The sequence below is a fragment of the Macaca fascicularis genome, chromosome 12, assembly GCF_037993035.2.
Source record: "Macaca fascicularis isolate 582-1 chromosome 12, T2T-MFA8v1.1".
Classification (NCBI taxonomy): domain Eukaryota; kingdom Metazoa; phylum Chordata; class Mammalia; order Primates; family Cercopithecidae; genus Macaca; species Macaca fascicularis.
In genome coordinates this window covers 99,333,073-99,477,251 of record NC_088386.1, presented here as the reverse complement: position 1 = coordinate 99,477,251, position 144,179 = coordinate 99,333,073, and the positions used below count along the sequence as shown (strand labels likewise).

The 144,179-nt window shown below is 40.2% G+C and overlaps 1 protein-coding gene across 12 annotated transcripts; it reads left to right on the top strand.

Annotated features, from left to right (window-relative positions):
• The first annotated feature begins 36,173 nt into the window (after window positions 1-36,173).
• Window positions 36,174-143,712, top strand: RAPH1 (Ras association (RalGDS/AF-6) and pleckstrin homology domains 1). Of its 12 annotated transcripts, XM_015432593.4 has the most exons (17): window positions 36,174-36,352; window positions 80,449-80,568; window positions 84,447-84,552; window positions 85,677-86,182; window positions 99,711-99,791; window positions 106,269-106,343; window positions 114,649-114,726; window positions 115,168-115,327; window positions 116,541-116,662; window positions 119,103-119,168; window positions 121,117-121,260; window positions 122,149-122,259; window positions 128,187-128,285; window positions 128,940-129,060; window positions 132,594-132,736; window positions 134,905-134,980; window positions 136,169-136,732. In XM_015432593.4, the coding sequence occupies exons 2-16, from the start codon at window positions 80,449-80,451 to the stop codon at window positions 134,977-134,979; spliced, it is 2,007 nt and encodes a 668-aa protein (XP_015288079.2). In that variant the 5' UTR covers window positions 36,174-36,352; the 3' UTR covers window position 134,980; window positions 136,169-136,732. The 12 variants fall into 12 exon arrangements, with proteins under 12 accessions (XP_015288079.2, XP_005574049.1, XP_005574054.1 ...); XM_005573992.5 differs by lacking the exon at window positions 134,905-134,980 and having other exon boundaries at window positions 136,169-143,712; XM_005573997.4 differs by lacking the exons at window positions 134,905-134,980; window positions 136,169-136,732 and adding an exon at window positions 135,506-136,117.
• The last annotated feature ends 467 nt before the right edge of the window (window positions 143,713-144,179 follow it).

Genomic DNA, 144,179 nt, shown 5'->3' with positions numbered 1-144,179 from the left:
TTCCTGAGTAGCTGAGATTATAGGCGCCCACCACCACGCCCAACTTATTTTTGTATTTTTAGTAGAGATGGGGTTTCACCATGTTGGCCAGGCTGGTCTTGAACTCCTGACCTCAGGTGATCCTCCCGCCTCGGCTTCCCAAAGTGCTGGGATTACAGGCGGGAGCCACCGTGCCCAGCCTAGGTTTTTCAACTGCTTAGTTGAGCTAATCGAATATGAGGACCCTACCTAGGACCGTAAAAAACATCTAAGTTATGAATAGGCTAAAGAAAGTCCTACAAGTAATATACTGCAATTGGAAATGTGCAGAATTATTATTATAAATATTATATTTTTATAAATAATGCCTTAAGAAAACATCTTCAGTATTATAAAGGTAATTAATTATTTGATGAGGCATTCTAAATCTAAACTAATTATAATAGCTCCATTCACCATGCACCTATTCTGTACTCGTAGTGCATATTTGCAGGTAGCTATTAAGTGTCCTCATGTGACATGAGGAGTAAATGAAACTCAGAGGCACACAGCTGGCAAATGGCAAGGTCTATAATGTGTGTCTAGACCCAACATGAAGGTCTTCCCTGATTTCTGTAAATCCATCTCAGTCCTCAAGAATAATAGGGCTGGTAACAGGGGAAAGAAGGAAAGAAGAGAAGGAAGGGAATAAAGGAAGGAAAAGAAGAATGGGGGAAAGGAGGAAAGGAAGGAAGGAATGAAGAAAAGAAAAGAAGGGAGGGAGAGAGGCTGCAACATCGTATCCGTTGTGGATACCCTATCCATGGTTTGAATTATTCCATCTGTGAACCCACAACCCATATACATGCTATTAGTTTTTGTTTTTGCTGAGCCCAAGGGAGTATAGAGCCATTTGCCAAAGTGAGAAGATGGCTGTGACTGGTATAAAACAATGCTAGCTCCATATATTATGGTCCTTGTCTTCCTGGAGTTTATATTCTGTGAGAGAGTATATCTGTTTTCTCACTAACATGTCCCCAGCATTTGGCACAGTGCCCACCACAAATTGTACCCAATAAATACTTGTCGCTGAAAGTATATTGAATGGAGTATTTTGAGGGAATATGAATAAATTTGAGGAAGTGGCTGCTTGAAACAATCGAAGAGCAACAGAAACTGCTCCTGTACAAAAGAACCTCTCAGAGACATTCTACCACTCAGAGGCCTAATTGTGTTAAAATATTTCTCTTTGAAGAGGGAGGCATAGCAGTCATTCACACCTTGGTGCCAATGCGTTTATTAGATAAACATCTTTGTGAGGGGGACATGGGAATAAGCGAGAAGGGGATTAGAAAGTGAAACTAAGAAAAAGTAGAGAGGGGCCAGGATAGTGGCTCACGCTTGTAATTTCAGCACTTTGGGAGGCCGAGGTAGGCGGATCACCTAAGGTCAGGAGTTCCAGACCAGCCTGGCCAACATGGTGAAACCCCGTCTCTACTAAAAATACAAAAATTGACCAGGCGTGGTACCGCACACCTGTGATCCCAACTACTAGCGGGGGCTGAGGCAGGAGAATCGCTTGAACCTGGGAGGTGGAGGTTGCAGTGAGCCGAGACAGCGCTGTTGCACTCCAGCTTGCATTCATTATGATAACCCATTTCCTCTTGCTTCTCCAACTTCGTTCCCACTCCACTTTCAACTTTTTTTTTTTTTTTTTTTTTTTTTTTTTTGAGATGGAGTTTCGCTCTGTCGCCCAGGCTGGAGTGCAGTGGCCGGATCTCAGCTCACTGCAAGCTCCGCCTCCTGGGTTCACGCCATTCTCCTGCCTCAGCCTCCCGAGTAGCTGGGACTACAGGCGCCCGCCACCTCGCCCGGCTAACTTTTTGTATTTTTTAGTAGAGACGGGGTTTCACCGTGTTAGCCAGCATGGTCTCGATCTCCTGACCTCGTGATCCGCCCATCTCGGCCTCCCAAAGTGCTGGGATTACAGGCTTGAGCCACCGTGCCCGGCCCACTTTCAACTTTTAATGAGTCCTCTTCTTGGGCAAGACAGTCCTTTATTAAACAAGACTGAAAAGTGTCTGGTAGCATCATCAATGCTACAGTAACAAGGTATCTCTTTTCTTGGTCAATAGCTACCTTTATTTGGACCAGATGCACACAGATCTGATAATACTACCAACAGTCAGACCAATACAGTTTGTGAACAAAATGGACAAAAACAGAGAGAACTGACTGGGACTTGTTGTTTACTATCTTTTTTTTTTTTTTTTTTTTTCAAGGTTGGCCTTGAGTACAGATTTAGAGAAAGATAATGGAACACCAAGCACTAATGAGCTTCTTAACCTAGGTTTTCTAACCTAATCTTAGCCTAGGTTTTGAATCACCATTCACTGTTTACTATTTTAACCATTTAATTGTATAACAACATCTATGTCTGAAGCCGTGATTCTTAACAAATTATTTTCCCGTGTACTCAGAATATAGATATACCGAGTTATTCTTAATGGAAAACATGGTGCAAGATAATTTGCGTTCTTTAAAATAGAAATTGGTTTGTCCCAAGGCTTGACTGGTATTATGTGAAAAGTTCATAAATCTTCAAGTCCTAGTCCTATATTTATTATGTGTTTGATCTTGAACAAGTCATTTCTCCTTGTCTGTAAAATGTCATAATAATGCATACCTCACAGAGTTGTTGGAAAACAAAAGGTGATAACGTGGGTAACTGCTTTGAAAACTATAGAGCTCTGCACAAATATAAGGTACTATTACTGTTTGAAGAAGCAGAATTATAGGAGTTAGATAAATTTGGGTTCCAATCCTGGTTCCACCACTTTAGAGCTGTGTGACATTAAGTGGTTATATTATCCAAATTTTCTTCATTTGTTAAAGTAGAGATAATAATATATCTCCCAGGTATGTTGTGAGGCTAAAACAAGAAAATGTTCCTGGAATACTGCCTGGAACATAGTAGGTGCTCAGTAAATGTTAGCTCCCTTTCCTTTCCCTGCTGCAGTTTTAAATGCCTGTATTTTCCTTAAATCAGAATAACTTCCACCATTCTTTGTTGCCCAAGGATATCCAAAATGAGGCATGACAATAAAATGAAACAACAAAGCAACAAGTCAACAATATGTTAAATATGATATGAGCAATATGATAAATCACGGTATTTTCCCATCCAGTCATACTCTCTAATTTTGCTGGAACCATCAACAGCAAATTGCATCAAACGCCAAATAAACAGTCAAAGAGACAGCATGAGGCAACCATAGCAAGGTAAACCAACTTGGAAAATGACCATAAAAATATGAGGGATAACCCTGAAAACATCCTTATTTATACTCAAAAGATAATTGCAAATTGCTTAAGCAAACAAGTTATGTTCAATTAGATTCTTGAAGTTTTACCAGACAAATGGTTTTGGCTTCCTAAGACCTTGTGATGCCCTGAGCTCACACTTTGTGATGCACAAAGATATTGTGCAATTTATCTGGGATTGCTTTTTACTACAAACAGTCCAAAAAATGCATAATATCGCATACTCTGCCACTAAGCTCTACTGTGTGTTATTTCCTAATTAAGGATGCAGACAGGCTGTGCAGTAATGATGACTGATGTCTGCTGCATGTCTTAGTGAGGAGCAAGGTGAGAATGAGCATTAGCTCCAGCCCACAGGAGAAAGGAGTAATTGCTATTGCTCACTGCACTGCAAGTCACATCTTCCTGGAATTACAGAAGAGGCACTTAAGAATAGAGAATGATCTTGCATAAAATTACAGTTTTGTTCATCCTGAGGAACAATCCTATGAAGCACTGTTTTCCATTAATTTCAGTATGTAAATTAATGACAATGTAATTCTTATTTCATTTAAGTTGGGGCATCGGAATACCAACAATAATAATAATGGTTTATTTTTGACTTACTGACATGGACTTCTTTTCATCTCCTGTGTTTTATACTTACCTTTGTGTCTTGGGATTTGTCAGTCTTTTAGTCTGTACTTACACCTGCCAGCATGAAACCAGCTATTTTAATGGTAATAACTGTCCTTGAAATAATGAGAAACAGTCAACAACTAAAAAGCAAGTTCAGGCCAGGTGCGGTGGCTCACAGCTGTAATCCCAGGACTTTGGGAGGCCAAGGAGGGCGGATCACAAGGTCAGGAGATCGAGACCATCCTGGCTAACATGGTGACACCCCGTCTCTACTAAAAACACAAAAAATTAGCTGGGCGTGGTGGCGGACACCTGTAGTCCAGCTACTCAGGAGGCTGAGGCAGGAGAATGGTGTGAACCCGTGGAGATGGAGCTTGCAGTGAGTCGAGATTGCACCACTGCACTCCAGCCTGGGGGACAGAGTGAGACTCTGTCTCAAAAAAAAAAAAAGTTCAACAGTTAAGCACTGAATCTTGGCCTACTCCCACCGTCCTGTAGCTTGATATCTCAATAACCCACTTCTTTCCTCGAAAATGAAACATTAATTACCACCAATTAACAAATGCCAAGCACAGGTAATACATGCAGCTGTACCAGATACCATGTTGATTTCACAGCATAGGGAAGGTTTGCCAACAGAGACTGTTCCTGTTACTTCCCCAAGAAGCACAAAAAGGGGTCTTTGCTTAAAAGGAGATCTGTATTCTATCCAAAGCTAATCTTATAAAGCAGACTTTCTAAAAATTGTGGGTTCTTATCTATGCTCTCTGACTTATCCAACTAAGAAATAAAAAAGTGGCTGGGCATGGTGGCTCACGCCTGTAATCCCAGCACTTTGGGAGGCCAAGGCAGGCAGATCACGAGGTCAGGAAATCGAGACCATCTTGGCTAACACGGTGAAACCCCGTCTCTACTAAAAACACACAAAAAAATTAGCCGGGCGTGGTGGCGGGCACCTGTAGTCAGTCCCAGCTGCTCAGGAGGCTGAGGCAGGAGAATGGCGTGAACCCAGGAGGCGGAGCTTGCAGTGAGCTGAGATTGCGCCACCGTACTCCAGCCTGGGGGACAGAGCAAGACTCCGTTTCAAAAGAGAAAAAGAAAGAAAGAAAAGAAAAGAAAGCAGAAGTGAAATGAATAGAAGAGCTCATTTATATATAGAGAGAGATGAATAGGAGAAAAATGTGAGTACATGTGTTGGATGTTTCTATGGATTGAAAACGTCTGGAAGGATATAAAAAGAGGGTCTTTGTACATCTTCATCTACTTATATTATTTGCCTTGTTCACTTATTTTTTTTTAACTGAAAAAAGCAGGGACAGCTTGAGTCTATAGTTCTCCAAACTCTGCAAATCAGTTTTACCCTATTGCTGCTTTGATCAAGAGCAAAAACTGTTCCAATACGAATTCTGTACTTGTTTGTTCTTTCCCATGGAGCACACTGGTGAACGGACAGAGGCAATAGGCCTGGCTTCTTTCTGATTACGACATGAAGTGTCAGAAAAGGTGTTTAACTTACATTTGCCTAATGATTTTCAGAAATCAGAAAGAACACAGTATCTGGACTTCTTAAGGAAGCTAGCTGGTTGTTTAAGGGCCAGGGGTGGTGGTTGGATAAACTGGTTCTATCATTGGAAGGGGTCCTGAGTGAATCATAATCAGCCTCCAGTAAACTCAATGCTCCCTTTAAAGGGCAATTTTGTCCCACCCTGAAAAGAAAGGAGGGAGGAAATCAGGGATGTAGAGCCCCATAGAGCAGGTGAAATTGAGGCATTCTGGGCTATTTCATGCTTATAGAACAGAGTGTCATTAAAGAGTAGCTTCACAGATATGCTTTTAATAATTTAAAAGCTGAGTACAAGCCAGGCTAGGTGGGGCTCAAAGTGGAGCAAATCTAACCACAGGGATTTTGCTCCTTGATCAGGTACGACCAATCACCTGAGGCAACTCAAGACCAGGCACAGAGCCGAGCGGGAGTTAGAGAGTTGCTTTGGGAGCAGGCCTTCAAGCATTCTCCCTTTGTGGAGACAAAAATGTCAGGACAGCAAGACTCATTGTTACACTTGCCCAGTTTACCTCACTCTGCCTGCTCTTCCTTAGTAGAGATGTGGAAATTTGGAATGGAACTATCCCCTCATTCTACCAATATGTAAAGACAGGCTGGGTAAGGGGAGTGATTTGCTCAAAGTCACACAACTAGCTATTAGTAGAGTGGTAATTAGAGCTTTGATGCCCTTAGTCCCCTGGCCAGCTCATTCTACTGTATTAGTGGCCTCCTGTGCTTAAGTCTCCTAATGTTTCCCAGAATGAATGAATTGCTTATTCCTGAGGTGCTGTCAGCAGACAATGGTCCAATGTTGCATTTCATCCAGAGGCTCCTGCATTTTAATCTGCCACTCCTGAAATAAAATATTTTACTTCAAAGGAGTGAATATCAAATGATGAGAAGTCTAGAGTAGCACATCTGTCTGTTACCAGGGCTTCCCTTTATTTCTTTGCCTGCATCCACTAAGGTTACACAGCCAGCAGTGATGTTAACACATTTGTATTTAATTGAGTTGGAGGGCTGATGGCATGAGTTTCCATAAGCAGCTCCAGACCTCAAGGTTGCACAAATTATGTATGATTTTGTAACTAGTGGAGTTTCCAACTGGTGCCAGTATTCTTTTTCTGAGTCAGTTTTATTACTTGGAAAGTACATAAAAGAAGTATTTTTGTTTTCAGAGACACAATTTTAAACTCAGATGTTTAGAAAAATGTCTCAAAAAACAACTGCAAACAGATACAAAATTATAGCTAGATAGGAGGAATAAGTTCTAGTGTTCTATACCACTGTAGAATGACTATAGTTAACAATAATACATTAATAGTTTCAAATAGCCAGAAGGAGGATATTGAATGTCCCTACACAAAGAAATTATAAATGTTTGAGATGATGGATTCGCTAATTACCCTGATCTAATCACTAAACATTATACATAAGGAAACATCACTATGTACCCCCATGAGTATGTACAATTATTGTCAATTAAAAAATTAAATTTAAAAAACTGCAGACAAAAAACAGACATTGCATATTAGCATTCTCAAGCAGAATGGGGAAAAGCTATTTTTTTCAATAAAGGATTTATTTACACATGGAGAAGAATGACTACATATTGACATTGTTCTTTACTGTAATTAGAATCATATACACAAAAACTTACTGACTCTAGATGTCAGACAAAAGCAAACTTAAAGCACTTCCCTTTCATCTGTACAATAAGAAATGATGACTTACAGTAACGTGTTATAAATATGCAATCCTCATCATTCTGAATTAGCAAAAATTATCCAAGATTCTTCATCTGTAGAAAGATGATCTCTGAGGCTCTCGAGCTCACAGGCTTCTCTTCCTTCCATGGGGAGGGGAAAAATAGTTTGCCAATTAGCTAATTGCAATGAATCAGTGGCAATATGACTTTTACCTTAGGCGATTCTTTTCTATTTTGCCATGTTAATAAAGTCCCTGGACTTAAATGAAAACCCAGATGGTTTAATTTGTACCTTAAGAAATAGGAACAAGATTTTTTTCCTTATAACAAGCCATTTATCTCAGAAGGCAGGATATCTGAGAAACTTCCAGATCTTTTTATGCTGTTTTTATAGCTTCCATTGTGTTAAAGTGTATTCACTAACGATTCAAATAGTGTCACAGAATAGATCCCCTTGTAGATCATGTGGTGTTCAAGAAACATAGAAAATCATTTTTTGTAAGAATATTGCCTTCCCAAAGCAATACGTGAGTTCTGCTCCCATAGAAAAACAGAACCATTAATGCAGAAGGTTACATTCTTTTGACCATTTCTGTCTTTTCCTTCCTATCATGCTTGACTTTCTTTTTTTTTTTTTTTTTTTTTTTTTTTTTTTTTTTTTTTTTTAGATGGAATCTTGCTCTACAGCCTCCGCCTCCTGGTTCCTGTGATTCTCCTGCCTCAGCCTCTCAAGTAACTGGGATTACAGGCACGTGCCACCATGCCTGGCTAATTTTTGTATTTTTAGTAGAGACAGGGTTTCACCACTTTGGCCAGGCTGGTCTCAAAATCCTGACCTGAAGTCATCTGCCTGCCTTGGCCTCCCAAAGTGCTGAGATTACAGGTGTGAGCCACTGCATCTGGCCAGCCTTCAAAATAAGTATTGAAGAGTGTTAGTTTGTTTAGTATACTTCCCACATAATTAAATGCATAGCTTAGGTGGAAGGAAACTTACTACCATCCCAAATTTTGGATTGCAAATATAATTACAATGCTAATGGAGGGGAGAATAAACTCAATAATGCCCTATAGCTTCTGCGATGGTTTGAATACAGTTTGTCCCCACCAAAACTCACGTTGAGGCAATCTGCTCTGTTTATCCTGAGGGCAATAGGGATTCATTGAATGGTTTTAAAATCCAGACTTCTTACTATGCCACACAAGAGTTTTCTTTGGCCACTCCCTATTTTTCATGTAATACTATACCTAAGTAATAAAAAACCCTTATCATTGTGTTATATGCCAGGCACTATTCTAGGCGATCTAAGCACTTGTATATATCAGGTGTATTACTCCTCACAGCAATCCTATAAGGCAGATTCTATTATCATTCCTATTTTACAGATGGAGAAACTAAGGCAAAAAGAGATTCAGTATCTTGCCCTAGGTCACAGAGCAGCAGTCAGAATTCAAACTTAGGTGGTCTGGCTTTGAGATCATGATCTTAACTACTATGTTATGCTGCCAAATAGAGCTACTTAAGAGCTCCTGGAAGATGCTGTGCTTCACATATCCTCTGGCTTACACACACACACACACACACACACACACACACACACACACACACACACTCACTCTGTCTCTCTCTCCTTCCCTATGTGCTTAGGTAACTCCTACTCATCCTTCATCTTTATAAAGAAACCAACTCTTCTGGAAAGCCTTTTCTGACCACTCATCCACCTCCAACCCAAGGTTGGAGCCCTTCCCAGGGCTCCGAGAGTCCCATGCATGCCCCTGTCACAGCCATGGTTGGTCGCTGGTTAACTGGTCCATCTAACTTCCTAAATCTAAAGGCCCTCAAGGTAAGGACTGTGTCTTGATATGATGTGTCTCCAATTCTTCACACAGTGCCTGGCATATGGTAGGGGGTGGGTGGTAGGGGATGGTAATTGCTGAATAAATACAAGAAGAGTGTTAAAATGGCATCAGCAGACAGGCTGGTTTGAGGCAGAGTTGTCTAGATACTGGCCTAAGACTCTTTAAATTCTCCCAGCCCTGACAGAGAGCTGTTCCCAAATATAAACATAGGGCTGAGCCTACAAGTGAGGGCTTCGGGATCCCAGCTGTTGGAGCTAAAAACGGGAGATCGCAGAGAGCCAGGAGGAGACTAAAGCATTAGCCCTGATGGGAGCCTGAACAGATCTTATAAAATGGATTAGGCTGTAAGAACAAATGAAAGCAGATAAGCAGGAAGGAGAGCAAAGGATTAGAGAGAACATTATTCCGGGAGGTTAGAATCAAGGGAGGAGTGTGGGAATTTGATATAGGAGCTTGATCTAAATTTAAACTAGACAGTTTAAGGTTCCCAACCCCACACAACTGATTTGGAGAATGCAACCAACCCAGATAGTAGTCATGGTGCATTTAGAGTAAGCATTTTTGTGTGATTTGGAATGTGCTCTGCTAACTTGTAACTATTCAGTTATTGTAGGTCTGGGCAGACCTGGTATTTTCTGTTTCTTTGCCACTCTAGAGAGAGTTGGAGTCAACATGGCAAAAGATAAAACCCCTGTTCTAGCTGAAGTTCCATTAGCAACCCTTGGGTATGCTTTCTGGGTGAAGATTGATCTTAGGTCATAATCACTCCATTCACTAACTCTCTTAATAGGATGCCTGAGGCCAGGTGCAGTAGTTCATGCCTGTAATTCCAGCACCTTGGCAGGCTGAGGCAAGAGGATTGCTTGAGCCCAGAAGTTCAAGAGCAGCCCAGGCAACATAATGAGACCCCATCTCTACAAAAAAATGTTTAAAAATTTTAAATTAGCTGGGCATGGTGGCATGTACCTGTAGTCCCAGCTACTCAGGAGGCTGAGGCTGGAGGATTGCTTGACCCCAAGAAGTTGAGGCTGCAGTGAGCCAGGGTTGTGCCACTGCACTGCAGCCTGGGCAACAAAGTGAAACTATCTCAAAAAAAAAAAAAGATTATTAAAAAAATAATAATACATAAAAAGCACTTCTGCCTCAGCCTCCCGAGTAGCTGGGATTACAGGTGCCCACCACCATGCCCGGCTAATTTTTGTATTTTTAGTAGAGATGGGGTTTCACCATGTTGGCCATGCTGGTCTTGAACTCCTGACCTTGTGATCCACCCGCCTCTGCCTTCCAAAGTGTTGGGATTACAGGCGTGAGCCACAACACCTGGCTAGAATTACCTTTTTTTTACAATTTTTTCCTTATACTTCTGTCATGTCCTTCATTTCCACATAGCGTACTTTTAAATGTGATTTAAAATGATTCAAGGATCACACAACTCTTTTCTAAACACTAATATATACGAAGCATTCAATAGTGACAAAAATGGCCTCCAATACTTTTTTCTAGCTATAAAAGTGTGTCATTTCATACTGTGCTCACAGCATATGTTGAATGCGCACAAGAAAAAATAATGTCAGCCAAATTTCTATTTAATTGATACAGAATATTCACTTATTTAAATGTCTGCCTTTGGCTTTCACCTCAAATTTATAATGCAGTAATTTTTGGATAAAAGATACACTTTAAAATATGAAAAAAATCATTTGCCCAAGGATTAAAATGGAAAATAAAAACTCCTGAGTTGGTATTGAAGTTGAGTTCCTAAGAAGTAAAAGTAAATGGAGTTGGGGCATCACAAATATGAGGAGAAAGGATAAGACTTCCACCTCCTCCTATCTGAGAAAGAGATTGAAGCAACAATTTGGGTGAATTATCTGAATTTGCTTATTTTGTAGGTTTCTGTCATTAAGTAATATGTGCATTTGTATTGTCATCATTATTTTAGTTAGCAGAAATAGCAATTAAGGCTGCGCACAGTGGCACATAACTGTAATCCTTACCCTTTGGGAGGCTGAGGCAGGAGGATCACTTGAGCCCAGGAGTTTGAAACGAGCCTGGGCAGCAGAGTGAGACCCCTTCTCTACACAAAATTGAAAAATTAGCTGGATGTGGTTGTGTGCACTTGTCCCAGCTATTTGGGTGGCTGAGGTGGGAAGATTGCTTGAGCCTGGGAGGCCAAAGCTGCAGTGAGCCATGATTGTGCCACTGCACTCCAGCCTGGGCAACAGAGCAAGACCTTGTCTCAAAACAAACAAACGACAACAACAACAACAAAAAGAAATAGCAATTAACAATGATGAAATAGTAGCTTACTAGTAAACCTGCACCAGTTCTGTTTGGAATGAAACTGCTTACTTCTACATAATTAGTAATAATAATAATAGATAATAACAAATAAATAATAACTTTTCTACACACTTTTCTACATAATAAGAAGTGTGCATTGTGCAACTGAAAAGCAATATTCTTGAGTAGAATAAATGACATTTGCCTTTAGAGTCCCCATCTCCCCACTCCCTTTTTTTTTTTTTTTTCCGACAGTCTCACTGTTGCCCAGGCTGGAATGCTGTGGTATGGTCTCAGCTCACTGCAACCTCTGCCTCCCAGATTCAAGCAATTCTCATGCCTCAGCCTCCTGAGAAGCTGGGACTACAGGTGCACGCCACCACACCTGGCTAATTTTTTTTGTATTTTTGGTAAAGGCGAGGTTTCGCTATGTTGGCCAGGCTGGTCTCAAACTCCTCACCTCAGGTGATCCACCCGCCTTGGCCTCCCAATCATCTCCCCTTTCAATAAGACTCATTCCAGTCTTTCTGCCCTATGTAGACCTCTCTTCACCTCATCATCCACTTCAAGGAGTCATAGCTCTCACCAAATCAGTCACTTAGGCTTGTTAATTAATTGGCCTATCACTCTGGTATGAATGAGCTTCAGTCAAGGTATCTCTTCAACAAGGAATTTGTCTTTTATTGCTAATTGTCAATGAAAAGAGCTGTCAAGGAAAGGAATTTCAGCATAATCAAGCAGGTAAAGAGATCTTTGTGGGGCCAGGAAGACTCTGGCATGGCCTATGCCTACTCTGAATGAATAATTAATTATTTTCCGGTATGATAAATGTGTCAGGGTCTCCACAACTAAATCCTTGTTCCTGACCTTGAAAGAACGACGACTTTAGACCAAGGATTCCTCTAACAGGTGGAGGACAAGCCTCCTCAACCAAATTACCCAATCTCCCTGAGAAAATGGTCACTTCTGTGCAGCTCCCATTTAGGCTTGAAGATAAGGCCTCCCTTTTAGTTATCTTTCTGATCAGATTTCTGGTTGGAGCGAACCATTTGGTCAATAGCTGAACAATGACTGAAGAGCTCTTTGGGAAACCCATGGAAAGAACCAAATCTGAAATAGAGTAAGGTCTTTTTAACAACAAAATGACTTTGCATGGGTGTAAAGTCAACCAACTACGTCAGACTTTCTAGTAATGAAACTTCAGTAGGATTTAAACTTTGTTAGAGACAATTCACACCTCAGTAAGCTCTTTCTGGATGAAGCTCTAGTAAATGAGAGCTTTCTTTGGGTGGGCCTGGAAGTTTGATATCAAGAATAACCAGCCTGTAATCCCAGCACTTTGGGAGCTGGAGACAGGAAAATTGCCTGAGGCCAGGAGTTTGAGACCAACTTAGACAACATAGCGAGACTTTGTCTCTACAAAAAATAAAACATTAGCTGGGCACAGTGGCACATGCCTGTAGTCCCAGCTACTTGGGAGGCTGAGGCAGGAGGATCACTTTAGCCCTAGAGTTAAAAGTTGCAGTGAGCTATTATCATGCCACCTGCCACCTGCACTCCAGCCTGGGTGATGAGTAAGACCCAGTCTCAGAAAAAAAAAAAAAAAAAAAAAAAGAATAACCAAAGTCAGGGGTGTAGTCATCTATCCAAGATGGAGCCCAGGCAGTCATCAGGCTCCCTCTGTATCCTAGACCTTCTCTCTACCCACTCCGACACAGGCTATGTTCTCACTTCTCAATCCTAACTTTGCCCCTTCCTTTTTTTCTTTTCTTTTCTTTTTTTTTTTTTTGAGAGGGAGTCTCGCCCTATCGCCCAGGTTGGAGTGCAGTGGCACAATCTTGGCTCACTGCAACCTCTGCCTCCTGGGTTTAAGTGATTCTCCTGCCTTAGCCTCCCAAGTAGTTGGGACTACAGGCGCCTGCCACCAGCCCAGCTAATTTTTGTATTTTTAGTAGAGATGGGGTTTCACCATGTTGGCCAGGATGGTCTCGATCTTTTGACCTTGTGATCTACCCGCCTCGGCCTCCCAAAACGCTGGGATTACAAGCATGAGCCACCACGCCCGACCTACTTCCTCTGCCTCCCAGGTTTAAGCAATTCTCTTGCCTCAGCCTCCCAAGTAGCTGGGATTACAGGTGCACGCTACCACACCTGGCTAGTTTTTGTATTTTCAGTAGAGACAGGGTTTCACCATGTTGGCCCAGCTGGTCTCAGACTCCTGACCTCAAGTGATCTGCCCACCTTGGCCTCCCAAAGTGCTGGGATTTTAGGCGTGAGCCACCACGCCCAGCCTCTCCTGTATACTTTCTACTTTTTAATAAGAAAGGCTTTAATCATCTTTAAATGTGATTCATCTTCTTTGCTAATATAATACTATATTTATTATTATTGTCATATTTTTCTCAAATGAATCACAGGGCTCCATAGGTGTTAGTTCTGTAAAACTTCTTAACTCTCATTTTTGTAATTTAGATCAATCACTTTAACAGGTATTTTAGTCAATCTATCAATGAGGGAATACACGTTGTGATTTTTCAAAAAGAAAAATAGTATTTATTTTTTGGTTTGCATGATGAAAGACATGATCTCAGAGCTTTCAAACAATGGGATAAAATTTTAAGAGAAATTTGACAACAGAAGACACAGATTTGGCTCCTTCTCTGCCCTCAAAACTCTCCATGCCTGCTGCCCAGCAGGGCACAGTGGCTCATGCCTGTAATCTCGGCACTTTGTGAGGCCAAGATGGGAGGGTCACTTGAGCCCAGGAGTTCAAGGCCTGCCTGGGCAACATAGTGGGACCCCATTTCTATAAATTTTTTTTTAATTTTTATTTTTTTATTGTACTTTACATTCTGGGATACATGTACAGAATGTGCAGGTTCGTTCGTAGGTATACACGTACCATGGTGGTTTGCTGCACCCATCAACCTGTCATCTACATTAGGTATTTCTCCGAATACTCTCCCTCTGCTTGCCCCCCACTTGCCGACAGGCCCCGGTGTGTGACGTTCCCCTCCCTGTGTCCATGTGTTCTCATTGTTCAACTCCCACTTATGAGTGAGAACATGCAGTGTTTGGTTTTCTGTTCTTGTGTTAGTTTGCTGAGAATGATGGTTTCCAGCTTCATCCATGTCCCTGCAAAGGACATGAACTCATCCTTTTTTATGGCTGCATAGTATCATATACACCATGGAATACTATGCAAAAACTTTTTTAAAACTTAGCCTGGGCCAGGCACAGTGGCTCACACCTGTAATCCCAGCACTTTGGGAGGCTGAGGGTGGGTGAATCGCCTGAGGTCAGGAGTTCAAGACCAGCCTGGCCAACATGGTGAAACACCACGTCTACTAAAAATACAAAAATTAGGCCAAGCGCGGTGGCTCACGTCTGTAATCTCAGCACTTTGGGAGGCCAAGGTTGGCAGATCACCCGAGGTCAGGAGTTTAAGACCAGCCTGACCAACATGGTGAAACCCCATCTCTACTAAACATACAAAATTAGCTGGGCATGGTGGCACATGCCTGTAATCCCAGCTAGTCAGGAGGCTGAGGCAGGAAAATCACTTGAACCTGGGAGGAGGAGGTCACAGTGAGCTGAGATCGCACCATTGCACTCTAGCCTGGGCAACAAGAGCAGAACTCCATCTAAAACAAAACAGAAACAAAAACAAAAAACCAAAAAAAATTAGCTAGGCATGGTGGTGGGCGCCAGTAATCCCAGCTACTCAGGATGCTGAGGCAGGAGAACTGCTTGAACTGGGCTGAGATCTTGCAGTGGGCTGAGATCGTGCCATTGCACTCCAGCCTGGGTGACAAGAGCAAAACTCTGTCTCAAAACAAAACCAAAACCAAACAAACAAAAAACACACTTAGCCAGGCGTGGTAGTGTACACCTGTAGTGCCAGCTACTCGGGAGGCTGAGGTGGGAAGATTCCTTGAGCCTGGGAGATCAAAGCTGCAATGAGTTGTGATTGCGCAACTGCAGTCCAGCCTAGATGACAGAGACCCTGTCTCAAAACAAACAAACAGACAAACAAAACACCTCTCCATGCCCTAATCTAGATGCCTTACCCTTCTCCTGGGTTCTGAGTCGAATCCTGTTTGGTCATAGGGTATCTAAGAAACCTGAAAATCAGCCAGGTGTCGTGGCTCATACCTGTAATCCCAGCACTTTGGGAGGCCGAGGCAGACAGATCACGAGGTCAGGAGTTCGAGACCAGCCTGGCCAATATGGTGAAACTCTGTCTCTACAAAAAATACAAAAGTTAGCCGGGCATGATGGCATGTGCCTGTAGTCCCAGCTACTTGGGAGGCTGAGGCAGAAGAATCGCTTGAACCCAAGAGGCAGAGGTTGCAGTGAGCCGAGATTGTGCCACTGCACTCCAGCCTGGGTGACAGAGCGAGACTCTGTCTCAAAAAAAAAAAAAAAGAAAGAAATCTGAAAATCAGCCTTCTATCAGTTGTGCTCTGCCTGATCCTTATCACTGAGTTTCACCCTCGTTTCCTGCATCTCTCGTCTCTTACTCCCACTTGAATAGCTGAATCCCCACATTCATCCCATTATTTTCCATAGAGTTTTAACCTTGGTTTCTATTTCAATTAGGTATATGTTTGACAGTAAGCAATAGCAATCCCAATCGTGGCTTAATGAAACAAGTGTTCCTTTTTTTTTTTTTTTTTCACTTGACAAGATGTCTGGAACAGGCCATCCAGGGCTGGGACTATAGCTGTCCAATGTCAAAGACACAGCCTGCTTATCTCTTCTTCTTCCACTATACTTGGCTTGTTGCCTTTGTTCACTATATAATGCTGCAGCATTTAGCACGCTCATATTCAAGGCTGGAAAACAAAAGTAAGAGAAAATGTTCTTGCCAGGTATGTTTAACCCTCTTTATCAGGAAAGCAAAAGATTTCTCAAAAGCCTACCCCTTACTCCCAACAGACATCTTTTAATAGTTCTTGCATTAGAATTGGATCACATGGCTACCCCTCATAGCAAAGGAAGGAGGCTGGGGAAGCTTTGGGGTGGTAAACAATACTATCCTTCATAGTTCCCACCCTAGGTACTCTAGGCTTGTGATCCATCTTGCTCTTGACCTCTTGGGAAAAGGAGTAGCACTACCACAAACCAGGGCAGTGCTACCCACTTCCAGGCCTCCCTACTACAGACCCACCTGCCTGGGATTCTACTCATTGCTCTGACATGACTGCATGGCTGTTACTCTCCGGAGACTGTCTGGTTGAACAGTTTCCCATTGCCTTAGCCCTCAAAGCACCCACCCTATGCCAACTGGTCAGTCTGAAACTCAGAGTCACCCTCCCTCACCACCACCACCCCAAACCAAGTTAGTAGAATTCAGCTCCCACAGTGACCATGGGACACAATTCAGCAGTTCGGCCGTAGACTGCATTTGCTTTTATATTTCTAAGAACATACCTGATTCACAGTAAGCTTTCAATAAAAGTTTTTTGATTAATCAATACATGATGGATGAAGATTAGAGTGACAGAAGGTCAGGCAAAGCCAAAAATTCAGAAGAAATTATCTATGGTAATTCTTTGTTCTGTATAATACTCTAGGAGTACACATTTCTATGTGATAAAAATTTTGATGTAGATGATTTGTTCTTCAATTGCTATGCCACTTAGAGAATGCTGGAGGAAAAAGGTTTTTCTCTCCTTTCTTGGAATCTTAAGGAAAAAGTCAGACACACATCCTCACGTTACACTGACAGCTAATTGCTGGCTTCCATGTGTGCAGTTTTAATGTCCCAGATTCTATGAACCATGATATATAGACATGGGTAATCAGTGGCAGTTATATTTATCTTTTCCTCTAGAATAAGTTTAGGGAAATATAATTAAGGAATAGTTTCAACAAACATTGATATTTATTTGTTTTATTGTGTGTGGGGTTTTTTTTGTTTTTTTTGTTTTTTTTTTTTTTTGAGACACAGTTTCGCTCTGTCACCCAGGCTGGAGTGCAGTGGCGCCATCTCAGCTCACTGCAACTTCCACCTCTCAGGTTCAAGTGATTCTCATGCCTCAGCCTCCCAAGTAGTTGGGATTACAGGCATGCGCCACCATGCACAGCTGAAACATTGATATTTAATTAAAAGCCATGTTCCCTTTAAGTAATACTTAAAGGAAATAATGTTTCCATTAAATAAATTTATAAAATATAAATAAGCAAAATGGTAAAAATATTTAGGAAAGAAATCTTTCACTTAGTACACGGTAGGGATTTGACAAATATTCTATATAGATGGCCCTTTAAATAGAAAAGTGGATGAAAAGCCCTTGTGGTTTCCCATTATTTGTTGTGGTAACAGCAAAGAATCTCTGTTTTTTTTTTTTTAATGCATATATATATATACACACACATATTACTCATCCTACATTACCATATATTCTAATTATAACTTTTACTTAGCATTGCTATCATATGCATAAATGTATCCAAAACTAAAGCAGAAGAATAGAGAAGTCTCCAGACAAAATGGAGACTCCTATGTTTCCCTTTGTCAACGCGTGAGCTTCTAGGAAAAGAAAAGCAATAATTATAGAGCAAAAGTTATTACAGAAGTTGCAAACGTATCACTGAAGAAACTGCTTGTAGGGACTTGACTTGCTCTTTACCAGATTATTTTAGGAAAAATAATCAGTGGATGTAAGTTAAATATAAATATACATGAGAGTAGTTACTACAAATCATCAGGTGATTCTTCTTACAGTACAATTGTAACTATCTAAATTACATTCTCATTGACATTTTTAAAGGTAGAGTCATGCTCCGAAAGGACAAAATACCTACTGGAATTTTCTAACTTTATCAATTGACCCTGATTACAGGTGCTCATACTTTTAATATTTTACCTACTGGAATTAAACTTGTACGAAAAATAAATGTAAACTATGAAAACAATTTTACTCAGCCATTTTATTCCTCTGACCTTTGACTTTTCTTTCCCAATCAGAATTTCTAAGTGAATTTGTAGAAGAGGGTAGGTATCAAGTATAATAGCTTACTGGTGATTGACCTGTTTGCAGGCAAAAGAGTCTCCCTGTTAACTCAGCTGAGCAAGCTTGTGCAATTTGACTGTGTGGGAGGATGGAGATTTGAGATATGTATTTATGGCATTCTCTGTGTATTTTCCTCTTTCTTGTCCCATATTCAGGAAGATAGTAGGCCCCGTGCTTCTTTGCTGCAGGCAAATATTAATATGTCACAAGGAGGAAAGCAGAAGTGGCTTGCAAGATACTTCCCTTCTTGGTCTTTTTTTCCAACCTCCTAAACACATAGAGAGGTCTATGCTGGATTCCCTGGAGGGAAAAGAGAACTGGGTTTGTTTGCCTCTGGGGAAAACGGTGGATATGTCTTGACAATGAGAGATGGTTGTTTTTCTGTGTCGTTCTGAAGTCCTACTAAATAACAACAACAAAAAATTAAATACACGACAAATTATTATAAGAAATTTTAAATTTTTTTAAAAGAGAAAATGAAAGCTGTCATGCACACCTGTTCTCCTGCACTGTCGTCCCTGGTAGTGCCTTGAAGATGGGGCCAAGCATTTCTGGCTCGCCAAAGGCTCTTGTACCCAACGGTGGTATGAAAGCAGCAGAGTCCTTGGATCTAAGGGACTCTGAGGACTAAAACAGTGGGCACCTTCCGTGGAACCCAGTGTGGGCAGATGAAGGAAGGGACCTCCCCGTGCTTGAAGCTAGGTAAGGCCTCTGCACCTCCCTGGCAGGGGGTTGGGAACAACAGGGGAGAGGAGCACCAGCAATGACTCATCTTGAATTTCTCACTTGTAGAAGGGGAGACTTGGAGTCAAAGTTAATTTTATTCGTGAAAACTAAAAAATATGACATTTTTTCACCCAGGAGAGTTTGAGGATTGAGATTCATAGCCAGAACAACAAAACAGAGGTGCTTGAAAGCATAGAAAAAGAAGATATACCTCCTTCCCCTGCTGAAAACAGGTAGTGATCCCTTTCACCAGCAGCTGGTATTCTTTAGAAAAAAATCCAGTTTTGTTTACTGTGGTGAACCACATGTAAGAACTAGCTGTGTTCATCTGAGAATGTGATCTTTAAATATATATGAAGCATTTGGTGTACACCAAATGTATAATATGCATTTATATATTAATATATACATATTATATTTGTAATATAAATGTATACATACTTGATATATTAAATATACAGTCCTGTGTCATTCCTCAAACCACCCCATTCATTCAAGCAATTATTTCATTCCCCCCATTCATTTGTTCCCTGAGCTCACAGACAACATTCATTCCCCAAGCGTATTCCTCATTACGTGCTCCCATAGACCCCTTTTACTTGCCTTTGGTAATACTGTCTAACTTCTGTACTTGGCTGTAATGTCCATAAGAGAGGGCTTTGAAAGGAAGTATTCTTTCTGGAGAACTGGCAAGCCCATTATTTGTTCCAGTTCTAAAATACAGTGTAATGACAAAAACAGGGAATGAAAACACTTTACCATTATCTGTCCATGATCCAGCTTTGATGCCAATATTTTTAGCCAAATAAAGGTTGAAATGGATACTGAATTGTTGCTGTACAAAAAGAGGTAGAAAAGGAAAGGGTAAAGTTTGCCGTAAGTCTATAAGTTACTTATGGAGGACAATATGGTGTTCTCCCCAATATTGGCACAGAGTGAGTAAGCAAAGTTACAAAAAATATTCATGGCTTCAAGTTTAATTTATTTCCAACGAGACTCTGGTCATTACCTCAATAAGATTCTTTTTTTTTCTTAGATGCTTAAAATATAGGAGAGACAGTTTACTACAGATAGATAGCTGTTATGCATAATATTCTTTTTTTTTTTTTTTTTTGAGACGGAGTCTCGCTCTGTCGCCCAAGCTGGAGTGCAGTGGCACGATCTCTGCTCACTGCAAGCTCCGCCGCCGGGTTCACGCCATTCTCCTGCCTCAGCCTCCCGAGTAGTTGGGACTACAGGTGCCCGCCACCACACCCGGCTAATTTTTTTTTTTTTTTTTTTTTTTTTTTTAGTAGAGACGGGGTTTCACCGTGTTAGCCAGAATGGTCTCGATCTCCTGACCTCGTGATCCGCCCGCCTCGGCCTCCCAAAGTGCTGGGATTACAGGCGTGAGCCACTGCGCCCGGCCCCCATGCATAATATTCTTAACAAAATATAGCAATATAGTTATTTTATGCTTCCTTTCTTTTCCCCAACTAAGTACTAATTCAGGTGTTTAGAACTACTTTTTTTTTAATAGGCTATTTTTGGAGCAGTTTTAGGTTTACAGAAAAGTTGAATGGAAAGTACAGAGTTCATGGATTCTTCCTTCACACTTCCTCCCCAGCTTCCCCTTTTATTAACATCTTACATTACTGTGGTACATTTGTTACAACTGATGAGGCAATATTGATATGTTATTCTTAACAAAAGTCCATAGTTTACATTGGGGTTCACTCTGCGTTATACATTCTATGGATTTCGACAAATGTGTAATGTCATGTATCCATTATTACAGTATCAGGCAGAACAATTTTATTGCTCTAAAAGTGCCCTATGCATTACCTACTCATTTCTCCCCCGACCCCAGCCCCAGATATGGGCTGGGGCATATCATTGGTGTCCTACTGGTCCCGATGCACAGTACTACACAGAGTTGGGCTCTGTTTTGTGTTAATGTTAGAATTACTGGGGAAAGGATATCATTGTCCAGGCAGGGAATATTGTGCAGTGTTTGTAATACCTGATTTGGACTTAAAATGTATGCTACCACCTGATGCAAAAAAACACAGATATTAGTATAATTTCATAAGCAGAAATAGGGTTACAACTGAGCCTAGTTAAGTTTTCCCTTGGAAGCAAGCAGATAAATAGATTAGGCAAACGTTTTTAACTTATCTGTGTATGTATTTGGAATAAGAGATCCTCCTTTTGTGGAGAAAATGATAAAAGCACCTGCATATGGGGATCTAACATTTAAAAACTTTTCTCCCTTCTGCATAAATGTCTTATAAAGTAGATTATTAGAGTTTGTAAGAATTTTTGGGGTCATCTTATTCAATTCCTTACTTTTTTTTTTTTTTTTTTTTTTGAGATGGAGTCTCGCTCTGTCGCCCAGGCTGGAGTGCAGTGGCCGATCTCAGCTCACTGCAACCTCCTCCTCTTGGATTCAAGCAATTCCCTGCTTCAGCCTCCCAAGTAGGTGGGATTACAGGCGCACTTCACCACACCTGGCTAATTTTTGTATTTTTAGTAGAGATGGTGTTTCACCATCTTGGCCAGGCTGGTCTTGAACTCCTGACCTCGTGATCCACCTACCTCAACCTCCCAAAGTGCTGTGATTACAGGCGTGAGCCACTGCACCCAGCCTCAATTCCTTACTTTTAGGCAAAATTACCCTTATGCCATTTAAAAAGACTTTTTTAGAACTACCATAGAAATATATTATACAGGCCTGGGATGGTGGCTCACTCCTATAATCCCAGCACTTTGGGAGGCTAAGGCAGGAGGATCGCTTGAGGCCAGGAGTTGGAGACCAGCCTGACCAACATGGCAATACCCTGTCTCTATAACAAATACAAAAATTAGCTGGGTGTGGTGGCACACACCTGTAATCCCAGCTATACAAGGAGAATTGCTTGAGGCCAGGAGATGGAGGTCATAGTGAGCCAAGTTCTTACCACTGCACTCCAGCCTGGGCAACAGAGAGAAACTCTGTCTCAAAAAAATAGAAAAAGAGAAAGAAATACATTATACAAAGTTCAGAACTCATTTTATTGTTTGACACCCTTGTGGTGAAAAAATCTATCTAGACATACTTAAATTTCATCATGTGATTATATGCTTATTTCCCTCCTCATTCTTAATTCCTAAGGAGGGAGAACCTTATCTTCTGGATAGCAATTTTTCACAAATGTTAAGATTGTTAGGTCCTCCTCCATTTTTTCTTCCCACAGCTAAATAATTCTGGCTTCTTATTTCCCTATCGGGTCTTACTTCCCATTCTTAAATTATCTTTGTGGAAATGATGAGAAGACATACAGCATAAGAATAACAACTTAGTGTCATGAAACTGTCCTCCAATGTACCAGGCCATTTCTCACTTACAAATATTCACAATGCCCACTACACTTTCTTCCACAAAGGACTCTCCCTTAATATTTCTGAGCTTTTTCTTAACATGTGATTGAATTAATCATCATGCACAGGTAGCTCTATGAGTGCAATATGTAAGACATGGTATAGTTCTAGTCCTCATGGGGTTTATAATTTATTTGGAGTGACCTCAAACCATAAAAAGTGGACATAAGGGTCGGGCACAGTGGCTCACGCCTATAATCCCAGTACTTTCGGAGGTTGAGGTGGACGGATCACGAGGTCAGGAGTTCAAGACCACCCTGACCAACATGGTGAAACCTGTCTCTACTAAAAATACAAAAATTAGCCGGGCGTGGCGGTGCATGCCTGTAATCCCAGCTACTTAGGAGGCTGAGGCAGGAGAATCACTTGAACCTGGGAGGCGAAGGTTACAGGGAGCCGAGATTGTGCCACTGTACTCTAGCCTGGGTGACAGAGGAAGACACTGTCTCAAAAAAACAAAGAGGACATAGGTGTGGAATGCATGATATAGAGCTTACATATTATAAACATTCTGAAAGGGAATTCCATGGCTGATGTGGGGATTGTTTCATGGATGTATACTGGGAGTGGCTGGGAAGGTTGGACAGGATTTGGATGGGCAGGGCGGGGGAAATGAAGATAGTCCAGACAAGGAGACTAGTAAGAGCAAAGAACAAAGCCACAAAAGCGAACTGCGTAAACTGAGTAAGAAAAGATGAGGTCAGCTGAGTGGAGGCAGAGAAGGAGGGGGTTATAAACAGCTTTGCAGTCAGTCAGAGGAGCTAATTGGAAACTGTTACAAGAAACAAGGAATTGTTGCAGGTTTAAAAACATTCCTATTTTAATCCTGACTCTTGTTGCAAATGATACAAACAGCCAGCTTTGGCAGAAAAGGGAATCTATTCCTTTATATATCCAAACCTCGGGAAGGAGGGAAATAGAATTGGTCCTCAGACAACCTGAACCAAGGATGCAAGTACCGCCAGGATTCTCTCTGTCTCTCTGTTTTCCTCATCTTTGCTTTGCTCTCATGTTTTCTATGATATTAGAGCCATAGTCACCAACATTTTCTGGTTTGCATTTTCCTGAGAGTCTCATCACAAAAGAATGAACTTTTTTTCCTAATTCCAGCTGAAAGAGAGAGAGAGAGAAAAAAAAAAGAAGGAGGAGGAGGAGAAGGAGGAGGTGGAGAAGAAAAAGAAGAAGAAGAAGAAGAAGAAGAAGAAGAAGAAGAAGAAGAAGAAGAAGAAGAAGAAGAAGAAGAAGAAGAAGAAGAAGAAGAAGAGGAAGAAGAGGAGGAGGAGGAGGAGGAAGAGGAAGAAGAGGAAGGGAGGAAAGAAGGAAGGAAGGAAGGAAGGAAGGAAGGAAGGAAGGAAGGAAGGAAGGAAAGAAAGAAGCTGGGAATGCCTTTGGTTACCTTAGTATAGATCACATGTTCTCCCCTACAATCAGGATAAAGGAAGAGGTACTTTTGATTGGCAGCATCCCTAAGAACTACAGGGTTGAGTTAGGGGCTGGGTTGGGAGGAGCAGTTCCAAAAGAAATTTGCTGTCTCCAGAAGAAAAAAGAGCAGGGCAGAGGAAATAGCACATGTCCCCTATAGTAACATTTATTGAATTGTTTTTGTTGTTGACACTGTCTATAAATACAAAAGTAATGCAAGATCATTTTGAAAACTGGAAATATTGATCAAATACAAAGAAGTAAAAATTGAGGCCGGGCGCGGTGGCTCAAGCCTGTAATCCCAGCACTTTGGGAGGCCGAGGCGGGCGGATCACAAGGTCAGGAGATCGAGACCACAGTGAAACCCCGTCTCTACTAAAAATACAAAAAATTAGCCGGGCGCGGTGGCGGGCGCCTGTAGTCCCAGCTACTCAGGAGGCTGAGGCAGGAGAATGGCGGGAACCCGGGAGGCGGAGCTTGCAGTGAGCCGAGATCGCGCCACTGCACTCCAGCCTGGGCAACAGCGTGAGACTCCGTCTCAAAAAAAAAAAAAAAAAAAAAAAAAAAAAAAATATATATATATATATATATATATATATTTATTGGGTAACTGTTACAGGTTGAATTTTGTCCCCCCAAAATTTGTTTGCCAAAGCCCTTACCCCTAGTACCTCAGAATGTGACTGTATTTGGCGATACAGCCTTTAAAGGGGCAATTAAGTTAAAATGGGGTAGGTGGGGCAAGCTCGAATCCAGTACTATTGGCATTTTTTTTTCTTGAGACGTAGTCTCACTCTGTCGCCCAGGCTGGAGTGCAGTGGTGCAATCTTGGCTCAGTGCAAGCTCTGCCTCCCGGGTTCATGCCATTCTCCTGCCTCAGCCTCCCTAGTAGCTGGGGCTACAGGCACCCGCCACTATGCCCGGCTATTTTTGTTGTTGTTGTTGTTGTTGTTGTTGTTGTTGAGGCGGAGTCTTGCTCTGTTGCCCAGGCTGGAGTGCAGTGGCACGATCTTGGCTCACTGCAAGCTCCGCCTGCCGGGTTCACACCATTCTCCTGCCTCAGCCTCTGGAGTAGCTGGGACTATAGGCGCCTGCCACCACGCCTGGCTAATTTTTTTTTTTTTTTTTTTTGCATTTTTCAGTAGAGATGGGGTTTCACTGTATTAGCCAGGATGGTCTCGATCTTCTGACCTCGTGATCTGCCCGCCTCGGCCTCCCAAAGTGCTGGGATTACAGGCGTGAGCCACTGTGCCCAGTCGGACTCTTCTTCTTCTTCTTACCCTTGTTCGATCTGTCACCTGTGTCTGTCAGTTTTTCCAAATGTAATTCAATTTCCCTCCTTTCTCATTTCTCATCATTTCATGCCTAGATTAATACAACCAGCCTTCTGATTGTTTTCCTTACTCCAAACTATCTTCAAAATGTTGCCAGACTTCTGCTGGGTGTGGTGGCTCACGCCTGTAATCCCAGCACTTTGGGAGGCCGAGGCAGGCGGATCACCTGAGGTCAGGAGTTTGAGACCAGTCTGACTAACATAGTGAAACCCGTTTCTACTAAAAATACAAAAAATTAGCGAGGAGTGGTGGCACGCACCCATAATCCCAGCTACTGAGGCTGAGGCAGGAGAATCACTTGAACTCGGGAGGCAGAGGTTGCGATGAGCTGAGATTGCGTCATTGCACTCCAGCTTGGGCAACAAGAATGAAACCCTGTCTAAAAAAAAAATATATATATATATATTGCCAGACTTTTCTTAACTATATCTCTCATCATCCTTTTCTTCACAAATACTGCTGAACTTTTCTATGTACAAGACAACATGCAAGGTGCTAAAGAAAATATATGCATGAGTAAGTCACAGTCTTTGCCCTTGGAAGAACTCATGGTTTTTCGGAGGAGTCAGACGCATGCAAAAAACATTCTAATACCAATGTGCAAAGTTTTTTGAGAACGCATAGGATATAGCAAATAGCTTTATCTAGGGGAACTGAGAATGAAGGAGGAGACAGCTGAACTGTAGTGAGCAGGAGCAGACCAAACAGAGAAGGAAAAAAGGACATTCTAGACAGAGGGAATGAATAGCCATTGCAAGGGTGTGGAGTTGGGAAAATGGCTGGCACTTTTAAAAATGGACTCTACTGCATTGGTTATTAGACCTCTTCAGCTCTGAACAAACAATTTTTCCCAATGTTTACTAAGAAAACAAACCAACAAAAAAGATGGAAGTTCAGGTTCTGCCATTCTTTCCCACTGCAGGCATTTTTGAGATGGGTGTAATATTTTTGCTTTTATTAGGTACTAAACACAAGTCATTCACTCACTCTAATATGTGTAGCTAATACTATTAGTAGCAGTTTAGTTATCACCTTGGAAAGCTGGCTTAATAACTGCACTCTAACGTGTGTAATCAGATAATTGCTGGGTTCTGGTTGGTTGAATTCATTTGTGGTCTGACTGGTATAGATGTCAGAACATTCACAAGGGTTCAGGTTATTGTAATAACTGCTCTTGCATAATAGTTTGTACTAGTTCTAAGTAAATACCTGGAAACGTCCAGTTTTATAGATTTTGCAGATAAAAAGCCTCCCCAAAAGGACTACTCTTTTTTTTTTTTTTTTTTTTTTTTTTTTTTTTTTTTTTTTTTGAGACGGAGTGTTGCTCTGTCACCCAGGTTAGAGTACAGGGGCGCGATCTTGGCTCACTGCAACCTCTGCCACCCGTATTCACGAGATTCTCTTGCCTTGGCCTCCTGAATAGCTGGGACTACAGGTGGCCTCACCATACCCAGTTCATTTTTTGTGTTTTTAGTAGAGATGAAGTTTCAGCAATGTTGGCCAAGCTGGTCTTGGGCTCCTGACCTCAGGTGATCCACCTGCCTTGGCCTCCCAAAGTGCTGGGATTACAGGCGTGAACCACCGCGCCTGGCCCAAAAGGGCTACTCTTTAGAAAAACACAACTAAAATAATTGTTTTATGAGGTGTAGGTATGTCATACTCTGTTTACTACATATTTGTATTACGTAGGGTATTTAAATCTCACATGCACAAAGCAGAAATATACTTAAAGGCAAGGATCAAGTGTTCTGCAGTTGTTAATGTTTGACTGGGAGGAATGAGATGTCTCTGATTTGGGCCATATGAGTACCCTGATTCACCCCATTACTACCCCTAACTCTGTTTCTCCTCTTGGCATTCAGATTCTAAGTGTCAGTTAAGTATCATTTGTTCCATGAAGTTATCTTAACCTGCTCTAACGTCCATTGAATTCCCTCTTCCCTTAACTCCTACTGTACTTACAGTCTGTATCAGAGCTTAATATTTAGTTGTTCTCTGGTTATTTCATATGTTCTTGTCTCGTGAGTAAAATTTATTGAATGTAGAGATCCCCTTTTAAAGTAAAATTAACTATTTTAAAATAATATACATTTTATATTATTGTTTTCCTCAACCTTTTTTTTTTTTTTTTTTGAGACAGAGTCTCGCTCTGTTGCCCAGGCTGGAGTGCAGTGGCCGGATCTCAGCTCACTGCAAGCTCCGCCTCCCGGGTTCACGCCATTCTCCTGCCTCAGCCTCCCGAGTAGCTGGGACTAGAGGCGCCCGCCACCTCGCCCGGCTAGTTTTTTGTATTTTTTAGTAGAGACGGGGTTTCACCGTGTTAGCCAGGATGGTCTCGATCTCCCGACCTCGTGATCCGCCCGTCTCGGCCTCCCAAAGTGCTGGGATTACAGGCTTGAGCCACTGCGCCCGGCCTCCTCAACATTTTAAAAGACATTTGTCTTCATAAATATTGATTTAGTGCAATTCATTTAATTGCCAATTAAAGAATACAAATTTGTTGTTAAAAGATAAAATAGGGAAAGAAAGTACCACAATCATGCCACTCTGCAATAAGCACTTCATCTTCTTGCATTTCCTTCTAGGTTTTTCCTATATGTTTTCTCATGGGTTCATATTGTACATAATGTTTGTAACTTGTTAATCAACACATTGTGAACATCTTTTCATATCAAAAAAATTCTACAAATCATCATTTGCTTTCTCTCTCTCTTTTTTTTTTTTTTTTTTGAGACAGAGTCTTGCTCTATCACCTAGGCTGGAGTGCAGTGGTGCGATCTCGGCTCACTGCAAGCTCCACCTCCCGGGTTCACGCCATTCTCCTGCCTCAGCCTCCCGAGTAGCTGGGACTACAGGTGCCCGCCACCACGCCCGGCTAATTTTTTGTATTTTTAATACAGACAGGGTTTCACCATGTTAGCTAGGATGGCCTTGATCTCCTGACCTCCTGATTTGCCCACCTCGGCCTCCCAAAGTGCTAGGATTACAGGTGTGAGTCACTGCACCCGGCCATTTTCTTTTCTTTTTTTTGAGACAGAGTCTCTCTCTGTCATCCAGGCTGGAGTGCAGTGGTGCAATCTTGACTCACTGCAATCTCTGCCTCCCAGGTTCAAGCGATCCTCCCACCTCAGCCTCCCAAGTAGCTGGGATTACAGGTGTACGCCACCACACCGAGCTAATTTTTGTATTTTTAGTAGAGACGGGGTTTCACCATGTTGGCCAGTCTGATCTTAAACTCCTGACCTCAGGTGATCTGCCTACCTCAGCTTCCCAAAGTGCCGGGATTACGGGTGTGAGCCACCATGCTCAGCTTTCATTTTCTGCCACCATGCTCAGCTTTCATTTTCTATCTTTTTTTTTTTTTTGAGACAGAGTCTTGCTCTGTTACCAGGCTGGAGTGCAGTGGCATGATCTTAGCTCACTGCAACCTCTTCCTCCCGGGTTCAAACCATTCCCCTGCCTCAGCCTCCTAAACAGCTGGGACTACAGGCGTGCGCCACCACGCCTGGCTAATTTTTTGTATTTCTGGTAGAGAAGGTTTCACCATGTTGGTCAGGATGGCCTCGATCTCCTGACCTGGTGATCTGCTGGCCTCAGCCTCCCAAAGTGCTGGGATTACAGGTGTGAGCCACTGCACCCAGCCACAGCCTTCATTTTCTTAAACAGCCTCCCACGGCTAGACATTTAGGGGCTTTCCAAGTATTTGCCATCATCCCACAATATCCTAGCTAATGTTTTGTTCTCACTCCTTTGAGTATCTATTGCCAAACTGCCTTATAGAAAAAGGTTGCAATGATTTATATTCCCACTTGCAGGTATGAGAGTGCCGATTTCTTCCCATCCTTGTCAACAATGGGTGGAATCATTTTTTTAAAATCAGAGACTATTTCATGTATTTCTCTAGTGATTCTAGACACAGCTGGAGATGCCGTGAACATTAAATAAATAAATGCAATTGATTTGATAAATGAATTAATAATAGTGTTTTTTGCGCTGGGTGCGGTGGCTCACGCCTGTAATCCCAACACTTTGGGAGGCTGAGGCGGGCAGATCATGAGGTCAAGAGATCAAGAACATCCTGGCCAACATAGTGAAACCTGGTCTCTACTAAAAGTACAAAAAATTGGCTGGGTGTGGTGGTGCACGCCTGTAGTCCCAGCTACTTGGGAGGCTGAGGCAGAATAATCACTTGAACCCAGGAGGTAGAGGTTGCAGTGAGCTGAGATCATGCCACTGCACTCCAGCCTGGTAACAGAGGAAGACTCTGTCTCAAAAATAATAATGGGCGCAGTGGCTCACGCCTGTAATCCCAGCACTTTGGGAGGCCTTGGCGGGCAGATCATGAGGTCAGAAGATCGAGACCGTCCTGCTAACATGGTGAAACCCCATCTCTACTAAAAATACAAAAAATTAGCTGGGCCTGGTGGCACATGCCTATAATCCCAGCTACTCGGGAGGCTGAGGCAGTAGAATGGCGTGAACCCGGGAGGCGGAGCTTGCAGTGAGCCTAGAATATCGCCACTGCACTCCAGCCTGGGCGACAGAGCAAGACTCCATCTCAAAAAAAATAAATAAATAAAAATAAAAATGAATAAATCATAAAATAAAATAAAATAAATAATAATAGTGTTTTCTCCATGACGTATAGCTACTGAAGTTTTAAAGTAATTAATTCATGGCTGGGCGTGGTGACTTACGCCTGTAATCCCAGCACTTTGGGAGGCTGAGGCAGGTGGATCATCTGAGCTCAGGAGTTTAAGACCAGCGTGACCAACATGGTGAAACCCCATCTCTACTAAAAATACAAAAACTAGCTGGGCATGGTGGTGCACGCCTGCCGTCCCAGCTACTTGGGAGGCTGAGGCTGGAGAATCGCTTGAACCTGGGAGGCAGAGGTGGCAGCGAGCTGAGATTGTGCCACTGCACTCCAGCCTGGGCAACAGAGTAAGACTCTGTCTCCAAAAAAATAAAAAATAAAAAATAAAGTGATTAATTACTCATTCACTCAACATATTTACACCACATATGATGGTCTTGATCTGCCTACTAAAAATGAATATAGCATTCAGTAATGAAACAAATACTTTATAAAGTACGAAACATAAATTAAAACGCTGATAACTTATTTCAAAGGTAATGTGTATAGAAGCTACTCTTAAAATTTGTCCCAGAGTCCTAAGAGGTCTCTTGAAAAAAAAAAAAAAATTGTCTCATTTTTCTAAGAATAGGAAGTACTAAATTCCTCCTTTGGGAATTAAGAATACAAATTTAGGATAAGAAAACTCTCTCATCCATTAGCTATTAGAGTTTTCAGAATCAGGGGAATTGTGCCAGAGAGGAAGTCAAAATCTGGTGTGGATTTTCATAGTACCAGACATTTCCTTCCATGTGCAGGTGGAATAAAATCAACACTAAAATTTGGCCAGGCACGGTGGCTCACGCCTGTAATCCGAGCACTCTGGGAGGCCAAAGTGGGCGGATCACAAGGTCAGGAGATCAAGACGATCCTGGCTAACACGGTGAAATCCCATCTCTACTGAAAACACACACAAAAAATACCTGGGCGTGGTGGCAGGCTCCTGTAGTCCCAGCTACTCGGGAGGCTGAGGCAGGAGAATGGCGTGAACCCAGGAGGCAGAGCTTGCAGTGAGCCAAGTTTGTGTCCCTGCACTCCAGCCTGGGCGACAGAGTGAGACTCTGTCTCAAAAAAACAAAACAAAAAAACACTAACATTTTTGAGGAGAGTTTTAATGTTTCTATCAATTCCTGAAAGTTTATTTTATTTAAAGCTACTTCAGGGATAGGACGACTAGATGAATGTTCTATTTAGTTAGGTAATTTAATTTTATAGGTCTCCTGTTCAATTATCAGAAAGATCATATGAAGGTGATAATCAGTCCCACTTCTCCAAAGTACAAATCTTTTTATCATATGTAAAATATTAACCATTAAAAATTAGCGTATCTTTAAAAATTACTGATTGGAAACATCATTTAAAATGATATATTCCATAATTTTTTATTCCTCTCCCCATGATTGGTGGAAGGTGCTGGAATTGAGTTTGTAACTCATAAAGCAATATGTACTGGAAACAGAATGTGACTAGGGTCAGAAGATACAGACCCTACTCCAGTATCTTCTAGTAATAGCTGTGTAACTTTAGACAAGTCACTTTATGTCTTAAGCTACAGCTTCCTTTACTATAAACCAAAAATCTGGTTTAGGTCAGCATTTCCCAAAGTGTGCTGTGGAACTCATGTCTTATAAGATGTTCCATTGGAAAAAGGCTTTCATGGTTGAATACATTTGGAAAGCACTTGTATATAATATCTACCTCAGAAATTCCCACTGTGCATTAAAATATTAAAACCACCAGAAACCTCTCTAGTTTAGAAACCCATTGAACTGTTTGGAATTCTCATTTGATTAAAGGAACTTAAAATTTTGAGGGGGAATCACACCTACTAAAATCCTGTGGGACTAGAGTTCCAAAGAACACACTTGGGGAAATGATGGACTAACATGCCTGGAATTATGGTACTATTCTTTCTCATACAGGTATTCAGCCAGTTCCCTGAAACCTGCTCTTTTCCTATGCTCTTTATTTCAGAGGTCACCACCATTCAGTCATTCTTCTAAACCAGAATCCCGAGGGTCATTCTAAATGTCTCCGTAGCATTCACTCCCTCATATCCAATTATATATCCTGTAGATTCTACCTCTTTAATATATCTCCCATCTAGTCCCTCCTCCCCATTTTATGACCTTTTGCTTTTATTGAGACCTGCAGCACACATCTCATTAGGATTCAGGTTGTTGCCATCACCTCCTAATTTTCTCCTGCTCCAGTCTGGTCTTCTTGGTCTCCCAAACACAAACTCAGTTGTTCTGGAGCTAAACTACTTCAAATATTTTATTATTTACTACATTTTCCAGAGTATCAAATTCAAATTCCTTAGTTTAACCTGAGCCCCTTCATGAATGAAGCCCTTCCTACCCTTTACTCCAACCTCTTTGACTCTTCTCTATGCCTGTTCTGACAAAATGGAATCACTTACTAATACGGTTTGTCTCTGTGTCCCCACCCAAATCTCATCTTATAGCTCCCATAATTTCCACCTATTGTAGGAGGGACCCACTGGGAAATAGTTGAATCATGAGGGTGAGCCTTTCCCGTGTTGTTCTCGTGATAGTGAATAAGTCTCAAGAGATCTGATGGTTTTAAAAATGGGAGTTTCCTTGCACGAGCTCTTTTTGCCTGCTGCCATCCATGAAAGGTGTGACTTGCTCCTCACCGCCTTCCACCATGATTGTGAGGCCTTCCCAGCCATGTGGAACTGCAAGTCCATTAAACTTCTTTTTCTTCCTAGTCTCAGTTATGTGTTTATCAGCAGCATGAAAACGGACTAATACACTTACGGTGCCTCTAAAGCATGGTGATACTTTATGCCTCCACACACCTGCACAGATATTGTTTTGTTTTGAATGCTTGCTCCCTCTTTCTTCTGGTTAGCTCCTCCCTGTCATTTAACATTCAGTTCTCCCCATTGGGAAGGTTTTCCTGATCTGGGAATGGACTTTCAGTCTAACAGTGAATTCCTTACCTGCTTTATCCACTAGACTCTATGCTTTTTTGTGGGCAGGAAGCATCATGTCATGTCTTTCTTGTCTTTGTATTCCTGGGCCTTAATTGGAGCTTAATAAACCCTGATTGAATGAATGAATTATTTAATGGTTTAAAGAAACTGATGAGAACACCCTTTTCTCAATGACTGAAAGTTACCTTTTTTCTCTTTTAATTAGCCTTGATCTTAGGCTAAGCACTTGGAGGAGAGAGTTGGCTAAGACCTATGTAAAAGGCACTCAATGGTCTTTTTTTTTTTTTTTTTTCTGAGATGGAGTCTCACTCTTGTCACCCAGGTTGGCGTGTAATGGCACGATCTTGGCTCACTGCAACCTCTACTCCCGGGTTCAAGCGATTCTCCTGCCTCAGCCTCCCGAGTGGCTGGGATTACACCCGCCACCATGCTCGGCTAATTTTTGTATTTTTAGTAGAGATGGGGTTTCACCATGTTGGTCAGGCTAGTCTCGAACTCCTGACCTCAGGTGATCCACCCACCTTAGCCTCCCAAAGTGCTGGGATTACAGGTGTGAGCCACCACTCCCGGCTTCAATGGTCTATTTTTTTAAGGAGGTTTCAATGAATCATCTTCCTTGTAAGGTATCACACAGCCTAGTACATTTAATGACAATAGGATTCATTAAGTTTGGCATCCCAGGTGTGTCTAATGTCAACAAACTTGGTCAATAGGGAAATGAGGTGAAAGACTAGATACATTTATATAAAATACCACTTATGAAAAATTTTAAAGCATTTATTAATTTATAAATACTTATTGTGCAAGATACTATGCTAGATATTGTGGAAGATATAAGGATGAATAAAGTGTTGTATTACATTCACTTTGGGAGGATAACTTCTTGAAATAATTATAATTAGGTGGCAAATGATGATTCCCACGAGAAAGGAAAGGAAGTCTAAAAGAAGTGGTCAGCAGGATCATCTTCATTTATAACAGATAGTATTTTTTAAATTATTTTTGTTGTTTTATTATTCTTTAAGTTCTAGGGTACATGTGCACAACGTGCAGCTTTGTTACATATGTATACATGTGCCATGTTGGTGTGCTGCATCCATTAACTCATCATTTACATTAGGTATATCTCCTAATGCCATCCCTCCCCCATTCCCCCACCTCCAACAGGCCCCAGTGTGTGATGTTCCCCTTCCTGTGTCCAAGTGTTCTCATTGTTCAATTCCCACCTATGAGTGAGAACATGTGGTGTTTGGTTTTCTGTGCTTGCGACAGTTTGCTCAGAATTACGGTTTCCAGCTTCATCCATGTCCCTACAAAGGACATGAACTTATCCTTTTTTATGGCTGCACAGTGTTCCATGGTATATATGTGCCACATTTTCTTTCTTTCCTTTTTTTTTTTTTTTGGGAAGGAGTCTCCATCTGTCACTCAGGCTGTAGTGCAGTGGCAGGATCTCAGCTCACTGCAAGCTCCGCCTCCCGGGTTCACGCCATTCTCCTGCCTCAGCCTCCTTAGTAGCTGGGACTACAGGCGCCCACGACCACACCCGGCTGATTTTTTGTATTTTTAGTAGAGACGGGGTTTCACCGTGTTAGCCAGGATGGTCTCGATCTCCTGACTTCGTGATCTGCCCACCTCGGCCTCCTAAAGTGCTGGGATTACAGGCGTGAGCCACCGCGCCCGGCCTACATTTTCTTAATTCAGTCAAGAGATAGTATTATTCTATACAAGAATATTGACGCACCTACTGAACTTAAAATACAAAATTGCAGTTATGTTTCAAAAGTACAGATATCTCAAGTGTATTATATGGTTCTAAATACCAGTTTGAAACAGATTGTGTACCAGTTTGGAACAGATTGTACAAAAAAGACTGAAACCACTTGAAAGTCCTCAAGAATATCAGGAAGAATGTAATTAACCAAACCAGGATTTGGCCCCAGGACAGAGAAATGAACACTCTCATTCTTAGAGAGGGAGCTAGGATTTCAGAAATGTACAGTCAATTCTTTGTGAAAATTTAAGATAACAAATTCTTAGCAAGCAGATGGAAAGGAAAAGCAACGTTCATTGCAACCAATTTCAGGTCACACTCCCAATTTCTCAATTGTTTTAATGCTGTCAACAAACTTGCTTTGCATGTAGCCAAGCAAACATAACTTGGTTCCATTTTTTCCTTTCTTTGATCAATTTTAGGTGAAGGTCAAAATAAGGACATAACTTAAAATCTAAAAGTCTGCCGAAGTCAAGCCTGCACCAAAATAAGCAGCAGCTGAGATTAGCGATAAGGAAAAATGCCAACACCTTACTACTACACAATTCCGATGGTGTGGGGGGACAGAAATTAAGGAGGCAGGATAAACAGATTTCGAAGTTTAAAAAGTAATTAAAGGTCATAGAAATGTCCCATTTCTAAAAGTTTCCCAACACATTGCATGAAACTGCAGAGACTTTTTGGCCAAAATAGGATTTCCTAAAGAAGGGACTCAGGCCGGGCGCGGTGGCTCAAGCCTGTAATCCCAGCACTTTGGGAGGCCGAGACGGGCGGATCACGAGATCAGGAGATCAAGACCATCCTGGCTAACATGGTGAAACCCCGTCTCTACTAAAAAATACAAAAAACTAGCCGGGCGAGGTGGCGGGTGCCTGTAGTCCCAGCTACTCGGGAGGCTGAGGCAGGAGAATGGCGTGAACCCGGGAGGCGGAGCTTGCAGTGAGCTGAGATCCGGCCACTGCACTCCAGCCTGGGCGACAGAGCGAGACTCCGTCTCAAAAAAAAAAAAAAAAAAAAAAAAAAGAAGGGACTCACAGATCTCAACGACAATGGTCCTGTAAATGACCAAGCCAACCCCGGATGCGTTTCTGGAATCTCTGAATACACCGATAGCCTATAAAGGTGGATGCGTACAGCTCCCTGACAGACCTGCCCGAGGCTGCTGTGCCTCCTAGCGCGCTGGGACAGAGGCTGCTGGGCCCGCTTCCTAGGAAAGCCGAGCAGGGGGTGGGGCCGCGCCGGGATTTTCCTCCCCACTCATTCATTCTCTGATTCACTCGTTCCTGGAGGCGGCTCACAGGGACGTGCGAAGGAAAGGCGAGGCACGACCGGAGCCGCGGCTGGGTGCGGCCCGGCGCCTGAAGGGAGGGCGGGCGGGGGGCGCGGGCTGGGGAAGGGCGGCGGGCGCGGCGGCCTGCGCCGGAAGTGAGTGGTTGGCGCGGCCCTACAGTCGGCAGTCCGGCCCTCAACCCCGCCTTCTGCGTCTCGGCTGGACGCGACCACATTCGGCTCTGCTGCCGCGGGGCGCTGCGGCCGCCCCGCCCCCGCTCCTGCTCCCGCCGCCGCCAGCTAGTCAGCCAGTCAGCCAGCCAGCCGGCCAGTCAGTCAGTCAGTCAGTCACGGAGCGCGCGGCGCGGGAGCTGCCGGCACTCGCTGCGTCTCTGGCGAGGGAGCGCTGCGCCTGGGGAGGAGGCGGAGGCAGCGGCTGGAGGAGCGCGAGCGGCGGTTTTCTTGCCCCCGGCCGCGACGGTAGCGGGGGCAGCGGAAGGGCCGACCGGCTGCGGCGGTGAGTGGTTAGCTTCGCCCTCGGGGCCAGGGGAGGGGGCCGGCTGGGCGCGGTGCAGTGAGGCGCTCCTGCCGCTCCCGCCTCCATTTTCCGGGCGCCCGGCCCCGCCATCCGGGTGCGGTGCGGGCGGCCGCAGATGGGGCGGGGTCGCTGCTAGGTTGGGGCACGGGCTGGGGCTGGCTGGACCGCGCCCGGCCGGTGGATGGTGGTCGGTGGGGCCTGGACTGCACCCTGCGCCCCTGGGGACCGCGAGGGAGGGAGACAATGAGATAAGGGGCCGCCTGGGGAGGGTGCGGTTAGACTTTCCCGACCCAGCACCGTGGTTGGTGGCCGGGGACCGCAGGGAGGAAAGGACTCTTCTCCCGACCAGCTGCAGAAACCAGCCACTGGATGTCGGGTTGCTTGGGTGTCGATGCCCCCATCTTTCATAGATGAGTTAAGTGCAGAGATTTTCAAAGGCGGGGCGCCTTCTCTGTCTTATTTCTAATTAAGCAGGCTAAGTAATTGCTTCATTGCTTCTTAACCCCATCTCCTCTTGCCGTGTGTATTATACATTCCCGCCGGAAATCCAAACTGCAATTCTTGGGGGGAGGGGTGGACAGAGGGAGGGGGCAGTGTGATAGTGTTAGTTAGGATGCCTTCGTGTTAAGACAGGTTGAAAGATGTGGTTTTCTTAAGGCAGTGACTTAGGGTGTCCCCACTGTGTGAGCTGGAAACCGCATAAACCTTATTGCTTATAAGCTCGAAGACATGGTTTAATATGAAATAAGAGCCTTGAGGGAGGGTGTAAATGTTACATGTGTCTTGCGTGTTTGCATTTCTTAAATTCTTTGGGAAGATCCGTTGGGGAAATCCGGGAGAATGGAAAAGTTCTTCACTCAGTCTTCCAATAAGGGTTGATGTTGTCTGCAGTATTTCTCAGGGAAATGCGGAGAGCTGCTTCGTTAAGGAACAGTAAAGGTAACGGGTTTGGGATGAGGCGTGATCGGATTATTAAAGGGTCAGTCCATGGGGATATTAAATTCAGCAAACATTTATGGAATACCTACTCTCTGTCAGTTAGGCTGGGGGACACCAGGTGAACAAGCATGGGCTGGTGGAAAGAGCTCTTTGGAGTAGGGGAAACCGTACGCCCTGGAATTGGCTGGCAGTGTGATGTTGGATAAGCTATTGAACTCTGCAGTACGTTCCCTATCAGTAAAATAAGAATAACACCTGTTTACCTCCCCAGATGTATTTCATGCAGATTAAATGAGATAATGTATGCAAAATGCGTAGCACTTTGCCTGGCACAGAGGTGTTTAACAGCACCTTAAATTCCTTTCATCTTCGGGATGGTTTTTTTTTGGGGGTGCGGTGCGGGGGGTTAGTGAATGCAGGCAATTGTAATACAGTGCATTATATAATAAAACGTTGAGGTGTAGAATAGGAGAGCGAAGAAGAGAGATTAATTCTAAATTGAGGAGGAATGCATGGAAGCGTCGGCATTTAAGTGAAACCTTTAAGGATGAGTAGGATTTCAGCAGATTCAGATGGGAAGGAGGAGGACATTTCATATGGTGGTGGTGCTATCCTTTGAGAGCCGAATTGAGTGGGAGGACCTTTGGGGGAGGGGCAAAATAGAGACGCTCAATAGCTTTTAACTCTTGTTGAGTCTGACCTTCAAAGATTGTCTCGGTTATTTTGCTTTTTGTGTGCTGAATTTCCCGGAAACCAGATTCAGCCGTACTCAAGTAAGTATAGAAAGCTCAATTCATGATTTTTTGGATTAGACATTTTGTATAATTCAGATTTCTGTCTCTTCTGTTTGAATTTAATAAAGAATTATTTGTAGATGTTGCCTTGTGGTAAACATTAGCTTTATTTGGTAGAAGCAGCAGCTTATTTTTCAGACTCAGAGGTCTCACTAAGAGAGTATGTGACTGTATGAAAGGAGTGGAGTGGTGGGTACTATTGGGTTTGTTTTCACAATTATTTAGCACCTTATTTTCCGAAGAGGTGTATTTAACCATTGTCTTTGAGGATGATTATGTCTTTTGGTTTTGCTGCCTTTTGGTTCTCACCCCATAAATACTTATTAGATTGGCATCGTAGATAACTGTCAGACTATTCACAGATTCTTGGATACACGTTATAGAATCTCATGGCTTTAGTTGCTTTGGTTTGGAAGTAATTGAATGTCAACATTAGTACTGTTAATCCCAAACACTTAATTTTAGGAGAATTAATATTAGTGAAACAAGATGTGACCTCAGGCAGATAACTTATCTTGGACTCTTAATTCCTTTACCTATAAAATGAGAAGTTTGGATTAGATCACTGCTTCTTAAACTGGTTCTCTGAACTTGAGAATTTCAGAGATTCTGCAGATGTTTGACTTAAATCTCAATAAAAATGTATTTTAAACTTGTAATAATAAAAAGTGACCACTGTATGACATACACTGTTTTAAACACTTTATATGTGTTAATTTATTTAATTCTCACATAACCCTATGAAATAGAATTTATTATTTGAGAAAACAGGCACAGACAATAAGTTGCCCAAAGACTGCAGAGCTATAGTGGCAGAGCTGGATTTGAAACCGGGCAGCCTAATTCTGAAGCTTGTATTCTTAACCGTGTTTTTACACTGCCACTAAAGCAACACACATATATACTCTTTAAAAAAATGTGGTAAAGTATATATAACGTACAATTTACCATTTTAACTATTTTTAAGTGTACTGTTCAGTGGCTTGAGTACATTGTTGTGCCACCATAACCACCATCTCCAGAACTTTTTTATCCCAAACTGAAATTCTTCCCATTAAACAGTAGTTCTAGAAGCTGCAGTGAGCTATGATCATGCACACTGTGTGACAGAGTGAGACCCTGTTCAAAAACAAAACAGTAACTATCCACTTCCCTCCCCCTACCCCCCTAGTAATAACTTTTCTACTTTTGACTCATACAATATTGATTCTTGTGTCTGGCTTATGTTACTTAGCATACTGTCTTCAAGGTCATCCATGTAGGATGTATCAGAATTCCATTTTTCAGACTGATCAATATTCCATTGTATGTATATACCACATTTATGGATATTTGGGTTGTTTCCACCTTTGGTGTACTGTGAATAATGCTGCCTTGAGTATTGGTGTACAACTGTTTGAATCCCTGCTTTCCGTTCTTTTTTCAGTATTTCTATATACCCAGAAATGGGATTGCTAGACTGTTTGCTAATTCTATATTTAATTTTTGAGGAACTGCCATATTGCATTCCACAGCAGCTGCACCATTTTACATTCCCGCTAGCAATGCACAAAGGTTCCAGTTTCTCCGTATCTTGCCAACACATCTTTTCTAGTGTTTTTTCTTTTTATGTTTTTGATAATAGCTATTCTAATGGGCGTGGGGTGGTATTTCATTGTGGTTTTGATTTGAATTTTCGTAATGATTAGTGATGTTGAGCATCTTTTCATATGCTTGTTGTCCATTTGTATATCTGAGGAGAAATGTCTATCCAAGTCCTTGACTCATTTTTAAAGTAGGTTGTTTTTGGTGAGTTGTAGGAGTTCTTTATATACTCTGGATATTAACCCCTTATCAAATACATGATTTGCAAATATTTTCTCCCATTTTATGGGTTGTCTTTTCACTGTCTTGATAGTATCCTTTACTATCAAGTAAAAAAAAAATTTTTTTTTTATACTTTAAGTTCTGATGTACATGTGCACAACTTGCAGGTTTGTTATATGCGTGTGCCATGTTGGTTTGCTGCACCCATAAACTCATCATTTACATTAGGTATTTCTCCTAATGCTATCCCTCCCCCAGCCCCCCACTCCCCAAACACAAAAGTTTTAAATTTTGAGGAAGTCCAAATTATTTTTTCTTCTGTCTGTGCTTTTGGTGTCATGTTCAAGACATTGTAGCCAAATCCAATGTCATGAAGGTTTTCCCTGTTTTCTTTTACAAGTTTTATAGTTTCAGCTCTTATGTTTAGGTCTTTGATCCTTTTGGGGTTAATTTTTGCAAATGTGTTAGGTAAGGGTCCAACTTCATTCTTTTGCATATCCAGTTTTCCCAGCACCACTTGTTGAAAGGACTGTCCTTTCCCCATTGAATGGTTCCGGCACTCATACTCATTCATATATACACGTGTGTATATTTATATGTATGCATATGTGTATATAATTTTTTTTTTTTTTTTGAGATGGAGTCTTGCTCTATCACCCAGGCTGGAGTGCAATGGCACAGTCTCAGCTCACTGCAGCCTCTGCCTCCCAGGCTCAAGTGATTCTCCTGCCTCAGCCTCCTGAGTAGCTGGGATTACAGGCACATGCCACTGTGTCCAGCTCATTTTTGTATTTTTAGTAGAGACAGGGTTTCACCATGTTGCCCAGGCTGATCTTGAACTCCTGACCTCAGGTGATCTACCTACCTCGGCTTCCCAAACTGCTGGGATTACATGCGTGAGCCACTACGCCCAGCCTAAATTTTTTTTAACACATTGAAGACCATAGTGCTACATGGTTATACGTGGTTAATTTTGGGGGTGCGATGGGGCAGACATTCCTAAGAATAAAACTTTTCCTTTTATTGTTTAAAACATTTGAATCAGTGTGTTTGAAGAGTATCCTGAAGACTGCAGATGTGACCGTTAAGAGCTGCAACTGCTTACCTGGGTGAAATCAAAACAAAGCATACAAAAATAATTGGATTGTTTAACCTTAATTTATCTCTTTATTTGAGTTTACAATAAATTAACATAATGTATTTGAACATAAAATAGCAATGCTTTTGCCAGCTTTATATATTTGGGAGGCTGTGTAAAATTTCATCTGAAAGAGTTTTGTTGTGAAATAGTTTTTAAAACCCCAGATTATATGATCTCTAAAGCTTTTTCATATGCTCTTCTTGCTATTATTTTAAGGTACTTTTCACGTTTTAAGGCAGGTGTCTCAAAATGTATCACTTATGACTTATATAAATTGGCTTTTTAAAAAGTATATATGTATTTGCTCTTAATAAAATGCATACTGTTTTTCTGCTCTAAGCAGAGCTAGGCATAATAGAGAAATCTAAGATAGGTATTCTGTTCTCCACAATAGAGAGGATGCCAGTGCCAGTTTAAGTATAAAATACAAGGAATCGGTAGAAGATGACACTGAAGAAGCAGGGACCACAAAGAAACAGAAGGGTCTATGAGTTGAAAATGGGTGAACAGATAAGGTTGAGAAAAGGAGGAACAAAAGTCATCCCTTTAGATGGGAAGAAAAGCAAGATCGGGAAGCCAAGGACTTATCATTATGTTAGACTATTAAAATTTAAGCCCTGTGTGGTGAAGAATGGTGATAGCTAGCAAAAATTGGAGTGTAAACATATTCAGTAGGCCCAGTATTATTGTAGAATCATAAGTCAATTTTGCAGTGGTATTTAAAACTTTGGCCAGGCGCAGTGGCTCATGCCTGTAATCGCAGCACTTTGGGAGGCCGAGGTGGGCAGATTGCCCGAGGCCGGGAGTTCAAGACCAGCCTGACCAACATAGAGTAACCCCATCTCTACTAAAAATACAAGAAATTAAATGGACGTGGTAGCACATGCCTGTAATCCCAGCTACTCGGGAGGCTGAGGCAGGAGAATTGCTTGAACCTGGGAGGTGTAGGTTGCAGTGAGCTGAGATCGTGCCATTGTACTCCAACATAGGCAACAAGAGCAAAACTCTGTCTCAAAACAAAACAAAAAAACTTGGATGCTTTTTTGGAAATTACTTTTAGAAGGATCTTACTGAGTTTGATAAGTGAAGAAAAGTATTAGCTAAGTCAGTAGAGCAGGCCAGGTGAGGCTGAGGTAGGCTGATCGCTTGATCTCAGTTTGGGACCAGCCTGAACATGGCAAAACCCTGTCTCTACAAAATATACAAAAATTAGCCAGGCATGGTGGCGCGTGCCTGTAGTTCCAGTTAACTGGGGAGGCTGAGATTGGGAGGATCACCTGAGACTGGCGGGTCAAGGCTACAGTGACAGAGTGAGACCCTGTCTCAAAAAAAAAAAAAAAAAATCAATACAGCAAAACAACCAATAATATGACTTGAAAATATATTCTTTATATATCCCTTTCCCAAATACAATTTGTTCTAATTTTCCAATAATGTTTACTTTATAAAAAATAATTATTTCTTGACTCATTGGTTTATTTCATATTGTAACAAATGACATTGGAAACCAGTAAAGGAAGTCAGTGATCCTACTTATCTGTGAATAGTGTACTTAATAAACAATAATGGTTCAAAACATTTTTTACCCTAAGTTTTTACAATAAACATAATACAGTTTAAGGCAGCAGCAGTGAATATGATACATTATATTTGAAAAATCTTGGTTATAGTACTCGTTAACACAGAAATTTTCAAATCTGGCTCTTGAATCTGTTTATTATGTTACTGGTTGTTTTTTTTTTTTTTTTTTTTTTTTTGTTGAGACAGAGTCTCGCTTTGTCGCCCAGACTGGAGTGCAGTGGCCGGATCTCAGCTCACTGCAAGCTCCGCCTCCCGGGTTCACGCCATTCTCCTGCCTCAGCCTCCCGAGTAGCTGGGACTACAGGCGCCCGCCACCTCGCCCGGCTAGGTTTTTGTATTTTTTAGTAGAGACGGGATTTCACCGTGTTAGCCAGGATGGTCTCGATCTCCTGACCTTGTGATCCGCCCGTCTCGGCCTCCCAAAGTGCTGGGATTACAGGCTTGAGCCACCGCGCCCGGCCCATGTTACTGGTTTTTAATGCTTGTCTTTTTTTTTTTTTTGAGACGGAGTCTCGCTCTGTCGCCCAGACTGGAGTGCAGTGGCCGGATCTCAGCTCATTGCAAGCTCCGCCTCCCGGGTTTACGCTATTCTCCTGCCTCAGCCTCCCGAGTAGCTGGGACTACAGGCGCCAGCCACCTCGCCCGGCTAGTTTTTTGTGTTTTTTAGTAGAGACGGGGTTTCACCGTGTTAGCCAGGATGGTCTCGATCTCCTGACCTCGTGATCCGCCCGTCTCGGCCTCCCAAAGTGCTGGGATTACAGGCTTGAGCCACCGCGCCCGGCCAATGCTTGTCTTAAGTGACAAGGCAGCTCGTGTAGGAACATATACCCACAAAGAAAAAGTGCCTCTTTGGCTGTACTTTCAATTAGGAGATACCGTTTAATTTCTATCCATCAGTTATGCAGACTGGGCTAGTACAAAGTTTGCTCTCCCTATTTGTCAATCAGTTATTCTTGCAAATCAGTGTGAGGATTTGTATTTATAAATTTTTAATAAATGGATTCAAAATCCACCAAAACTGTGTTTGGAAGGCATTTAAAAAGTTAGAAATAGCTTCTCTGTTCTTAGAGTGTGCACATATGAGTATTTTAAGATGACACACATTGTTTTTTTTAGAATACAGCTATTTTCTTACTAAGTTTTAAAATGTCTCATTTACCTTTAAGATACAGATGCATTAACCATGTTTTTGTTTTTAAAAATTTTGTCTAGGTAGCATACTGCCATAGCACAGCCACTTATTACAGAAATTCAGCAAATTTAGAACTCTACTCTTTTTTATAAAACGTAAATGCTTACCTCATCTTTAAATTGCACAACTTTTTTAATGATTTGCCATGAGACAAACCTATTTAGTATAAAATACGATGGTCACTCCTTAACAACATCAGTAACAACATCCTTTAACACTTAGCTCTTTTCTTGCTTCAGTTTCTCTTTTGTTCTGCTTTGCTTTTGGAGTTAAACCTTACCCTCTCCTCCAACTTTGTTTCATTGAGGTCAAAGCAGCTGCTTCATGAAGGATTATATAATACAGTTTTCTATAAATTTTTTTTTGAGACGGAATTTCACTCTTTTGCCCAGGCTGGAGTGCAGTGGTGCAATCTCGGCTCACCACAACCTTCGCCTCATGGGTTCAAGCAATTCTCCTGCCTCAGCCTCCCGAGTAGCTGGGATTACAGGCATGCGCCAACACGCCTGGCTGATTTTTTTTGTATTTTTAGTAGAGATGGGGTTACTCTATGTTGGTCAGGCTGGTCTCGAACTCCTGACCTCAGGTGATCCGCCCACCTCAGCCTCCCAAAGTGCTGGGATTATAGGCATGAGCCACCACGGCCAGCCCATAAAACGTTTTTATTGAGGAAATCATTTACTGTTGAGAATATGTCTTCTCTGGAATACCAGTCTCTTGTAGAAGCTTATAAAAGGGTAGATCCTTTATTATTGAAAAAGAATCAATATATTAAAGATAGTAACTCCTATCACTCTAGCCTCACAATACCTAGAATTATTTAGTACCAGAATACTTACGTTACTTTATATGACATTTGATTGACAGGTGGCCACAGTGAAGACGCCAGTATCTGTATGTTAGGGATAAATACGTATTACACATAAAATACATGTGTGTATTAAGATAAGGATTAAATAAAAATAGAACTTCTAATAAGATGTTCTTATACCCCAGTGAATCACTCTTACATCCTGGGGTATAATTACCTCCATTTTGGAAACCACTATACAGTCTTATGAAATGTTAGGCCAGGCATTGTGGCTCACGCCTGTAAACCCAGCACTTTGGGATCCTGAGGTGGGCGGATCACCTGAGGTCAGGAGTTCTAGACCAGCCTGACCAATGTGGCAAAACCCTGTCTGTACTAAAAACACAAAAATTAGCTGGGCATGGTGGCAGGCATCTGTAATCCCAGCTACTTGGGAGGCTGGGCAGGAGAGTCGCTTGAACCTGGCAGGGAGAGGCTGCAGGAGCTGAGATCACACCATTGCACTCCAGCCTGGGTGGCAGAGCGAGACTCTTGTCTCCAAAAAAAAGAAAAAAAGAAACACTGTTAATAATGAGCCTTTCATATTAAATTCCACTTCATAGTGTATAGTATTCTTTTTTTTGTTTTTTTTTTTTTGAGACGGAGTTTTGCTCCTGTCTCACTGCACTCGGCTCACTGCAACCTCTACCTTCCAGGTTCAAGCGATTCTCCTGCCTCAGCCTCCCAAGTAGCTGGGATTACCGGTGCCCACCACCACACCTGGCTAATTTTTGTATTTTTAGTAGAAATGGGGTTTTACCACGTTGGCCAGGCTGGGCTTGAACTCCTGACCTCAGGTGATCTGCCTGCCTTGGCCTCCCTAAGTGCTGGGATTTCAGGCATGAGCCACCTTGCCTGGCCAGTGTACAGTATTCTTATACGAAGTCATCTTAAAGCACTTGGGACAAAACATTCTGGTTCTAATACTAATTGGAAAGTAATGTTCGTGGAAGAAAGTAGATAATTTCAGCAAAGTGAAATCATTCCATATTATATCAGAAATCATAATATCTATCACTTTGTACCCCATAAATGTATACACCTATAATTTATCAACATATACAGTAAGAAAACATTTTTTTAAAAAAAGTTAGCAAATTGAGTCTTTAATAAAATTTATTCTTCAACACAGTTGAAATTATAGGCTTATTTCAGAAGCCTAAATTTGAATTTTGCATTATGCTTTTAGGAATTATTCAAGGTGAATTTAAAAGTACCCTTAATTAAAAATAAAAAATTAAGTATTTAACTTAGTAATTGAGTAGTGTTTTATAGACTTATAATTTTTTCATGTCCGTAGTATTTTTTTTCTGAACACCTCTAGCAAGGTATACAACATTTTCCATCACCGTGCTCTTTATCTTTTCCTTCTCTCTGTTTTCTTTGCCTATCCCCAAAGCAACTGCAGTCATAGTTGCTGCAGCACAGGTAAGTTTTGCCTGTTTTATAACTTTGTATTAATTAAATCATAACTATGTATGCTTTTGTCTCCAGCTTCTTGCACTCAGCATGTATTTTGCTTTTTTTTTTCTCGGTTGCCCTGGGTAGAGCACAGTGGCCCAATCTCGGCTCACTGCAACCTCTGCCTGTCAGGTTCCAGCAATTCTCCCACCTCAGCCTCCTAAGTAGCTGGGATTACAGGTGTGTGTCACCACGCCCGGCTTATTTTTATTTTTTAATTTTTTGTATTTGTAGTAGAGATGGGATTTTACCATGTTGGCCAGGCTGTCGGCATGTTTTTAGATTCTTCCATATTGTTGCTTATATCAGTAGTTCCTTTTTAGTGGTAATATTCAATTGTATGAATATGTTAATATGGACAGGCGTGGTGGCTCACGCATGTAATCCCAGCACTTTAGGAGGCCAAGGGGATGGATTGCTTGAGGTCAGCAGTTCAAGACCAGCCTGACCAACATGGTGAAACCCTGTCTCTGCTAAAACTACAAAAATTACTCAAGTGCGGTGGTGGGCGCCTGTAATCCCAGCTACTCTGGAAACTGACACAGGAGAATTCCTTGAACCAGGAGGTGGAGGTTGCAGTGAGCTGAGATTGTGCACTGCACTCCAGCCTGGGCGACAGAGTAAGACTCCATCTCAAAAAAAAAAAAAAAGAATATGTTAATATACCAGATATCCATTTTCATGTTGTTGGGCAACTGGGCTGCTTCTAGTTTGGGACTATTCTGAAGAAAATGGCTATGAACATTTTTGCACAAGTCTTTTTATGAACAGATGTTTCATTTATCTTAGGTAAAGGACTGGGATTGCTAGGCCATTTAGATAGATGTTCCTCCTTTTAAAAACTTTGTATTGAAGAACAATATATAATCAGAAAATTGCATATATCAGAAGTGACTTCTAACTCTAATTCTGCTATAAAGTGTTTTAGGTTGCTTGTTTCTTTAAAAATTTTTTTAATTGCTTTACTGAGGTATAATTTCTATATAATAAACTGCACATATTAAAGTGTACAATTTCGTAAGTTTTCATACACTCATGAAACCATCACTATAATCAAAACTGAACATTTCCATCATCTCCCAAAGTTTCCTCATATCTCGTTGTAATTTGTTCCCCTCTACCCCTGTCTTATGGCAATCTGTCACTATGGATTAGTTTGCATTTTCTAGAATTTTATGTGAAAGGAATCATACAGTGTCTTGTTCCCTTCCCCTCCTAACCCACCCAAGTCTGGCTTGTTTTCATGCAGAATAATAATTTTTAGATTCTTCCATCTTGTTGCTTTTTTTATTGCTGAAGTATTCCATTATGCACATATGCCACATTTTGTTTTTCCAGACGCCTTTGATAGACATTTAGGCTGTTTCCATTTGTGGACAGGTTTTCATTTCTTGAGGATAAATACCTATGAGGACATGTTGGGTTATAGGGTAGGTATATTTTTAACTTTAATTTTAAAAATGGTCAGATTTTTCCAAAGTTGTATCATTTTATATCCAACAGCATTATATGACACTTGTAATTGCTGTGTATCCTAAGACTTGGTATTGTCAGTCTTCCTCATTCTGGCCATTGTAATGGGAATGTAATGATACAATTGTAGCTTTAATTCGTCTTTCTCTGATTATTATCGATGTTGAGCAACTTAATGTTCTTAGTCATTTGGGAAGTGACAGCAAGTCTTAGCCCATTTAAAAAATAAGATTGTATATCTTTAAAATTTAGTTTAACAATTATTTATTCTAGATACAAGTTCTTTATTGGATATATTTGCAAATATTTTCTCTTAGTCTGTAGCTTAGCTTGTCTTTTTTTTTTTTTTTTTTTTTGAGACGGAGTCTCGCTCTGTTGCCCATGCTGGAATGCAGTGGCGTGATCTCGGCTCACTGCAACTTCCGCCTCCTGGGTTCAAGTGATTCTTCTGCCCCAGCCTCCCGAGTAGCTGGGACTACAGGTGCATGCCACCACACCCAGCTAACTTTTTGTACTTTTAGTAGAGATGGGGTTTCACCATGTTAGCCAGGATGGTCTCGGTCTCCTGACCTCGTGATCCACCTGCCTCCGCCTCCCAAAGTGCTGGGATTACAGGCGTGAGCCACTGCTCCTGGCCGTCTATTTTTTTAATAGTGTTTTTCAAAGATCAGAAGTTTTTATATTGGGCTTCAAAATTACCGAATTTTCCTTTTATGCTCAGTGTTGTCTCTGCCCTAATGAATTTTTGCCTACACCAAAGTTCAGAAAGTATATTCCCATATTTTCTCCTTGGAGTTTATAATTTTAGTTTTTACATTTCAGTCTATAATCCATTTTGAATTAATTTTTGTTTATGAGTGATATTGAGGCCTCTTCCCCATTTATATCTAGTTGTGCCAGTGTCATTTGTTAAAAAACACTTTCCTCATTGCCTGCTTCACTTGTGACATCCCTACTGAAAATTGTTTGACATTTTGTGTGTGGGTCTATTCCTGGACTTTCCATTCTGTTACATTGATGTGATTCTCTATCCTTTTTGCTAGTACTACATTGTCTTGATTATTTAGCTGGATAGTGAGTCTTGAAATCAGGTAAAATAAGTTCCTTCCCTACTCTTAAGGCTCTTTTCTTTTCTTTTCTTTTCTTTTTTGAGACAGAGTCTTGCTCTGTTGCCTAGGCTAGCGTGCCGTGGCACAATCTCGGCTCACTGCAACCTCCGCCTTCCAGGTTCAAGTGATTCTCCCGCCTCAGCCTCCCTAGTAGCTGGGATTACAGGTGCCCACCACCGTGCTCTGCTAATTTTTTTATTTTTAGTAGAGATGGGGTTTCATGATGTTGGCCAGGCTGGTCTCGAACTCCTGACCTCAGGTGATCTGCCCACCTCAGCCTTCCAAAATGCCTAGATTACAGGTGTGAGCCACTGCACCCAACCCTTTTCAAGGTTCTTTTGACTATGCTAGGTCATTTGCTTTTTTCCATATAAATTTTAGAATAATCTTGTCAGTTTCTGTAAAAAATGCCCACTGGGACATTGGTTGTAATTACACTGAATACCGAGTTCATTTTGGGGGAGAACAGGCATTAATATTGCATCTTCTAATCTATTAAGATGGCATATCTGTCCATTTAGGTCTTACACAGCAATGTTTATATTTTTCAGTTGCCTTACAATATATTACATAAACACTGCATGCTGTCCTATTTCATTTCCTACAGCCAAATCATTATTTACACATGGCTTTATTTTTATGATATAAATCGAGATTTGGTATGGAGATTTTTCTATATGATAACATTATTTAATACATAAAGGGGCCATCTACTCTGATGTGACAATGCTAGAAATACAGGAGACCAAAACAGATATCTTTTGTTATATAAAAGTAGAAGTTTAACGCTATATAGTTTATTGGCGCAATTCTTTTGGCTTGTATTGTTTTGGATATTAATATTTAAAAAGGCCAATCTTTAAAGATAGTCTGATACTTTTAGAATCGGAAGTAAAGTAGAATCTTGTCAGGTGAATTAGTGCATAAGTTTTTACCCAATGATGATTTTGAATTTGCATTTTATAGTTTCCTTTTTTCTTTCTTTCACTATTAATATTAATGGAAATATGCAACACAGAGAAATGTATAGAGAAGAAAATAAGACTTAATCCTACTATCCAGAAATGACTACAGTTAAAATTTTTGGTATATTCTCCTCATGTGTGTGTATACATTTTATAGTTCATTGTTGCATGCACAATTTAGTTCTTTTATTTAAATGTGTATCATTAACTTAGAACATCTGCTTTATAATAATATAATGGGTGGGTGTTCTCTTTATGCTTCCATGTTGTTTAAAGTTACTGTACAATAAGCATATGTTACAGTTTATTTAGAATATTTTTTAAAAACAAAATTTGTTTTTAATTTTGAAACATTTTAAACCAAAGTATAAAACATGATAGACATCTACATATTCACCACCAGTAGTAGCCAGTTGTTACACTTTGCTCCAAATAATTTCCTTTAAAGAGGTGTAATATATACAAGGAAAATCTTCCTCCAGGTAATCTGTGGTGTTCCCACCATGTTTTAATCCAGTTAATACATACATACATATCCATAAAATTTTACTTAATATTCTGTGCTTTCAAATTTTATGTAAACTATATATTTATATTTTTCAAAAATCTGCATTTTTGGCTGGGTGCAGTGGCTCACGCCCGTAATCCCAGCACTTTGAGAGGCCAAGGTGGGCAGATCACCTGAGGTCAGGAGTTGAAGACCAGCCTGGCCAACATGGTGAAACCCCGTCTGTACTAAAAATACAAAAATTAGCTGGGCATGGACGCATACCTGTAATTCCAGCTACGCGGGAGGCTGAGGCAGGAGAATCACTTGAACCCTGGAGGCAGAGGTTACAGTGAGCCAAGATTGTGTCACTGTACTCCAGGCTGGGCACGGAGCAAGACTCCGTCTCAAAAACAACAACAAAACCAAAAACCTGTATATTTTACTCATCATATGATTGACATGATTTATACTGGTTCATAGATCCAGTTCATTCTTTTTGTCAGAATGAGCCAATTTTTCCATTACCCTTTTGGGGGACAGTTAGATAGTTAGGATGCCCCAGTGAACGTTATTTTACATTTCTCCTGGTGCTCCACTTGGACACTTAGAAGTGGTATTGCTGGTTCATAAGATATGTGATTTTCTAATGGCTCTCCAAAGTGATGAGGAATATATGTCCTTCCAGAATGTTCCTATTGTTCCACATCCTCACCAACCCCTGGTTTTATCACACTATTTTTGCCAACTTTATGAGTCTGATGGGGTTTTTTTTTTTTTTTTTTTAACATTCTTTAGTATGTTTCTAGAAGTATACTTATTAGAAATAAGGAGTTCTATAGTTTTTTTGTTTTTTTTTTCTTTTTGAGACAGAGTTTCGCTCTTGTTGCCCAGGCTGGAGTGCAGTGGCACGATCTCGGCTCACTGCAATCTCCACCTGTTGGGGTTCAGGTGATTCTCCTGCCTTAGCCTCCCGAGTAGCTGGCACTACAGGCAAGTACCACCATGCCCAGCTAATTTTGTATTTTTAGTACAGATGGGGTTTCACCATGTTGGCCAAGCTGGTTTCGATCTCCTGACCTCGGGTGATCTACCTGCCTCGACCTCCCAAAGGGCTGGGATTACAGACGTGAGCCACCATGCCTGGTGTGGTTTTTTTGTTTTTTGTTTTTTGTTTTTTTTGAGACAGGGGCTCGCTGTGTCACCCATGCTGGAGTACAGTAGTATGATCACAGCTCACTGCAGCTTCAATTTCCCAGGCTCCAATGATCCTCCCACCTCAGCCTCTCAAGTTGCTAGGACCACAGGTGGGTGCCATCATGCCTGGGTAATTTTTTTTTTTTCTTTTGGTATAGTGTTCCACCCTGTTTCTCAGGCTGGGCTCAAACTCCTGAACTCAAGCGATCCACCCACCTCAGCCTCCCAAAGTGCTAGGATTACAAGTGTGAGCCACTGTGCCTGGCCTCTGTGTTATATTTTTTAATCCGTGGAAACAGTATTATTTCAAGTGTCACTAAGAAATTCCAATCGCAAAGCTCTAAAAAGAATTTTGAATAAAAGTACTATTTATGTTTATTCACTCACTGTGAGGTAAAAGTGCTATCTCTAAAGAAAAATGTTAGCTGTTGTGGCTGTATAAGTGTTTGATACTGGAGAATTGCCTGAAATGCATTAGCTCCCATGTTGTGACATCTGTGTAGATAACTTAGGTGATTATTTGTCCGACAGGACCCATGGCTGCTTTTACTTCCTGTTGTTTTTTTGGTTGGGGAACATATTTAATTTTTAATAATTGTGGATACTCGAGTAAAAATATCGTTGTGGTTGGGTTTTTATTTTATTTATTTCCTTTTATTATGTTATTGCATTAGCTGTTATTTCCAGTATGATATTGAAAAAGAATGGTCAGAGTGGACATCCTTATCTTGTTCCTGATCTTAGTGGGAAAGCTTCAAGTTTCTAACCATTAAGTGTTATGTTAATTGTGGGGTGTTTTTGTAGATATTTTTTATCAAGTTGAGGAAGTTCCCCTTTATTTCTAGCCTACTGAGAATTTATGAATGAGTACTGGATTTTGTCAAATGCTTTTTCTACATCTATTGATACAATCATGTGATTAAAAAAATGTTTTTTAGCCTGTTGATTTAATGGATTGTATTAATTGATTTTCAGATGTTAAACTAACCTTGCATACTTGATAAATCTCACTTGGTCATGGTGTGTAATTATTTTTATACATTGTTGGGTTCAATTTGTTAATATTTTTTGAGGCTTTTTGCATCTATGTTCATGAGAGATAATGGTTTATAGTTTTCTTCTGCTATACTATCTTTTTCTGGTTTTGGTATTAGGATAATGCTGGCTTATGAGTTATGATGTATTCCCTCTGCTTCTGTCTTTGAGAAGAGATTGTAGAGAATTAGTATAATTTCTTCCCTAAATGTTTGGTAGAATTCACAATGAACGTCTGGGCCTTGTGCTTTCTGTTTTGGAATTATTAATTATTGATGGAGTTTCTTTTTTTCCTTTTTTTTTTTTTTGCGACGGAGTCTTGCTCTGTTGCCCAGGCTGGAGTGCAGTGGCCAGATCTCAGCTCACTGCAAGCTCTGCCTCCTGAGTTTACGCCATTCTCCTGCCTCAGCCTCCCGAGTAGCTGGGACTATAGACGCCCGCCACCTCGCCCAGCTAGTTTTTTGTATTTTTTAGTAGAGACGGGGTTTCACCATGTTAGCCGGGATGGTCTCGATCTCCTGACCTCGTGATCCGCCTGTCTCAGCCTCCCAAAGTGCTGGGATTACAGGCTTGAGCCACTGCGCCCGGCCCTTGATGGAGTTTCTTTACAGGCCTATTCAGATTGTCTGTTCTTGTTTGAATTTTGACAAATTGTGTCTTACAAGGAATTGGTTCATCTCATCTGAGTTATCAAATTTATAGGCATGGAGTTTATTCATAGTATCCTTTTTTTTCTTTCTTTAAAGAGACAGGATTTTGTTCTGTTCCCCATGCTAGAGTGCAGTGGTGGGATCATAGCTCACTGTAACCTTGAACTGGGCTCAAATGATCCTCCTACCTTAGCTTCCCAAGTAACTAAGACTACAGGCACATGCTATCATGCTCAGCTAATTTTTTTTTTTTTTTTTTTTTTTTTTTTTTTGAGACGGAGTCTCGCTCTGTTGCCCAGGCTGGAGTGCAGTGGCCGGATCTCAGCTCACTGCAAGCTCCGCCTCCCGGGTTCACGCCATTCTCCTGCCTCAGCCTCCCGAGTAGCTGGGACTACAGGCGCCCACCACCTCGCCCGGCTATTTTTTTGTATTTTTTTTTTTTTAGTAGAGACGGGGTTTCACCGTGTTAGCCAGGATGGTCTCGATCTCCTGACCTCGTGATCCACCCGTCTCGGCCTCCCAAAGTGCTGGGATTACAGGCTTGAGCCACCGCGCCCGGCCTTTTTTTTTTTTTTTTTTGAGATGGAGTCTCTCTGTATCGCCCAGGCTGGAGTGCAGTGGCCGGATCTCAGCTCACTGCAAGCTCCGCCTCCCGGGTTCCTGCCATTCTTCTGCCTCAGCCTCCCGAGTAGCTGGGACTACAGGCGCCTCTCACCTCGCCCGGCTAGTTTTTTGTATTTTTTAGTAGAGACGGGGTTTCACCATGTTAGCCAGGATGGTCTTGATCTCCTGACCTCGTGATCTGCCCGTCTCGGCCTCCCAAAGTGCTGGGATTACAGACTTGAGCCACCGTGCCCTGCCTCAGCTAATTTTTAAATTTTTTTGTGGAGAAGGGGTCCTGCTATGTTACTCAGGCTGGTCTTGAACTCCTGGCCTCAAGCAATCGTCCTGCTTGGCCTCTCAAAGCACTAGGATTGTAGTTGTGAGCCACCACACCTGGCCTATAGTAGTTTTTTGTTGTTGTTGTTGTTGTTGTTGTTGTTTTTGAGATGGTGTCTCACTCTGTTGCCCAGTATGGAGTGCAGTGGTGCAATCTTGGCTCACTGCAACCTCCACCTCCTAGATTCAAGCAATTCTCATGCCTCAGCCTCCCAAATAGCTGGGATTGCAGGTGCGCACCACCACACCTGGCTAATTTTTGTATTTTTTTAGTAGAGATGGGGTTTCACCAGGTTGGCCAGGCTGGTCTCAAACTCCTGACCTCAAGTGGTCTGCCTACCTTGTCCTCTCAAAGTGTTGGGACTACAAGTGTGCACCACTGTGCCTGGCCTTATAGTATTCTTTTATTTTCCTTTTAATGTCTGTAAGATCTGTAGTGATGTCCCCTCTTTCATTTCTGATATTGGTAATTTGTGTTCTTTTTCTTTTCTTAGTTAAGCTACCTAGAAGCTTATCAATTTTATTGATTTTTTTTAAATTAAATTTTATTTTTTTAAGAACCAGCTTTGGTTTTTATTTTTCTCCTTGATTTCCCATCTTTGGTTTCATTGATTTCTGCTCAGATTCTTAATTCTTCTGCTTATTTAGGATTTAATTCACTCTTGTTGTTCTAGATTTCTAAGGTGGAAACTTAGATTGTTGATTTTAGGTCCTCTTTTCTAATGCAGACATTCTATGCTATAAATTTCCCTCTAAGCATTGCTTTTGTTGCATCCCACAAACTTGGTAAATTGTGTTTTCATTTTCATTTTGTTTAAAGTATTTTTAAAATTTCTTTTGAGATTTCTTCTTTGACCCAGGTGTTATTTAAGAGGGTGTTGTGTAATCTCATGTATTTTGATATTTTTTTCCAATTATGTTTGTTACTGATTTCTAGTTTAGTTACATTGTTCTCTGAGAGCAGACATTATATATTGTTTCTGTTCTTTCACATTTGTTAATGGTGTGTTTTATGGTCCAGAATGTGATCTGTCTTGGAGTATGTTCAGTGTGAGCTTGAGAATGATACGTGTTCTGTTCTTGGATGAATTAGTTCGTAGATGTCAGTTATATCCAGGTGATTGATGGTGTTGTTGAGTTCAGCTACATCTTTACTGATTTTTTTGGCTGCTGAATCTGCCCATTTCTGACAGAGGGTTATTCAAGTCTCCAGCTAAATAGTGGATTCATTTCTTTCTTTGCAGTCTTTTTTTTTTTTTTTTTTTTTGCCTCGCAGTGTTTGATGCTCTGTTATTAGGCACATATGCATTCAGGATGTAATGTCATCTTGGAGACTTGACCCTTTTCATTATGTGATATCCTCCTTTATCCCTAATAATTTTTCTTGCTTTAAAGTCCACTGTGTCTGAAATTAAGTTAGCTCCTCTTGCTTTCTTTTGATTAGTGTTAGGATGGCATATTTTTCTCTCTTGGTTTACTTTTCATCTATATGTGTCTATATTAAAGTGGGTTTCTTGCAGACAACTGAGTTGGGTCTTCTCTTTTGATCTACTTTGACAAAAATTTTTTCTTTCTTTTTTTCTTTTTTTTTTTTCCAGAGACAGAGTATCTCACTCTGTCGCCCAGGCTGGAGTGCAGTGGCACAATCTCGGCTCCCTGCAAGCTCCGCCTCCTGGGTTCACGCCATTCTCCTGCCTCAGCCTCCCGAGAAGCTGGGACTACAGGTGCCTGCCACCATGCCCGGCTAATTTTTTTTTGTATGTTTAGTAGAGACAGGTTTCACCATGTTAGCCAGGATGGTCTTGATCTCCTAACCTCGTGATCTGCCTGCCTTGGCCTCCCAAAGTGCTGGGATTACAGGTGTGAGCCATCATGCCCGGCCAACAAAAATCTCTTTTAATCGATGCATTTAGACTGTTGATGTTCACAGTGATTATTAATATAATTGGATTAATATCTGCCATATTTATTACCATTTGCTATTTCTTGCCCTTGTTTTTTGATTCCATTTTGTATTTACTCTTTTTCTGCCTTTTAACTGAGCATTTTATATGATTCAATTTTCTCTCCTTTCTTAGTGTATCAGTTGTATTTCTCTTACTTTTTTTGTAGCGGTCACCCAAGACTTTGCAATTTACATTTACAACTAATTGAAATCCACTTTCAGATAATACTGTACTGCTTCATGGGCATAATGTGAGAACCTTATAACAAAATATGAATTCCTCCCTCCCCCGTCTCTTGAACCATTGCTGTAATTCACTTATATGTAAGCATACATAAGCATATATACATATTATCTATACATAAGCTTACCTAATCACATATATCGTTGCCATTGTTATTTTGAACAAACTATTATCTTCAGATCAATTAAGAAGAGTAGAAGTTATACCTTCCCTGATTTCTACTTTGATGCTCTTCCTTTATGCCAGTTTGAGTGTCTTAACTATATCATTTTCCTTCTTTCTAATGTACTTCTTTTAATATTTATTGCAAGCACTTCTACTGGCAACAAATTCCTTCAGTTATTGTTTGTCTGAGAAAGTATTTCTCCTTCACTTTTGAAGGGTGATTTTGCCAGGTACAGAATTCTAGATTGGTTGGTTTCTCTCAACACTTTGAATGTTTCACTCCACTGTCTTGCTTGCGTGGTTTCTGAGAAGTTGGATATAATTTATATGTTTGTTCCTCTGTAGGTTAAGTTAATGGAACTACTCACTGTTTGAGTTGAGATTTCAACTCAAGTGGTCTAATAACCAGACAGCCCCAGTTCTTAACAGAATGAAGTTCATTTTCTTTAACTAGCAATGCATACCAAACAGTGATAAAATAAAAGACACCAGCTTAGCCCTTCTGCCAATTTAGCCATCTGTGGAATGATACAGTCATTCCACCAGAATGTCATTTGAGCATTTTATGGATATGAAGCCATTCATGTGAACATTTTAGCTATGATCAAAAACAGGGCACTAAACTTGACACTGCCTGACCATTATTAGTTCTAGCCAATGTGGCAAGATTAGAATCGCTGATATTTTGAAAACCCCCTTCTCTTTTTACACAGCATGCCGTCAGACAGAACTTGCAGTGGTATGCACTGTTAATGGTTTCTTTATTGTAGATTAGTTAAATTACAGATTTTAAAAGTTTTGCTTAAATTTTATTGAGAGGTTAATACAAAAGATAATTATAAGTAGCCTATAAAATATTTTTAATATATTATCTGAGACTGTGAACGTTAGTTTCCTCATTATCATAGGATGGAGATGATACCATCTACTTTCCTACTTTGCAAAACTGGAGTATTGTACCCTTAGGTCCCCTCAAAGTGTATGTACACATGCACACAGGGTTGGGGATTGAGAGGGAGAGATTGGGAATGCAAAACCACATAATTAATATGGCAGCATTATTCTGAAGCTTTAGTTTTACTTAGTTTTAAACACTTTTTCTATTCTTATTGGTATTATATGAGGCAGAATTTGGAATTGATGTGGATTTTTAAGATTGTTAAATGAAAAACAAATTTGGCCAGGCGCAGTGGCTCACGCCTGTAAGCCCAGCACTTTGGGAGGCCAAGCCGGGCGGATCACGAGGTCAGGAGATTGAGACCATCCTGGCTAACACAGTGAAACCTCGTCTCTACTAAAAATACAAAAAATTAGCCGGACATGGTGGCAGGCGCCTATATTTCCAGCTACTTGGGAGGCTGAGACAGGAGAATGGCGTGAACCCGGGAAGGGGATCTTGCAGTGAGCCGAGATCCCGCCACTGCACTCCAGCCTGGGCGACAGAGCGAGACTCCATCTCAAAAAAAAAAAAAAACCCACAAATTTTAGATTCGCAACATGCTGCCCACCCTAGGGGGATATTGCTCATTGTCTCACTGGTAGCCACCCTCTAAGCTTCCTGGAATCCATATTTTGTTGTACACTAAGTTGTATTTTATTCTCTCTCATAACCATGGCCATGTTAACTATTCAAACAAATGAATACATCGAGAGAAAAAAAAAAAACCCTTAAAGTGTTAAATTAGAAGCCAAAGCACCTCAGACAATTTCTAAACTCCTGAGACTTCATTTGAACTAGGGCAGAGCAGAGATAGCTGTGGCTGGCTTTGGACTGTGAAGGTGGGAAAGCTGGCTCCCTAAACTGCTCCCTCCCCTTAAGTAGTGTGAGTAAAGAGTAGCTGGCAGCAGATACCTTACTTTGGAATTAAGATTGGAGAGAGGGCCAGGTGTGGTGGCGCATGCCTGCAATCCCAGCACTTTGGGAGGCCGAGGCAGGTGATCACTTGAGGCCAGGAGTTTGAGACCAGTGTGACCAACATGTTGAAACCCTGTCTGTATTAAAAATACAAAAATTAGCTGGATGTGGTGGCGCGCCTGTAATCCCAGCTACTCTGGAGGCTCAGGCAGGAGAATCACTTGAACCTGGGAGGTGGAGGCTGCACTGAGCTGAGATCACCCCATTGCAGTCCAGCCTGGGTGACAGAGGGAGACTCTATGTTTGTTTGTTTGTTTTTTGAGACTGAGTCTCGCTCTTTCTCCTGGGCTGCAGTGCAGTGGTGTGATCTCAGCTCACTGCAACCTCTGCCTCCCAGGCTCAAGCGATTCTCCTGCCTCAGCCTCCCGAGTAGCTGGGATTATAGACACCCGCCACCACGCCCGGCTAATTTTTGTATTTTTAGTAGAGACAGGGTTTCACAATGTTGGCCAGCTGGACTCGAACTCCTGACCTCAAGTGATCTGCCCTAGTCTCCCAAAGTGCTGGGATTACAGGTGTCAGCCATCGCACCTGGCCTTTTTTCTTTTCTTTTTTTTTTTTTTTGAAATAGAGTCTTGGGCGGGGCATGATGTGGTGGACTGTAGTCCCAGCTACTCAGGAGGCTGAGGCAGGAGAATGGCGTGAACCCGGGAGGTGGAGCTTGCAGTGAGCCGAGATCATGCCCCACTGCATTTCAGCGTGGGTGACAGAGCGACACTCCGTCTCAAAAAAAACAGAAAAAAAGATTGGAGAGAAAAGACTGATAAATAGGAAGAAATTGAGAGTAAAGTCAGTAATTAAATAGTAGAAATTCAGACAAAAATAGAATGGGTTGGAGGAGTGGAGGAAATCTTTGGTATCAACTAGTTCATCTTTTCCCACCCCCCATTTTTCTGCAGATTAAGAAAATGAGGGCTAAGGATTTAAATGATTTAACACAAAGTTCTAGCTAGTTAGTGGCAGAATTAGGACAAGAATTTCAAGTCTCCTGACTCCTTGTTTAGTCCTAGATAATAACTAGGGAGATCTGGCAAACTGTTTATTAAACTAACCTTTTCAGTTGTATAAGATAATGAAAGTCTGTTTTTACTCATTCAAACTTAGGACATAAACATGAAAGTTTTACCTATTTGAGATTTCTTATAAACCAGAATTTGTGTTAAAATGTTAAGGGATGGCCGGGCGCAGTGGCTCACGCCTGTAATCCCAGCACTTTGGGAGACTGAGGTGGGCAGATCACAACGTCAGGAGATCGAGACCATCCTGGCTAATACAGTGAACCCAGTCTCTACAAAAAATTAGCTGGGCGTGGTGGCATGCGCCTGTAATCCCAGCTACTCAGGAGGCTGAGGCAGGAGAATCGCTTGAAGCTGGGAGGCGGAGGTGGCAGTGAGCTGAGATCAGTACTCCAGCCTGGACGACAGAGCAAGACTCCGTCTCAAAAAAAAGAAAAAAGAAAAAGTTAAGGTATATTTAGCATGTGTTGTTTAAATACCCAACAAACTCATTCCAAAAATTTCAGTAACTTTTTTAGTACTGTTCTTGTCACCCAAGGCAATTTTTTACTGTTAAATTCTATCTCCATTTGTGTCTCATTAATGTCAGGAATAATGATCCATCTCTGGTTGGATTTCTTACTCCTGGTGGAACAAAATGTTAAGGCATACAAACATGGAGGGAGAATTTCTGTTTGTTTTTTGTTTTTTGGGTTTTCTTTTTTTTTTTTTTTTTGAGACAGTCTCACTCTGTCGCCCAGGCTGGAGTGCAGTAGCACACTCTTGACTCACTGCAATCTCTCCCTCCCAGGTTCAGGCAGTTCTCCTGCCTCAGCCTCCCGAGTAGGTGGGACCACAGGTGTGCACCACCCCACCGGGCTAATTTTTATATTTTTAGTAGAGATGGGGTTTCGTCATGTTGACCAGGCTGGGCTCGAACTTCCAATCTCAAGTGGTCCGCCTGCCTGGGCCTCCCAAAATGTTGGGATTATAGGTGTGAGCCACCACCCCGGCCCATATTCTGTTTAATTCTTTTTTGTTTTTTTTTGAGATGGAGTCTCACTCTGTCACCAGGCTGGAGTGCATTGGCCCGATCTTGGCTCACTGCAACCTCTGCCTACCGGGTTCAAGCGAATATCCTGCCTCAGCCTCCCAAGTAACTGGGACTATAGGTGCATGCCACCACACCCAGCTAATTTTTTTTGTATTTTCAGTAGAGACAGAGTTTTACCATACTGGCCAGGGTGGTCTCAATCTCTTGACCTTGTGATCCTCCCACCTCTGCCTCCCAAAGTGCTAGGATTACAGGCCTGAACCACTGTGCCCAGCCAATTCTTAAAGTCTCTTTTAGCCACTGTGTGGATTTTGGTTTTTCATATGTAGGAATTGGGAGTAGCTTTTTTAAGGGATAGCGAAAGAGAGCTCGTGGGTTAAAGTGGGGAAACAGCAAAGACATGGAAAATGGAAATGTAAAGAAGGTAGAGAATTTTGGAATGAAACCCTGGAAGGGAAGAGAAAGGGAGATGGAAGTTGAGAGGACAGACATTTTGACAAATGTACTGATAATTATACTTTGAATAGATTCCTTGTTAGAACTAGTTTCAGTTGGGTTTCTGTCAGGTGCAAGAACCCCTTTACTAATAGTCATTTGTTAATTTTTACCACAGAGTCATTAACACAGCTATTGAATCAAATCATATGCCTTGAAATAGTCTTGTAGAGATATTATTAAAATATTCTACTGAAGCTAAAGTGCATTGCAAAATTTTCTGTTTTTTCCTAACCATTCCTCTATCTATAGGAAATTAATTTTGGAATGTGTTGGTTTCTTTTGATTAATATTTCTTTAAACTAGAACCAGATAAATTGGCCACTTTTTTTTTTTTTTAAAGAAATGTACCTTTAGCTTTGAGTTATCTTAAATTAGAAATATTTGGCAGAAAAAAAGTCGAAATTTGCATCAAGAAAGAATATATTTCTGTAGTAGTTGCTCTGGGGTGAAAAGTGAGAACAGTATGGTCTCTCTCTTTCCACAGCTTGCAATCTAGTTGGGTGTGGAGGGAGATAAGGCAAGTGCACAAATAACCACCACATAATACAAAGCTGATTAGCTCTAAATGCCATAGAGAGGTACAAAGTTCATGGGCTTCTCAGAGGAAGTGGTATCTAACTCTTCTCTTGTTTAACTAGCACAGCACTTTTAGTTTTTTTTTAATTGAGATACAATACATAATATTTACTCTTTTTTTAAATTTATTTTTTAATACAGACAGAGTCTCGCTATGTTGCCCAGGCTGGTTTTGAACTCCTGGGCTCAAGCAATCCCGCTGCCTCACCCTCCCAAACATTTACACTTTTAAAGTGTACACTCAGTGAGTTTTATTACATTCACAAGGTCTTTCAACCTTCACCACTATCTAAATCCAGAATAAACTTAAAAAAAAAAAAAACCTAGTGTTTTTAGCTGAGGTGTGCAGTCACAGTTCTCAGACCTCACCACTCCCTGTTGGTTTATATCTAACATACCACCAGTATGTATATTGGCTGCCTGACCCCTGCAGGCATTTGAGTTTGCATCCCAGGCGCGAGAGTTTTTCTAGTTTCAGTGACCCTGGAAGAAAATGTCTTAATTGCCTGGGGATGCCACCCTGAAGAATACTCTGCTGTCCTGCAGAGCATCCTTTTTCCCATTTCTATTATCTTAATCCTCTGGCTTCTTTACGAATGGTCCCTACCTCTACTACAGCTTTTGGTAAGGGGTTACTTTCTATTACCCTCAAGAGGACTCCCCCCCACCCCTCACCCCCACAAGATGGAGTCTTGCTCTGTTGCCCAGGCTGGAATGCAGTGGCACGATCTCGACTCACTGCAACCTCCGCCTCCCGGGTTCAAGCAATTCTTCTGTCTCAGGCTCCCCAGTAGCTGGGACTACAGGCATGTGCCACCATGCCTGGCTAATTTTTGTATTTTTAGTAGAGATAGGGTTTCATGATGTTGGCCAGGCTGGTCTCGAACTCCTGACCTCAGGTGATCCACCCATCTCAGCCTCCCACAGTGCTAGGATTACAGGCATGAGCCACCGCGCCCGGCTAAGGACTTCTTTAGTATAAAATCGAAACTCTTTTTCTCAGTTTACAAATCCTTGCATGATCTGTCTCTTGCCAAATCTGTACCCTCTCTACCTGAAGTGCTCTTCTCTCTGATCTTTGCATGTCTGATTCTTTCTTGTCATTAGTACATTAATATCTCAGCTGAAATATCACAACTCAGGCTTTCTCTGTTGATAAAAGCTAAAGCAGCTCCCTGGTCATGCTCCACACCCTAGTTTAATTATCCCCACACTTGTCACTGTCTTTTTTGTTGTTTTATATTTCTCTCCTATTACTAGAATGTAAGTTCAATGTCAGCAGGTCCCTCACTGTAATATTTATAGTTGTATCCTGAACAACTAGAACAGTGAGTGTTTGGCATGTGGTATGTACTTACACCATATCTGGTAAACAAACGTTAAGGGAAAACGCTTGCTCTGAGCAGTGCCTTCTGCTGTTTTGGTTCATCTGCGTGTGTGATTCTACCTGTTTTTGTCTTCCAGAAATTTGCCAGAATCTCTGGTCTGTTAATGCCTTTGCCATCTCCTGTTTCCATGTCCTTACAAGTTTATTCGTTTTTGAAATTGTTTATTGTCATTTTAATGGTATCTTGGGGAGGCGGAAATGCTTTCTGTGACTTTTTTTTGACAGGTTGAAATGTTGCAGTCAGGTTGAAAATTAAAAAGTCAAATTGAGAAAGCATGGCTTATATTTGGAGAATATGGTTGAAAATTTACATCAAGGCCGGGTCAGAGAGAATCTAAAGTCATTTGATGCAAAGTTTATACTTAATTCAGAATGTCATGAAGAACTGTTTTGGGTGTTTGAGCAAACTCACAACGTGAAAAGAGTCTTTAAGAAAGATTAGTCTGACAGTGATGTATTAAAGAAGAGAGGTCAGTTAGGAAGTTGCTAGAATAATCTGAGGATAATATAACATAGATCTGAACCAAGATAGTGGTCATAGATAGGAAAAGAAGGCACGGAATTGGAAAAATAGTTAAACCTCCTGGCACCAACACTGATGAATTGCTCTGTGATAATTAGTTTAGCAGTGTGACTTTTATTTTGATGGTTTGCTTGATTGTATGTTTCCTCCAGCCCCTTTGCTATCTCTCATCTCCCACCCTCTTTCCCGGGGCAACCTCTGTTCTGATTTCTATCACTGTGGCTCAGTTTTGCCTGTCCTAAAACTTTATTTATTTATTTATTTTATTTATTTCCAGTCAGAGTCTCACTCTGTCACCCAGGCTGGAGTGCAGTGGCACGACCTCAGCTCACTGTAACCTCCGCCTCCCAGGTTCAAGCGATTTTCCTGCCTCAGCCTCCTGAGCAGCTAGGATTACAGGCAGGCGCTGACAGTATTAAATGTGTCTTCTATCAGTAATGAGTGGTAAAATGTGTTTCCTAGGAATTTTACATTTATGAGATAGAAACAGCAGACATCTTGAAGCTTTTTTGATTGTATTAGGCCATTCTCATATTACTATAAAGAAATACCTGAGACTGGATAAATTATAAAGAAAAGAGGTTTAATTGGCTCATGGTTCTGCAGGCTATACAGGAAGCATGATGCTGGCATCTGATTGGCTTCTGGGGAGGCCTCAGGAAGCTTATACAATCAGGGTAGAAGGTGAAGGTGGAACAAGGCAGGTGTCATGGCCAGAGCAGGAGCAAGAGTAGGGGGGAGGTGCCACACACTTTTAAATGACCACATCTCACAAGAACTCACTATTGGGAGGACAGCACCAAGAGGATGGTATTAAACCATTCATGAGAAACCATCTGCATGATTCAATCACCTCCCACCAGGCCCCACCTCCAACATTAGGGATTACTATTTGATATGAGATTTGCAGGGACACACATCCAAACTGTATCAGTGGGGGATATTTGATCAACTCTAGTAGTACCTACTATCTGGATGTTGGGAAGAGGTCAGGAGATATGTTAACGAATAATGCAAAATGGAAGTGTTTTACTGTTCTACTCCTTTTGTTCTGACAGTAACAAAAGTAACAGTTTTAATAATGAGAACATCTTTAAAAAGACCCATCTTGAAGTCCGTATTTAGTGTAAGCATTTCAATTTAAGTAAATACTAGCTTTGGATTTGGAACGGAATTCTGATTTTTTTCTGACCTACTTGTAATGTTAAAGAACTTTTTAAAAAATTACTTATTTTTTTAGGGCCGGATGTGGTGGCTCACACCTGTAATCCAGGCACTTTGGGAGGCCAAAGTGCTTGGATCCGTTGAGGCCAGGGGTTTGAGACCAACATGGCAAAACCCTGTCTCTACTAAAAATACAAAAATCAGTCAGGTGTGGTGGCACACACCTGTAATCCCAGCTACTCAGGAGGCTGAGGCACAAGAATCACTTGAACCTGGGAGGCAGAGGTTGCAGTGAGCCGAGATTGTGCCACTGCACTCCAGCCTGAGTGACAGAGTGAGACTCTTTTATCTTTAAAAAAAAAAAAAATTGTGTTTTTGAATCTAAAGGTTAGAAGTGAATTTTTTTGCATCTGTGAAGGGATGTCTGATGAGTAAATATTTTTCTTAAATGCTAAATTTTTATAAATAAGCTAAAAAGGTTAACTGAGTAAGCAAGACAAATATACTTTAGGAAAGGGAACATATGCATTCATAATAAAAACCATATTTTGGAGAAATACACAATTATTTTTCAATGTCCTTAGACTAAATGTATTAATTTTGTAAAAGTGTTTTATACCTTATCTTTTTCTCCTTTTCCTTAAATTTATTTCTGAAATTCAGATCATCTGTTTGTTACAGCACTTTTCCTAATTATAGTTTTCTGAGGGTAAAAACTGTTTTTTCTTTTTTTTTTTGTTTTGAGATGGAGTCTCGCTCTGTTGCCCAGGCTGGAGTGCAGTGGCGCGATCTTGGCTCACTGCAAGCTCCGCTTCCCGGGTTCACGCCATTCTCCTGCCTCAGCCTCCCGAGTAGCTGGGACTACAGGCGCCTGCCACCACGCCTGGCTAATTTTTGTATTTTTAGTAGAGACGGGGTGTCACCTTGTTAGCCAGGATGGTCTCGATCGCCTGACCTCGTGATCCGTCCGCCTGGGCCTTCCCAAAGTGCTGGGATTACAGGCGTGAGCCATCACGCCCGGCCAAAGACTGTTTTTTCTTTTTATCTCTCCTCCTTCATCTCTCTCTCTCTTAATTTATTTTGATACACTGTTGACACTTGAACAACACAGGTTTGAACTGTGTGGGTCTGCTTATATGCAGATTTTTTTTTCAACCAAACGTGGATCGTTGTGATGTGAAACGTATATGGAGGGTTTACTGGACTTGAGTGTGCACGATTTGGGTATAGGTGGAGGTCCTGGAACCAGTCCCCCTGGTGTCAAGGGACAACCGTAATTTCAAACGTACAGAAAAGTTGTAAGAAAAATATAAACAACCTCCAGGCCAGGCGTGGTGGCTCATGCCTGTAATTCCAGCACTTTGGGAGGCTGAGGTGGGCGGATCACCTGAGGTTGGGAGTTCGAGACCAGTCTGACCAGCATGGAGAAACCCTGTCTCTACTAAAAATACAAAATTAGCCAGGCGTGGTGGTGCATGCCTGTGAACCCCAGTGTATATTTCTTTTTTTTTTTTTTTTTGAGACGGAGTCTCGCTCTGTCCCCCAGGCTGGAGTGCAGTGGCGCTGTCTCAACTCACTGCAAGCTCTGCCTCCGGGGTTCATGCCATTCTCCTGCCTCCGCCTCCCGAGTATCTGGGACTACAGGCGCCTGCCACCATGCCCGGCTAATTTTTATTTTTATTTTTTTTTTAGTAGAGACGGAGTTTCACCATGTTAGCCAGGATGGTCTAGATCTCCTGACCTCGTGATCCGCCTGCTTCAGCCTCCTAAAATGCTGGGATTACAGGCGTGAGCCACGGCGCCCGGCCCCAGTGTATATTTCTTAAGATCAAAGATGTTCTCTTATGTCACTGCAGTACTGTTATCAAAATCTGGAAATGTAACATTGATTCAATACTGTGATATAATCCACAGTCATATTTTGTGGACTGTTCCAACATTGTCCTTATGGCTATGTTTGGATATTTTCCCTGGGTCTAAGATCCAGTCCAGGTTCAAGCATTGTATTTAGTTGTCATGTCTCTTTAAGTTCCATTGAATATGGAACATTTCCTTAGCTTTTCTTTGTTTCTTGGCCATCACATTATTGAAAAGTGTTGGCCAATTATTTTGTCAAATGTCTCTTATGATTTGATTCAGTTACTGCATTTTTTGCAGGAATACTACAGAATGATGTTGTACCCTTCCCAATGCATTATAACTGGAACCCTCTGATACTGGTTTGACTCTGTAGTGATGATATTTTGGTCACTTGGTTAAGGTTGTCTTGACAGTAATTTGTGGGGAGATATTTTGAGAATATATGTCATCAAATTTTCACTATTAGTTTTAGCCTCTATTTCTGATTCTTGCCTTGATTTTTTTTAAACTTAATTATAACAGTGATTGCAAAATGGTAATTTTTTTTTTTTTTTTGGTCATTTCATCTACATTAATTAGTTGGCATTCTATAGTAAAGAAGAGCTTTCTTCCTTACCGTGTATATTTTATTTAATTCAATATGGATTTTATGGCCAGGCGCGGTGGCGCATGCCTATAATCCCAGCACTTTGGGAGGCTGAGGTGGACTTAGCACCCGAGGTCAGGGGTTCAAGACCAGCCTAGTCAACATGGTGAAACCCTGTCTCTACTAAAAATTAAAAAAATTAGCCGGGTGTGGTGGCAGGCGCCTATAATCCCAGTTGCTTGGGAGTCTGGGGCAGGAGAATCGCTTGAACCTGGGAGGTGGAGGTTGCAATGAGTTGAGATTGTGCCATTGTACTCCAGCCTGGGTAACCAAGAATGGATGTTCATCTCAAAGAATAAATACATGGATTTTGTTCAGTGGATTATAATTTGTTTCTATCATAATTTATTTCAATATTTATGTTTTCACAGATTAGGCCCCTGCTCTGGGCCTTCAGGCTGGTTCCTGTGTCCATTTGACATGTGCCTATCATTAATTGAGGACTTTTCCTTATGAGATGATGTTCTAGAGGCTCATCTTGTTTTTTTTTTTTTCCCTGCCCAGCCCTGGAATTACTACTCCAGGTATCTGTTACTTTTTGTGTAGAGTATATACAGTATTTTGAAACCAAAAACTGGGAACTAAGTGTGCCAGTTAATTACTACTGGGGTGTCATTGCCACCAGGCTTTTTCAATGGACATACCTACAAACACATATACACCCTAGGCTGGGCCCAGGGTCCCTGTGCTGTGTGCAGCCTAGGGACTTGGTGCCCTGTGTCCCAGCCACTCCAGCCGTGGCTGAAAGGGGCCAACATAGAGCTCAGGCTGTGGCTTCAGAGGATGGAAGCCCCAAGCCTTGGCAGCTTCCATGTAGTTTTGAGCCTATGGGTGCACAGAAGTCAAGAATTGAGGTTTGGAAACTTCCGCCTACATTTCAGAAGATGTATAGAAATGCCTGGATGCCGGCCGGGCGCGGTGGCTCAAGCCTGTAATCCCAGCACTTTGGGAGGCCGAGATGGGCGGATCACAAGGTCAGGAGATCGAGACCATCCTGGCTAACACGGTGAAACCCCGTCTCTACTAAAAAATACAAAAAACTAGCCGGGCGACGTGGCGGGCGCCTGTAGTCCCAGCTACTCGGGAGGCTGAGGCAGGAGAATAGCGTAAACCCAGGAGGCGGAGCTTGCAGTGAGCTGAGATCCGGTCGCTGCACTCCAGCCTGGGTGGCAGAGCGAGACTCCGTCTCAAAAAAAAAAATTAAAAAAATAAAAAATAAAATAAATAAATAAGAAATGCCTGGATACCTAGGCAAAAGTTTGCTGCAGGGGCGGAACTCTCATGGAGAACCTCTGCTGGGGCAGTACAGAAGGGAAATGTGGAGTTGGAGCCCCCACACAGAGTCCCTACTGGGGGCCCTGCCTAGTGGAGCTGTGAGAAGAGGGCTGTCATCCTCCAGACCCCAGAGTGGTAGATCTACAGACAGGTTACACTGCGCACCTGGAAAAGCCTTAGACACTCAATGCCAGCCCGTGAAAGCAGCCAGGAGGGAGGCTGTACCCTGCAAAGCCACAGGGATGGAGCTGCCCAAGACCATGGGAAACGCACCCTTTGCATCAGCATGACCAGCATGTGAGATCTGGAGACAGAGAAGATCATTTTGGAGCTTTAAAATTTGACTGCCCCACTGGATTTTGGACTTTCATGGGCCCTGTAACCCCTTTGTTTTGGCCAAGTTCTCCCATGTGGAATGGCTGTATTTATCCAATACCTGTACCCCCATTGTATCTAGGAAGTAACTAGCTTGCTTTTGATTTTACAGCCTCATAGGCAGAAGGGACTTGCCTTGTCTCAGATGGGACTTCGGACTGTGGACTTTTGGGTTAATGCTGAAATTAGTTAAGACTTTGGGGGACTGTTGGGAAGGCACGATTGGTTTTGAAATGTGAGGACATGAGATTTGGAGGGGCTAGGGCAGAATGATATGGTTTGGCTGTGTCCCCACCCAAATCTCGAATTGTATCCCCCAGAATTCCTGTGTGTTGTGGGAAGGGCCCAGGGGAGGTAATTGAATCATGGGGGCTGGTCCTTCTTGTGCTAATCTTCTGATAGTGAATAAGTTCATGAGATCTGATGGGTTTATCACAGGTTTCCACTTTTACTTCTTCCACATTGTCTCTTGCCATGGCCATGATTCTGAGGCCTCCCCAGCCATGTGGAACTGTAAGTCCAGTTAAACCTCTTTTTCTTCCCAGTCTCCGGTATGTCTTTATCAGCAGCATGAAAACAGACTAATACAGATAGGGAGTTCCTATTTGGGGTTGAACAGATTAAGAATATCCCATATTATGAAAATCTAATGTAAATAAAGGAATGCTTATGCTTATTCTCATTAAAATATGGTTCATATTTAATGTTTTTTGTTTGTTTGTTTTTGAGACAGAGTCTCGCTCAGTCGCCCAGGCTGGAGTGCAATGGCCGGATCTCGGCTCACTGCAACCTCCGCCTCCCAGATTCAAACGATTCTCCTGCCTCAGCCTCCCGCGTAACTGGGATTACAGGCGCCCGCCAGCCACTATGTCCAGCTAATTTTTGTATTTTTAGTAAAGACAGGGTTTCACCATGTTAGGCTGGTCTCAAACTCCTGACCTAAGGTGATCCGCCTGCCTCGGCCTCCCAAAGTGCTGGGATTACAGGCGTGAGCCACTGTGCCCAGCCTGGTTCATCATTCTGTAAAAGGAATTCTTTTACAGAATTAATTTTTTAGCCTAGGAATTCTTTCATCTAGGCTGGAGTGCAGTGGCGTGATCTCGGCTCACTGCAAGCTCTGCTTCTGAGGTTCATGCCGTTCTCCTGCCTCAGCCTCCTGAGTAGCTGGGACTATAGGCAGCCGCCACCATGCCGGGCTAATTTTTTGCATTTTTAGTAGAGACGAGGTTTCATCGTGTTAGCCAGGATGATCTCCATCTCCTGACCTTGTGATCCGCCCACCTCGGCCTCCCAAAGTGCTGGGATTACAGGCATGAGCTACCGTGCCTGGCCAGGAATTCTTTTTCTAAGGGGTTCGTTTAAGTGCCTGATAAATACAACATAAACAAAATTGCCTTTGAATTTGATTAATAGCTCTTAGGCATTACAATCTCTACCAACTGTTAAAATAGTTCTAGTTTGTTTTTATGCTTCATTATATGATCTTAAATTACTTCACAGTTAATGTAGATGATAATGAAGTGGATGTGTTAGTTATATCCTGGGTTGTCAGAAATGAAGGCTTAACTCAAAGAGATGGCATAAGTGTGTAAATCATCTTCCTCAGTGCTTCTCTGTCATCTGGGTATAGAAGAATTTACCATGACTGGCCCAAGAATAGCATACCTTTCTATTAGGAAGGTTTGCTTCCATGTGGCAATTTTACAAAACTGAGTTCCAGGTGTCAGCTCACTCTTGAGAACCAGGCCATCCATGCAAGTTCCCTGGTAGCTAGTTAACTCACGGTTGCTTCTATGAAGCCTCTGAAGAGCATAGCACAATTACTTCCTTCTTAGTCCCTTTCAACAGGTAGGAGACCGTAACTTCATTTAAATTTGCTTCATGCACTGGTCTACAAAAGGAACTTTGTTGCTAGAGAATTTGTTAAGATATCTTGCATCTGTCGTCCCAGCTACTCAGGGAGGCTGAGGCAGGAGGACTGCTTGAGCCCAGAAGGTCAAGGCTGCAGTAAGCCCTGTTCTCTCTCCTGCAGTTAGTATTAATGATCTTTTAAGTTATGGAATTTGTTTTTTGTTTTTTGGGTTTTTTTTCTGCATAATGCTTAGCTTGATGCTGTGTACGCAGAGTATTGTCGAAGGTTTGGATCCTAAGTAGAACCTTTCTGTAGGCCCTTTCTGTTGAGGGTCACTAATCTACAGAGGAAACTTCAGTGATGGATATATAAAAAGCAACTTCTGCCTTTTTTTTTTTTTTTTAAACTCATCTACCTTATAAATTGAGAGCAAAAGCTATAAAATTATCCTTATTTTTAAAAGAGATTAGGTCTCGCCATGTGGCCCAGGCTGGTCTCAAACTCCTGGGCTCAAGCAGTCTGCCCGCCTTGACCTTCCAGAGTGCTAGGATTACAGGCGTGAGCCACCATGCCTGGCCATGCAAATTCATTTTTAAAACTTCCCAGACTGTTTATTAAATTCCCAGTTTCCATTTGGCAATTTATAAATAATAGCACTTCATTCACAGCAGAACTAAAGGTCCTGTTTTAAAATAAGTGTAGTTGTAGGTCATGACAGAAAGAAACCAAACATACCAGGTACTGCCCCATCTGATAAGTGATTAATCCCCTACAGTTATCTTTCCATTTTACATTATGAGTTGTCCTACTTCTTTCCTTTTCCTTCTCTGCTCTTCCTCCTTTTGATGAGTCCTCTTCCTCTTTTTGTGCCTTACTAAATTTAACATTTTTTTTTCTTATTGTTTCTCTGGTTTGATTTAGATTTCCTTCCTCTTGCTTTTATTTTGCAACAGTTGTAACTTGCACAGTTGGGGGTACTCCTTGAACATGGAAGTCTTCGTCTCCCTCCTGCCCCTTTCTCTAGTGCATGTTTTTCTTTAGAATTATTTTTTCAGGTTAGAACAGCATAGGAGGTGTTCCTAAAACCATTTTTGTGAGAAAGTTACTGAAACATAACAGGAAATAAAGAACTAAAATTTATTTGTAAGTGAATAACTGTGAGAGGAAGCATGAGACTATGGTAATGGAAGAGGAGTAATTGGGGTGTGTTAATGATGGATCCTCATGGTACCTAATTTCCTTATGGTTTTAAGGAGTACTCATTCTAGTACTCATTTAAGGAGTCCACATTTACCTTTAACAAAATTTTACACAAAATGGCATTACTTATTGTCTTGTAAGAGCTCCCAGTAATTATTAAACAACATAGTTGTTTATACTTTGTTAAACTTAAGTGGGTATAAGCAATACCCTGGGTAACTTGTTGAAAATACCCCATCCTCTTCACATCAGTAGATCTTGAGTGGGCCATTTAAAAACTGACTTTAAAAGATGCACCCCAGGTAATTTTGATGCAGGTCATCAACAAACCACAATTGGAATAACATTGCCCTACGGGATACAAAGTCCAAAGTTTTTGGTATGGCTTAGGATTTTGCCCCTTCTTCCTCTCTAGCCTCATTTTCCATGAGTCTACACCACCCATCCTATGCTTCAGAAATGCTAAGTCACTTGAGTTCTAACATGTTGTTCTCACGTCTCTATACCCTTGTATGGTTTCGCCATGTTGGCCAGACTGGTCTTGAACTCCTGGCCTCAGGTGATCTGCCTGCCTCAGCCTCCCGAAGTGCTGGGATTACAGGCGTGCAAAAACTCTTATACACAGTTATGTTCTCTGATAAAATGCCATTTCTGCCCCTGACCCTTTAACTTCTATGCTTAAGAATCCAGTTGTTGGCAGGGTGCAGTGACTCACATCTGTAATCCCAGCACTTTGGGAGGCCGAGGCCAGAGGATTGCCTGAGCTTAGGAGTTCAAGATCAGGCCAAGGCAACCTGGCGAAATCCCATCTCTACAAAAAAGTACAAAGGATTAGCCAGGTGTGGTTGTGCATGCCTGTAGTCCCAGCTGCTTGGGGGGCTGAGGACAGGAGAATTGCCTGAGCCTGGGAGGTCCAGGCTTCAGTGAGATGTGTTAGTGCCACTATACTCCAGCCTGGGTGACCCCATCATTTGAAAAAAAAAAAAAAATGAGAATCCAGTTGCTTCGGGCAAAAAAAATAGGCTTGGCTTTCAAGGTCCCACTGTAGTTCTCTTTGAGTCAATCTCATGACATTCTCACAAATACACACCTTGTCTTTTGCCCTTTATAATTGCCCTATATGTAATGTATTTAACCAAATTTTAAAGCCCTAATCTAAGCTCAACCTTCTTGATAATCACTGTTTTGTTTTACAATGAGGATATTGAATAGTAAACCAAAATATCTCCTGAGAGGAAGGTTACTAGGGAAAATAGGCTTGAATAAATAACTTCATGGAAAATTTAGCAGGAATAATATTGTTTCATACTAAAGAATACTGAAATAGATAGCTTCATTATGCGTAGTGGAGCTTACTATATACAGGTTTTAACCTGTAATAATTGGGCACAATTATTTACTGTTATTGGTAAAATGAAAACAACCAGTGTATAAGAAGGAGTAGATCATTCTTCAGTTATTCTGTTTTGCATGAATAAACTACATATAAATGAGTTTAAAAATATTAGTTAAATCATTGTTAGCTGTATTCTGTGATTTTTCTGTAATAAATATGGTTTCAAAATAATAGATTAAACCAAGCCTTCTTATCAGCTGAGTCTTAACCTTTCCTCATAGTTTTCATAGTTGGATGATTGCTAGACATCACTACTCTATCTTCAAAACAGAATCCACCTCTTCCCCCAACTTGCTTCTCACTAGTCTTAGTCGATGTTATCACTGCAACTTACTAAAACCAGAAATCTAGGCATTATCCTTGATTACTCTTTTCTTTGCCCCCCTCCCCCCATTTAGTTTTTCATTAAGTTCTTTTGACTTTACTGCAGAAAAATATCCTGAGTTTGGCACATTACTTCATTTCATCTCAGGGAGAGACAATATTATACAATAGTTAAGAACCTGGGTAGTAGTGGTAACTGTCTTCAGTTTGAATTCTGGCTCTGCAGCCATGACAAACTATGTACCTTCTCAGTTTCATCAGTAAATGGCTTAATAGTACCTACTTTATAGGGTTATTATAAGGGTTAAATGAATTAATACATGTACTACACTTGGAATAATGCCTTATCCATATTTATTCAATAAGTATTAGCTATCATCATCATCATCGTCTGTATCTCCGTTGTTCATCTCTATCAACTTAGTTGAGGTCTTTATCATTTCTCAACAGGGCCATTGCAGTAGTCATCTTGGTCTCGTCTAGTTCTTTCCATCCTTACGGTCTTTTCACCAAAAGCAATTTGAGTGATCTTTTTAAAAAGCATTAATGCCATTATACCAAGACCCTGCATATATATAAAGAAGGGACTTAGAATAAAACCCTAACAGTTTACTAAGCTTACTAGGTCATAGATGCTCTATTCCCTGTCTGCCTCTCGACTTCAGATTCTACTACTCTTTTACTAGGTCTCTGGGCTCCAACCATAGTAAAGTCTTTCCTTGCATTGAATACACATGGCTTATTCCTACCTTAGTCTTTGGTTGTTTTCTCTGCTTATTCTTCCCTAGATTTCTATAGCTGACTCTCTTTCATTCTTCATGCCAATAGATGAAGGATTCACTAGGAAAGGGACTTTATCTCACTTGTTTCACTGCTTTATTCTTGGTTCCTAGAATAGGGCCTGGCCTGTGGTAACTACTCAGTAAATATTTGTTGAATGAATAAAAGTTGTGGGGTTTTTTTGTGTCGTTTTCTGTTTTGTTTTAGCATACCCTTCTCAAGCTCATGTATGAACATGGTGGCTGCTAAAAGCACCTCTTTGGAAGGGAGTTTGTCCTTTATTATATTGATTTTTTTGTGTGTAGATTTTGGCCATGCTAGCTCTTTAGAGAACTTTCAAAAAATGTGCATCATATTTAACTATATGTGTGTGTTTGTATGTTAGGTATTCATTTGGCAGATATTTAATGACACCTGCTATAAGCCAGGCACCATTCCAAGTATTGTAGATACAGAAGGCAACCAAAGTCCTTGCTCTCCTCTGGAGCATTCCTTCTAGTGGAAGAAGAGAGATGGTGGGACAGATGGTGATCGGTGCTGTGAAGAAAAATAAAACCAAATGAGACTGGAAGTGTCAAGGAAGGTGGACTCTTTTGGTAGAATGGTCATTTAAGCAGACTTAAATGAGTGAGCCATGCTGCTATCTGGAGGAGAGAGTTCCAGTCAAAGGATCTGGCATTGAAAATGCTGGATGTTTGGAGCAAGTCTTTGTTCCAAGGATCAGCAAGCAGTACAGTGTTGCTGGAAGTGGGAGGAGGGAAAGGGGAGGGTGGTAAGAGAGGTCCCTGAAGGTTAGGATTGGACAGGCCATTGTCAGTCTGTGAATGACTTTGGATTTTATTCTGTCTTCAGTACATCTGTGCTTTGGGGAGTAAACTTTATTTGTAGTAGGGTACATTTACTCTTTCAGGACATAGTTTCCCTTATGTATAATGGAGCACGGAATTTAAGTGAAACCTCAGTATATTCCCCCCAAAGTACCTAATACTATAATCATAGAATAATTTAATAGGATTTGTTATAGTATGCATTATAGTTTCCTTGGGTCTATTTGGATACCATTAAGGAAGAGCATTATGTTAGAAGCTATCTATTTTTAAATTCACTTTTTTTTTTTTTTTGATAAGTTTTTTTCTTTCATTTTTCTTCCCTTTGATTGGAAGGACAGTTGACTGTTAGATTATTTTCTGATGTCATTGTTTCTAGTAGGGGCATTATGTTTGGAAAATTCAGGTTTAGACTTGTGATTCATTTGGCGATATATAGCAATTATAATACAAACGATTTTTAGAATGGGTAGGGTGTGGATCAAGGAATTGGCAAGCAGGAATGCATTTCCCTACTAGATTTGCTGACCTAAGATGATGCCGAGCCTATAAGCAAATGTCTGAGGGCACCTTATTTGATGTGTATGGTTAATGGAAATTATGCTGTATTGGGGAATTGGAGAATAAGATTCATCAACGTCAGCATTTAGAGAATGGAGAGTGTGTTTTAGATTGTGAATTCTTTAAGAAATGTTACAGGACCTAAGTCCTTTTTGGAAAGTCTCCGAGTAAGTTACTTAAGTTTTTTTTTCTTTGAGATGGGGGTTTCATTCATTGCTCAGGCTGGAGAGCAATGGCACGATCTTGGCTCACTGCAACCTCTGCCTCCTGGGTTTAAGCAATTCTCCTGCCTCGGCCTCCCAGGTTGCTGGTCTTACAGGCGCCCACCACCATGCCTGGCTAATTTTTCTAGAGACAGGGTTTTACCTTCTTGGCCATGCTAGTCTCGAACTCCTGACCTCAGGTGATCCATCCTCCCTGGCCTCCCAAAGTGCTGGGATTACAGGCGTGAGCCACTGCACCCAGCCAGTTTTTTGTTTTGTTTTGTTTTGTTTTTGTTTTTTTTGTTTTGTTTTTTAACTAGTCCACATAGGGACAAATTGAAAATAGGACAGAATTGGCAAAAGTAACATAAGTGGTTAATGTTCAATAGATACTTCAACTTTCTGTTAATTTTATGTTTCTCTGTCATTGCTGTCGTTGTTCTCTAGTGATATTTTCCTTAAGTCTGCAGTAGTAGTCTAGATAAAAACAAAACTATAAATGAAAAATTTTAAAGGGATTTTTAAAACTCAAATAGCTTGTTTGAATAGTAGGAAAAAACTCAGTTTCAAACACACTAGCTTTGGATGCAGAGTCTGTACAGTCATGTGTCATTTAATGATGAAGATACTTTCTGAGAAATGCTTCATTAAGCAATTTCATTGTTGTGCCAGCATAATAAATCGTACTTACACAAACCTAGGTGGTATAGTCTACTCCACACCTAGGCTATAGAGTATAGCCTATTACTCCTAGGTTACAACCTTTCAGCATGTTACTGTACTGAGCACTATAGACAATTGCAATACAATGGTGTCTAAACTTAGAAAAGGTACAGTAAAAATACTTATGGGACCACCATTGTATAAATAGTCTGTCATTGATCTAAACATCATTATGAGCACATGACTGTGGTTCTCTTTGGCTCCATTGTAATTTAAATTATTTCTTTATTTTGAACTATTTTATATTTATCTTATAATGTTGTTTTCCTGTTGTTTTATTTTTCCCAGTATGGCATTTTCTTATGGGCAGTTACAGTCTGTTCTCAGAAGTCCAGGATTTAAACCTTTTTTAAAATCATTTTTAAAAATTTGAACTCTTGGTTTAAATGATATCTAATATGGAAGCCCTATCTGTAAGATGCCTGAAATTGGAGGTGTTGTTTGAAACACTGGACCTGGAGTGCTGTCCTCTAAGCCCTTCTCCAAGAATGGAGCTTGCCACCCTTTCTGATTAGCTTTCCTCATTTATAAAATGGGAATGATATAATACCTACCTATCACAATGGTTCATGGAGGGCTATGACTAATGTTCTCTCCCTGTTCTCTTTGATTGTAACTTCCTCTTAGTGTGTGTCATGTTCATACATCACAGATTTTCCTGATGATGAGTCATCTAAATATTCTATCATGTGACCAAATTTTTACTATGGAGAATATAGTCACCATAAACCCAGTGCCTTGCGTATTATTGCCTAAAATACTCATTAAAGTTACTAAAGCTGCTATCTCTGCCAATAGTGACATAATGGTATCTGTTGGACAACAGTGCTGCAGGCCCAGGTTGTTTTAAATGTACTTAAGAAATATAAAATGTAACTAAGAATAAGTATCACTATCTCAAAACAGAATTCCTCCTAAGATATTTTCTGGGTTATTCCAGTGTGTTTAGTTTCAAAGATTAGGGAGTAAAAGCAAGTATGTTCCAGATTATGTTACTTATTAACCCTCTTTATGAAAACTGGCTATTACTGCTCCTTGGTGTTCTCAAACTAGCAACTATTTGAGTAATTAAGTCATCTGGTCAGATGAGGTTTTTCTTTTCTTTTTTTTTTTGGAGACAGAGTCTCGCTCTGTCGCCCAGGCTGGAGTGCACTGGCGTGATCTCAGCTCACTGCGAGCTCGGCCTCCCGGGTTCACCCCATTCTCCTGCCTCAGCCTCCCAAGTAGCTGGGACTACAGGCACCTGCCACCACACCTGGCTAATTTTTTTGTATTTTTAGTAGAGACAGGGTTTCACCGTGTTAGCCAAGATGGTCTCGATCCCCTGACCTCGTGATCCGCCCGCCTCAGCCTCCCAAAGTGCTGGGATTACAGGCGTGGGCTGCTGCACCTGGCCGAGGTTTTTCTTTTCACTAACATTTTATGTTTTTCATCGGTAGATGGCTTAATGAACTCTGATACCAAGTTTCTATTGAGATTGACCTATCAATTATGTAGTAATGAATAAAATCTTACAAATAATAGTTACAAATTATAAAAACCAAATCTTTTTAAGAATCAGATTTATGAATTGGGAAATTGGTAGATCTATTTTTCACTTGCCAGGGTAGAATGACCTGGTTTATATATGATTTCAGTGATAAAAGATTAAGAAATGAAAATTATCAGTTTCTATTAGAGATATATTTATTAGAGATATTGGTTAGCTGTTGTTCTTCCCAGTATTAGGAAAATTAGAAAATTATTTCCCTTAAGTAATTAAAGGAGATATGATCTGATTTTCAGCATCTGAAAACTACGTTCAGTTTAATTTTGCAACATTATTTGACCCTTTCTGCAAAAGTTTGTATAGTGAAATAAGACTGAAAATTTAACTTCATGATACCTTGTCAGATAATTAGATTCTTTATGTTGTCTTCTAATCTTTAAGGATCCCAGATATAATTTTGTGGATTGCTTCTTTGACGATATCAGTCCGTGTGTGCTGCTGCAATAAAATTCCCGAGACTGGGTAATATGTAAAGAACAGAAATTAATTTTCTTATTGTTCTGGAGGCTGGGAAGTACAAGATTAAAGCACTGACATTTGGTGTCTGGTGAGGGCTTGTTGCTGGCTTCCTCCACAGGGAGGCACAAGATGTGCTCTCGCATAGCGGAGAGTAGAAGAACAAGGTAACCCAGTGCTTCATGAAATCTCTTTTATAAAATCCTTAATACCTTTAATAAAGAAGGAGCCTTTATGGCCTAAAGGCCCCATCCTTTAATACTATCATATTGGCAACACTTGAATTTTGGAAGGGACGCATTCATACCCTGGCATATGTATATCAAGCTCGTAAAAATTAGGCGTATCTTTTTTAATGGAATGCCCATGCACTATATAATCTTGGAGGAATTGCTTAAACCAGCTGACAGGCTATATTCCAAATATTGCCTAGATCTACCATAACAAAATTCGTGTTTTAGAAATGTGAGTCAAGAGTATTTAATGTAACATATGGTGATGATATTCATTGTGTCCCTGGGACAGAAGTTGAAGGAAAAGGGATTGTGGTCAAATAACTTAAGAATATGCTGGGTTTTTTTCCAGAAATAACATTTTATCAGATTTTAGTAACTATGATGTTAAGAAACATAAAATACCTACCATAACTTTGTGAACCAGGGGTTATAATCTGCTAACTTGAAAAAAAAAATTTAATTTGTTTCAAATTCATACTAACATGCCTGCCTGAGTTTAATTTTAATTTTGGAATATGCTGACTGGTTAAGCAAAGCTAATGTTTATTTGAAGATTTCCCGGGGCCTTTAATGTTGTAATGTTTATATTTATCAGATTAATCAGTTATTGATATTACATTGTTTTATGTAATTTTTCTTCCCATCTTCCCTTGCAAAATAATGTGCAAGTTCCATGTCAGATACCACACTATTTTATTTTATTTTTTATTTTATTTTATTTTATTTTTTGAGATGGAGTTTCACTCGTTGCCCAGATGGGAGTGCAGTGGCATGTTCTCGGCTCACTGCAACCTCTGCCTCCCAGGGTCAAGTGAGTCTCCTGGCCCAGCCTCCCAAGTAGCTGGGATTACAGGCAGGCACCACCACGCCCGTCCAATTTTGTATTTTTAGTAGAGATGGTGTTTTGCCATGTTGGCCAGGCTGGTTTCGAACCCCTGACCACAGGTGATCCACCTGCCTTGGCCTCCCAAAGTGCTGCGATTATAGGTGCGAGCCACTGTGCCCCGTCACACTATTTTATTAATGGGAAGAAGGAAAATAATTTCTTCTTTCAAGGGACTTATATTTGAAAAGTCACCACATACAGGATTTGGACCTGGATTTAGAAGTTTTCAATTCTGTTTCCTTCTTGAGTTTTGTTGGAACTGATGAGGAAGTAAGGTAGAGAAAGAAGACAAATGGGATAGAAAGTGAGGGTAGGAAGGTAGAATAGAAACAAATCTAGATTAAGATTTTTGTTTTGTCAAATTTTCTCTTAAATACTTGTTGGACTCAGGTTTTGTGGGATACCTATTGATATCTAAACAGATTTTTACAGAATAAACAGGACAATAACTTCTTCCATTAAAGTCTTCTGAAATGGCTTCCTTTTGGTGTTTGGGTGTCCTAGGATCTAGTAGTGGAGAGAACTATACTACTCTTATGTCCTCTGCTGATTGAAAGGAGTGCTCTGTTAATTTTTTTAGTAATGTTGTGATTCTGGTCATAATTTGATACTGTTGGCTTTTCTTTTACAGTTTCCTAAAAAAATTGAAACTTTATTCTTTGTTTCTACTCACTTGTCAACACTGTCTACATTAATGACTTAAGATTTTCTTTTAGAATGTAATTTCTGGTTTTGAAGATTTGACTCCAGAGGCTTATAATATATCAGAGCATATATGGCATAATTTTTCAAGTTAAACCTGTAACTTACTATTCATTCTACACAAATGTCTGTATTTCAGATGGAGCAGCTGTCAGATGAAGAAATTGATCATGGTGCTGAAGAAGACAGTGACAAGGAAGATCAGGACCTGGACAAAATGTTTGGAGCCTGGCTTGGAGAACTAGACAAACTCACTCAGGTTGGACGTAATGCTTGAAAAACTGGTTGAGGATTTGAAGTCATCATTGTGTTAAAAGTTTAATATGCAGAAGAGGATATGGATATAAGTTAAATTTTAAAATATTGCCAGAAAGGAAGAAATGTTCGAAGTATTGACAAATAAATGAAGTCATTCTAGAAGAGAAGATGTTAAGAATCTTTAGTTATTTTAAGGATGTTAAAAAAAAATACTTGTGAGGGAGGCTCTGTTCATCTAGAGGGATTGCTTAATATATGTTTCATAAATATGAGATAATTAGCTAAAAACTTTTAAAGCCTGAAATTCAAAAGTCTAAATTTTAGCAAACCCTATTACCTTAGTAAATTTGAATACATTTTCAACATAAGTAATTTCCTTCCACGTAAATATTTTCTTTTTTTCTCGAGATGGAGTCTCACTTTGTCACCCAGGCTGGAGTGCAGTGGCGCGATCTTGGCTCACTGCAAGCTCCGCCTCCTGGGTTCACTTCATTCTCCTGCCTCAGCCTCCCAAGTGGCTGGGACTTCAAGTGCCACCATGCCTGGCTAATTTTTTGTATTTTTTAGTAGAGATGGAGTTTCACCATGTTAGCCAGGATGGTCTCGATCTCCTGACCTTGTGATCCACCTGCCTTGGCCTCCCAAAGTGCTGGGATTACAGGCATGAGCCACCGTGCCTGGCCCCATGTAAATATTTTCTGCGACATGATTGCAGAATACTGACAAAACCTAATTCTAGGCTGCATTTTAAAGCAGTGGCAAAATCTTTTCATTTTGCTTTATTCGATCTTGGGTTTTTAAAAACGGTAACTTTGTCCTCTAAACCAGCACACTTTTTAGAATAAAAGGGTACTATTGTTATTGCCCCCGTTATACATTATATTCAGTATATGAAGATGGTTATGTTTATTAAATAAATTTGACTTCATGGCAATGAGAACATTAGAACAAAACATTTACTCATAAATAATGTCTTTGGGAAGAACATTTGTGTAAAATTGCATAAGTATGAGATAACTGAAGGAAAAGTAAGGTGGTCAAGGTACTAAAGTACTAGCAGCTTATTTTTGAAGCAGTCTAGAATTCAAAGTGATAAACTCTTCATGTAATTCTTGCTAGATCATTTTGAAAGGCAGACATCTTTGTGACCATAATCTGTTAATACTGTATTTGGGGGGAATTTTTTTTTTTTGAGATGGCGTCTCACTCCTGTCACCCAGGCTGGAGTGCAGTGGTGAGATACTGGCTCAATGCAACCACCACCTCCCGGGTTCAAGGGATTCTCCTGTCTCAGCCTCCCAGGTAGCTGGGATTACAGGCATGCGCCACCATGCCCAGCTGGTTTTGTATTTTTATTAGAAACAGTTTCACCATGTTAGCCAAGCTGATCTCGAACTCCTGACCTCAGGTGATCCACCCACCTCGGCCTCTCAAACTGCTGGGATTACAGGCATGCTGGCCAGGGTAGAATGTTTTCAACTCCTACTAGGATTTCATAGATATCATTCCCTTCATCTCTAATCAGAAGAAGTGACATTTTTTTTGTCAGAGATGTCTTATATCTGTAATTGCCAAGTTCTTTCTGTTTAATTCTTAATTTATAAAAAGTGTGATTTTGGCATAGAGATTATCGCTAGGCTATGCAGTTCTGTGCTGGGAGAGAGAGGAAGCAAAGAAGAGCAAATAGAAAATGATATTGCATGGAGAGAGTATGCAAGGGCCAGCTGACATGTGCAGTGTTCTTGACCATGTGGTTTTATTGTCCATGCTTGGGACGAGGGGCCCAAAAGAGAAAAGGCAGGTAGCTATTGGTCCAGCTGCTCTCGGTGGAGTAGGAACTACATGATGCTCCCCTGAAAGCAGTGTTTCTACTGGTTTGGTACCTTGTACTTTCCCCTGTATTTTAAGTTGCCTGACATAAAAGTGTGAAGAGCCACTAGTGATGTGACTGTTCTTTTCATTATATAAATCTGTCTTTAGAGAGAAAAAAAGATTAAAACCATTGCATAGTGTGACTCACTACTGTGTTGCTTTATAACACTTGGGACGTTTTCAAGAAATGTTTGACTTACGAAGTTTATGGCTAAAACCTCAAGTTTCTTATTTGTGTCATTACTTTAGTTCATTACAGTGTTATCTGTACACCTATATCACGTATTCAGTGGTATGGTATTTTCAACTTAGAATTAAAACAAGTTTAAGTTTTAAAGTTTTTAGGTAGTTGGTCAGTGTTCTAAAAAGTTTGTAAAATTTTGAATGTATGTACATTTTTCTGGAAGAGGGCTCATAGCTTTTATAAAATTCTCAGCAACCCCTTTAAAAAGGTTAAAAGAGTTCATGCCTGGGCAACAGAGCATGACCTTGTCTCAAAAAAAATAAAAAGATAGCATTATAACCCAATAGAATATCCAGCATTCTTTTAAAATTTGAAGCTTATTCAGTACTTACTTTAGATAGAAATTAAAGTTTTAAAACACTAATCCTTATATTTTGTGAATCTATTAAACAAACAATAGCTACTGACCTTTTCTCTGAATTTCTCTGTTGTAAATATCTTTTTTTCTTGCTGTAGAAAGGTTAGAGAGGAAAAGAGTATCATTTAAACTTACAAGTGTAACTTACAAGTCACCCTACCCAAAGTATACAGTATGATTCAAGATTTGTCACAGGCAGTGTAGCTGGGTTACAGTTTGCCCTCATCTTGATAGAACTGGAGAAGGACAAGAACATTTCATCATTGTTTGGACTTGTAATCACTTTTCATTAAAACAATTAGTGAGTCTTGGGTCTCAATGATTTTAAATCCAGAACTGTCCATTATCTTCAGAGTCCTTCATATAGCAAAGATTGAGGCTTTCCTGGACCTAAACCAAATCCCTTTGAGGAAAGAAAGAACAAAACGCCCTGTGTGGTTTCTATGTCTTCTTTTTTTTATTTTTTATTTTTATTTTATTATTATTATTATTTGGAGACTGAGTCTCACTCTGTCGCCCAGGCTGGAGTGCAGTGTCGTGATCTCAGCTCACTGCAACCTCCGCCTCCCAGGCTTAAGCCATTCTCCCGCCTCAGCCCCCCAAGTAGCTGGGATTACAGGTACCCGCCACTGTGCCCAGCTAATTTTTGTACTTTTACTAGAGAAGAGGTTTCGCCCTGTTGGCCAAGCTGGTCTCGAACTTCTAACCTCAGGTGATATGCCCACCTCTGCCTGCCAGAGTGCTGGGATTACAGGTGTGAGCCACCACACCTGTTTCTTAGCTTACCGTGTCCGTATTCATATACCTCACTTATTTTATAGTGCATGTGTATCAAATGAAGTCAGTCACTGTACTTAATATATTTGAAAAGATATTTACTCTGAACTATGACAGTGTCAAGTGCCTTTAAAAGTAAACATAGGCCGGATATGGTGGCTCATGCCTGCAATCCCAACGCTTAGGGAGACCGAGGTGGGTAGATCACTTGAGGCCCCGAGTTCGCAACCAGCCTGGCGAACGTGGTGACACCCTGTCTCTACTAAAAATACAAAAATTAGCTGGGCATGGTGGCACGTGCCTATGGTCCCAACTACTCGAGAGGATCTCTTGAACCCGGGAGGCACAGGTTGCAGTGAGCCAAGCTTGTGGCATGGCACTTAAGCCTGGGTGACAGGACGAAACTTCATCTCCAAAAAAAAAAAGCATGTATCTAAAGATTGAAATAAGTATAACCAAAATAATGATGTGAAAAACAATTATACTTTTCCTTAAGGCTATGACTTAGGAGAACTTTGGTTTTATTTATTATAGTGTGGCAGTTCACTTAATCATAAAACAAACTTCATCTTTTTTATATTATTGAAACCTGAATTTAACATGACTATTCAACTTTCTTTTTATAAAGAGTTTGGATTCTGACAAACCCATGGAACCAGTAAAAAGATCTCCTCTTCGCCAGGAAACAAACATGGCCAACTTTTCTTACCGCTTTTCCATATACAACTTGAATGGTAAGATGTAATTGGAAATAAAATGTAAAATAGTGTGCTAAGTCACATAATGTAGGAGCAGTACAGCTACAATTCCAAATATAAAAACTCAATATAAAAGCTACGTGCGTAACTTGACCAAGTTCTTAAATTTCTTTTTTCTTCTTTTTTTTTTTTTTTTTTTTTTTTTTTGAGACGGTTTTGTTTTTGTCGCCCAGGCTGGAGTTCAGTGGCACAATCTCGGCTCACTGCAACCTCTGCCTCCCAGATTCAAGCGATTCTTCTGCCTCAGCCTCCCAAGTAGCTGGGATTACAGGCATGTACCACCACACTTGGCTAATTTTGTATTTTTTTAGTAGAGATGGGGTTTCATCATGTTGGCCAGGCTGGTCTCGAACTCCTGACCTCAGGTGATCTGCCTGCCTCGGCCTCCCAAAGTGCTGGGATTACAGGTGTGAGCCACTGCATCTGGCCCTTAAATTTCTTGATTTGTGTATTTTATTAATATTACTAATTGAAAATATCACAGAAAAAAGCAAACTAGAATGTAACTAAAAGATAGTTGGTTTTATTAATAATTGACAAACTACATACCCAAGTGGAACCCCACAGCAAACTTAATTGCATTGTTTTCTCACTGGATTAAAGTCCAGTGAAATTACTTGTTAGTAATTTTTAAAGCAGCCACTGTGGCCTTTATCTATTGTATTCCACCTAGTCAAGTTTATAATACTGACCTGTCAGTCTGTAATTTTTTAGACTTTTGACTTCTCTTTTTATGCCCTCAGCTCTTTTGGTATTAACATCTCTACCGAAGCATTGATCATATTAACAATGTATTGAAGCCTGTGGTAAAAAGTTGCACAGAGAAATGTGGTTAAAACCATGGAATAGTATAAGATTTTTGTGGTGTTTTTGTCTTTGAACTCATAATTTATTCTTCTTTGATTATTACAAGCCTTAAAAGCAGAGGACTGTGTACTTCTAAAAATTTCTCTTGGAATTTAAAACAAAAACCAGTAATACTTAATTTTATTTGCTTTAGGCCCAACAGAATATATTCTTTTGCTTCATCATCTTCATTTATTAACTTATTTATAATAGAATGTATAAATTCTGGAAACATTATGTGTTGTTCATTGCAGAAGCTCTGAATCAGGGAGAGACTGTGGATCTGGATGCCTTGATGGCTGATCTTTGCTCTATAGAGCAGGAGCTCAGCAGTATTGGTTCAGGAAACAGTAAGCGTCAAATCACAGAAACGAAAGCTACTCAGAAGTTGCCTGTTAGCCGACATACATCGAAACCTGGCACCTTGAAAGGATTATCTTCTTCATCTAATAGGATAGCTAAACCTTCCCATGCCAGCTACTCCCTGGACGACGTCACTGCACAGTTAGAACAGGCCTCTTTGAGTATGGATGAGGCTGCTCAGCAGTCTGTACTAGAAGATACTAAACCCTTGGTAACGAATCAGCACAGAAGAACCGCATCAGCAGGCACAGTGAGTGATGCTGAAGTACGCTCTATTAGTAATTCCTCCCGTTCCAGCATCACTTCTGCAGCCTCCAGCATGGACTCTTTGGATATTGATAAAGTAACACGCCCTCAAGAGCTGGATTTGACACATCAAGGGCAGCCAATTCCTGAGGTAAATAGATGGAACTTTTTCCCTGCTATTTTATTATTGAAATAAAGGAGAAATTATATTAAAATAATGTAATTTTAATTACATTTTTAAATTCTTCTACATTTATAATTTGTCAGAGATACTTCTGAGATAGGTTTCAAGAGTACAGAAGGAATATATTATCAGATATGGTAGTGGCACACAGATGATTGAGAAGAAATTTAGTTTCTTCTTTTTTATTCTCATGACTGTAGTATTTGGAAGTTCTTGAATGGTATTTTTTATTGTAATTTGAGTCATTTCATGTGATTTGAAAATTAAAATGATTCGCAAAGCCATTTATTTATTCAGCTGATAGTGCTTTTAAATGTATGTTGATTTAAAGTAAAACTTAAGAAAACCACTTATATCATCATTGTGGTCCTCCAAGATTCTAGTTTACCGGGTTAACTCCAGTTCATTATCTTTTTTTTTTTTTTTTTTTTGAGATGAAGTTTGTACTCTTGTCGCCCATGCTGGAGTGCAGTGGTGTGATCTTGGCTTGCTGCAACCTCCGCCTCCCAGGTTCAAGTGATTCTCCTGCCTCAGACTCCCAAGTAGCTGGGATTACAGGCACTCACCACCATGCCCAGCTAATTTTCGTATTTTTAGTAGAGATGGGGTTTCACCATGTTGGCCAGGCTGGTCTCGAACTCCATCTGAAACTCCGTCTGACCTCAGGTGATCCACCCACCTCGGTGTCCCAAAGTGCTGGGATTACAGACGTGAGCCACTGTGCCTGGCCGTCCATTTCATTATCGAAGAGTCAGTATGGTATATTGGAAAGGGCCACCAGGTGTGGAATCAGAAACTTGATTCTGAGTTTTCCTTGCCACTCACTACCCATGGGACCTTAAGTGAGTTATTCTCTTAAACATCAATTTCTCACAAGTAAAATGGAGTTCGTAGTACTATATCTGCCTTCCTGATAGGGTGGTTCAGAGAACCAAAAGTTATTCATAAACAGATTTTTTTTTTTTTTTAATAGACGGAGTCTTGTTCTGTCGCCGAGGCTGGAGTGCAATGGCATGATCTCGGCTCACTGCAACCTTGTCTCCCGGGTTCAAGTGATTCTCCTGCCTCAGCCTCCTGAGTAGCTGGGATTACAGGCGCATGCCACCATACCTGGCTATTTTTTGTATTTTTGGTAGAGATGAGATTTCACCCTGTTGGCCAGGCTGGTCTTGAACTCCTGACCTCGTGATCCGCCCACCTCCCTAAGTGCTGGGATTACAGGTGTGAGCCACCGAGCCCAGCCGGAGTTCGTAGTACTATATCTGCCTTCCTGATAGGGTGGTTCAGAGAACCATAAGTTATTCATGAACAGATTTTTAAAAGATGGAATATTTTTCAGCATGTGACTGGATAAGGTGGGGAATAGATTTGTGATAACAAGTTTAACAAAAGCTGAGTTTGGTGAAAGAGAGTCCTTTATTGAGTTCTTTTCATCAAAGAGACGGTAATTCTGTCATAGGGTAGCAGCAAGAAAGAAGAAAAGTGGGGCAAAGTTAAGTCAACCTTTCCAATAAGCTTGTGTTTACAATACTCTAATATGGGATAAAAGAATCTATTTATGAATAATCAGTACTAAAGTAAAATCTTGAATTTTAACTATTACTTGACATCATTGATTTTTTTTTTTTTTCCTAATTTAATTCTTTGGATTAATTTCCATCAGTCAGTAACTCTTGGTACCCACCCATGTGCGTAACTTTGTTTTTGGTACTGTGGAGCACAAAAGGAGTATTAATCATGGTGGTTTGGAGATAAACTTGAATTATTTCTAAGAAAGTTAGCCAGTCTTATCAATCTGAAGAATAAACTTTCATTTGTTTAAAATGAAACTTATCTAAGTGGTATATATTCTATAGAGAACTTGAAAACTGATTTCTAGGCCTGATGCGGTGGCTCACGCCTGTAATCCCAGCACTTTGGGAGGCCGAGGTGGGTGGATCACCTGAGGTCAGGAGTTTGAGACCATCCTGGCCAACATGGTGAAACCCCATCTCTACTAAAAATAATTAGCTGGATGTGGTGGCGCATGGCTGTAATCCCAGCTACTCGGGAGGCTGAGGTAGGAGAATCGCTTGAACCAGGGAGTCGGAGGTTGCAGTGAGCCGAGATCGTGCCACTGCATTCCAGCCTGGCAACAGAGCAAGATTCCGTCTCCAAAAAGAAAAAAAGAAAAAAGAAAACTGATTTCTATTTTGTGATACCTGGGAATTATATTTAGGATATGAGCAGTATTTTATTAGGGGTGTGCTTTCTTGGCCATTCTTTGTTTTGTACGTTGATATTACTTCCAATCAGTTTACAGTATTTTGAGTTGGGTTAAGATGCATGAGGACAAGTTATAAACTAATCTGCGTGTCTGTCTTTCTGTCTGTAAAATGTGCTTGTTCTAAAAGTTCATACAATATAGGGGCAAATTGAAGTAAAACATGAGAAGTTCCTCTCTCCCAGCAAGGACACTTCAAATGTTATCTAGTGGTATCCATGTATATCACTGTGAATACTGCGAAGAATACCAGTACTCAGTGGTGTAATGTTTCATATGAGAGTTTAATGTAAGGTTTGGTGAGTAAACCAGGACTATAGCAGGGAAAGGAGTTAAAAAGTCTTACCTAACTAGCCTGTTCTTTTGCCTCACCTAGGAGTATAGAAAGGTGGTTTAACAAACCTGGAACTTGCTTCAGTATGCTTTTTTCGTAGGTCTAGTCTGTTCTGATTCAAATAAACTGAGGCAAGCTTTAATATATCCTGAATTCATGTATCAAATTGTCTTTAAATGCAAATACGGTTTTAAAAATATTTTAGTTTTTCATGCATGGCGTTAAATAGTTTTATGAGATATGTTACAGACAACTATCCTCTACCCACAGACACATCATATTCTGCTCCCAGAGGTAAGTAATTTTTGCTCATTTAGTTGACGCTTAGGGAATTTACCTCTTTATCATTAAATCTACATACACGTTGCCATTTCTTGGTGTTTTTTTTTTTTAGTTGTATGTATTACCTATTGACTTTTCACTCCAGAAGATGAGGGTATAGCTGTCTATACACAACTTCTCACTTCTCCCTTCCTGTTCTTCCATTCTCCAAGTATATTTTGATTGAACTAATATTCAGTGTTTATGTTAAAATGACTATATACTTGCAATTTACTGCTAACCTCCATATACTCTTATGACTACATTCCCTTTCTGGAATATCATTTTACTTTTACTGGAATGAACAGATTTTTTTAAATATTTAATTTTATAGGTGATCACTATTTCAATTTCAGACTTTATCTCAGTTGATTAAATCTCTCCGGTTCAAGCCAAATTGTGTTCCATTAATTGCATCTTCTTAAAATTCTATTCTTTTTTTTTGTTTTTTTTTTTTTTTTGTAGTCTTTGGGATTATCCTTAGGTCTTTTTTCTTAGGCTGGTGAGCTTATCTGGAGAAAGTTCTTCCAGTCTTCTATGCTGGCTGCTGAGTGTTTTAGTAGCCCATTTGGGAAAGAAGGGTTGGAACATGAGGATGGTCCCCATTGTTCCAGTCTGTAAGCTTTCATCAAATCCTTTTAGGTCAGGGTTTCTCAGCTATCAGCACTATTGACATTTGGGCTAGTTTTCTGTTGTGAGTGGCTGTCCTATGCATTGTAGGATGTTTAGCAGCATCCCTGGCCTGTACACACTAGCTGTCAGTAGTACACATACCTTCTTCAGTTGTGACAACTAAAAACGTCCACAGACATTGTTACATGTTCCTTGTAGGACAAAATCCACCCCCAATTGAGAATCACCACTGCTCTAGGCAGAGAGGGTTAACAGTAGGTCTGAGTCCTTTTCTTCATGGAAAAATGACCTTGGATTTTCCTTCTCCTGACATTCTTTTCCTGGACACATACTGGATTAAGAATTAAATATAGAATATCTCCAGGTAATATTGTTTATTGTGAAATTGACCCCTGTTGGTGAATGTATATGGACCAGGAAAACTGTCCATGAATAACTGAATTAGCCTATGAAAAGACACAGACCTTGATTTTGTGGTGTGCAGTGTAACTTTTTTTTTTTTTTAAAAGACAGAGTCTCACTCTGTTGCCCAGGCCGTAGTGCAGTGGCGCAGTCTGAGCTCACTGCAACCTCTGCCTCCCAGGTTCACATGATTCTCGTGCCTCAGCCTCCCGAGTAGCAGGGATTACAAGCACATGCCACCAGGCCTGGCTAATTTTTGTATTTCTCTTTTTGAGTAGAGACAGGGTTTCCCCATGTTGGCCAGGCTGGTCTTGAACCCCTGACCTCAAGTGATCTGCCTGCCTCAGCCTCCCAAAGTGCTGGGATTACACTTTGGGAGCCACTGCACCTGGCCAGCAGTGTAATAACTCTTGTAAATGAGCATGAACGTGTTCTTTAAGGGGCCCTGGCACTTACCCTCATTGGCTGTTACAAGGTACTGCTGGTTCCTGTTGAGCATGAAGTTTCCCTAAGCCAGAGTGTTTTCTGCACTTACCACGTGGTCTCTTTCCCTTACAATGAGCTATCACTTACGGGCCCAAAAAAAAGGGCCCGTGGTGAGCTGTATGGACTCCCTCTGAAGATGGCATGTCTGATGCTAGCATGCCAGCATGCCCTTTTTCTTTATACTAAGAGCTGAGTGAATCTGGCTTCAAGCTATAGTCTGTTGGGTCTTGTGAGTGGATATTAATCTGTACCTGAGACCGCTGCTCGTGGGCAAGTGAGTAAAGGAGGGAATCTGAGAATTAACTGCTTTCTTAAACGTGTTTTCAACCATTCTTCCTGCTTTTAGTCTCAATATCACTTGTCTGCTCTTGCTTCTGGGGACTTCTAAGGTTACACAATATAAACTGAGTGCTCCTCTGCTTTTCTCCAGTGCTGGCCCAGCATTCAGCTTTGCTAAATTGGTTACCACTCAGCCATATGCTTATTTTCCCCTCTTCCCACCCCCATTTTAATCCCTGTGAAACAATGCTTCACAACTTGGGCTACTTTATCCTGCTGGGGATAGGCAACATTTTTGGTTGTCCATCAAAGGAATGTGCTACTACTGGCATCTAGTGGGTAGAGGCCAGAGGTGCTGCTAAACATCCTACAGTGCACAGGACAACCCACACGAAGGATAATTATCTGGCCCAAAATAGTGCCAAGGTTGAGAAACCACATTTTAAATCGTGTGGCACCTGTTAGTCACGATCAGCAAGGTGGCAGTTACGGTATGTTGCATGAAGTTCTTCTGTTGAAAGTTTCTGATAAAGATCAAGAAAGTACCAGCATCAAATCTTCTTAGATTCAAGGAAATATAGGTATCTTTGGCCAGTTCCTTTCTCCTGAACTCCAGGTACATATATTCCATCTCTAATCATTATCTCTATTTGGATGTATAATTGCGCATTACATTTCTCCAGAGACATAGAACCAATAGGATATGAGTGGGAATTTATTATGGAAATTGACCGACACCATTACAAAGGCTGAGAAGTCATATGACAGGCTGTCTGCAAGCTGGAGACCATAGGATGGTAGTAGTGTGGCTCAGTCCAAGTCAGAAAGCCTCAGAACCAGGAAAGCCTATGGTGTAATTATCAGTCTTAGGCTGAAGGCCTGGGTACCCAAGGGAGGCTGCTGGTATAAGGCCTGCGGTACAAAGACTGGAGAGCCTGGAGTTCTGATATCCAAGAGCAGGAGAAGAGTGTCCCATCTCTAGGAAAGAGGGAAGAAAGCACCTTTTCTCTGCCTTTTTTGTTCTATCTGGGGCCCTCAGTCAATTGGATGGTGCCTACCCACAATGACATACACCATCTCCTCTGGAAACACTCTTCAGAGACTTACCCAGATGCTTTACCAAGTTCTCTAGGTATTCCTTCATCCAGTGAAGTTGATAACCTAATATTAACCATCACAAGTAGATTGCTCAAATTTAACTGGTCTAAACCTCAAGTTCTGCTCTTTTTCTTCAAACTTATTTCTCCCACTGTCTTCTCTATCTCAGTTGATAGATATTCCATCCATTTAGTTCATAAAGCAAACTCCTTGGAGTCTTTATCTACTTATTTTCTTTCTACCTCTCTTCCAATCCAGCAGCAAATTCTGTTGGTCTTATCTTCAGAATATATCTAGAATATGATCACTTTTCACCATCTTCACTGTCACCAAGCCAACTTCATCTTGATCTAGATTTTTGAATAGACTTCCACCTGGTCTTTCTGCATTCACCTTTCCCTTGACGGTCTATTATCCACACTGCAGCCAGAGTGATCCTTTTGAAATGTAAGTCAGATCATCTCTTTTCAAACCTAAAGGCTTTGCATCTCAAAGTATAGCCCAAACCCCTATAATGGCCTATAGAGCCTTGCCTGATCTGCTTTCCTGTTACCACTGACCCTATTTTTCTTCCTTCTGTCCCTTACCCCACTAGCCATACTGTCCCATACTTGTTCTCTTCCAGTAGCCAGAGCCTGCCTCTTAGCCTTTGCACTTACTCAACCCTGCCTAGACGCCCTTTCCCAGTCTTCTGTATAACATACTCCTAGCTACCTTCTGGAATTTGCTCAAGTGTCACTTTCTCATAGAGGCGTTCTTTGATCATGCTATTTAAAAATGGAACTCCCCTTACTCTGCCCTATTATTACCTTTTTGTGTGTTTTGTTTTTTGGTTTTTTTTTTGAGACAGATTTTCGTTCTGTCACTCAGGCTGGAGTGCAGTGGTGCCATCTTGGCTCACTGTAACCTCTGCTTCCTGGATTCAGTGGATCCTCCTGCCTCAGTTTCCGGAGTAGCTGGGACCTCAGGCATATGACATCATGCCCATTTAATTTTTTAAATTTTTTGAAGAGATGGTGTCTCACGATATTGCCCAGGCACTGTATCAGACTCCTGGGCTCAAGCAATCCCCAAACCTTGGCCTCCAAAAGTGCTAGGATTACAGCTGTGAGCCACAGTGCTCAGCCTTTGATTACTTTTTATCTCGTTTTTTTTTTTTTCTCTTTAGTACTTATCTCCATTTAACGTACTATATACATTACTTTTTAATTGTCCTCTCCAACTTGAATATAAGCTTCAGGAGGAGAGAGATTTTTCATTTTTTTAATTCCTGATGTACTCATCACATCTAGAACAGTACTTGGCTCATACGCACTCAAATATTTGGCCTGGCGTGGTGACTCACGCCTGTAATCTCAGCGCTTTGGGAGGCCTGAGCAGGTAGATTGAGGTCAGGAGTTCAAGACCAGCCTGACCAATCTGGTGAAACCCCGTCTCTACTAAAAATATAAAAGTTAGCCGAGCTTGGTGCATGCCTGTAATCCCAGCTACTCCGGAGGCTGAAGTAGGAGAATCACTTGAACCCGGGAGCCAAGATCGCACCACTTCGCTCCAGCCTGGGTGACAGAGCGAGACTCTGTCTCAAAAAAAAGCACTTAAATATTTGAATGAACAAATATATGCATGTGTTCATTCCACCATTTTAAATCTAGAAGCCTATACTCTAAAATTAGCAGCACTTTTTTTTTCAGGATGATGACTGTGAAGTGTAACATACATAAAAACTCTTTAATAGTGAACTTTTTTTTCATATCTAGGTTCTCTAGAGCCAGTAATTATACTTAACTGTTTAGAGAAACCCAGCATAGAATAGTGGCTTTTACTGACATTTAGTGATACAAATATCGGTTAAAAATACCAATTTGAAATTAATACTGTTTCATCTTGGGGACATGGGTAGTTAAGTTGCCCATCTAAAAGTAATATTGTGGCTCGTCTTTCTGCCTGTCACCATGGACAGGCACAGTCCAATTTAACTTCTCAAAGAGTTTATCTTTATTACCTGCCTTTCTTTTGCTCGGCTTTTGTTAAAATACTGTACTTCCAGCACTTCACATATGTTATCTCATTTAAGCCTCATACTATTTCATCAAAGCCAATACTGACAAGATTAAGTGGGTCAAATAACTGAGAAATCTGTGTTTGAGTTCTAAAACCACAACGTTTGCTTCCCAATCTTCATAAAAATCTTAGTGTAGCCGATTGTTAAAAATAATTATTTCCCAAATGAATTATAGAATAACTTCAGTCAATATTATTATAAAGTCTGTCAGCAATAATGACCATATGCCATGTTTTTAAAACTAGAATTCACTGTAGTTGAAATAAATTGTAATAAAGGCTATTTCTCAACCATCACAAAATATGTTGCAACTGATTTACTCATCTTTTTGGTACTTTTATTCCTGTTAACTGATAAAACATCTCAATAGGACAACAGTTTGCAAATTTAATTGGTAATTTCATGTTATAATTTTCATATAAAGTAGGATATTACTAATTAAAGGTTAATGTTAGAATTTACCTTTATTTTTCTGGTGGGATTATTAAATTTTAATAATTTTTTTGAATTTGGAATTTTATACATGACTGTTTTTAAAATGAAAATACTTTGTAAAGCTATTACTTTATAGCAGATTCAAAGGATTTTTTCATCATAATATACATAATATAATCATCAAGTTTTCTTAAGATTCAGCAAAACCTTTTGCCAAATTTAAAGGAATAGGTAACGTCAGCACAGTGGCTCACGCCTGTAATCCTAGCACTTTGGGAGGCCAAGGCAGGCGGATCACCTGAGGTCCTGAGTACCAGACCATCCTGGCCAACATGGTGAAACCCCATCTCTACTAAAAATACAAAAATTAGCTGGGCGTGGTGGCGGGCACCTGTAATCCCAGCTACTTGGGAGGCCGAGGCAGGAGAATCACTTGAACCTGGGAGGCAGAGGTTGCAGTGAGCCGAGATGGTGCCACTGTACTCCAGCCTGGGCGACAGTGAGACTCCGTTTCAAAAAGTAAAATAAAATAAAATAAAGGAATAGGTATCAGATGAAAAAAGAGGCTGAAGATTTAGTGAAATCCAGGGGAAAAGCCTAATTCACACAAACATGTTTCAAATACACCCCCCCAATAATCACTGGCACATATACCCTGACTCTTACTGTTTGTGTTTCTTGGAAATCTGTGTGATTTTTTTTTTTTTCCCTGCAGAAGTTAAAAGCATCTTTATTTAGGTTTAGGCCTGTTTTTGTTTTGGGTTTGTGGAGGGCTGGTAAAAGACCGTTTTTTAGACAATACTAGAAATATATTCATCTGGCCGGGTGCAGTGGCTCACGCCCGTAATCCCAATACTTTGGGAGGCCGAGGCAGGCGGATCACTTGAGGTCAGAAGTTCGAGACCAGGCTGGCCAACATGGTGAAACCCCGTCTCTACTAAAAATACAAAAAAAAAAAAAAAAAAAAAAGCCTGGCATGGTGGCAGATGCCTGTAATCCCAGCTACTCACGAGGCTGAGGCAGGAGAATCACTTGAATCCAGGAGGCAGAGGTTGCAGTGAGCCAAGGTTACGCCACTGCACTCCATCCTGGGTGACAGAGCGAGACTCCATCTCCAAAAAAAAAAAAAAAAAGAAATATATTCATCTATTTAAAATGACTAGGGGCTATAAAACAAAAAGAAATGTTTTTAAAACATTCACAAATTTACTGGCTATATAATATCCAGTAGAAGGAGAGCAGAATAAAGAGGAAAGGGGGCAAAACAGAAAAATTGAGTGCTTGTTCTGTTAGCCATTGTGTTTTATGTCTTAACACACGTTGTGCAGAGCCCAACACCTTGTGGAGGGCACGATTATCCCTCTTTTACAATGGAAGGAACTGAGGTAGAAAGAGACGAAATAACTTGCCCAAGGGTTTGAACTCAAACATACTGGTTGTAGAGCTCATACTACCATATTATGCTACTTCATTACAGAATTGAAGGAAAATCAAGACGAGAGTAGACTAGCCAGTGCTCTCAGAGCCAGACCTAGAGACAGAACTACATAGGCAGGAGAGAAAAAGGCAAAGGAGACGTACGTAATAATATCCCCATCTTGTGGTGGTTTTGTATTTTTTTTTAATATTTTAAGTAAAATTAAGTTAACTTGTAGCTCTAAGCTAAATAAAGCTTAAATAAAATTAAGATGAGGGGTGGCGGTTCCCATTCTTAGTAGTAATATTAATCATTCATAATTTTTATGCCAACCTTTGAAGATAAATGCTATGATTATCCCCATTTTGCACATGAAGGAAACAGGTTAAATGATAGGCCCAGAATCACCTTGCCAATAAGTGGCCAAGCTGGGGCTTGAACCCAGGCACTCTAGCACTGGGGTCTCCATTCTTAACCATCATGCTATTCTTACTTTCGACATACGATTTGTGGAAAATGCATACACGTGTTAGTAAAGATGATGGAAATCTATTTTATTGAAACACTAATGAGTGGTCATAAGCCTCCACTTCTTTCCGGTTGTAATCTAAAGTGTTAGCTATTGCAAGGAAGTGTTTTATTTGTAACCACTACTTTGGTACAAGGCCATTTCTTTATAATGGTTTGGCTCCTATATTCAGATAAATGGTTTTTATTTATTTTATTTATTTTTTGAGACAGGGTCTCACTCTTTCACCTAGGCTGGAGTGCAGTGGCGCAATCTCAGTTCACTGCAGTCTCCACCTCCTGGGTTCAAACGATTCTCGTGTCTCAGCCTCCCTAGTAGCTGTGACTATAGGCGTGCACCACCACACCTGGCTTGTCTTTGTATGTTTTGTAGAGACGGAGTTTCACCCTGTTGACTAGGCTGGTCTCGAACTCCTCACCTCAAATGATTCACCCGCCTGGGCCTCCCAAAGTGCTGGGATTACAGGCGTGAGCCACTGCGGCTGGCCAGATCAATGCTTTTTAATATGTGCATTCCCACCCCACCCCAAGGACTCTAGCTTGTAAATGGCACTTTGTTTTAACATGTTATAGATTCAGTTCAAGAAAGTAGTGGTTCATAACTTTGCAGAGATTTGTGGTGAGTTTTTGTAAGATTGATAGAAAGTTTTTATCAAACAAAATGACACAACACTTTGTAATACAAATGAAAGTTTCAAAACTGAGAAAATTTATAGCAAAATTTATACAGAGAATTGACCTTTAAATTCATTTTTTTCCCCGTGGGAGACTCACTGGACATTTTTTGTTACATATTTTGATTTATGAAAGTAGTGATAAAGAGTAGGCAAAGATTAGACTTGGAGCAGATAATATTTTTTGGTAAGAAAATAGGTACTTTATGGAAATGGACCTAATTAACATTAAAAAGCTATATTATTCCATAATCCCTTTTTATTCATGTTAATGTAACATAAATTTTTAATCTTTGTTTATTTACTATTTTATATTGTTTTTGTCATTTCATATATATCCTTTTCTGGTAAGGGTATACTGCGTAATAGCTATAGTATTCCATTGTACTGTTTTACATTTAACATCTCTTGTTGAATACTTCAGATTTAATTTTTCTTTTTTTTTTTTTTTGAGACAGTCTCGCTCTGTTGCCCAGGCTGGAGTGCAATGGCGCCATCTTGGCTCACTGCAACCTCTGGCCCCCGGGTTCAAGCAATTCTCCTGCCTCAGCTTCTGGAGTAGCTGGGTGGGACTACAGGCACAAGCCACCACTCCTGGCTATTTTTTGTAATTTTAGTAGAAACGGGATTTCACTATGTTGGCCAGGCTCGTCTCGAACTCCTGACCTCAAGTGATCTGCCTGCCTCAGCCTCCCAAAGGGCTGGGATTACAGACATGAGCCACCGCGCCCAGCCCAGATTTAGGTTTTTAAAAAGTTTAACCAGTAAGCATTTGGAAATATGATGGACACTTGTGCACGATTGAGTCTAGAAAGAAGTGATTTTTTTAAAAAAATTATTTTGAAATATTATACTTACAAAACCTTTAAAGAATAGTACAAAGAACTCATGAAATTCATTAGCCATGTAATTTTTAACATTTTACCACATTATTGTGCTATGTCTGTATTTATGTTTCCTGAATCCTTTGGGAGTTGGTTGCATTTATCATTCCCTTATATTCCTTAATACTTCAGTATCTGTTTCCTAAGAAAAGGGACACTGGCAGTATAGATTTGATGGGCCTCCTGTTGATGTAGTAATTGAAACAGTATGTTTAATGAGAAAATACAGAGGGAAAAACAAAAACCATCTTGATCTGGTTTCAAGCATGTGGCATGAAGGTCAAGTAGAAAGTTATTCATACATTCTGTAAATATTTGAGTGCCTAGGCACTGTGGTGGGATGTAAGGGATAAAACTGGAATATAATACACAATGTTGGCCGGGCGCAGTGGCTCATGCCTGTAATCCCAGAACTTTTGGAAGTGGAGGTGGGTGGATCTCTTGAGGTCAGGAGTTCAAGACCAGCCTCGCCAACCTGGTGACATCCCATCTCTACTAAAAGTACAAAACTAGCCAGGCATGGTGGCGAGCGCCTGTAATCCCAGCTACTCGGGAGGCTGAGGCAGGAAAATTGCTTGAACCCGGAAGGCGGAGGTTGTAGTAAGCTGAGATCATGCCACTGCACTCCAGTCCAGGCGACAGAGTGAGACTCCATCTCAAAAACAACAACAACAAAAAACAATGTCCTTATGAAGTGATAATTTATTGTATAGAGGGGTGCAGGGGAGGATATAGACAACCAGACAAGTGATTTTGGTGCAGTATGGTAGAAACTATGATGGAAAAAACAGAAAACCTTTTTCATTAAAAAGTTCTTGATGACTTTGAGAATGAATTACAGAATACATTATAACTCAAAGGATGAAGGCTTTAGGAAAGAAAGATTGCAAGAAATTAAGGGATAAATGAGTGGTTGGGAAGTGGAGGAGGCACCTTCTAGCGTGAATTCAGGGAATTTGGCAGTGGAGAGGAGAAACAGTTTAACAAGAGGACAGTACCCAGAATTGAACCCTTTCCTCTTCTCCTCACCCTCAATGGACTGATCTAGTTAAGTATCAGAGACTAAAGATACTCTCTCTTTAGGAGGGGGAATGAATGAGATCTAGAACATGCTTGGCTTTGGAAGGGGAAACAAAACACATTTATTCATCTAGAATTTGAGGGAAGAATAAAAATATGGGTATAATTACAAGGTACATTCTAATGAAGATCCTCATGATAAATGGGTTTAGCTTTCTCACATGGAGGGAAGTGCAGTCATATGAAGAGAGGGAAGAGGGAAGCTAGAAGCTTGAAGAACATAGAGACTTAGAACAGGCATAACATAAGGGGAAAAATTAAGAGCACTGCCAAACAGTGGTTAAGGGCCAGTTGAGGTTTATTAGCATGAATTGGTATTGGATATAATGTTTCTGCACAATTATTTCATAGAACTCTACTGTCCAGAAGTGGAGTGAGGTTATCCTTAAATTATCAAGGGTTAGGATCATCTGGGTCTTACCTTTATAATTTTTGCATATAAGAGAATGAAAGGTAATTGCATGCAACTTTTCATTACTATTTTGTTTCATTACTGTTTTGTTTCACTTCATTGATCTTTTTCTCTTCCTGCATGTTAATGAGAGCTGCCCGTTTCACCTCCTTTACCTGTCATTTTCTTCCTTACTGCATTTTCACAGCATGCTATTTCTCTGAGATGTTCCAGCAAGCAGGCCAAGCATCATATTGACTTCACAGAAGAACAGGCTGAGCTGACACCTGTAAGTTCTATAAACATGCCATGGCGTGACTTAATGAAGAGGAAAGCATTCGTTAGAACTCCAAATGATGAAACCATTTCATATAACTTCAGTTTTTCAAATAAAAATTAAACCAAATTTAATAAATTAGCAAAAACAAATAAGCAACTTTAGATAGGGTACCATTGAGTAATACTCCTGGTATGATTATGTAGGTGGTAGCATAATTGATGTAGATAATTTTTGTTTTAGAACCTGAAACAACATGCCTTCTTTATTCTGAAACTAAGAGCTTTTGTAAATTTCTTAAGATACTAACAAATTTAATTGTTCTTTACAGCAGAGATACCAAATGGAATGATTCTTCTGTACTGATGCTTAACTGAAAGCCTAGTTTCTTTCTTAATAAAATGTATTCTTTGGTCAGTGATTGGCAAATCTGAATGATTCAGAGGTATACTGTTCTATATGGTAGCCACTAGCCACATGTGCCTATTAAGTATTTAAAATGTGGTTACTCCAAATTGTGGTGTGCTGTAAGGATAAAATACATACTGGACTTCAAAGACTTACTATGAAACAAAAATGTAAAAAAATCTCATGTCCGAGTGTGTTGGCTCATACCTGTAATCCCAGCACTTTGGGAGGCCGAGGCGGGCAGATTACTTGAGGCCAGGAGTTCAAGACCAGCCTGGCCAACATGGTGAAACCCCGTTTCTACTAAAAATACAAAAATTAGCTAGGCGTGGTGGCACATGCCTGTAATCCCAGCTATTCAGGAGGCTGAGGCAGAAAAATTGCTTGAACTCAAGAGGCGGAGGCTGCAGTGAGGCAAGATCACAGTAGTGAGCTGAGATCACACCACTGTACTTCAGCCTGAGTGACGGAGCAAGACTCAAAAAACAAAAACCACAAAATTTATTTGTATTAATTACTTGTTAAAATCTCAGATATTTTTGGTTAACTAAAATATATGAACATTTCAGGGTTTTCTTTTTATACTTTCTAAAATTAGTGTGGCTAACAGAAAATGTTAAATTACCTTTGTGATGATTTCTAACACCATCTTTACTGTTCAAGTGAAATTTGTAAATAATATAACCTACTTACATACCTACTTTTTATATGAATGTAATGCCCTAACACCTATGAAGGAGAAATATTGAAAACGTAATTTATAATAAAGTAATGTATCTGTTTCAGTATGTAAATACTTAGCTGCCACTATTAAAAGACATAATGAAGTAGTCAAACCTTACACCTACCTATAATCAAGAACTTTGGGTTTAAGAGAAGTGAGATCAGAAGGCTTTTTTTTTTTTTAAAGAAGTATAGGAAAAAGAACAGAAATATAAGTGGATCCCAGAAGTGAAACATGTTATGATAAGTGATAGCAGATGTGTGACATACTTGTATATACTATGAGAAAAAGGGAAATAATCTTAATTGAAGTAGGAATAATGTGCTGAGACAGTTTATAGGCAAGTAGAGAAAATGGGAACATGTAAAATTCTTGCAAATGAGATAAGATTATTTGTAATTGTAGTGACAAAATAATTTCAGTGTTATAATGTGGGATGAGATGGTAGTAATAAAATCATTTGATACCTGATTTTTTACAGTGTAGATTTTTCATCATGCTATATATTTTATTTCTTTAAGGTGGAGTCTTGCTCTGTTGCTAAAGCTATAGTACAGTGGTGCCATCTTTTATAGTCAGTGGTGCTGACTGCAATCTCTGCCTCCCGGGTTCAAATGATTCTCCTGCCTCAGCCTCCCAAGTAGCTGGGACTACAGGAGTGCGCCACCACACCTGGCTAATTTTGTATTTTTAGTTTTGCCATGTTGGCCAGGCTGGTCTCAAACTCCTGACCTCAAGTGATCCACCTGCCTCAGCCTCCCAGAGTGCTGGGATTATAGGCGTGAGCCACCACTCCTGGCCTTCTGTGCTATATATTTTAAATACGACAACAGTAGTATGAAATACTTTAAAACAATTTTTACTAATAAAGTTAATTTCATGTTTTCACTAATTTAATATTATTTAGCTTTTAACTTATCATTTGCTGGCATGTGACAGAGTGTACACTGCCAGTTGTGGTACTGGCAACTCTTATTTCAAGCTAGTTTTCCATTGGTGAAATTATTTTCCAACATTATGAACAGCTCTTTGTAAACTCAGAACAAAAGAAAGTGCAGACTTCTTTCAATTTATTTTAGAGGGTAATAGCACTCCTGGAAAATTCATTCAATATTAAAATCATGCAAAAACACTTTTTAGATGTAAAATGAAATTAGATTCTAAGCTCAGATTGTTGTAAACAAGATTTCCCATCTCTACGACTCTCCGTATAAGGACATTTAACAATCACGTGGAATGTGGGACTTTTGTTGTTATTGACATTGTACCATGCTCGCAAGGCATCTAGCATTTTTGACTTCCCAATAAATACCAGTAACTCTCCCTCTCCTCTTCATTGTTGCAGCCCAGAATGTCCTCAACATTTTCTGAAATTCCTGCTTTAGAGCAGAACTACCCTCTTTTGAGAACCATTGGTCTCAAATATCCCTTTGCCCTCTGTTTCTACTCTGCCACACTCCCTCACACCACGACCCCAGCAGCCTCTTAATCATCCTCCAGGACTGTAGCTTTTTCAGAATTACTTTATTAAGCCCCTAATTTGGGGTTAGATACTTATCTCCTTGCTCACCTACCACTTAACACACTGTTTTGTAGTTGCAAGTTGGTCTGCATCTCCCTATTAGGCTACATTCTGTGAGGCAAGGAATGCCCATCTTGGTCACCTTTGCATCTCTAATGCTGGCATGGTTCCACGCTCAAAAGTTAGAGCCTAAAAAATGGTTGAATAAATGAAGAGGAAAAGAGAGAAATAAAATAAATCAATAAAATGGATTAAAAATAAACTCCTGACTTTGTGTCTATAGTTGGTAAATAAAAGAAAATATAAGAAGGCCCTGTTTATATGAAGCTGTATGCATTTTTGTTAACTCACAACGTAAACCAAGACTGAAGGCTGATTGGATGCCATGCCCAAACCATAATTTTTTTTTTTAACTAAACGTTTAAAATATATTTCTAAACAGACTGGCCTTACTCAGTCACAGTAACTGCTGATCTCCATAGCAGAGCAACCCACAAAGACCCAGCCCTGATTTTTTCCCCTGTAATCAAGGGTGAAAAATACACAACTTGTTTCTGACCCAAAACCACAATTTCTGCAGTTTAAAATGTTTCACTGATAATATGGCCCTGGTAGAAATTATGTAGTTTTAAAACCACATAATTTACTCTCCTTAGTCCTTCAGCTGTGCAGCACTCTTCTCATCCCTCTTGCTTCCTTCCAGTTACCAGTTTCACCCCACCCCGTCCCTTTTTTCTGAAGAGCAAGGAATTCTAGGATCAGTGTTATGACTGGTACCAGTTGGAGGAAGATACTTTATTTTTTGAGACAAGGTCTCGCTCTGTTGCCCAGGCTGGAATGCAGTGGCATAATCCTAGCTCACTGCAGCCTTAAGTTCTTGGGCTCAAAAGTGGTCCTCCTGTCTAAGCCTCCTGAGTAGCTGGGATTAGAGTTCAAGCCACCATGCCCAGTGGAGTCTGCTGCTTCTGGTTTCTATATGTTTGTTGTTTCTGCTACAAATAGCCTATAGTTTGAATAGAACCTGGAGATCTGGCCTTCCTCACTGCTAGTAACTAAATAGTGAATAGCTACATAACCATCCACGCGGGATATGATTTATGATCATGTTTAGCTATTGTTTGTGGTCTCATTTTTTGAATGTGGCATATTTTGGGACCACCAACCATAACGATTACCCTCTTTTTATTTGAAGCTATTTAAATATCTTAATATTTCAAAGTAGACTTCTATTTCTGTGTCATTAAACAGATACAGTTAAATATCATTGCCTCATACTTACCAAATTATCAGTTTTTTTGGTGACTTAAAGTCTTGAGGTCATGAGTTTGAGAGCTGATGAAATCTTGTGGTTTTTTTTTAAGAGCTTAAATTTGAATTTGATATTTGGAATTAAATTTACCAAATCATACTTTGTTTTGATGGCCTGAGGCAGATTTTATTTTTTTAAATTTGAAATATAATTATCTGAATATAGATAATCTACTCACTTGGAGATCATTTTTCTAAAAAAGTAACTTTTATAAGATAAGTAGCAGTAAGTTTTCAAGAAAGTAATTTCTTAAAATACATGTTATATGTTTTACATAGTAATTGTGTAACAGTACATTTTTCTTCATTATATTTGAATAGCTAAAAATGAATGGGAATAAGAGCAATGAAAGTTATAGTTGCTCTTTTATCTTTAAGTGAAACCAAGTTTGTTAAAGAAGTAAAGAAATGTGGCTGGGCACAGTGGCTCACACCTATAATCTCAGCACTTTGGGAGGCCAAGCCGGGCGGATCACCTGAGGTCAGGAGTTCAAGACCAGCCTGGCCAACATGGCGAAACTCTGTCTCTACTAAAAATACAAAATTAGCTGGGTGTGATGGCCCGTGCCTGTGATCCCACCTACTTAGAAGGCTGAGGCAGGAGAATTGCTTGAAGCTGGGAGGCGGAGGTTGCAGTGAGCTGAGATTACATCACTGCATTCCAGTCTGGGTGAGAGAGGGAGACTCTGTCCTAAAAAAAATAAAAATAAGAGAACTAAAGAAACCAAAGAATGGCTACTCTTGTAAATTGTGCTTTTTGTTCTTTGTTTTTCCCAGTTCCCTCCCTCCTTGGCTGAGCATTAACCTCAAACTAAATTGAATTTTCAGAAATTACTACTTACCTAGTGTCTTTATGGAGAAGCCAATCAGTCTTACCTTTAAGAGGACTACACAATCTAGTTAAATGAGGACCTAGGGATAGTTTTCTATGTTCTTGTTATTGTTTGACTTTGTTAGTGCTAATCTTGATGAATATGTCCAATTAAAAAAAATTGGACATTAGGGTTTTTTTTTTTTTTAGTAAGGAATAGGTGAGAGGGGCAGGTATGCTTATAAAGTTTACCTTGCATTAAAACACAGCTTTAAAAATGCAGGCAATAAAATACCATATAGCAAGCTTAGCATAGTATAGATGTAAGCAAAGATTGTATTGTCTTCTGTAACATGTTTTTAATCTTGAAGTAGTGTATTTTATCTATGACCATGTATGTACTTTCTTTTTTTTTTCCTTGAGACAAGAGTTTCACTTGTCGCCCAGGCTGGAGTGCAGTGGCACAATTTCAGCTCACTGCAACCTCTGCCTCCCAAGTTCGAGCGATTCTCCTGCCATAGCCTCCTGAGTGGCTGGGATTACAGGTTCCTGCCAGCACACCCGGCTAATTTTTGTATTTTTAGTAGAGATGGGGTTTCACCATGTTGACCAGGCTGGTCATAAACTCCTGATCTCAGGAGATCTGCCTGCCTCGGCCTCCCAAAGTTTTAGGGACTATGTACTTTCTTACAGGGGGTGCTGCTCTAGTATTTGCATTAGTTTCTTTCCAAAGAATTTCCAAGAATAACTTGACCTATATTTACGTTTATAAAATATAACAGAATATTTTCTATACTTTTACTCAGCTGTATTGTACGTTTTTTTAAATGGTGATTAGTAACTATGTACTGTTAAATACTAATTTGGCATTTTTTCATGAGAGGCCAGTCCAAATTACCTGTATATATCAAAACAACTACAATTTAAGGATAAATAAAATACAATTGTATTATCTTACAACATGTTACTGAGAAGTTACTAAGGGGAGAATGATAGGTTCCATACCATTTACAAATTATTTTCACGAAAACAATTACTTGAATTAATTTAAGTGTGTGACGCTTCTGAATATTTTGTTCATGTCATTCATTTGCTCTGCAAATTCTTTACTGTGCAGTGTACTCCTATTTTTATTCTGATAATAATGAGTGGGCTAATAAAGTCTTACTGAAAACAGGTGTATCCATTAGGCAAAATATTGATGAATATTTTTCCTCTTGGTGCAGCTATCATTGAATTGACCAGAAATACTTGAAGAAGCTTTTAAAAATGATGTCATCTTATTCTAATCAAAATATGCTATTTAAAGCCATATAGGTCTTGATAGGCTTTAACAAGAGAAAGGAAGTTTAGTCATTGGTCTCTGACATGCATTTATTTGTGTGCCTTGCACAGCGTTCTTGAGCATTGGCCTAGAAGGCAGACTGGCTCTGCAGTCTTTGCATGTACTACCCATTTCCCAAAGAGGGAGGGATCAGCAGGAGTCAGCTGGGACATGCCTATGGGCACGGTGATGTCTTTACTTCCCTGCTCCTTTTCTTTTTCTTTTTTTACATTTTCTTTGTGGACATATTTCACTCAACTTAGGGAAAAGATATGAGATTAATTATAGAGAATCATTCTTGCTTTGTCTGCTTTATGTTTTAAACACATAAAACCTCCACTGACTTCTGTTATTGCCTTTTTTTGTTTTTGTTTTTCTCTTTTCTGAACAAGCACTCCTATCTGGACAGGGAAACCTCCCTTCTTCTGAGAAACATTGCAGGAAAACCTTCTCACTTGCTGACCAAGGTGATACTTCTTTCCACATGCATGTAACTGTTTACTGCCTTGTAGGTAGAATATGATTTCTGTTTTTGATCATGCTCTTATATTATTATTCTAGCATCTTTGTCATTAATAGAGATACTTTTTCTTTTACAGACGGTAATTATTTACTGATCTTAATGACTGTCAGGCAATATTGAGAGTATAAAATATATTCAGTAATTTTCACTAGTTTTTAAACTTTTGTAAATGCCTAATTTTCCCAAGTGTGTTGCACTTTTTCTAGTTTGACACTATTGCATTTTAAAGTCTAAAAAGCATTGCTTTTACTACTAATGGTTGTCCATACTCTGGGTTTCTTTAGCAACCTTTGCTTCCTAGTTTTTATTTATATTATCACCTCCTTGTTTAATTAAAACATTTACTCATGTAAACAGAATCTTAGTTAGTATTAACTTAGTCAGATTGGAAGAGGAAGCTGCAATTTTAATTGCCCGGTTCTCTGCCCTTGGAATGTTTTGAATCAGTTCAGCGAGATTTTCACTGGGCTGGTATTTTATATCCATTTAAAATATTTTAGCCATTGTCATCATTAACTAGGGAATAATACAGTAGGGAAACTGAATTGCTTTCTACCTCTTTTTAAGTCATGCTTTTATTTCAATGGCTTATTTAAATAATGTTATATTCAAGAATATCAGACTTATTTCTGAAAAATATACATAGTTATGGGTAATGTCCCTAAGTTGTTGTTACTGTATCTGAGGTTTGTTTGCTTTAATTTCTTTCTAACCTTGTACATTTATAAAAGAAGATGGTAAACCAAAATGAAAATCTCCCCAAGAAGCAGCTCAAAGAAAAGACCCTTTAACAAAGTCAGCAGTGGGACCCTCTCTCTACCCTGAGTTTCTGTTTTTAAAGCAGATCTATGCGTGCTGGTAGAAATTTAAAGATCAGGGAAGTGTAGAAGTCTAAGCTGGTCATAGCTCTTTTTCCCTTTTCCTCAGCTGTCCCCTCTTCGTTCTCTATTTACTCTCTTTCCCTAAACTCCACACATGTATCTTCAACTAGGATCTCTATTCTAGATGGATCTGTCTCCCAAGAGCACGTTTCCAAACAGCTGTTAGGCATTTCCTGGAAGACCACCAACATCTTACAAGCACCTTAAATCCCACAGGTGTTTAGCTTACCTCCATTATCCCTGGGCTCCATAATTTATATCAGTCATCATCTCTTCTGTTTCTGTTTAGGATGCTGACATTCTCCTAATTACCAGGTTTGAACCCTCTGATCATCTTTGCTACCTTTCTTCTCATTTAATGTCTCCAATTTCTAATGAAGCTTGTCTTAATCTGCAGGATTTACTGAGCTCACGCATTTGTTGCATTCCCATTACCACCACTCTACTACAGGCTCACTCTTAGCTCTTTATTATTACCTGTCCCCCTTCCAATCCATTTTATACACGGCTCTCAGATTAAGTTGACCATTTTACCATTTTCATTGCCAATTCAACAATACTTATTGAGCCGTGACCTGCTGGGTACTGGGATAGAACATTACATAAAGTATACCTATTCCTCACCCTCAAGAGCTCACAGTCTGTTTATGAAGATAGATGATAAATGGTGACAAGCAAGCATGTAAAGAAGTTCTAAATCATGTTAAGTGCTATGAAGGAAACGAGTAGAACATACTGGGGAAAAGATTAGGGGTACATTTTATTTAGATGATGAGATCAGAGGGTTCTAGGAGGGTAACATTTAAGCTAAAGCCTGGAGGATGCAAAGAAGCCAGCCTGGGGCTTAAGGGAGTGTTCCATGTACATAGGTCAAGGGAAAGAGCTTGGCATGTTTGAGCAGTTGAAAAAAGACCATTTTGCCAGAGTCACCCTAGTTGAGTGAAAGTGCAAGTGTCTTGATTTGGGTTTGGAGAGGTAGGCAGGAGAAGCCAGATTACTCAAGCCACACCGAGGCCTTATTTTTCTCTAACTGTAGCTAGAAACTATTGAAAAGAATAAATAACTTCATTTATCCATTCAACAAATATTTACTGAGTATCTATTATGTGCCAGACAATGTTTATGACCCTGGAGATACAGCAGTGAACAAAACAAAGTTCCTACCATAGGCAGTGTTATTTTTTGCAAGTTTTGGATAAACATGGTCAGTGGCTCATGCCTGTTATCCCAGCACTTTGGGAGGCTAAGGCAGGTGGAGTTCAAGCCCAGGAGTTCAAGACCAGCCTGCTGAACATAGCGAAACCCCATCTCTACAAAAAAAATACAAAAATTAGCCTGGCATGGTGGTGCATGCCTGTAGCCCCAGCTACTCAGGAGGCTGAGGTGGGAGAATCACCTGAGCCTGGGAGGTCAAGGCTGCAGTGAGCCATGATCACACTGCTGTGCTCTAGCCTGGGCGACAGAGTGAGACCCTATCCCCCTGCCAAAAAAACAAAAAGTTTAAAAATAAACCACAGTCATTCCTTGGTATACAAAGGGAATTGCTTCCAGGACCTACATTGATACCAAAACCTGCACATACATACACAAGTCCTGAAGTTGGTCCTGAGACCTTGGACGTGAAAAGTCGTCCTCTATATAGCTAATTTTAAAAATTTTTATTATTATTTTGAGACAGAGTCTTGCTCTGTTGCCCAGGCTGGAGTCCAGTGGTGCCATCTTGGCTCACTGCAACCTCTACCTCCCAGGTTCAAGCAATTCTCCTGCCTCAGCCTCCCGAGTAGCTGGGATTTATAGGCATGCGCCACCACGCCCAACTAATTTTTGTATTTTTGTTTTTTGATAGAGATGGGGTTTCACTGTGATGGCTAGGCTGGTCCTGAACTCCTGACCTCAGGTGATCTGCCCGCCTCAGCCTCACAAAGTGCTGGGATTACAGGTATGAGCCACCATGCCTGGTCTGTATAGGGAATTTTGCATCCTGAGAATACTGAATTTTTTATCTGAGTTTGGTTGGGAATGCAGAACCCTCCAGTATGGAGGGTCACATATATTTACAGAAAAACATTTGCATATGAGGACAGTAGTAGCTCAGACTCACGTTGTTCGATCAGCTATAGTTGTTACTGTTAATTATTTTGATTCTAAGCAGTGTTATATAATGAACTATTTAATGACCCTTAAACTGTTTATATCACTCCAAGTTCTCTTTGAATTTGCATAACTTTGTATTGCAATCTATGAAATAAACTAGATCCTGAAGGAATTATTAACCCCTGTTTAGCCCCTTAATTTCAACTGGGTTTGTTCTGAACCTACAAAGCTTAAGCTTCTCAGTTGAAGGAACAAGTTAGCAACAGTAGCACTTTCTGTAAGTACTCTAATTTTTACAGCATAGAGAAAGTTGTAACACTGTTGGCTTTCATTTAATCATAGGATATTCACATAGTTTTTGTCCTTTATGTAAATTTGAGGAGGCTTGGTATTTGGTGGTTATTGATAGCCATAGAGGAGTTTTTCAGTAGAAAGTAGATTGTCTCTTGCTCTTTTAAGAGAAGGTACGGGAGAGAAATTTAAGTTTTTACATGTGCGAGGTGTTTTTTACTTATGTTTAGCATAGTTGTGAAGAAAGGGATAGTCAAAGGATATGGGGCGGAAGACTTAACACCTGGCTTTGGCAGCAGAACATGAGATGAATAAAGCTTTGTCTTTTGTATTAAACTTGTGCTATAAACATTGAATGTAGATTTGCGTTGGCTTTATAAATAAACTATTGGAGGTCTTCTAAGTATGTCATCTAAACATATCAGCAAACATTTATTTATTTTTCCTGTATTATACAACACCCCATGAGCTTAAGACAATTTCTGTTTTCCCCAGTTAAAAGATATGGTGTTTGCTTAAATATAGTAGACACAAATAGAGCTCTCTGAGAAACAGCTTGTTACCCACAGGAAGCATAAAAATATTAGGAGTCTTGCAATTTGACATAAACATTTTCATTTCCAGTTTTGTTCCAGGGATGATATTCAGACTCTAAAAGAGGTATCATGATCAGTTCTGTTTCTTCAGAAGGCTGCTAGCAAGGATTATCCTTGAATAAAACTAGAGAAGTATAAACTAAAATATGCCTGTGTTGAAATTAAACCAGCTCTTAATTTCATACAGTTTTAACCTGGACCAATCTATGTAAGCATAAAGAGTAGCATTTTGAGCAAATGGAAGAGCGGCTAGATTTGGATTTTTTAAAATAGCCTCCATCTAGCTGCTTTATAAAAATTCTTATTGATGGTTAGGAAATCTAATTGGTTTAATGTATGTTAGTTGATTACACAGGTCTCTTCTTTGTTTAATCCCTATGTCCGTTGTGTCACTTTTTTTTTGGCGGGGGGGGCGGGGGATGGAGTCTTGCTGTGTTGCCCAGGCTGGAGTGCAGTGGTGTGATCTGTTTACCGTAACCTCCGTCTTCCAGTTTCAAGCAATTCTCCTTTCTCAGCCTCCTGAGTAGCTATGTTTACAAGTGCCCACCACTGCACCCGGCTAATTTTGGTATTTTTAGTAGAGACAGGGTTTCACCACGTTGGCCAGGCTGGTCTTCAACTCCTTATCCACCCGCTCGGCCTCTCAAAGTGCTGGGATTACAGGCATGAGCCACCATGCCTGGCCGGTGTTGTACATTCTATGCATATTGGCAAATAGATATGATAACATGTATCCACCATTGTATTATCATACAGAATAATTTCACAGCCGTTAAATCCTCTGTGCTCTGCCTTTTCATTCCTCCTTCCTCCTTAATCCCTGGCAACCACTGATCTTTTTATTGTCTTTATGGTTTTGGCTTTTCCGGTGTCATGTAGTTAGATTTGTACACTAAATAGCTTTCTGAGATTGGCTTCTTTCACTTAGTATTACACACTTAATGTTCCTTCATATCTTTCATGGCTTGAGAGCTCATTTCATTTTAGTGCTGAATAATATTCCATTGTCAGGATGCACCATAGTTTATCTGTTACTTACTGGGTGACGTCTTTGTTGCTTCCAAGTTTTGGCACTCATGAATAAGGTTGCTATAAACATCTATGTGCATGTCTTTGAAGGCATCAGTTTTCAACTCATTTGGGTAAATACCAAGGAGCACAATTGCTGAATTGAATTGTATGGTAAGAGTACATTTAGTTTTATAAAAAACTGCCAAAAGTGTCTTCCAAAGTGGCTGTACCATTTTACATTCTCATTAGCAATGAATGAGAGTTCCTATTGTTCCACATCCTTGCCAGTATTTAGTGTTGTCAGTGTTTTGGATTTTGGCCATTCTGATAGGTGTGTAGGGGTATCTCATTTTATTTGTAATTCCCTAATGACAAATAATGTTGAGCATCTTTTTATATGTTATTTACTAGCTGTCACTTTAGTGAGGTATCTTTTCAGGTCTTTTGCCTATAAAGAATTTTAAGAGCTCTCTCTTTTTTTTTATATAACAGTTCTTTATCAGATAATGTCTTTTGCAAATATTTTTTCTCCCAGTTTATTCCTTGTCTTAATCTCTTGAATATTCCTTTTTTTCTCAGAAATATGTTCAGCTTTGAGGGCATCTTCTAAACTTTTAAAATGTTAAATTTATAGATTATATAATACCATAAAGAATTTGACCTTTTAGAAGTTCATGCTTGGCTGGGCACGATGGCTCACGCCTGTAATCCCAACACTTTTAGAGGTCGAGGCAGGTAGATCACCTATGGTCAGGAGTTTGAAACCAGTCTCACCAACATGGCAAAACCCTGTCTGTACTAAAAATACAAAATTAGCCGGGCATTGTGGCGGGCACCTGTAATCCTAGCTACTCGGGAGGCTGAGGCAGGAGACTCTCTCAAACCCAAGAGGTGGAGGTTGCAGTGAGCCAGGGTCGTCCCACTGCACTCCAGCCTGGGCAACACAGCGAGAACTCCATCATCTCAAAAAAAAAAAAGAAAAAAAAAAAGAAGAAGTTGTTCATGTTTGTATTCCAAATATACAAAATACTGATTCCACATATCAGTTTTTCCTCTTCAGACTTTAAATTTACTTTTCAGGGGTATGAAGTGAAACTTGCAAATATACCTCAGTAAACTTTCTTTGCAATTCATGCCAATATAAGGATGCGGCAAATGAGCCATGAAGAATATAATAAGATCATTAACCCATTGAGAAAATATTCATGAAACTTCTGCCGCCTTCTTTCTCTTCCCCTAAATGTGTCAAGTAACTAATTTCATAACAACTGCTGGAAAATGGAAGAAGTATTGCAGATTCCTTTATAAAGTAGTGCTCTGTTCATCAAAAATGCATATAAGTTTTGGTAATTTACCTAACAATTTGTTTCTCTAAGACTCATAATTCTAAAAACTGAGAGTTTTAATGACAGTGATTTAGTTTTCTCATTTCATAGCTTGTTTTAAAAAGAGAAAAATTTGTGTCTGAAAATGTAATCAACATGTTTTATAATTCTGCTATTTGTTTATTTGCATAAAAGATTTTTTTTAAATAGGATGATTTAATCTTTTAGTCAGAGGAATATATAATAATATAAGAATTGAGTCTTGTCTTAGCCCTCTCCATTTAAAAAATAAAGTTCTTTGTTTTCTGCCTAATTGAGTTTACAGATAGTATTTCCAGACCCTGGTTATTATGTTAATTCATTGGCTCCTTTCATTGGAAGGGATCAGATTTCTGGCAACCAAGCCCACTGCCTTCCCTAACCACTGTTTTCCTCTCTGTTCCACAAAATAGTAAATACTAAGCTTGAAATGATGGGAGACAGCCTAGAGTATAAAATAGAAAGAAAAGCAATTCATAAATAAGAAAGCCAACAGGATTTAGGCAGACAGATAAATCTGTGAACTGAATTGAGTTTCTCTTTTTGCTTTTTGCGATGGAAGCTTTAGCTTTTTAATGAATAACATATGGATTGTGGTTTTCACCACAATGCAAAGAGGATAAAGTTTGGCTGATATGATTAGGTTTTTTCTTCTTAGACTTAAATAAAGGAATATTTAAGTTGGAAGTTTCCATTTTTCTGTCTTTTTTTTTTTTTTTTTTTCCGAGATGGAGTCTCGCTCCGTTGCCCAGGCTGGAGTGCAGTGGCACAGTCTCAGCTCACTGCAGCCTCTGTCTCCCGGGCTCGAGTATTCTCCTGCCTCAGCCTCCCAAGTAGCTGGGATTACAGGCACACGCCACCAAGCGCAGCTAGTTTTTGTATTTTAATTAGAGACGGGGTTTCACCAAGTTGGCCGGGCTGGTCTCCCAACTCCTGACCTCAAGTGATCCTCCTGCTGCAGCCTCCCAAAGTGCCGGGATTATAGACATGAGCCAATGCGCCCAACCAAGAAGTTTTTATTTTTCTTAGATATTTTCCAGAGTAATCAAAAGCCTAGAAATAGAAAATAATCCTTTATAAACAAAAGTTTACTTATGCAAGTTTTTTTTAATTGGAGATTAATGCCACAGCACATTATGGTCTATTGCTGGAAATTACAATTTAAGTACCAGTATTAGAGTACTATGTGCTAATTCAGAAAAAAATATACAAATGGTTTAAGTATATTTTTAGTAGTTATAATTTTTATTACTCTTTTTAATCTTTCTGAGGTAGAAGTTACTAGAAATTTTAAGTTATTTGGAAAATCATATTTAGCATTTAAAAATATGGTCAGTGAATTAATAGAAACAAATTTTGAATTTACTGACATAAGACATTGATTACATTGTATGACTTTCCAAAGCAGAGTGAAACTTATGCAGTAAGACAGCTTCTTATATTGTATTGGTGTATTAATGAGATTGTACCTACATTTTTTATTTTTTAAAGGGTTTTTATATGGTTGTAAATAGGCAGATTTTTTTTTGCTGAAGATATTTTTGTGACAGTGACACTTTCACTGTAACAGAACAGGACATTAGTATGCAAGAGCTTGCCGTTACTTTGGAGGAAGTGTAAATTCAGAGTTGAGGGATTGTGCAGGTAAAACAAATTGTCAGACCCAAAGATGGCCACTATGTGTTCATTTTTCTCCTATCCCAGAACCTGAAATTCATCTGCTTCACATTGACAAAATCAAATTTGGTAATTTACCACATCACAGAGTTCTTTTTTTCCTCTAGAATATTGGATGTAGAAATGCCTATTGTAAGACATCTTCAAGTCTGCATCTATAAAATGTTTCTTTACAATATGTCTGCTCTTTGTGAACAGTTATTTTTAAAATGTGCTCTGTGTGAAGTTATATTCTTAATGAAATTCATTGCTAAGAACATCCTTAAGGATAAAAAATATTTCTCAAATATTTCATCATCTTAGCATTGTTTATCTGAAATGCTTTGTGTTCACAGGAAGAGCAGGCAGCAAAATTGAAAGCTGAGAAGATCAGAGTTGCCCTAGAGAAAATTAAAGAAGCACAAGTGAAAAAGGTGATATGTGGGCCTCTTCCTGGTTTGGGATTTTTTATGTGTTACGGATTTGTAAAGAATTGCCTTGTTTATGTAATGTACCTCTGAGATGGGGAGAGATACAGAGGCATTTCTTCCTAGTAATATATTTTTCACATGTAGTATTTTTTATGGGTAAAATGCATTATAAAAGGAGTAATTTTCTGGTTCTGAATTCTCCTAAAGGAGTAATCATAACATTATAACCTTATCTGTTGTTAATATTTTTAAAATGCTTTAAATTTACTTAAACAGGGTATTTGATGTCTGATTTTTAGCCTATATTTTTGCATAATGAGTCATTATTTGTGTTTTAATTTATATCCAAATACATTAATCCAAATTTTATTTGATATCAGATGAGTGCCTTTTCTAGAATGCCATTTTTTAGTGTTCATTTACTTTTCTTTTTACCTGTTATAGCTGGTGATTAGAGTCCACATGTCTGATGACAGTTCTAAAACAATGATGGTGGATGAGAGGCAAACAGTAAGACAAGTACTGGATAACCTAATGGACAAATCCCACTGCGGTTATAGTTTAGACTGGTCACTGGTAGAAACTGTTTCTGAATTACAAATGGGTTAGTAATATTGCTTTAATTGCTTTCTAATTTTTGTGTAACTTCATCAGTTTTCATGTTGATAAAACATTTCAAGTTACCTTTATAGATATATGTTTTTATTTTATTTTTATTTTTCTGGGGACAGAGTCTCACTCTGTCTCCCAGACTGAAGTGTAATGATGCGATCTCAGCTCACTGCAGCCGCTGCCCCCGGGTATAAGCAATTATTCTGCCTCAGCCTCCCGAGTAGCTGGGACTACAGGCGTGTGCCACCACACCTGACTAATTTTTTGTATTTTTAGTAGAGATGGGCTTTCACCTGTTGGCCAGAATGGTCTTGATCTCCAGACCTTGTGATCCGCCCACCTTGGCCTCCCAAAGTGCTGGGATTGCAGGCTTGAACCACCACACATGGCCGCATCTTTATATATTTTTTCGATAAAATTACCTTTCATAATTTGGCTTCTTTACATTATTTTTTTCTGAAGTATTTTAAGAGTTCTTTGAATACAAGATCATTTCTAGTTCACTCCAGATTTTATAATGGCTAAAACAAAGTTTTTAAAAAGGTAACAAAATAGTTTTTTTCTTCAGATAAGAACTGGATAGACTGATGCATTTACTAAAGATTATTATGTTAACTTGAATTTGTACTGAAGTCTTTAAACCAGCATTTGACTCAGGGGAAACGTAAAACACATTAACAAATTTCAAAGAATCCATATCTAGAACATGTTCTTTAACATATGTTCAGTATACAGGACATGTTCTTTCATTTCTAATTTGGAAATTAGAAAATACACCTACATTTAAGATTAAACAACAGTCATGGATCAAAGAAGAAATCATCTTGGAAATGTTTTAAATGCCAAGAACTAAGTACAATTGGAAATACTTGATATTGAAACTTGTAAGATGTAACTAATGTTTTATTTTTAAGGGTGGGATAGGAAAATGTTTTAAGACTGAAGAATGGTGTACTGCAAGTCAGAAAGCCTAGATTCTAGTCCTAGTTCTTCCATATATCAGCTGTGTGATCTTAGTTATGTCACTTAACATAATTAAGGCATATTTCTTTGTTGGAAAAATTAGGGAAGACCAGATAATTTTTAGTTGCTAAAATGTCAGTTAAGACTACTTGGTTCTGAGGTTAACTACTTCGCAAAGTTTCATGTCTTTCATGCAACTCTAATGAATACTAACAAAATATGGATATTTTATTTTGGGACAGAGAGAATCTTTGAAGACCATGAAAACTTGGTTGAAAATCTTCTTAACTGGACAAGAGATAGCCAAAACAAGCTTATATTTATGGAGCGTATAGAAAAATACGCACTTTTCAAAAACCCACAGGTAAGAGGAAACAACTTACAGAGGTCAGGATTTGTAAATATGTCTCCTATTTTATTTGATTACTGCTAAGTTAATAGAGTTAAAAGACTGGTAAACACCTGGTTGGAGCGATATACCTGCAAAATCCTATAGGAGCATCATCTGCTGCTGCTGCTGCTGTGGAAAGTCAGCTGGTGCCTACGTGTTAGGCCCCAAAGAGGTTCCCAGTCCTCCAGAACCAGATGGGGTGAGCCCTTTCGGAAGCAGAAGTATAGCTCTAGTGAGTTACCAGGTCTTTTGGCTCTGTAATCCAGAGCTGTGTTGAACCCAGCTGTTTATTTGGTGAGTTTGTCATCTCATCAAAGAAAAGTACTTCTCTACTCCAGTCATTTATCCAGTTGACACTTCTTTTTAAACATCCTAGTAACCTTGATTACAAATGGTCTACATTCTAATAAACATACTTAGATTTATTTGACATCTTTCCTTATTCCAAAATAATGTTTGAGTTAATACTTCCCAATACCTAGACATTTTACAAAATTCAGTAGGTGAGGGAAAACAACTCCACAGTAAAAAGTAGTAATGAGGAAAAATAGCAGCAGTGTTAAAGGTTATGCTTCAGGTGGCTTAATCATGACATGTCTTTTCCGGATGTTTTAGTGAAAAATACATATTTGGGGGTATCAACAGATCTTTTTGTAGGTAGTTATGAAAAATAATTACAGGCTGGGCGCAGTGACTTGCGCCTGTAATCCCAGCACTTTGGGAGGCCGAGGTGGGCAGATCACGAGGTCAGGAGATCGAGACCATCCTGGCTAACATGGTGAAACCCCGTCTCTACTAAAAATACAAAAAATGAGCCGGGCGTGGTGGCGGGCGCCTGTAGTCCCAGCTACTCGGGAGGCTGAGGCAGGAAAATGGCCTGAAGCTGGGAGGCGGAGCTTGCAGTGAGCCGAGATAGTGCCACTGCACTCCAGCCTGGGTGACAGACTGAGACTCCGTCTCAAAAAATAATAATAATAATAATAATAATAATTACAGTCACCCCTCTATATCCATGGGTTCTGCATCTGTGGATTCACCCAACTGCAGATCTAAAATATTCAGAAAAATAATTCAGGTTCCAAAAAACAAAACTTGAATAAGCCACGTGTTGAATACTGCATTGAATTCATGCAAATTAAGTGATATGTAGGCATTGTATTAGTTATTATAAGTAATCTAGAGATTATTTCTAGTACAAGGGAGAATTTGCATAGGTTATATGCAGATGTGACCCCATTTTTATAAGAGACTTAAGCATCAGCAGATTTTGGTATACAGGGGAGGTCCTAGAATCAATCTCCTATGGACAACAAGGGATGACTGTACTAATGAGTAGAATTCAGTTTTTTTGTTTGTTTGCTTTTTGTTTTTGTTTGTTTTTTTGAGATGGAGTCTCGCATTATTACCCAGGCTGGAGTCAGTGGTATGATCTTGGCTCACTGCAACCTCCTCCTCCAAGCGATTCTCCTGCCTCAGCCTCCTGAGTAGCTGGGACTACAGGTGCATGCCGCCACATCTGGCTAATTTTGTGTTTTTAGTAGAGACGGGGTTTCACCATGTTGGTCAGGCTGGTCTCGAACTTCTGACCTCGTGATCTGCCCGCCTTGGCCTCCCAAAGTGCTGGGATTACAGGTGTGAACCATCGTGCCTAGCTAGAATTCAGATTTTTAGTTGAGTCAAGTAAATGAGATTATTAATAAATGAGTCCCAGAGAATTTGGGATTTCTTCTTTTTTTTTTTTTTTTTTTTTTTTGAGACGGAGTCTCGCTCTGTCACCCAGGCTGGAGTGCAGTGGCGCGATCTCGGCTCACTGCAAGCTCCGCCTCCCGGGTTCACACCATTCTCCTGCCTCAGCCTCCCGAGTAGCTGGGACTACAGGCGCCCACAACCGCGCCCGGCTAATTTTTTGTATTTTTAGTAGAGACGGGGTTTCACCGTGGTCTCGATCTCCTGACCTTGTGATCCGCCCGCCTCGGCCTCCCAAAGTGCTGGGATTACAGGCGTGAGCCACCGCGCCCGGCCAGGGATTTCTTCTTAAAAAGCCAGAACATAAATTTTCTGCACCTAGATCAGTATATTTCTAAACCTTTCAGATCCTTTAACTGTAGCTTTCATTAGATATCCCAAAACACATTTGCCAGCTGTTGAATGTAATATCACCTCACAGTCTGGGTGAGGACAGTTTATGACAAGTGGCCAGGCAAGGAGGAGACTGGTGTTAAGCATTTTAGTGATGATGCCCACATACAGGTAACTTTTCAAAGTTTATTCTACTCTATACCAACAGAAATTAGAGTTGCTATTTCTCTAGAAGAAAACATACACCTGTGCCAAGGGAATAACAGAATGGATTTATGCTTTAACCTTCTTTTTTTCTCCCCCACCTATCCCTTCCATGTATTTGTTTTTCCAGAATTATCTTTTGGGGAAAAAGGAAACAGCTGAGATGGCAGATAGAAACAAAGAAGTCCTGTTGGAGGTATGACACCCCCCATTTTCTTGTACATTGAAAAATTAAAATATTAGGCCAGGTGTGGTGGCTCACACCTGTAATCCCAACACTTCAGGAGGCCGAGGCAGGTGAATCACAAGGTCAGGAGTTCAAGACCAGCCTGGTCAAGATGGTGAAACCCTGTCTACTAAAAAATACAAAAATTAGCCGGGCATGGTAGTGGGTGCCTGTAATCCCAGCTACTCAGGAGGCTGAGGCAGAGAATTGCTTGAACCCACGACGCAGAGGTTGCAGTGAGCCGAGATCGCGCCACTGCATTCCAGCCTGGCAACAGAGTGAGACTCTGTCTAAAATAAAAAATAAAATAAAATAAAATAAAATAAAAATCCTTTTTGAAGTCAAGTATGTCAGGGTTCTATATTTGTAGTTACAATTTTAACTAAAGAAGACTGTGTATTCTTTGATAGTATGAGGGAGAGAGTTCAACTGTGTTGAACGTGTTAGGCCACTGAAGACCCTTTTAAAAACTATTATTTTGCCAAGCCATATTCTAATGGTCTAAGAGTAATGAGCTTTTAGGGGCTGCCAAGTGGAAGAGATGGCTGGTCAGTGAAGGATGTGGTTTTGCTGTTTTGATCTGTTTACTCAGAGAGAAATTTGAATATAATTAGCTGTTCACAAAATATTTCCAGCTTTATCCTTAAATAATTCAAATAATTTGAAAAATCATGGTCATTTTTTCTTGGAAAAATGTAATTGAATTTTTGGCTGATTTTAAAGAACTAAAATCAAATAAGTTAGTATACTTGAAAACCTGAATAAACCTTTACTTACCAGCAAGGCAATCAGGAAGTGAAGATCGGCATTCAGTTTTCATAGTGATACAAGCTACAGTTAAGTAAAAATCTGCCTTATAATTCCTAATTTTTCTGTACTTTGAGGAGAAATTAATTTAGGCCCAAATGTCCTATATTAGTGTTCTCTGAGGATTTCTCTTTTCTTTCACAAATACATGATTGATTTCTTTAATATTAGATTTTTATCAAAGCATAGTGTTTAGAACTTAGCATTTTAAGTGTTTATAGTTCTTTCATCCTAGTATTAAGTATTTTTTAAACAAATGCCCTCTTTGTCTTAGTCACATAAATGGATAGTTTTTAAATTCTTAAAGTTTAATCATACACTTAGCATGTTGCATTCTTTTAAAATATATTCCTGTTTAGTTTGACAGCTAATCTAAATGTGGAGAAAAAATAAAGTCTAATGCTTGGTTTGCCCTGACAGTTTTATTAAATTTAGTGTAACTATGCTGTTTACAAAGGTATTTAGCTACTGTTATATGCAACTCAGTTAATGCGTCAACTTAGTTTTTCTCCGAAACACTAATGTGTTTTAGGTAAAAGTTCGTAGGTAAAAATTCAGTATCACATTTATGACTGGCATTTTTATTTAGTAAACATTTTAGGATTGCCATAGTAGTTCCAAACTCGTGTTGTCTTTAGAATAGAAAGTGGTTTTGTTTTTGTTTTTGTTTTGAGACAGTCTTGCTCTGTTGCCGAGGCTGGAGTGCAGTGATGTGATCTCAGCTCACTGCAACTTCTGCCTCCCAGGTTCAAGCAATTTTCGTGCCTCAGCTGCCCACGTAACTGGGACTACAGGCTCGCGCCACCATTCCCGGCTTATTTTTTATTATTTATTTATTTAAGTAGAGATGTGGTTTCACTATGTTGGCCAGGCTGGTCTCAAACTCCTGACTTCAAGTGATCCACCTGCTTCGGCTTCCCAAAGTGCTGGGATTACAGGCATGAGCCACCGCACCTGGCCAGAAAGTTCTAATTGAGGTTAAATTAGCAGCTTGGTTTTAATATAAAACCATTTTGGTTTAATAACTGTCATGCATTTCACAGGAGTAAACACAACTTTGTTCTGAGAATCCAACGATCATAAGTCTTTCCAAATAATCTTGTTCTTTTAGGAATGTTTTTGTGGAAGTTCTGTAACTGTACCAGAAATTGAAGGAGTCCTTTGGTTGAAGGATGATGGCAAGAAGTCCTGGAAAAAGCGTTATTTTCTGTTGCGAGCATCTGGTATCTACTATGTCCCCAAAGGAAAAGCAAAGGTGTGTCCCTTCTGTTGGAATTTGAACTTCCTCATTATGCTAATTGCTTTTAATTTGTATTGAGTATGCTGACAAGGTGAACCCAGGCTATGATTTGTTTGAATTCATGGAAGACATAGAATATTGCTTTATTAATCTATTATAAAGAAGAAGAAACCTGAAAGTTCTTACTTCTCTGGTCACTAGTTGAGCCTATCTCAGTTCTCTTTACCAAATTTGTAATCATAGTTTTATTAGTTGTTTTTTGGGGACTCAGTTCTGGAGTAGTTTTGTTTATTTTTGTTTGGGAAGAACAGCACCGCTCTCTGGGATTACAGACTTTTTCATCTTGTTTGGGTAATATGCTTCTGCTAAGGGCCACCCTGCTGTAGTTATCACTTTGGTGTTTATTGGCATCAGGACTGTTTTAAACTTTTTTACAGTATTATCTCATCTAGTCTTCACGACAGTCCTATGAACATATACTGTTGCCCCTATTTAACTGGTGAAAACCTCCCCCAACCAGTTGCGAATCACTGTACTTGACATATGCATTATAGGCACCGAACGACATGATATTTTCTTGTTCTTTCCAGAGAGCTCTATTATACAATATTGTTTTTAATGTACTAGACTATATTAATAGTATCTTTAAAATGCCAACACTCCTTAACAAGTTAGTGTTCATTGTGAATGACAAAACAGTAAGTAAAAGGGGCTGCTTTTTTTGTTACATTGATGATTAAAGAAGAAACATTAATGGAGCATCTCATTGTCTTGTGTAAAATAGCAATAATTTCTATTTAGTATTAGCAAAAGCAGTTTTGATTCTCACCTAGAAACTGTTAACCAGGTATATTTGCTTGTTTGTGCATTATTAATTTTATCTTTTTGGTATTTTTATCTTAGGTCTCTCGGGATCTGGTGTGCTTTCTCCAGCTGGATCATGTCAACGTTTATTATGGCCAGGACTATCGGAACAAATACAAAGCACCTACAGACTATTGTCTGGTGCTGAAGGTAAATACATATCTCTTTTTAGGAATTTTAATTGATGTTAGACATAGAACAGGTTATTGGACATTTTAGAATTGTTGAGATACCATCAATTATACTGTTTTTGCTTTATTCTCAAAGTTTAAAAAGGAATGGTGAAGTGTGGTAAGGAAAAGAAGCACGTGCTATATCATAGCAGACCCTGAACCAGTTATCTCTAGGTAAGGAGTGAATATTAGGTTGTAAGTTTTGAGTTGTGAGCTATAAAATGTGTTTGATTATAAATTTGAGATTATCATTTAACACTAGGCTTATTTTAGGGAAACTTAGAACAGAGCCAAATAGAGGTCATAAATGTGCTTTAGTTCTTTTCCTGTACTTACTCAGCAAACCATCAGAGGGCATTGTGTCCAAGTTCAAATCAGACTGGCTGTCAACTGGTCCAGAAATAATTTTTGTCTCTTTTTTTCCCTCAACTATAGTCATGATAGCCCATGCATGTATTGCGACCTGAGCTGTTTTTAGGAAGTTTTTTTTTCTTCTTTATTCAAGCTTTTGTACTTCTTACAATGATTATATCTGTACTTTTGAGAAGAACTGACATTTTAAGCAAATTTACAGTGATCTATTAGAACACTGATAAAAACGACATACAAAAATTCAAGAAAATTATGGAGATAATTTTTTTTTTCTTTGGCTCCATCTTTGTAATTCCTTGGTAACTACTTAGGTCTACATGTTGATATCGTCGTGTTTAGTTTCACTTTTCTCAGAATTGTCACTTTAGTTTGGTGATGGCCATTAGTTTAGGAGTTTTAGGATTTTAGGATTTTGGAGTTTTGATTGCTTTGATAAAGTTCAGTACATTGTAATGGCAACCTTTTTTTTTTTTTTTTTTTTTTTTTGAGGCAGAGTCTTGCTCTGTCACCCAGGCTGGAGTGGAGTGGCACAATCACCGCTCACTGTAGCCTTGACTTTTCAGGCTCCAGCGATCTTCCCAGCTCAGTCTCCCAAGTAGCTGGGACTGCAGGCACATGCCACCACACCCAGCTAATTTTTGTGTTTTTTTGTAGAGACAGGGTTTAGCCATGTTGCCTAGGCTAATCACAGACTCCTGGCCTCAAGTGATCCGCCTAGGCTTCCCAGAGTGGTAGGGTTACAGGCAGAGCCCCTGCTCCCGGCCAAAATGGCAACCTTTTATTAAATAATTGTGTTTTTGGGGAACACCACTGAATCATTTTAGGTACCTTTAGGTGCAAATACTTTTTTAAAAGTCAGTGCAAAGTAGCTTAATTCAGGAGTTTTCAAAATGATGTCTACAGTCTCCTAAGAGTCAGTCCCTAAGACCATGATGTTAAAATTATTTAATAATGCTAAGATGTTATTTGCCTCTTGAACTTTCATTCTCTTACACATGTATAGTAGAGTTTTCTAAAAGGTTATATGACATGTGATGGTATCTTCACGCTAGTGTAATGTGTGTTTGTCTATTCTTTTTTATTTATTTATTTTTGAGACAGTCTCACTCTGTCTCCCTGGCTGACGTGATCTCGGCTCACTGCAACCTGTGCCTCCCGGGTTCAAGCAATTCTCATGCCTCAGCTCCCCGAGTAGCTGGGACTACAGCCACATGCCACTACACCCAGTTAATTTTTGTATTTTTAGGAGAGATGGGGTTTTGCCATGTTGGTCAAGCTGGTCTTGAACTCCGGACCTCAAGTGATCCGCCTACCTCAGTCTGCTGAAGTGCTGGGATTACAGGCGTGAGCCACTGTGCCTGGCCTGGCAGCTGTGTATTCTTGTAGTTTAATTTTTTCTTAGTTTTAATTTCTAATGTAAGTATTGCTGGGGTGGAAAAACTTCACTTCCATCCTCTTAGGGTCCTGGCTGGGCACACGAATTAAGTTGACATAAGAGATCAACAGAAGAAAAGCATAATTACTTGTATACTGGATTGGACAAAGAATAATTTGTGAAGAAGCAACTAAATTATACGTGAAGCCTTAAAGATACAAGTTATTTTAACAAGGTCTGTACAGAATTCTGTTGGTTTCAACTTCTCATCCCTGAGGAGAAAGATATTGTTGCTTTCTAGTATTGGGAAGGCATCTTTCGCATGGTAATTTCATCTTCTAAGGCTTTTAAGAAATAGCATGAAGGTCAGAGTGATCTTCTGTACCTGCTGTTTTTCAAGTGTCTTTTAACTTAATATGCCAGGGTGGTACATTTTTAACTCCTTCAATATCAGTAGACATAATCCACATAAAATAAAGTTATTGGGGGATCTCATAACATGAAAACAGTAAGAGTTGGTTGGTTATTTCAGTGGCTCAACGTTGTCAGTGAGAACTCAAATGCTTTCCATCTTTTCTTGTTCTACTTCCACATACCAGCTTATTCTCGGGCTGACTCACCTCACAGTCACAAGATGGCTGCTGCAGTTCTATGCATCACATGTAGACTCAGCAAAATCCAGCGAGCAGAAGAGGGATTATTGCTCCCTGTATTTGTCTTTTATAAGAGGAAGGAACTATTTCACAAAAGTTACTCAACCACCCCTTTTGAGAGTTACTGGCCCAGAGTACATTTTCTGCTGACAAGCCAATCACTGACAAGGGAATAAAACTACTATGGTTGGCTTACAGCAGTCAGAATTCACACCCTGTGGGATATAGGTGAGAGGTAAGGCTCTGCCAGGAAAGAAGTGGGGAGGAGGAGACAGCCATAGGGGCCTGCACCCAACCCGTCAGTGTCATTTAAAAAATGAAATGTTGACCTTTCTTTCTTAATAGGTATTCATCTGTTTTGGGAGCAATTTAATTATATGTTCTCTGGACTCTTTTAAGAATCTAAATGTTGAACTTCTGGTGTGTTTTTTGTTTTGTTTTGTTTTGTTTTGTTTTTTTTGAGACGGAGTCTAGCTCTGTCGCCCAGGCTGGGGTGCAGTGGCCGGATCTCAGCTCACTGCAAGCTCTGCCTCCCGGGTTTACGCCATTCTCCTGCCTCAGCCTCCTGAGTAGCTGGGACTACAGGTGCCCGCCACCTCGCCCGGCTAGTTTTTTGTGTTTTTTATTAGAGACGGGGTTTCACCATGTTAGCCAGGATGGTCTCGATCTCCTGACCTCGTGATCCGCCCGTCTCGGCCTCCCAAAGTGCTGGGATCACAGGCTTGAGCCACCATGCCTGGCCTGAACTTCTGGTTTTTAGCAATGAATGTCTCCTCCAGACTTCCTCTTAACCCTGGTGTAATTTTTAAAATGACAGCATAATATTGTGGGGGAAAAAGGAGCAGAGGTAGCAGATTCAAAGGAGGCACATTTTAATAAGGCAGTAGTATGAAATAGTAGTTAAAAGCATGCACTCTGGGATGAGATTGCATGCGTTCAGATTCTAGTACTACTTTTCACTTAATCGGAAGCAATTTTGAGTGCTGTTTTAACCTTACTGTGTGCCTTGCTTTCTTCTTGCAACATGGAGATAATACGTAACTCAGAGGGGTTTTGTGAGTATTTAGTGAAAAATATTAAGTATGTGAAATATTTTACATAGTGTCTAGTACATAGCAAGGGTGCAATAAATGCCACTTTTAATGAAATAATGTATTAGCAGAACAGACAATCTGCAGAGGTACTTGTACAGAGCCTGGATGACCATAAGGAAAGTAATGAATGCCTTTATTATGTGAGAGGATGAAAATTTTTTTTGAGGTTCTAAAAGGAATTTTAAACTAGCAAGTAATCTGATACTTGGCTTAAAAAGACTCATAGTTATACCATAGTACTCTTCAGGTTATTATCTGTATTCCCAGGTTAGAGAGATGAGGAGAACAGGGTGGAGGATAATTTCTCTTTGATTTTCCCAGATGTTGTTTTAATTTAAAAAAATAATAATAATAAACCCTATTTTTGTGCAGAACGCATAGAAGCACACATGCACACTCAGGCTTCTGCTACAGTTGAACAACCATGCAGTCAAGTTTGCAAATCACCATTAAGGGAGGGGGTAGTGATACAGCTGCCAGCCACCTAAAGCAGCTTGCAGAGATCTCTGAACCTTGCCCTGCAGGCAGTGCCTCCATGAAGCAGAACAGTCTCTTAAGCCCTCACTGGCAACACTAACAAAGCTCTTTTCAGTTGGCCTATTTTATCTTCTGCACAAACTACAGCTTCTGTTTTGCTCATCACTAAACCTACTTGAAGCACCTGGCAAATAGTTCTCAATAAGTATCTGTTGAATGAATGAGGTAAAATCCTCCTTCCTCCTTTTATAGAAGAATACATACTTCTCTGTCTGCCCTCCTTTACTTTTTCAAGATCACTATTATGGTTTATTATAATGTAATTTACCATGGACAAGGAGCGTATTCCAAGAGAGGGCCTATATTATCAGGAGGGAAGACTGTTAGGTATGATTTTGCTGACCTCTTATTGTTGAGGGTGTATTGTTTAAAACTGACTATAACCTTCAACAAGAAAATTGGTTTTGGTATTAAATGTTACAGGAGCTGAGCTCTGAAAAACAAAGAATAGAATTAATGGGTTTACTTTTTTTTCCTCATTGTAGACCAAAGTGATTGATCTTTAACAATGCAGATACATATAACTTCTATTGGTGGCCATCTATTCTTGATGCATTGAAAACGTCTTTAAATTGCTTGTTTTATTGAGCTTATTGATATTGAGATTATCGCAACCAATGAATATAATCGGGGAATTTTGGAAAACTAAATTCTTTTAAAGCTTTTTTTCTTTCTTTGTTTTTTTTGGAGACGAAGTCTCGCTCTGTCACCCAGGCTGGAGTGCAGTGGCACAATCTTGGCTCACTGCAATCTCTGCCTCCTGGGTTCAAGCGATTCTCCTGCCTCAGCCTCCTGAGTAGCTGGGATTACAGGCATGCGCTACCACGTCTGACTAATTTTTGTATTTTCAATAGAGACAGGGTTTCACCATGTTGGTCAGGCTGGTCTCAAACTCCTGACCCTGTGATTCACCCGCCTCGGCCTCCCAAAGTGCTGGGATTACAGGTGTGAGCCACCGTGCCTGGCCTTTTTCTTCGTTAAAAGTGAACATGAATTTAAATTTTTTTCCAGGCAAATTATAGCCATTAGTTTTTTTGGTTTTCATAACAGTTGAAAAGAGATGTGGTAATCCTAAGTCATTACATTCAGAACAAGTGTGATTTAGGGCTTTTCTTTCCAAGGACCTGGTGATTGAGCCTCAGTGGTGTTAGAATTCCTTAAACATATTCCTAACACCTGGATTTTGTAGCCAAGGTTAAGTCAGTCACCTCTGATCCAAGCCTCAACTGAAAAGTACAGTGGGTTGTGAAAACTAAATGTGATTATGCTGTTGACATCTACATGTCCCCTGGAGGCACGTGCTGCAGCCCTGCAGTTTGGTAGAGAGTGGGGCCTACAGGGCTGTACTCACCTGTGACAGGTGTGACTGTAGACTCTTGTCCCAGGTGCTGTGCCATAGGCTTGGTGTACCCAGCCCAGTAATTCACCTCACCTCTAGACACTGAAGCTTTGTCAAAGTCCCTGTCTAATTTGGAGTCTTCTGCACTCATAATTTCAGTGGGTTGAAAATGAAATTAAACATTCTCTTCCTTTTCATAATTTTATAGATGGAGAATTCTATGGACTTGGTTAACCTTGATGAACTTTGTTTCTTTGAAATGTAGAAGGAATGTTTGAGAATTTCCCAAGATGTGAAGATCTGTTTTAACTTGGACATCTTGACCTAACATTTCGCAGAAGTTTCTTTCTCGTTTACTTTGTAAAATTTCTTATGGGCTATTTTATTTGGCCTTATGGCCATATGAGAAGCGTAACTGTATTGGCCATTACTCTAATGGCCTGTAACTTGTCAGGATATGTTGAAGCTTTGATAAAGTTTGTTTTTCTTTAGTTCTCCAAGGGACTTAGTTGGATTTTGTCTTCATTCTTGCAGCATCCACAAATCCAGAAGAAATCTCAATATATCAAATACCTTTGTTGTGATGATGTGAGGACACTGCATCAGTGGGTCAATGGGATCCGCATTGCAAAGGCATGTTTCCTTTTGATTTGATGATGGAATCATGAGGTGTTTGATGATACAGTTTCGTTGTCATGACAGTTATTCTGACTTTGATGTTCATGGATTTGCCAGCGCCTAGTTTTTTCAGGCCTAAGTTTCAAGTTTTAAATGTTGTCTTTTTTCCTTATTTATAGGGATAAACTTTTAACATTTGGTATACTTGGAATAATACTGCTGGTAAAAGCTTGTGTAGTATCAAAGTGATTTAATTTGGGTTTGGAGAATGCATTATATGATTCTTAAATAGTGGAGTTTAGCCTAAGCAAAGTAAGTTTTGGAAAAATTAAATTACTTTTAAGTAATGATCATTTACCAACCACATTTGGAGCAGTATCCTGAAGACTGCTGAAAAGCTGCCCTTGGATCAAGAATTTGGGGTGAAAAAACATTAATGTTTATAATGAACAGAATCAAGTGTTGACTTCTTGCTGTCCCTCTAAAAATGAGGGAGAAATCAGAATAGATTATAATTTATGGTATTAGAAGAATTTTTGAAGTATCATAGGTATTAATTTTAATACAGACCATCAATCAGTAAACAGCAGTATGTCCCCCATTTTACCTTGTCGTTCTGTATCATACTCAGTGAAGTTTAGATGTCACCATTTCCTGTCTTCGCTTTAGTATGGGAAGCAGCTCTATATGAACTACCAAGAAGCCTTGAAGAGGACAGAGTCAACCTGTGATTGGACCTCCTTATCCAGCTCCAGCATTAAATCAGGATCCAGTTCTTCCAGCATCCCAGGTAGTTCAAAATGCTTCAAAGCACTATTTTGTGATTAATATGAAGGTTTTTGTAGAGACTGATAGTAGACCTGGAAATTTCAACTTGATTCTTAAAAGCCGGAGCCATACTTAATTCCTAAATTATAATCAATAGATGCCTTTTTAAAAATTGTTAGAGGGCACAGTATCATGGGCTAGTTCACAAATGTATCTGACATGAAAAATCAGTATATAGACTTTTAAAACCAGTTTTATTTATATTTATGTAATTTATTCAAAACACACATACTGCTAGAAAACCACTGTTACTGCATAATTTGGGATAAAACATTACTTGGAAAAAGTCTTTGTACTCAGAATCCATGAAGAAGCCGTACTCCTTCAGATTCCTATATCCTTTAAGGTGTGCTATGATCACATCTTAAGATAAATCTTTCAATTGAAAATGTTTCATGAATGAGATCCATGTCATCTAAAAGCAGAATTTTTAAATTTTTGCATTGGATGTGATGAAAGAAATAATAACTTTAAGTAGTAGTATATTTAAAAGCTGTATGACTCTATTTCATCTCAAGTAAAAATAAATTTAGAATGTGTATATACACAAACATTTCCTAGTTCTGTCCACTGAGAGGGACAGAAGCAGTGATAGCCCAGGAACATGAGAATACCCAGTCCCTAGATCATAGAGGTTTCTTTTTGTTTTTTTGTTTTATTAAATTTTGGTCAAGGATGCTGCTTAAATAGATCATGGTTTCTAATACCGTTCTTCCAAAAAAAAAAGAAACCAGGGCTGTCAGAGAAATGGCTAATTATAGGGCTGCAGCAGTGAATATATATAGGATGAGCCTGGAGCATATTATAATGCCAGAAAGTAAGGGAATGCTTAAAAAACGACAGTGGGGCCAGGCACAGTGGCTCATGCCTGTAATGCCAAGGCTTTGGGAGGCCTAAGTGAAGGGATCACTTGAGCCCAGGAGTTCAAAACCAGCCTGGGCAGCACAGCAAGACCCCATCTCTAGAACTTTTTTTTTTTTTTAATTAGCCAGACTTGGTACTACACATAGTCCCAGCAACTCAGGAAGCTGAGGCAGGAGGATTGCTTGAGCCCAGAAGTTCAAGACTAGTGAGGTATAATCACACCATTGTGCTCCAGCTTGGGCAACAGAACAAGATGCTGTCTCACAAAAAACAAGATGAGAATATGTCAAAGGGATACCTAGAGGAGCCAGTCTGAAAGAGCTCCAAAGGTCAAAGCTGGAACAGTTTGAGCAATATGATAATAAATGTAGTTATAGGATTGTAACCCATGGACATAAATATCCATGAGTTTATACTGATGTAAATAAATCACTGAATAAATAAATGGGGAAGAGGAGACAACTGTCCTGTGTAGATTTCTAAATGATTTATGAAGACACTTTGTTCTGAAGGAAGTGGAGCTTACCTCTTCAGTCCTCAAGTGTGGGCCGTGCTTAGTGCCTTGCTTCCAACGATCATGGAGCGGGGATTAGGGGTAACTTCACAGTGGAGAAACCTGACAAACACTGCTGCAACCACATGATCAAGGTCAATATCAGTAATAAGTCATATTGGTTATAGCTACCTTTGACATAGTGTGTGAGAATGGCTTTTTTCCTCTATGATCTTCCTCCCCAAGTTCCATAAACTCAGACTAATCCAGAGAAAAAGCATCAGACAAACCAAAACTGAGAGAGAGTCTACAAGATACCTGACCACTATTCCTCAAAACTATTGAAGTCATCAAAAACAGGAAATTCTGAGAAGCTGTTACAGGAGACTGGATGATTAACTGTAGTGTGGTGTCCTGGATCAGAAAAGGGACATAGGGAGAAATAGTGAAATCCGAATAAAGTTTGGAGCGTAGTTAATAGTAGCAGGGCATTTCCTTAGTTGTGACAAATGTAGCATAGTAATGTAACATGTTAATAATGGGGTAAAGGGAATAAAATTAAAAGAGGACATTTTTTTCCCCAAGGAGAATTTCTTTAAAACCAAACATATTGCTAAATGGGTAAACTGGATGCCGGGTATGTAGGAATTCTGTGCTAAAATTATTCTAATATTCAAATATCTAATATGTAGATATCTGAAACTATTCTAAAAAAATGTTTATTAAAATGGAAAACAAAACCAAAAAACCCTTTCAGAACATGGGTTAGGAAGGACAAAGTAAAAAGTAGGTAGCAAGTAGGATTTTAGAAAAGGAAATTAAAGGATAGAAGATTGAGAAAAGATGAGTATTTTTTTAAAAAATTACCTAGCACTTAAGTGCTTTAACACATTATTTTATGAAGTAGTTTAGGTATAGTGCCTTTTCCTGCTCCGGCAGCATTCATACACTTTGTGTAAAGTATTAGGCAGATGTTAAAAAGGGATGATAAATGAGGCTAGTGAAGTTTTAACTTTTTAAAAATGACTCAGCTATTGGGTGATCAAGAAGAAAATACAGTAGGTTTTATTTTATGTTGCATTGTATTTTTGCCCTGAGGACATTATCTTAAATGTCTCCAGAGGAGTTTGGGTTTAGGGTTTATTTGTGGCTCTTATCTTTGACTACCCTGGCTGAAGTGCTTAATATGACATTCTAATGATATCCACCCATCACAGTGATTGGATGGGATCAGCTTTAACATTTGAGTTTCCTTTAGATACCAGGCATCAAGTTAGGTGCGTTCACATGGTTACATTACCTGCTCTGGAGTCCATTGAAACAATTTTGCTAGTCCCTCAGCCTTCCCTTCCCCTTCCCCTTCCCCTTCCCCTTCCCTTTCCCTTTCCCTTTCCCCTTCCTTTTCCCCTTCCCCTCCCATCACCCAGGCTGGAATGCAGTGGTACTATCATAGCTCACTTAAGCCTCCTGGGCTCAAATGATCCTCACACCTCAGCCTCATTTAGGCAGCAGAGAGACACATAGCCATTCCTACCAGGCCCCACTCCTTTCAAGACTTTTTTTGTGCCTTGCTGAGAGGCCAAGATACAGCACAGCTGCCACCCTATGGGGCCAATACCTAAATCCCTAGGAAACACACTTCCCACTGGAGGGTCAAATTCTAAGTATTGATCATTGCTAGAAAAAAGGAAATAATCATTGTGTATAGATCCGAATTCCTAAGTTACAATTCTGGGGTGACCTTAGGGCAGGGGTATTAAAAAAACTGATTCTCAGTGTAGCACAGACATGACTGAGAGACTCCTGTACTGATGGTTCATTAATTCTTTTATTGTTTAGAGTTGATTTCATGAAAGACTGGGTGTCAGGATACCAATAATGTTATGTGAATCATTTATTATAATTATCAGTCTCTCATGGTGAAGTATTTAAAACTAATCTGAGATTTCCTATTAATTCCAAGGTAAGGAAAGTTTTCTAGAAGATACTGGCTGTGTTTATGATGAAACGAGTAAAATAACGTGGTACTGTTCTACACAGCACCTGACCTTGTGTAAAAGATCTAACTAGACATATATATTAATACTGTCAGAATACTGACTCTTTTAATCTTATGTTTTAAAAACTATTTTAAACAGAGTCTCAGTCAAATCACTCCAATCAGTCTGATAGTGGAGTTTCTGACACCCAGCCAGCAGGACACGTCCGTTCGCAGAGCATCGTGAGCTCCATATTCTCTGAAGCCTGGAAACGAGGCACTCAGTTGGAAGAGTCCAGCAAGGTAACAACCTCGTTTTAATTTACATAGAAAATTCCGTGGTTTTCTGTTGGGTTTAAATTGTTAATTCTTTTATGTCTTTATTAGGGATCTTATTTGGCCTTATTTCGGTCTCCTTTATTAATTTTCAGTTTTCCTAATTGTAACGGGTAAAGACGGTTCAGAGAGACCTGTTGATTTGACTTCCCCTTGGAAACGAATATTTACAAATTGGCTGTAATGACTTAAAATCTTAAAAAAAAAAAAAAAAAAAAAAGGCAGTTTAATTATTTTATCAGTGGCTCAGATTTTAAAGAAATAACAGTTTCTTCCTTTCCACCCTTAAGCAGTTTGGATGGCAAAACACCATCTATTGCGAATGCCCTAAATTCTAGAGAAACTGTTTACAGTTGTCTCTCTTCTTTTCTGTCTCTCTCTTTTTTTTTGGACGGAGTCTGGCTCTGTGGCCAGGCTGGAGGGCCTTGGCGCGATCGAAGCTCACTGCAGGCTTCGCCTCTGGGCCTGAAGCGATCCTCCTGCCTCAGCCTCCCGAGTAGCTGGGATTGTAGGCACACGCCACCACGCCCGGCTAATTTTTGTATTTTTAGTAGAGACGGTTTCACCGTGTTGGCCAGGATGGTCTCCATCTCTTGACTTTGTGATCTGCCTGCCTCAGCTTCCCAAAAGTGCTGGGATTACAGGCGTGAGCCACTGTGTCCCGCCCCTTTTTTTTTCTTCTTCTTTTTTCTCTTCGTTCCTTCCCTCCTTTCCTTCCTCCCCTCACTTCCCTCCCTTCCTCCCCTTCCTTCCATTCCTTCTCTCCCTTCTTTCCCTTCCTTTCCTTCCTTCTCCCCCTCCCTTCCTCTCCCTCGCCTTTCCCCAGGCTGGAATGTAGTGGTATTATCAGAGCTCATTTAAGCCTCCTGGGCTCAAATGATCCTCCCACCTCAGCCTCCTTGCTCACCTCAGCCTCCCGAGTAGTTGCCTGAGTAGTTGGGACTACAGGTGCACGCCACCATGCCGGGCTAGTTTTTTATTTTTTTGGTAGAGGCAAGGTCTGGCTATTTTGCCTGGGCTGGTCTCGAACTCCTGGCCTCAAGTGATCCTCCCGCCTCGGCTTTCCAAAGTGCTGGGATTACAGGCATGAGCCACCATATTCAGTCCAGTTATTTCTTTATTGGTTAATTTATTCAGACTCATTCCTTACCTTTTTTTTTTTTTGTTTTTTTTAATGCTTTTGCCACTTCTTTGGGCATTGATAAATTTTTTCAAATTATACTTTATGTGGAAGACTAAATTAAAATCAGTTCCCTTAAAATTTTGGATTCCTGAGCCTTGCATAATAGATTGTTCAGTGAGACTGAAGGATGAGTATAGTTATTGCAAGGCTATAAATTAGAAAAATAGAGAGGTTCTTTAGTTCATTTTAAAGACATCATGGCCTTCTATCAGACATCCTCTGTAGTTGTGTAGGCAGGGATGTGTCCTGGCTGTAGGCACCATTTCAATATGCGAGAGGCCACTCCATCATTGAGGAACCAGTGGCACCCTGGGCTTGACTATTTTATTTTTATTAATAATTGTTTTTATTTATTTAATTTTTTGGTGGGGGGTGCTTTTGGTCTGAGTCACTTATACAGGTACATTCATGAATGAGAATAAATGGACATTTTTCCTTTTATTCCTTCATTTGCATATGTGGTTCACTAACTGGGCTCCCTCAGGGTAGAGAAGGCCTTAGTAGCACCATGTGGGGCTGAAGCCCTTTCCTTCACAAATGAACATTTGAGAATTGGTTCTAACGATCTAAATTCTCAAAACACTGAATTTAACTCCCTTATTAGAGACCCAAACTTTTAAGCAATAATTCTCTCTCCCTTCCCCCATTTAATCAATTTGGATGGAGCTAGTACTCTAAAAATGTACTAGAGAGGTTGGTTTACACAATTCAGATGGCCAAAGAAAAACCCCTTTGCCTTACCAAATTACTAACGGTGAGCTCCGTGTGCATTTTAAGTTATAGAACCTAGTTATGTGTAAGGCCAAGGAAAACAAAATCACAGACCCAAAATGTTCTGTGATTAAGCAGCAAAGTCCACCATTGCACAGAGTTTCAGAAGAGTAGGAACCCTGCTGTCAGCAGTCATGATTTAAGGCTTGATCACTCTGTGTTTCTTCTCCTGTTACCTCAGTCTCAGGTGCCAGATGAGAAGGCCAGCACAGCTAAGGCCTGCGCCCCTGAAGCAGCCAAGACAGGGTCAAGTTAAGGTCAGGGGTTGTTCTCTGGAAACACATTAACCTCGGTGACACCTGTAACCCAATCTCACAGACTAATACTTTCTTTTTGTGTAATTTTAAAAGAAACATGTGAGTGTCCTGCTGGCCATTAGAATTCAGCCCTATAATGAGCCTTCTAGTTCACTAACCCATGCATTCTCGATGTCATTCATAATTGAAAACAAATGGTTTATCTTGGATCCTCCAAGTTGGTTCAAAGAGCCTAAAAGATGTATGTAAAGTTTTTAAAACAAGGGTCCTCCCTTTCCTCTTTTCAAAGTACTACCTGAACCACCATCGTGCATGATTAGCTCCATGAAATAAACTACCAGATGTGATCATTTCAGCTACCCAGATGGGTTGGTTGCTGGCAAATGCTAGCTTCCATTTCTTGATACATTTTCTTTATTCTAGCCTTTCAGAGCTTCCTCTTAATTTCTTCTGGCTTTTTCTGTATGATATTTTTACAGTCTTTTGCTGTAATGTTTACAAAGCATTTCTTTATGTATTTTCCAGTAAAACAAATGTAAAGAATGTCCCCCCTTTACCTGCATTGCTGGACTTCTGTGCATGTTGGATGCAAGTGTCTCACACGAACACGAGTGTGTGTGTCAAGCTTATTCATTCCCGTGTGACTGTGCACGCCTGCTCAACATTCTCATACTCTCCTGTGTCAGCTTACTAGCATCAAAAAGCCATCCTCATTCCACCAGGAAGCCCTCCTAAACCCAGTTATAGCATCTGCTTGATGTGGATGCAGTCATGGACTGAAAGGTGAACTGGAGCCATCACATCTCCCCTTGCAAGTCCAGTGCTCAGAGGACCGCCACACGGGGTTCCATTTAGGGCAGGCTGTGTCAAAGTCAAACAGCCAAGGTCAGAAGTCATGCATCCTGTCACCATTCAAACAGCTTTTGCAACCGGACATTTTTCCTAGATTGTTAGGTGGTCTAGCTATTTTACTGTGGGGTAAAACAAGTTTTCTGTTTCCTTCTTGCCCGCAGAATCAGATTTTAGCCTTCCTGACATTGTCCATCTTTATGATCACCACCAAATTCTGCATCCTCTTCATGCATGTCCCAGACTCCCTGCTTTTTAGTTTTACACAATCAAAGCTTACCTCTGTAACTGTTTTGTTGTGTTTTTCTCTCTCCCACTCCCTTTTTATACTCCTTTTAGGCCAGAATGGAGTCTATGAATCGGCCCTACACTTCACTTGTGCCCCCTTTATCCCCGCAACCTAAGATAGTCACCCCCTACACTGCTTCACAGCCTTCACCACCTCTACCTCCTCCGCCACCCCCACCTCCTCCTCCCCCACCTCCTCCACCACCCCCTCCTCCCCCGCTGCCCAGCCAATCCGCACCTTCTGCAGGCTCAGCAGCCCCAATGTTCGTCAAGTACAGCACAATAACACGGCTACAGAATGCGTCTCAGCATTCAGGGGCCCTGTTTAAACTGCCAACACCCCCAGTGATGCAGCCACAGTCAGTGAAGCCTCAGATCCTGGTACCCCCCAATGGAGTTGTTCCACCACCCCCTCCCCCTCCTCCACCCCCAACCCCAGGCTCTGCCATGGCCCAGCTAAAGCCTGCACCGTGTACCCCATCCCTTCCACAGTTCAGTGCCCCGCCTCCTCCACTGAAGATCCATCAAGTTCAGCATATTACTCAGGTGGCTCCCCCAGCACCCCCCCCACCTCCTCCTATCCCTGCACCCCTCCCTCCTCAAGCCCCCCCAAAACCTCTTGTGACCATACCCCCACCAACCAGCACCAAGACTGTGGCACCTGTTGTGACACAAGCTGCACCACCCACACCTACTCCTCCAGTACCCCCAGCAAAAAAGCAGCCAGCTTTCCCTGTTTCTTACATTCCACCCTCTCCCCCTACCCCTCCTGTTCCAGTACCCCCACCAACATTACCCAAGCAACAGAGCTTCTGTGCAAAACCCCCTCCCTCTCCACTGTCACCGGTGCCCTCAGTCGTGAAGCAGATAGCCAGCCAGTTTCCACCCCCTCCAACTCCCCCCGCCATGGAATCTCAGCCCTTAAAGCCTGTCCCAGCAAATGTAGCTCCACAGTCCCCTCCTGCAGTAAAAGCAAAGCCCAAGTGGCAGCCCAGCTCCATCCCAGTCCCTTCTCCGGACTTCCCCCCTCCCCCTCCTGAAAGCAGCCTGGTGTTTCCTCCTCCACCCCCATCGCCTGTCCCAGCCCCACCACCACCACCACCTCCACCCACAGCTTCTCCTACCCCTGACAAAAGTGGATCTCCAGGCAAAAAGACCAGTAAGACATCCAGCCCTGGGGGAAAGAAACCACCCCCAACCCCCCAGCGCAACTCCAGCATTAAATCCAGCAGCGGTGCAGAGCACCCGGAGCCCAAGAGACCCTCGGTGGACAGTCTAGTCAGCAAGTTTACACCGCCAGCAGAATCAGGGTCTCCCAGCAAGGAGACCCTGCCACCTCCTGCAGCACCCCCCAAGCCTGGAAAACTCAATCTTTCTGGAGTCAACCTTCCTGGAGTTCTCCAGCAAGGGTGTGTGTCAGCAAAAGCCCCTGTTCTGAGTGGGCGTGGAAAGGACTCCATGGTGGAATTTCCTTCCCCTCCATCTGATTCTGATTTTCCACCCCCTCCACCTGAAACAGAGCTTCCTCTGCCCCCCATTGAGATTCCAGCAGTATTCTCGGGAAACGCCTCTCCAAAAGTGGCAGTCGTTAATCCTCAACCACAACCATGGTCTAAAATGTCAGTGAAGAAGGCCCCTCCACCCACACGACCCAAACGGAATGACAGCACCCGCCTCACTCAAGCAGAGATTTCTGAGCAGCCAACAATGGCCACAGTTGTGCCACAAGTGCCCACCTCTCCCAAATCCAGCCTTAGCGTCCAGCCTGGATTCCTGGCTGACCTCAACAGGACACTGCAACGAAAGTCCATCACTCGGCATGGCTCGCTCTCCTCCTCCCGCATGTCCAGAGCAGAACCAACAGCCACCATGGATGATATGGCATTGCCTCCACCACCCCCGGAACTGCTGTCTGATCAACAGAAGGCTGGTTACGGAGGCAGTCATATATCAGGCTATGCAACATTGCGGAGAGGACCCCCTCCTGCTCCCCCAAAGAGAGACCAGAACACCAAGCTCTCCAGAGACTGGTAGCCACCATAGGACTTTATTTTCATGATATCTGTAATCACTTCTACAATCAGCTCACCTGATCATCTGTGAATTCAGGTGTTCAGAGCCTCCTGGTATGATGTTATTCAGGTAGTGTCCAGCTATATGTGTATGCGCGTGTGTACACACAGCTATACGGTGTATGTGTGTATATATGTATACATATATGTATGTGTATGTGTATATATAGAGAGAGCTGAGAGTTATTCTATTTATTCCTTTTCTCTCCTAATCTGAAAATGGGTGTTCTGTATTTTGGGTGGAAGAGGCATAGAAGGGGATGTGTGTTGTCTCTTAAGATTTCTATATCATGTGGATTGGACCAAAAACTTCTAATCACTTACTTAGAAGGTATTTGTAAGTGTCTGTCCATGTGTAGCCTATTCGTGCATGTTGTGTATTATATAACTAAGAAATAGATGTAGAATGTGCTATTTCTGGTTGAGAAAAATCACCAGAATGTGTGGTATATCTATAAGGCTTTTGTGTTTGTTTTTTCCCCAGTTGGCTGAAGTTAGAATTGCTTGACTGACACTTCATTGCTATACATAAAGGGGCACTTTAAATCAGGAAAATCTCTCAGCTTCATAGAACGGGTAACTAGTGCAGGATGGGGAAATGTTCACAGACATCTCTGTATGTGGTTATGCATAAAGTAAATACATGGTGTAACTAACTCAGCCGTTCTAGCTGCAGTACTGCTGCAGTGATCCACATTTGGGATGTGCTGACAGGTAAGCTCTTTGCCTACAATACATGGATAATTAGTGCTGTAATTCTGGAGAGTTCCTTTTTAGTACTGTTTTATGAAGCTTTATCAACTTGGCTTCATGATCCTCACTTTGATTGATTTTAAGAGGATGGACAACACAGTTATCTCTGTAATGTTCTGTCCCAGTATGTCTTTGGGTCACCAGTTACCTTCTTAAAATATGTGCTTTAGGTAGATGTTATTACGTATCTGTAAATTGGTATATGAAATATACACATCCTGTGCCCCAATATGGTGCATCAGTATGAAAAACAAAATCATATTCTAAAATGCAGTTTTTGAGCATTGCTCTATAGAAGGGAAGGGTGATGAGAGAACAAAACTGGCCCCTGTGCAAGTGTCATTAATCCGGTTGTATATGGGTTATAATAGGTAATACAAAAAACTCATTAAGTATGGCACTACCATGGAGAGGGAAGACAATATCATTTATAGCTACTGGGGCCACCAGGACCCTTGCTGACTGCATCCTGGTTGTGATTAGTTCAGGTTACCAGGTGTTCTGATGGAGTGGGACGTCCAAGTCCAGTAACTGACATTACGTATTATGCATGTGCAGTCTGGTATAACATGGAGTCACTGCTCTAATGACACACTATATACTTCTATATGCTTTTTTTTCTGTGAATTTTCCTTGGTTCATGAGAGAAATATGTACTGTCTCATCAACTTATGATAAATTGGACCATTAGGAATGAAACACAATCTTAGAGTGGCTCCCAAACGAGAATAAAAATGGGCCATCCCACCTCTTATAAAGGGAGCACATCTTGTAATCAAAGTCTGTGCCTATTGTTAATGATTACCAATGCAAACTGCAGAAATCAGCTGACATTGTCCCACAAGGAAAAAATGCCAGTAAAGTGGGGGAAGAGACGGTCAATAATTCTAGAATGAGCAAAAGTGCTTAATTAGTACAGTATACTCAAGGTCTCGCATAACCCACACTCCACGAAAACCGCATCATAAACAGAATGAGCGGCACCTCTCCACTGCTGCATCTCTATGGAGCAGTAAGAATATACACCGTTAATTTTTAGGCATTTCAAATTGTTCACCAAGTTGTATGTTTGATGTTTATGAAGTGAGCTTTAACACATCTGCATCGTTAATTTAAGCATGCACAGAAATTTGGGTAATGTTTGAGTAGATTGCCAAGCTCCACTGTGATTCATGAATGAGTTTCTCATAGTCTGCTACCTGAGAAGTTTTATACTTTGAGGGTCACCCATATTTGTGGGTTAGAGTTAATATGAATCCAATTATCAGAGTATTCATCCCTGGGGTTTTGAGTTTTATTGTGGTGATTTTCTTATGAGAAAGTAGGCAACTTCAATTTTCCTTGAGGGGGAAAAAACATAACCCCCCAACTTTTTTTCACCCATGACTTGAGCCCTGAAACAACAGCCTTTGTGTTTTCAGTGCAGGATTTCTTGGAATTTCTTGCTTGTATCAATCCTGATGATAGCCATCCTGAACAGATGCTTCTGGTGTGTCTTCCTGGAAGAGCAGACATCCTTTTGAACACTAATGATGCCAGGAAGAGGGTAAGGCTAGAGGAGGAGACTGTCATTTTAACCCCAATCCAGTGGCTTGTCTCCCAACAGGCCATTTCCCTTGACATTCCTTCACAGACAGAAATGGCTGTTAAAAATGTTTTAACCTCATGTATGAACTGAATTTAAAAAACCAGTAAAGTGATACTTTATACTTCTGATGTTTTACTCCCTAGTGGGTTTTCTTTAATTTGGATTTTTGTCAGGATGTAGCTTTTCCTCAACTGTATTTCTGTAGCTCTTTTTCTCTGGAGTATTCATGGAAAGCATCTACTGCCGGATGACACTAGTACTGTGCCTTCTTTCATTGCCCTCGGCTCTGCAGCTCTCACCCAGCTTGGCTGCTTCAAGTCTGTGCAGTTGACTTGACTGTACTGAAAAGTGAACAGCATGAATTAACTCATCCTGCTGCCGAGGGCAGTGCAAACAGGTGCTTATTACAGGTAGTGACTTGCTTAATTAGGGACACTCTTAATTTCTACTATAGATAATTTCAAAATAGAATCACTCTATGCTTAAAGTTTTGGCACCAATGCTGTAGGACAGCATAATCTATTCTCAGTAAAATAACTTCAGGTTTATTAGATATTCTGTATTGGATTTTACCAGCTTGACTTTTACTGCTCAAATACCTTTTTTTTTTTTTTTTTTTTTTTTTCTTCCCCCACTCCACCTGCTTTAGATGCTATAAATCTCTTGGGAAGAGTCACTGTTCTTAAGGTTTTTACAGATACCCACCTTAGTTGTAAATTGGATAAATTTCTGGGACTTTTTAAATGAAAAAGAATGTGGAATCTTAAGTTACAGAAGACTATTTTTATCAGAAAATTTCAAACGAAGTAGACATGGTGTTTCATAGTCCTGTAAAATCAAGGTGCTCCCACCACCAAAGGCACACCCTGCAAAGGGCTGTGAACTATCTTGGTGAACTCTCTTGGGTCCCCTTCCCATGTATGTTTTCTTGTCACTGAAAACAATGCTGAGTTTCTCAAGAAAATTTAAATTGGGGGGATCATAATAATTCCAACCAAGTGACAACTCTGAGGTCAAGGTTATTAGGAGCTGTACATCTAATTCAAGCTTTATTTGCTGCTATTCTGGGAGAATACAACTACTAATAAACTTGTATCAAGGAAATCCATAAAGTTATAAATTAGCCTGAAAAATATTTCAGGTAATGGTGTGGATTGGCCTGCTATGACTATCAGCCACCGACAGAACTCTGTCACCTTTGTTCCTCAGCTAAAAGTAATTTTGTTATAAACACAGAAGCGATTTTAAACAGATAAAAAACCCATTCCTATTTTTGTACATTACCAAAAGTTTTTCATATACCTACAGAGCTAACTAATTATAACTGATTTAATCCCACTCAAGTTTAGACCAATTAAACCCATATGATCCTGTATGGTTATCGGTGTGATGACTTGATTTTCATAAAATAGGTATAATTGGGTCATACACTTGATGAGAGGGTGACTGTTTCTAGGGGGAAAAAACCCTTTAGATTGCAAGTACCTTTTGGCACTTTGATTTTTTTTAATATACACTTTACATTTGTATAAATTATGCAGGGTACTCCTAACCCTGTAGGAATATATGACCTCTCACAAAGTTGAGATTTGATCCAAAGAGAAATGCAAGTATAAAAGAATTAGATAACTATTATCTCTTAAGGTTTGTTTTTTTTGTTGTTGTTTTGTTTTTTTTGTTTTGGTAGAGACGGGGGTCTCACTGTGTTGCCCAGGCTGGTGTCAAACTCCTGGCCACAAGTGATCTTCCTGCCTCAGCCTCCCAAAGTGCTGGGATTACAGGCATTCCTTTTAAAATTCAAAGAGAACATTTCTACACCTTTATCCCTCAAACAAAACAAGTGCTCAGTTCTTACCGTGCCCTTGCAAGGTCTATATGTAAAAGAAATCTGAAATTTAGCTGTAGAATAAAACTTGCTAAATAAAAAGGAAAAACATACTTGGTAAGTGCCGTAAAATTTCTCCAGTTGGTTTTCTCTTTGCTTGTTGAAATAATAAACCATTTTAAAGAGAAAATACTTGCTGTAAACCCCCAGTGCCTTCACCTCTTTTGGCAGAATATTTTTAAAGAAATCCAGCAAGCAAACTTTGAGGTGCTAATGAAAGTAAAGGAAGGTGGTATTTCTAGTTTTGGCAGAAATGGAAAGTGTCTCACAAGAGACATCACTGCCCACAGGGGGTCTGGCTGCTTTCTACCAAAGACATTTGGAAAAGTGAATTGAGTCAGGGTGATGGTGAACACTATGTATTTTATAGATGGTTAAGTTGGGAAGTGATTGTGTTTATCATGGCGGCTACTAATACCAAGCTCATGATTGCTGACGCCTCAGCATCTTAGGCAGTAAGACTTGTCTGCAGCACTAAAGGGGGGGAAACCCTTATATTTTGCGAACTGTCCATTCATTAAATTTATTGTAACCTAATACCAAAAACAGCCATTTTTCATATTTCCCCACCTCCTACATTTTTTTTTCGCTACTTGTAAATAATCCCTCCTAGAAAATAAGCATTAACTGGAATGTTTCAAATGATTTTGCTTCATTTTACTATCAGCCACTAGTGAACTCTTACAGAGATGTATGTACATTTGAGATAAAATTAGCTTGTGCTAAGTGTTGTAAAAACCTTGTTTACTGTTGAAGGAGAATTGCACATTATATTTAACTGGGATTGCTCCTCCCTCAGTTCTTTAAAAAACAGTCAAGGCTCACACCAACTTCTAGGCTGTGGGAGCTTTGCCATAAGTAGATACAATGTAGAAATATACTTTTTTAAAGCATGAAAAAGACAAGGAACTTCATTATAATGTACCAGGTAGAGGACATTATTATTCAAAGGATTATGCACAGCTCAGTGAAGATGAAGTTAGTTTTTCTTGCAGCTTTGTTACTACTTTCTTCTGCATAAATGTATGCTCATTTCATTATGTGCCTTGCTCCGATTGTGCAAAGCTATATATATATAGATATATATATGAGAGAGATATATTCAGTACTACTGAGGAGGTTTTTGTTCTGCTGGATTAAGTTATTTTCCAAGTTACTCTTGCCAGTTATGTCAGTAAACTATTGTAATGGCTTAGCACACTAGTCGTACAGTCAGTGTAAATGTTTTTCAGTTACATGTTTTCACTATGTCAGCTTATCAAATCCTTAATAAAAAAAATCATAGATTTCATTTAAACATGGGGACTTTGAGTGTTTGTGGATCGGCACCATTAAGAACCTGGTTTTGCATTTTGTATCAGGGTACCCAGAACATAGGCCATACACAGAAGAAATTAAGTGTGGTAAATAAATTAGTTTGATATGTTCAGTTTGTTAACTTTTAAGAGTATTTTATACCAACTAGGGAAATTTGGCCATTAAATACACTGGTGATTAAGTGACAACAGCTTTTAAAGATTTTTTCTTCTTTAAACAAAGAACTAGGTACAAACTAATACAAAAAGGAATGCCTTTTGTTTCAAATCTTTGGAGTCACAATTGTGTGTTGGACTGCCGTGTGAAGGTATGTATAAATGTGTAATGTGTTTGCAATCACTTTATTATGTACCAAACTAGGGCAAAAAACATGGAAGCCTTCCCCTTTCGTTCACCGTCAATCAATCAATCAATCATACGTGGTTGTGGAAACTGCACCTGTACTTA

Excerpts from the sequence above, each read along its gene's own strand:
- RAPH1 (XM_005573992.5), top strand. The coding sequence starts at position 80,449 with ATGGAGCAGCTGTCAGATGAAGAAATTGATCATGGTGCTGAAGAAGAC. Across the intron at positions 106,344-114,648 it reads CTTCTCACTTGCTGACCAAG|GAAGAGCAGGCAGCAAAATT; the intron begins GTGATACTTCTT and ends TTGTGTTCACAG. Across the intron at positions 119,169-121,116 it reads ACAAAGAAGTCCTGTTGGAG|GAATGTTTTTGTGGAAGTTC; the intron begins GTATGACACCCC and ends TTGTTCTTTTAG.